General features: G+C 40.1%; 3 protein-coding genes and 1 long non-coding RNA gene across 4 annotated transcripts; 2 read left to right on the top strand and 2 right to left on the bottom strand.

Annotated features, from left to right (window-relative positions):
- The first annotated feature begins 62,081 nt into the window (after positions 1–62,081).
- Positions 62,082–85,785, top strand: cdcp1b (CUB domain containing protein 1b). Its single transcript, XM_062990284.1, is given in 12 exon segments — positions 62,082–62,133; positions 70,681–70,902; positions 74,999–75,355; positions 76,282–76,306; positions 76,589–76,776; positions 78,275–78,619; positions 78,720–79,082; positions 80,895–81,092; positions 81,630–82,013; positions 82,101–82,451; positions 83,646–83,733; positions 84,900–85,785. Coding segments are annotated over 12 exon segments (3,045 nt in total). The 3' UTR covers positions 85,372–85,785.
- Positions 85,786–90,538: 4,753 nt separating this feature from the next.
- Positions 90,539–99,606, bottom strand: exosc7 (exosome component 7). Its single transcript, XM_062990281.1, has 8 exons — positions 99,366–99,606; positions 99,021–99,122; positions 98,214–98,308; positions 97,217–97,382; positions 96,083–96,153; positions 93,696–93,819; positions 92,771–92,926; positions 90,539–90,703 (listed from the first exon to the last, which is right to left on the bottom strand). The coding sequence occupies exons 1-8, from the start codon at positions 99,420–99,422 to the stop codon at positions 90,599–90,601; spliced, it is 876 nt and encodes a 291-aa protein (XP_062846351.1). The 5' UTR covers positions 99,423–99,606; the 3' UTR covers positions 90,539–90,598.
- Positions 99,607–103,997: 4,391 nt separating this feature from the next.
- LOC134330743 (uncharacterized) lies at positions 103,998–107,873 on the bottom strand. Its single transcript, XR_010015032.1, has 3 exons — positions 107,659–107,873; positions 104,305–104,481; positions 103,998–104,191 (listed from the first exon to the last, which is right to left on the bottom strand). It is a non-coding gene; the product is annotated as an uncharacterized LOC134330743 (long non-coding RNA).
- Positions 106,242–140,019, top strand: hgh1 (HGH1 homolog (S. cerevisiae)). Its single transcript, XM_063011975.1, has 6 exons — positions 106,242–106,807; positions 112,640–112,740; positions 112,816–112,914; positions 116,043–116,134; positions 117,115–117,237; positions 138,869–140,019. The coding sequence occupies exons 1-6, from the start codon at positions 106,269–106,271 to the stop codon at positions 139,058–139,060; spliced, it is 1,146 nt and encodes a 381-aa protein (XP_062868045.1). The 5' UTR covers positions 106,242–106,268; the 3' UTR covers positions 139,061–140,019.
- The last annotated feature ends 4,160 nt before the right edge of the window (positions 140,020–144,179 follow it).

The following is a 144,179-nucleotide window of genomic DNA, read 5'->3' as shown; positions in this document are numbered from 1 at the left end:
TGGTCTGATGTGGGAGTCATCAAGATAGATGACTAGGTCCTGGGTTAGAGATTGAAAACATAACATAATAATGTACTGAATTTACACATGCTTTCGTTTTGTGCTGTAACTTTGGACACAAACTAAGTATGCATACACCCAGTATGACATAATCTCCAAAATCAGTGTAAGTCACAGCAGTTCAGGAACAGCTTGTTCTACTTTTTGTGTTCTTTCACATTTTCCAGTGTAGTTTATCTTCAGTGCAAATATAAGTGTTCATATTTTTATGACTGAAGCTACCAATTTCTTTAGTAAGTACATGGTCCTAGTTGATCAGCATAGATTCACGGCACTATAATTTAGTCCTACATTCTGTATAGAGATTTGTCTCAGTGCTACGGCAATTGAACAGTATAAGCCTTGCAAAATGAATGAGGGTTCTATGCTATTTATTAAGAATTTCAAACACAAATGACATCACTTTTCTACATGTTCACCTTCCGATGCATTTTTTCCAGCGTCGTACCAGCTTTTTAATGTCATCAGCAAAAAAATTTTTTTGGTTGAGCGTGTAGCCACTGATGCACCGCTGCTTTCACATCATCATCACATGAAAATCTTCTTCCCTTAAAGCTTCTTTGAGCGGTGTCTCTCAGACACGACCAATTACTACTCCTCTCACCCTCACCGTTCCCAACCAAAATATAAGAGTGTGGAAACTTTTTGAAGATCCCTCGTAATATTCAAACCATACTGTACTTAATGTGTTTACACTTACAAGACATGCCTGGGGACAGTGGTAGCCTAGTGGATAGAGCTTTGGGCTATCAACCGGAAGATTGGCGGTTCAAATCCAGGCTCTGCTATGCAGCCACTGTTGGGTCCTTAAGCAAGGCCTTTAACCCTGTCTGCTCCGGGGGCGCCTTACGATGGCTGACCCTGCGCTCTGACCCCAGCTTCCAAACAAGCTGGGATATGCGAAGAAAGAATTTCATTGTACTGTACACCTGTATATGTACACACATGGACAAAATTGTTGGTACATTTCCATTAAAGAAAGAAAAACCCACAATGGTCACTAAAATAACTTGAAACTGACAAAATTAATAATGAATAAACATTTATTGAAACAACTAATGAAAATCAGACATTGCTTTTGAATTGTGGTTCAACAGAATCATTTTATAAAACAAACTAATGAAACTGGCCTGGACAAAAATAATGGTACCCTTAACCTAATATTTTGTTGCACAACCTTTTGAGGCAATCACTGCAATCAAGCGATTTCTGTAACTCTCAATGAGACTTCTGCACCTGTCCACAGGTATTTTGGCCCACTCCTCATGACCAAACTGCTTCAGCTGTCTCAGGTTTGAAGGGTGCCTTCTCCAGATTCCATGTTTCAGCTCCTTCCACAGATGTTCAATAGGATTTAGATCAGGACTCATAGAATGCCACGTCAGAATAGTCAAATGTTTTGCTCTTAGCCATTCTTGGATGTGTTTAGCTGTGTGTTTTGGGTCATTATCCTGTTGGAGGACCCATGACCTGTGACTGAGACCAAGCTTTCTGACACTGGGCAGCACATTTAGCTCCAGAATGCCTTGATAGTCTTGAGATTTTATTGTACCCTGCACAGATTCAAGACACCCTGTGCCAGATGCAGCAAAACAGCCCATAACATAACCGAGCCTCCTCCATGTTTCACAGTAAGTACAATGTTCTTTTCTTTGTGTGCTTCATTTTTGTGTCTGTGAACTTAGAGCTGTTGTGACTTGCCAAAAAGCTCCAGTTTTGTCTCATCTGTCCAGAGGACATTCTCCCAGAAGCTTTGTGGCTTGTCAATGTGCATTTTGGCAAATTCCAGTCTCGCTTTTTTATGATTTGCTTTCAACAGTGGTTTCCTCCTTGGTCGTCTTCCATTAAGTCAACTTTGGCTTAAACAGCGACGGATGGTGCGATCTGACACTGATGTACCTTGACTTTGGAGTTCACCTCTAATCTCTTTGGAAGTTGTTCTGGGCTCTTTGGTTACCATTCGTATTATCTGTCTATTCAATTTCTCAGCAATTTTCCTCTTGCGGCCATGTCCAGGGAGGTTGGCTATAGTCCCGTAGACCTTAAACATCTGAATAATATGTGCAACTGTAGTAACAGGAACATGAAGTTGCTTGGTGATGGTCTTATAGCCTTTACCTGTAACATGTTTGTCTATAATTTTCTTTCTAATCTCCTGAGACAACTCCCTCCATAGCTTTCTGTGGTCTATGTTCAATGTGGTACACACCATGTTACCAAACAGCACAGTGACTACTTTTCACCCTTTGAATAGGCAGACTGACTGATTACAAGTTTGAAGACACCTGTGATGCTAATTACAGGACACACCTTAGTTTAAAATGTTTATATGGTCAAATTATTTTCAATCTTTTCTAAGGGCACCATCATTTTTGTCCAGGCCAGTTTCATTAGTTTGTTTTTATAAAATTATTCTGTTCAACCACAATTCAAAAGCAATGTCTGATTTTCATTAGTTGATTTTTAGTAAATTTGTATTTATTATTACTTTTGTCAGTTTTAAGTTATTTCAGTGACCATTGTGGGTTTTTCTTTCTTTAACGGAAGAGTACCAACAATTTTGTCCATGTGTGTATATATGACAAATAAAGTATATCTTCTTCTTGAACACTGGAATGATATCTGGTGAATGATCTTAGTTCTAAGTGCTTACATACCTGATAATCACAGGTGGGCATTGTTTACACAGCAAACCTAAGTAATTTCCTGGCTGAATTCCAGACTGCATCTTATGTGCTGCATAGAGTCTGTTTAGTACAGTAGGGTACAGTTTAGAATGCAGTCTAACATGGCTTGCAATCAGTGTTCCAAATCATGCCATATGTGTGCTCTGCGCAAACCACTGGAGTTCATCCACACCAGTCTTGTCAGACCATATCTATATGCTATAACAGGTAAAGGCCTTCTCCAAACGGTTGCTACACATTTAAAGGTATGTCATTTGTTTTGTGGTTATTAAACAAACTGAAATTGTGTGTATAGGCTGTTTACTTTGTGCTATTTAATAGTAAACCACAAATTATAACAATCAGGATAGGCTAATGCATAAAACATAAATGACTTCACCCCAAAATATCCCTCTTAAAAAGCACATATCAATGTAATTATTATTTTCCATATTTGCAGATAAAGTCAGTCAATGGGGTGTTACAACACATTCTGCATCCATATATGGATCTGCAAACATGTATTAGGTTTCTATAAAAATCTACATTTGCTCTCTTCTGTCACCAGCATTAACACTTCTTAAGTGTCAGGGAGTGTTCTGTATACACCAATCAACCATAACATTAAAACCACATCCTTGTTTCTACACACACTGTCTTTTTTATCAGCTCTACTTACCATATAGAAGCACTTTGTAGTTACTGACTGTAGTCCATCTGTTTCTCTCCCTTCAATGGTCAGGACTCTCACAGGACCACTACAGAGTAGGTATTATTTATTCTCAGCACTGCAGTGACACTGACATGGTGGTGGTGTGTTAGTGTGTGTTGTGCTGGTATGAGTGGATCAGACACAGCAGCACTGCTGGAGTTTTTAAATACCATGTCCACTCACTGTCCACTCTATTAGACACTCCTATCTAGTTGGTCCACCTTGTAGAGAGAGACAATCGCTCATCTATTGCTGCTGTTTGAGTTGGTCATCTTCTAGACCTACATCAGTGGTCACAGGACGCTGCCCATGGGGTGCTGTTGGCTGGATATATTTTTGGTTGGTGGACTATTCTCAGTCCAGCAGTGACAGTGAGGTGTTTTAAAACTCCATCAGCACTGCTGTGTCTGATCCACACATACCAGCACAACACACACTAACACACCACCATGTCACTTTTTTGCAGATGTTTAATTTGGTGTCTTTTATCAGGTGGATTTACAGATAGTATGCAAATCTCATTTTTACTACTTTAAAACTTTTATTAGTGTACAGACCAACAGCAGCCACATTTAATTAGCACATATCTAAGTAAATAAAACTAAGTAATAAATGTAATGTTAAACAACATAGGTCAAATGTTTTGTTTAAAAGACTGGTGAAGCATTTAGACTTTGACCTGCTAATGTAAAAATGAATTGCTTTTAATTATAAAAGCTCCGCTGACCTTTGAGGAACTAATACCAACTTTCTTTGCACTTCTGTTTTTCAGTTCACATGGGCTGCTTCCAAAAGATCACTTTATGTATTGTAATATGTTCTGCTTTCTAAAAAAAACTTAACAACAAACAGGAAATTTATTATTAGAATACTAACTGCTCTGTAGCCTTATATAAAGGTGCACTTGTCAGTACAGTGGTACCTTGAAACTCAACGTCAATTGGTTCTGGAAGTGGCGTTGAGTTTAAAAAAGGATGTATAGGAAACCTGTTAATGCATTCCATGGTCCCGTAGAACTGCATATATTTTAGGCTAATGTAAAATAATGGGGTTGTTTTTGACACTGAAAATAACACAAATATAATATAAAAACACTGATATACAACTGAAAACAGTTAAAAAATCAATACAAATACAATAAAACCTGAACTTTACCTTTACTTTTTTATTGTTTCCTTATGCTTCTCAATCGTGGAGATGCTTGATCTTGGAATACAGTATTCTATTTAGATAAGCATTTTAGACTCTCTCGGAAAAGCTGATTCTCAATTCTTACATTTTCTCAGAACCCCGAGCTATAACACAAGTTTAAAAGTGAAACAGGAGAAAAATCCAGCTAGACACAGATACATGTGGATGCTTTCAGAGTGGATTTGACTGTTATTCCACAGAAATGCATATTCGTCTGATATGCTCATATGCAACTATGCAGCTGTTCACATTGAGTTACAAGGTACCAAAATGTCTATGCCATAAAATAGCCAATGTGTTGCTAATATGGCAATAAATTCAAACAAACAAACAAAACAAGGTACCATTGTATTGACTATTACAGGTAACGTGGACATATCTAAAGAACAGAATAAAATGTAGCAGTGTCTGAACAAACACATGACCAGGAGGGATTATTTGGTGTATTTACATCTCTTTTATCAGTTATATATTTGACACACCCCACTTGTCCTGCATTTCTAAAACACAAACAGTGTGTACTTAAATACCCCCTTTTCACTACATGGTGTAACGAGTTGGGCTAAGACGTGACAAGAGGGGCGGACACACATGCAGAGATGTTTACAAAATGTATTTTAAAAACAATAGACAAGAAACAAAACAAGACTGAACAAGACAAGACACTAAAACATGTTAAAGCTAACCTAAATGCTAATTGCTAAGCTAAACACTAAACCCTATGCTAGAGCTAAAGACACATGAACAAAGCTAAACATAAACTAGACTAAGACAAGACATGAACAATAAGACTTCTAAGCAGGAACAAACAAGGGTATGAACTAGACAAGAGCATTAACTAGACAAGATCATACCAAACCAAACCAAAAGAATATGAGCTAGAAACCAGAGCATGAGCCCAAACCAATACATGATCATAACAGAACAAACCAAAATAGTCTCCGCTGAAGGATCCACAGCTGCTCCCTTAAATGCCCTCAGCATTACCTGCAATGAGGAGCAGCTGTGGATCATAAGCTTCATTGACCAATCATAGTAAAGAAACCAAAAACCAGACCGCCTCCAACATGTGCTCCTGGAGAGAAGGTCACAGAGAGGTTGGTTTCGTGACACATGGTAGCCTAAAAATCTGGTATCCCACATTTAGTGGTTGTATCTGTTGCAAAGTGACCAAATTTAAATTGACGATCGCTCATCTATTGTCGTGTTTGAGTTGGTCATCTTCTAGACCTTCATCACTGGTCACAGGACGCTGGATATTTTTGGTTGGTGGACTGTTCTCAGTCCAGCAGTGACAGTGAGGTATTTAAAAACTCCATCAGTGCTGCTGTGTCTTATCCACTCATACCAGCACAACACACACTAACACACCACCACCATGTCAGTGTCACTGCAGTGCTGAGAATCATCCACCACCTAAATAATACCTGCTCTGTAGTGGTCCTGGGAAAGTCCTGACCATTGAAGAACAGCATGAAAGGGGGCTAAAAAAGCATGCAGAGAAACAGATGGACTACAGTCAGTAATTGTAGAACTACAGTATCTCACAAAAGTGAGTAAACCCCTCACATTTCTGCAAACATTTTACTATATCTTTTCATGGGACAACACTATAGAAATGAAACTTGGATATAACTTAGAGTAGTCAGTGTACAGCTTGTATAGCAGTGTAGATTTACTGTCTTCTGAAAATAACTCAACACACAGCCATTAATGTCTAAATGGCTGGCAACACAAGTGAGTACACCCCACAGTGAACATGTCCAAATTGTGCCCAAATGTGTCGTTGTCCCTCCCTGGTGTCATGTGTCAAGGTCTCCCAGGTGTAAATGGGGAGCAGGGCTGTTAAATTTGGTGTTTTAGGTACAATTCTCTCATACTGGCCACTGGATATTCAACATGGCACCTCATGGCAAAGAACTCTCTGAGGATATGAGAAATAGAATTGTTGCTCTCCACAAAGATGGCCTAGGCTGTAAGAAGATTGCTAACACCCTGAAACTGAGCTACAGCATGGTGGCCAAGGTTCCACTCGGAAGAGGCTTCGCCAGGGTCGACCAAAGAAGTTGAGTCCACGTGTTCAGTGTCATATCCAGAGGTTGGCTTTAAAAATAGACACATGAGTGCTGCCAGCATTGCTGCAGAGGTTGAAGATGTGGGAGGTCAGCCTGTCAGTGCTCAGACCATACGCCGCACACTGCATCAACTCTTCTGAAGCTGACCCACAAAAAAGCCCACAAACAGTTTGCTGAAGACAAGCAGTCCAAGAACATGGATTACTGGAATGCCCTGTGGTCTGACGAGACCAAGATAAACTTATTTGGCTCAGATGGTGTCCAGCATGTGTGGCGGCGCCCTGGTGAGGAGTACCAGAACAACTGTATCTTGCCTACAGTCATGCATGATGGTGGTAGCATCATGGTCTGGGGCTGCATGAGTGCTGCCGGCACTGGGGAGCTGCGGTTCACTGAGGGAAACATGAATTCCAACATGTACTGTGACATTCTGAAGCAGAGCATGATCCCCTCCCTTCGAAAACTGGGCTGCATGGCAGTTTTCCAACATGGCAGTTTTCCAACGACCTCAAACACACCTCCAAGATGACAACTGCCTTGCTGAGGAAGCTGAAGGTAAAGGTGATGGACTAAACCTAATTGAGCACCTGTGGGGCATCCTCAAGTGGAAGGTGGAGGAGTTCAAGGTGTGTAACATCCACCAGCTCCGTGATGTCATCATGGAGGAGTGGAAGAGGATTCCAGTAGCAACCTGTGCAGCTCTGGTGAATTCCATGCCCAAGAGGGTTAAGGCAGTGCTAGATAATAATGGTGGTCACACAAAATATTGACACTTTGGGCACAATTTGGACATGTTCACTGTGGGGTGTACTCACTTGTGTTGCCAGCTATTTAAACATTAATGGCTGTGTGTTGAGTTATTTTCAGAAGACAGTAAATCTACACTGCTATACAAGTTGTACACTGACTACTCTAAGTTATATCCAAGTTTTATTTCTATAGTGTTGTCCCATGAAAAGATATAATGAAATATTTGCAGAAATGTGAGGGGTGTACTCACTTTTGTGAGATACTGTATAAAGTACTTCTATGTGGTAAGTGGAGCTGATAAAATGGACAGTGTGTGTAGAAACAAGGAGGTGGTTTTAATGTTATGGCTGATCGATGTATATAAGAAACATATTCCACTCACTAGATTTGTGTAATGTTAGAATCTGTCAGTGTTCCTAGTTGTTGATATGGCTGGAATGTTTTAGAATGGCAGCCATGAATAGGATCCTTCCCAATATTCTATTCATGGCTACGATTTTTATTTGAATATAAATCAGAGTGTACTTTAGGGGACCTTGCAATGGAAAAAGGCTTTGGTCCATGGCCTAGAGTGGTAACCGACTACTAAATGTGTTCATACCATACCACACCATAAGGCACTGTGCAGTGGAAAAGGGACAAAAGCACTAAAGAGGAACTTTTGTGGGGTGAGGAAAATGCAGTTAATTATTAGCCATGTGTTTTGTTATCTCCTGTAACCTATTCATCCAGGTTCTGGTGGGTCCTGTGACACCAAACACAGGGCACAAGGCAGAAATACATACTGTACAGCGCTAGAATAACTTCAACAATTCACTTATAAAATATAAAACTCACGCAGACACAATAAAAGACACATCAAACTCAATCGTTTATGATTTTTAAACCCAGGTCTCCAAGAGTATAAATGAATTATTGCTTATGTTTTCTTACAGTAAGTAAGTGGTCCAGTTCACTGGGCAAAAGGTAGGAAACACCCTGGACAGATTGCCAGCCCATCACAGGGCAAACACACACACACACACACACATACCTAGGGAATTTTTGTATTCCCAGTTAGCCTGACTGCATGTCTTTGGATTGTTGGAGGAAAATGGAGCTCCCAAAGGAAACCCTCATAGACACGGAGAGAACATGCAAACTCCAAACAGAAAGAACCCAGACCTTTCCTTTTTGCTGTGAGGCAACAGTGCTACCCATCAAGCTACCATACCGCCCACATTTTTTAAACATTTGCCTGTAAATTGTGATTTCCTGAAACATTACTGTAGGACAACTGTAAAACAAACACAGGGCGACAGACTTAAGTTATGATTAGGTTAGCTCTTTTAAGTAAGCCAGTGCCTCCTCTTTCTGTTCACCATTTCCAATAACAATGGTTTCAGTTTTATCTTTATTTAGCTACAGGAAATAACAACATATTCAGGAATTAATGTCCTCTAGAGACATTACAAGGATGTGTACAGATTTTAATAGAGTCAATGTGTGTCATCTGCATACTGATGAAAAGAGACATATTTAGAATGATATATACAGTATATATATACAGTATATATACAGGGGTTGGACAAAATAACTGAAACACCTGTCATTTTAGTGTGGGAAGTTTCATGGCTAAATTGGACCAGTCTGGTGGCCAATCTTCATTAATTGCACATTGCACCAGTAAGAGCAGAGTGTGAAGGTTCAATTAGCAGGGTAAGAGCACAGTTTTGCTCAAAATATTGCAATGCACACAACATTATGGGTGACATACCAGAGTTCAAAAGAGGACAAATTCTTGGTGCACGTCTTGCTGGCGCATCTGTGACCAAGACAGCAAGTCTTTGTGATGTATCAAGAGCCACGGTATCCAGGGTAATGTCAGCATACCACCAAGAAGGACAAACCACATCCAACAGGATTAACTGTGGACGCAAGAGGAAGCTGTCTGAAAGGGATGTTCGGGTGCTAACCCGGATTGTATCCAAAAAACATAAAACCACGGCTGCCCAAATCACGGCAGAATTAAATGTGCACCTCGACTCTCCTGTTTCCACCAGAACTGTCCGTCGGGAGCTCCACAGGGTCAATATACACGGCCGGGCTGCTATAGCCAAACCTTTGGTCACTCGTGCCAATGCCAAACGTCGGTTTCAATGGTGCAAGGAGCGCAAATCTTGGGCTGTGGACAATGTGAAACATGTATTGTTCTCTGATGAGTCCACCTTTACTGTTTTCCCCACATCCGGGAGAGTTACGGTGTGGAGAAGCCCCAAAGAAGCGTACCACCCAGACTGTTGCATGCCCAGAGTGAAGCATGGGGGTGGATCAGTGATGGTTTGGGCTGCCATATCATGGCATTCCCTTGGCCCAATACTTGTGCTAGATGGGCGCGTCACTGCCGAGGACTACCGAACCATTCTGGAGGACCATGTGCATCCAATGGCGGTGCCGTGTATCAGGATGACAATGCACCAATACACACAGCAAGACTGGTGAAAGATTGGTTTGATGAACATGAAAGTGAAGTTGAACATCTCCCATGGCCTGCACAGTCACCAGATCTAAATATTATTGAGCCACTTTGGGGTGTTTTGGAGAAGCGTGTCAGGAAACGTTTTCCTCCACCAGCATCACGTAGTGACCTGGCCACTATCCTGCAAGAAGAATGGCTTAAAATCCCTCTGACCACTGTGCAGGACTTGTATATGTCATTTCCAAGACGAATTGACGCTGTATTGGCCGCAAAAGGAGGCCCTACACCATACTAATAAATTATTGTGGTCTAAAACCAGGTGTTTCAGTTATTTTGTCCAACCCATGTGTATATATATATATGGACTCATCAGAGAACAATACATGTTTCACATTGTCCACAGCAAAAGATTTGCGCTCCTTGCACCATTGAAACCGACGTTTGGCATTGGCACGAGTGACCAAAGGTTTGGCTATAGCAGCCCGGCCGTGTATATTGACCCTGTGGAGCTCCCGACGGACAGTTCTGGTGGAAACAGGAGAGTCGAGGTGCACATTTAATTCTGCCGTGATTTGGGCAGCCGTGGTTTTATGTTTTTTGGATACAATCCGGGTTAGCACCCGAACATCCCTTTCAGACAGCTTCCTCTTGCGTCCACAGTTAATCCTGTTGGATGTGGTTTGTCCTTCTTGGTGGTATGCTGACATTACCCTGGATACCGTGGCTCTTGATACATCACAAAGACTTGCTGTCTTGGTCACAGATGCGCCAGCAAGACATGCACCAACAATTTGTTCTCTTTTGAACTCTGGTATGTCACCCATAATGTTGTGTGCATTGCAATATTTTGAGCAAAACTGTGCTAATTGAACCTTCACACTCTGCTCTTACTGGTGCAATGTGCAATTAATGAAGATTGGCCACCAGACTGGTCCAATTTAGCCATGAAACCTCCCACACTAAAATGACAGGTGTTTCAGTTATTTTGTCCAACCCCTGTATATATATATATATATATATATATATATATATATATATATATATATATACACATGTACAGTACAACTGTCTTTGTATGTCCCTGCTTTTTTGGAAGCTGGGGTCAGAGCACAGGCTCTACCAATACATGGGGTTAAGGGCCTTGCTTAAGGGCCCAACAGTGGCTGCATGGCAGAGCTGAGATTGGAACTCTCAACCTGTCAGTTGAGAACCCAAAGCTCTACCCACTACGCTACCACTGTCCCTGACAATATTGAAACTTATTACTGTTGCCAATTGTAGTAAACAGAAATTGAACAATAAATGACTTCGTCTCAGAAATTTATTTTAGAAACTGGTGAAATCATCTGTCCTTAGGTAGCTTAACATAAATGTTTAATCTTACAAATGCAAACCTATAAGCTGATATTAATTTAGCCATACAAAATCATACCTGATACATTACAGACTCTACAGCTAATTGAGCTGTAATGTCTAAACAATACACATGCTTTAACCTCCAATTGTATATAGTGGAATGGGACAATAATTGCAGTATCAGGCTCACCTGCCAGCCAGTAAGATTGGCAGTGGGCTTGGAGCCATAGATGATGCATATTCTTATTCTCATATACTCATATTCATACTCAGGGGGAAAAGAATACATGCCATGATGTGTAATTTTACAGGTGTATGTTTGACCTTAACCAGTATATAATATTATAATAATAATATATACACTATAAATTTAATTAAATGATTTCATGTTTGGTCTGGTCAACTTTATTTTATTTATTATTATACCTCAATTCCTGCATTTCAGGCCTGCAACACATTCCAAAAAAGTTGGAATGGGGGCAATTTAGGGCTAGCAATGAGGTGAAAAAACTAAATAATGATGTGATTCCAAACTGGTGATGTTAACAGGTAACTGTAATGATTTGAAACAAAAGCAGTATATATGAAAGACTGAGGTCTTGACTGAGGTCAAGAGCGCAAGCCTAAGCTAAAATCCCGATCCCTCAGATGGCACTGCATCAAGAACTGTCATATATCAATAGCTGATATAACCACATGACCAAGGGATTACTTTGGTAAACCTTTATCAAGCACTACAATACAAAGCTACATTCACAAATGCCACTTAAAACTTTATTGTGCAAAAAAGAAGCCTTATGTTAACCATGTCCAGAAGCACCTGTGCTGCCTTGAAGAAGTCATCTTTTCCTGGAATGTCTATGATTTTTCAACAAGACAATGCAAAACCACACCATATTTTCACTCAATCATCATATGCACCATTGAATCTTGATGTCCTTACTAAATTGTGCCGTGATCGAGTTGATCTGTTGATTTCCATTTGAGAGTAGTTATTGAACAGACTCGCCACTTGTTTAATCATTTTGCAAGAAAGGCCTGGCGTCGTTTAAGTCAAGCTCGTGAGACCAGGGTCATCAGCTTGCTGGTTTTGTCATAATTTTTTGGTTTTTCTTGTGTACAATTTCAGGTTCATTCCGTTGAGTGCAGTTGTCTTATTTCTGTACTTGCCATCACTTCAACGTGAAAAGAAACAGCTGCAATGTTGTAATTAATGCAAAAAAAATTGGACTTTAAGATGGAGCTGATATCATGATGCTTATCTCTGTATTCAACAACAACAAAAATGACAGTCATAAAATGGCTAAAATAAAACAAGCTTTGTTTACCTGGTATACAATCTATCTTATTCACAACACTACTGTGGTAACATTCTTTTACACCAATTAAGCAGGAGCATAATCAGATTACATTTGTTTACTCAGTTGGTTTTGTATCAATCAGTCGCAGTATCAGCTCCCTACTGCCACAGTGGTCATTCGAGAATGAGATTGACTGCCATTTCTTAATTTTATGTTGTGTTTTTTTCTGATACAAATACAAATATTTTTCTTGTTTTTTCTAAAAAAAAAAAGGTGCCAACTAAATAGAGGTCCTTCATATTGGTATGTGCATATTGCAATCAATGTCATACCCACAGGCTGTTCAAAAAGGCTTGTTGTTCAAGGGTGGGTGCCAGAGGGGTTTTCTCATAACTGATGCAATTCGAACATCTGCTGGCTGATTGATGGCGCCTGCAAAGAAACGAGGGATAATGTGGATCACGGTGTGGCTCTTAGTACACAAAGCTGATCCACATATAAACTGGTGAAAAGATGCAGTCGGCTACTGCAGACGTGTCGGGGGGGGAGTGTGTTAGTCACGGCTCTCCTCAGTCAGAGTGGAGGTCAACATCAGTAGAGAAGAAGCGTAGTGCAATTGGATGTAATGTAATTGGATACGACTAGATTCGGTCTACTCTTGGTGTTTCATAACTGACAGTAAAAATCCAAAGCAAAAAGCATTTGTTAAAAAAAAAATGCAACAACAACAACAAAATAAACAACAATCACGACATACTGACACACTGAAGGCTTATTTTTCTGCTTCTTTGGTGTAAACACAAAACTAGACAACAAATTCTTTGTAGTAACCAAGCCTTATAGCTGAAAGAGTAAAAAATCCAAAGCAAAAAGGCAAATGCTAAAAAATAATCACGCCCTACTGACACACTGAAGGCTTTTCTCCCGCTTCTTTGGTTAAAACACAAAGCTATGACTTCTTTTTAAAAATTATTTCCCCCCCATTTTTCTCCCAATTTAGCATAGTCAATTTGTCTTCCGCTGCTGGGGGATCCCCGATTGCAGTGGAGGTGGCTATATTGCTGCTCACGCCTCCTCCGACCCGCGTGCAGCCCTTAGCGGAATCCTTTTCCATGCATTCTGCACAGGTGCCTCTCTATCTGCCAATCAGGGTCCTTACACAGCGTTTGAAGACCCCACCCACATAGTCCGGTCAATCCGCCCTGCAGGCACTGCCAATTATGCCCGCTAGATGGCGCCCCGTCGACCGGTGGCAACGCCGAGTTTCGAGCCGAGGAGTTCAGAATCTCGGCACTGGTGTGCTAGCGGAATATCCCGCTGGTCAATGACTTCTTTGTAGTAACCAAGCCTTCATTTGTATGTGTCCACAGGTGTAAAACAATACAGGTTTATCATCATTCATGAATAAATTAGCTAAGAGCAACAATCACTGCAGGTTAGTAGACTAAATACAAAGACAAACACTGCAAACCAAAAACAGCTGAAATGATGTCTCCTCTTTATCTCATTTCCCTGCACATTGTTCCATAAACCACAATAGAGGCTGAAAAAACTTGAGACCGATGCTTGGTTTTTCAGAGTTAATCAGTGCAAGAATTTGTTTGCAACAGAGGAAATCCATCAAGTGTTTCAGAAACCAGTTTATTTTTTATAAGTCGAAACCAACTCTGTTGCTTCCTCTTTATTAGCTCCTGAAGAGGGGGGCTTTTTATTAGCCGATGCTTTTGAAGAAATCTGTTTCACTATATAGCACACGATGAGCAATGCAGCCAAGGCCAATCCAGAACCCAGAACAGCCCAGAATACACTGCGGTCACCTGTAAAGAAAACAATCACATTACAAACTAAAGCAGGTCTATTCAGACACAGCAGCGCTGATGAAGTTTTTAAACACCTCACTGTCCCTGCTGGACTGAGAATAGTCCACCAACCAAAAATATCCAGCCAACAGCGCCCCGTGGGCAGCGTCCTGTGACCACTGATGATGATCTCAAAGATGACCAACTCAAACAGCAGCGATAGATAAGTGATCTCTCTGACTTTACATCTACAAGGTGGACCAACTAGGTAGGAGTGTCTAATACAGTGGACAGTGAGTGGACACGGTATTAAAAAACTCCAGCAGCGCTGCTGTGTCTGATCCACTCATACCAGCACAACACACACTAACACACCACCACCATGTCAGTGTCACTGCAGTGCTGAGAATGATCCACCACCTAAATAATACCTACTCTGTGGGGGTCCTGACCATTGAAGAACAGCATGAAAAGGGGCTAACAAAGCATGCAGAAAAACAGATGGACTACAGTCAGTAATTGTAGAACTACAAAGTGCTTCTATGTAGTAAGTGGAGCTGATAAAATGGACAGTGAGTGTAGAAACAAGGAGGTGGTTTTAATGTTATGGCTGATCGGTGTAAACTTTATAAGCTAATCTATAGCTCCTAAAAGCAAAGCTCAAAGTGTTCTAAATAGTTTGACTAATGCATAGTATAGTTACACACTATGAAGCACATAAATTGCAGGTTGCAATGCGGCAGGAAATCCCATGTGCTGAGTAAACTATGGGTCTGTCAGAAAACCTAGTGAGCTCTCTACATAGATGCATTTTACTCCATCCTACATGTGCTCCCGAGAAGAACGCTGTCTAAATTCTTAGATGCCTCAAAATGCTGCCTAAGCAAGGTGCCTTATTTCTAAGTGATAATCTGACTGAATAACGAGGGAGCATCCAATGCTTTCTTAGTGGTGAAGGCAATCCCAGCATTCTTTGCATCACTACTTTTCTCACCAAGGATTTCAAATATGGTGGACAAATGCAAAGAAAGAGAATAAATAAAGTGTCATAGATTTTTTATTTGTACAAAGCACGCAACACGTACTACATCCGCCCTCTTACCAACGTCACGTGATGGAAGTATGCGATTTCAGACGAAGATCGGGTCTAAGCAGTGTGTCTGAATAATCTGCCTTACAAGTTGATGTCTTATTAGAATCTCACTACTTAGGCAGCTGCCTAGGAAGGCAGTAGACAGCAAGGCAGCTTACTAGGTTTTCAAACACACACTATATGTGCATGTCATAACCATGGATATACATTGATCTATAAATGTCTAAAGACTAAAAAAACAGGTAATATGTCAGTTCAGTCTAATGTCTTTTGTAATGCCAAGTTCACACTACACGACTTTCTGATTTGCCGGGTCGCTGTACAGTTCACACTACACGACTTTCTGATTTGCCGGGTCGCTGTACAGTTCACACTACACGACTGAATCTCTTGCACTCGGGAGTCCTTTCAGTCGGTGTATATTTCACACTACATGACTAATCAGCAATAAAGGGTTTCACACTACACGATCTATCACCAACTGGAATCGCAGGCGAGCTTCTCTGCTCTCCCAAATATCGTTTAGTCACGAAAACAAACGCGAGAAGTGACTAATGGTTTAATGATACCACGTCCAAAAATGCACGTCAACACGTAGCGAGCGATCAAAGTTTGTGCGCTGATGTGCAGCGTAAAAAAAGGAGAAAAAATAAATGAATCTGAGTGGATTTTGCTTGGATTGTTCTATAGTGAGTTGGAGGTTAATAAATATTTTTGCAATGCAAAAATTGCATTTTTGGTGTTTGTGTCTTGTAGAGAACGATAAGGTCAGAAATACTGTAAAACCTGTGTGTGTGTGCCGTGTATTATGATATAAACTGTATTAAGCCCTTGTACAACCTTTTACACTCCTCCCCTGCGTTTCTCCTCACTCTGTATCGTGTTCTCATTGGCTGTTCGACATAGCACTCATTGCCAGTTGTGCAACTCAGATTGAGATATCTGACATGCTAGAAATCTCGAGCCGCTCGGATCGAGCTGTTGAGTAGTTCACACTTAGTGATTGAGAGCCGAGTTTCGATTGCCGAGCGCCGACCAGTCGCTGAGCGAAAATCTGGGTAAAAGTCGTGTGGTGTGAACTATGCATAAGATGACTGTTCAGTTGCCAAAACAAAAAAACCCCTCTAGATATTATTTTAATGCCAAAATGGGTACATTGGGATTTACATTACAGCTGAATGTTATACTGTTAGCCCTTAACTACACCAGTGGTTTGAAACATGTTGGAGTTATGTAAACTCCACCCACTGTTTTGCAGATGTTTTGGATTAAACTTTGTCAGCATTAAACAGGGGTGGGTTGTAATAGATTTGTGGGTTTACTTATATTCAGTGCTGTTCATAGACAACTTTAGACTTATATAAGGAATAAGGAATCTGCTTAATAGTTCAGCAAGACACAAACGCAGTTTTATGTAAAATGTATGTAAAAATTTTATGTAAAAATTTGTACGTCTTAAATGCACAATGCCACTTGTGTTCTCTGCACTGCAAACATTTTAGGGCTGGACTAGTGGTTTTCCATTTACAACACATATTTTATTGTAGTTCTCATATTTTAAATAGTTTTGTATGCACAGTTACACCCCTAGTTTTGATGAAGTGTCTTGCACTTATTCTTACTGACTTACTGACTTTAAAACAATAAAACAAATTTTAGTCAGTTCCTTTGCATTTTTCCCCAATTTTCTCCCTTCCCCTCTACCAAAGCCAACCTCCACTCCTGACTGAGGAGAGCCGCAACTGACACATGCCCCCTCCGGCACATGTGCAGTACCGACTGCATCTTTTCACCTGCACAAGGCGAGTTCATGTGTGGATCAGCTTTGTGTACGGAGAGCCACACTCTAATCCACATTATCCCTTGACTCTGTGCAGGTGCCATCAATCAGCCAGCAGAGGTCCTAATTACATTAGTTATGAGGAATCTTCTCCGGCACTCTCCCTGCGAACGAGTCAATTATTGTTTGCTTAGGCGCCCAGCCTGCCGTGTAGCAGAGCTGAGATTCAAACAACGAGTTTGAGATGTCAGCTCTGGGGTGCTAGTGTGTTTCACCTATGCGCCGCCTGAGCTTCGCAGTGTGTATTTTTGAATTGCTCTCTAAAGGTCAAACACAAACTTTTTTTTTTTTTTTTTTTTCTATTTTCCCCACTTTTTCCCCCCAATTTTCTCCCCTAATCTCGTCGTGTCCAATTACCCTGACTGTGTTCTCTATACTGATTCGACCCTTCACCGCTGACTGAGGACGCCTCTCAACTGACATACGCCCCCTCCGGCATGTACAGTCAGTACAGACTGCATTTTCCACCTGCACAAGTCAAGTTTATACACTGACAAGAACTGTGGACAGAGGGCCACACCCCCATCAGCATTATTCCTCAGCCCTGTGCAGGCACCATCAGTCAACTAAAACTAAAACTAAATTATCTACAAATGACCATTTTCTAATTGTCTCTCTGTATATTTTTGTACCATTCAAATAATTTTACATTACATAAAACATAATATTACAGTAACTAAAAACTGCCCCTTAACTGTACCACAACTGTACCACCTCTAGCAAAAATTAATGTTACTAAACACTTTATTTATTTAATATAAGTCTTTTACATCTCTGTAAAGCAATTGTAGTCCACTATTATTTGCAGAAACTGCTTTAAATTAGACACACTGCTTGATTCTGGGGTATGCTTTGCTTGTTTTAAATCTCACCTCAGCATCTTCATTGTGTTCAAGACTAGTCAAAACTTGAATTTGCTTTGGCTCATGGCCATTCTCCCTAAGAATTTTCCACTAACAAGTTCCATTACTATCACTGGGTTGTTTAGGGTCTGACAATGCTGGGTCTGATGTGCAGTTCTTCAGATCCTGCTTAACTTTCTTGTTTGCTTTTGTTTGTTTATTACGATTTTAAGGTCATGTTTTACACTTTGCTTACATTCATGACAGAAATGGTAGTAATTCGTTACACAAGATTCATCAGTTCACAAGTTAGCGGGTGCTTGGGTGGCCGGCTGTCCAACGTGCTGTGTTTGAACTTGCTAGTTTGAATGTAAGCAAAGACGCTGACCTGGCCAGACATCAACACAAACACAATTTTCCGTGTTTGAGGGAGGAAAGTTTGAACGTCGACTCTTACCGCTGCTGCTGTGATATGCATTCTCCAAGACACCCGGCACCTGTTCTCCCTTTTAGCGCGTCCAATTGCCTGATTGCGTCATGCTTACTCTCCACCAATGCTGATCCCTGCTCTGATTAAGGAGAACGAAGCTAACCCACGCCCCCTCCGACACGTGGGCAGCATGCCGTATGCATCTTATCCCCTACACTTTGACGAGTAAAGTGCAGCTCAGCGTTGTGTACGGAGAGACACACCCTGAGAGCACTGTTTTCTCATCTCTGTGCAGGTGCCATCAATCAGCCAGCAGAGGTCGTAATTGCACCAGTCATGGGAGAGAGACTCCATCTGGCTTAGCCCCGCCCATATCTGAACAACAGGCCAATCGTTGTTCATGCGGCCTCTCAGCCTCAGATCTTAGCGTGGCTGTCTGTATGCGGCCTTGCGTGGGAACCCAGCACTGGCAGGTGATAATAAGCAGCTGCACACTGTACACATTTTAGAAAGGGCACGTGGTGATGTGGCTCTCCTTGATCAGATCAGGTGTTCTGAAGATTCACACATTCAATCGAGAGGGGGGGGGGGGGGGGGGTTGTTTTTTCAGGCTGACCGCTCCTGGATGGACTTAACACTGTTCCAAGTTTGGATATAACTGCTTCAGGTTTTAGATCCTTTGGCTTTGTAGCCCTTCCCAGAATAACAGATTTCAACTTCTTAAGCTTTTGTGAAATATACAGTAGATCTAAAATCACTTAAATTTGCAATAGTAGATGTCTTCACAGGCTAATCTTAGAGGTGTAAACCGAAATCAAAATCTGGCTATGAGATAATCCCACAGGAAGATAGTCAATTAAAAACAGGAAGCATGCCTGTACAACATACAACGAATAAATACATGACTAAACTGATGACGTAGTACGCGTATAAATCAATATAAATAAGTGAATGCATAAAAAGTTGGTATCAACCCCTAAGTTCTTAAAGTCTACAATTAGAAAAGTTGAGTTATCAGCATACACGTTTAATAACAATAATCTACACTGACACAAGCAGCCAACTGAATATAAACTGAATTCTTACTTTTAGGTTTGATGATGAATATCTTTGTTGCCTGGCCGTAGTCATTTGAGGCTGTGCAATTGAGGTTTCCTGGACTCAGAAGGTCTAGCGAGACGACTGGGTTGGTGATAGATTTCAGGTTCTGTGAGTTCCAGGTGTATTTAGCGGGAGGGTTTGCTTTTGCAGTGCAATTTACATTATCTGAGTCGCTCTGGTAAATAGTCTCCGTACTGCTGAGGAACACCGGCTTGTCTGAAAAAAGGAATAAATCAAATAACATTTATATTAACTATATAGTATATACTATACTTTAAATCACATAAAATAAGTCACATGATTGAGATATGAACAGCATCAGCGTTATCAGAAGTGAGGAAACTGCTAGAAAAGCTAGCCTACCAAGCATCAACTCTTCATATTTAATACTCAACATGAAGTCCACATTGAATCAGCGTCAGAATATGTTTGCTCTGATTGTGAAAGATGGGCTTGCTTACAGTGTTTCAATTTAATGTCTGGTTGAAGGGTAGCATGATTAATGAGTAACCATGTTAAATACCACATCAACCACCTAGCAACAGCAAACCAAGCACCTTGGATAACATACTAAACACTTAGCGGTCTCCTATTAACTAAAACACAGTCGCATCCTGTAATCACCTGTCTAGCTTAGCCTCTATGCAGGATATCATAGCAACCGCTCAGCAACCACTTAGCAACCTGATGTACCATAGTAATCACCAAACAACACTCTAGCAACCCATGTTGACACTTGCTAACAACAAACTAACAGCCATTTGGGATCAACTGCTCAACAAATGACCTGGAACACTGTAACAACGACCTATTACCACCACAGAAACCACCTTAAATACCATAGGAACCAGCTATCTATACCAGGTTATACTAAAGCTGTACAATAACTTTATCTTTTGGAAGTTGATGGTGTTGCTAAGTACTTACAAGGGATCTTCAAAAAGTTTCTGCACTTTAATTTTTGGTTTTAAATGGTGAGGGTGGGAGGAATAGTAATTGGTCGTGACTGAGAGCTTACAGTCCGGATTTAGCGGCATCTTCTGATTTCCACCTTTTCGGACCGCTCAAAGAAGCTTTAAGGGAAAGAAGATTTTCATGTGATGATGATGTTAAAGCAGCGGTTCATCAGTGGCTACGCGCTCAACCAAAACAATTTTTTACTGATGCCATTAAAAAGTTGGTATGACGCTGGAAAAAGGAAGGTGACTATGTAGAAAAGTATTGAATTATTCCTATTAAATAGTGTTAAAACAGTGCGGAAACTTTTTGAAGAACCCTTGTATCAGCGACAACAATACTCAAAAATGTGCATAGACAAAAGTTTATTTAATTTATATGTCTTATCAAACAACAAAACATCAGATTCAGATAATTTTTGCTGTCATTTCTCTCTTTTTTTTCTTTAATTTTTCATTTTCTCACTTTTTTCCCTAATTTTCTCCTCTAATCTAATCGTGTCCAATTACCCTGACTGCGTCCTCTATAATGATTCAACCCTTCACGCCTCTCAACTGACATACGCCCCCTCGGGCACGTACAGTCAGTACAGACTGCATTTTCCACCTGCACGAGTCGGAGGGCCACACCCCCATCAGCATTATTCCTCAGCTCTGCGCAGGTGCTATCAGTCAGCCAGCAGGGGCCGCAGTTACACCAGTTATGAGGACCTATGATCCGACTTTTTTACCCCTAGCCCTATGAACAACAGCCAATCGTTGTTCGTGCAGCCCAGTTGGAAGGCAGAGCTGAGATTCGATACGATGTATTTGAAACCCTAACTCTGGTGTGCTAGCGTACTTTACACCTGCGCCACCTGAGCGGCTTTGCTGTCATTTCTAATAGTCAAAGAAAAAATAATCGACCAGCTTATTTGAATATTTTTCATGTAAAAGAGGGAAATCTTGTGCACGAGTTCTTTTCTGGGTCCAATTTTCCATATCCAAACTCAAACAAACTTTCCAGACACATCCACCAGAAGCCAACAGTATTTTTTTAAATAGCTTCAAATAAGTAACTACTGTAAGCTAATCTAAGCTAATAAGTCAGCTTCACAACCATGGCCTTAGAAAAATCAACCTGTCTTTGAAAACTCAAGTAGTAATTGTATGCATTTATAAGCAAGAACTTGCAGTTAGACTGTACAAATGACAGACTAGAGCAGAGAGCTGGAGAGTGGTGAGTGCAAACAACACTAAGCAGACTCAGGTAAACTTGTTTGTCAAAGTCATGTGGACGTGATGATGGCAGAATTAAACAAACAGCACAAAAAGCAGACAATCAGCTAAGAAACGCCCTTAACCAAACAGCACCATATAAACCCCTGTAAACCCTAAAGCTTGTCGTCTCAGAAGCACTTTTGGTGACATGGTTAATATGCAGATCTTTGGTGTGTGAGCGCCTGAGTATAAAGGGATAGAATAGCCTTTGGGACTGTGCCTGAGTTGCTGCAAGAATCAACCTCCAGCACTTTCCAGGAATTAAAGCACTCACTAATGTTCCAGCCAATGAAGCATGACACACACAAGCTACAAAAAGACACCAAGGCAATAAAGCACAACATTTACTTTTTTTCCCCCTCAGGCTGATGCTGGTTATAAAAGGGAAATCTGAGCCTGGACACAAAATATGCTAGTCCTGAGTAGGAATTTCAGACTTTTCTTACTTCAGTTTACTTCAATGTTGAAAAAATGTAATTTAAAAGTAATTTATAAAAAAAGTAATTTATGTACTGGTAGTGGTGAGTTCCATCACAATTCTCTCTGACTGACTGCAAGTAATGCCTAGTTCACACTACACGATTTTTGCACGACTGGTCGGCGCTAGATTTGCCAGGTCGGCGTTCGCTCAGCGATCGAAACTCGGCTCTCAATCGCTATGTGTGAACCACTCAACAACTCTATCCGAGAGGAAGAGAGATATCTAGCATGTCAAATATCTGGATCTGAGTTGCCCAAATAGCAATGAGTGCTATGTCGAACAGCCTATGAGAACGTAAGATACAGTGTAAGGGGAAAGGCAGGGGAGGAGATGTAAAAAGGTGGGACAGGGGCATAATATAGTTTATATCAGAAAACATCAGCACACAGAAGTTATACAGTATTTCTGACCTGATCGTTCTCTACAAAACATAACACCAATGTTGCATTGCAAAAAATATTCATTAACCTCCAACTCACTATATAACAACCCATGCTGTTCCTATTTTTCCTACTTGCTGACAAACTTTGATCGCTCACTACTTATTGACGTGCATTTTGGACGTGGTATCATTAAACCTTAAATCGTCACTTCTTACATTTGTTTTCGTGACAATCCGTAGCTTGGGAGACCAGAGAAGCTCGCCTGCGATTCCAGTTGGTGATAGATGGTGTAGTGTGAAACCCCCTATCGCTGATCAGTCGTGTAGTGTGAAATATACACCGACTTGAAAGACTCCCGATTACAAGAGATCCAGTTGTGTAGTGTGAACTGTACAGCAACCTGACGACTTGGAAAGTTGTGTAGTGTGAACTTGGCATAAAGAATACTGAATACCACCAGGGCTTAGGGACAAAACTGCATTTTTGACAAGTAATTAACTCCTTAACATAATTAACACCTCTCTCATGATTTAAACTGTATTGATTTAAACCTGAAATTGAATAAATGTATCTTCATGCTTTCTCCTGTCTGACAGATGTTGTGCACCAGTGTCTTTTACATTAAAAACTTGTGCTTATTGTAATAACTACAAGCCTCATCATGAACTGCACAACATGTCATCTGATCATCCCCACCTGTAGCTCACCCAAGACCTGAGCTGTCCATGCTAAACAGTACGCGAAAGCAGTATGCAAGAGCAGTTAGTATGTCCGAATACGTAATATACATTAAACAGTACGCGAAAAGTACCCGGATGACCTATTGCCTGGGCAGCCTTGTTTAAGTACGCAAACGATGCACACTTGCAGTCAGCTATTGTATCCCATAATTCAACTTGAGCTGCAAAGGCATTTGTAGCAAAGAAGGAAGATGGCGGAAAGCGGAGTAAGACAAACATTAAAATGTTATGATTAAGTACAACCCTGAATAACATTATGAGTAGTTTTGTGGAGAACGTGTTTTATCACTGCTTTATCCTGGAAAGTGCTACGGTGGGTCTGATACTTTGGGTGAAAGGTAGGAAACACCCCAGACTGGTCGCCAGTCCATCACAGGGCAAACACACACACATTAACATTTGGGGCAATTTTAGTAGCTCCAATTGGTCTGACTGCACGTCTTTGGACTTTGGTGTCAGTAAACTGGAGCACCACGTGGACAAAGGGAGACCGGAATCAAACCCAAGTCCTTCTAGTTGTAAGGTGACAGCGCTACCCACTGTGCCATAGTGTTTACTTAACCTGTTTAACCTCAACCTTTATCCAGCCAATAAAAACTTTGCCCATAGAAGTCTGGCCACAGAAATCCCAATAAGTTACTGAATGACAGTCTATAAATAGCTACAAGGAGAACACGCTTTTCATTATTGATCGGTACGGGCCAGCAGCAATGGCCTGTGGATAAATATGGAAGCAGTTTCCTTCACAGGCCAGCCATGCTGCAATGACATTATGGTATGGTCTGCTTTTGCCATTGTATTGAATAAGCATAGATTATTATTAGATTTAATGGGATTCACCTCCCAGTTTTAGTATTGTGTCAATGTTAGCCTCAAGCGCTGTGCAAACCCTATGTAAGATACACTAAATGACCAAAAGCATTTGGACACCTGACCATGAACTTGTTGAACTTCCCATTTCAAAAACAAATGATATTAAAATAGAGTGACAACCATGTGAACTTGAGTGACTCCCATTCTTAATCCTTTAAGGGTTTAACTAACTAAGGGTCCGAGCCCAACTCCTGAAAAACAACCCCACACCATAATCCCCCCCTCTACCAAACTTTACACTTGGCACAATGCAGTCAGACAAGTAGCGTTCTCCTGGCAACCCCCAAACCCAGACTCGTCCATCCGATTGCCAGACGGAGAAGCGTGATTCGTCACTCCAGAGAACACGTCTCCACTGCTCTAGAGTCCAGTGGCAGCGTGCTTTACCCCACTGCATCTGACGCTTTGCATTGTGCTTAGTGATGGAAGGCTTGGATGCAACTGCTCGGCCATGGAAACCCATTCCATGAAGCTCTCTACTCACTGTTCTTGAGCTAATCTGAAGGCCACATGAAGTTTCATGGTACCACGCTGGAATTCACCGAGCTCCTGAGAGCGCCCCATTCTTTCACATGTTTGTAGAAGCAGTCTGCATGCCTAGGTGCTTGGTTTTATACACCTGTGACCATGGAAGTGATTGGAACACCTGAATTCAATAATTCGGATGGGTGAGTGAATACTTTTGGCAATATAGTGTATATGGGATCTTTTTAGCTACAACAACAGCCACTCTCCTGAGAAGACTTCTCACAGGGAAATTGTGACCAATTAGTCAAATGAGCATTTGTACGGCTGGGCACTGATGTTGGTCAAAAAAACCTCAATTGATGTTCCAGCTTATTCCAAAGCTGTTCAGTGGGGCTTTGTGCAGGCCACTGGAGTTTCTATAAACCAAGCTTTATATCATTATAGAGCTTGCTTTGTGCACAGAGGTACAGTAATACTGGAACAGAAAAGGACCTTCCCTAAACTGTTGCTATAAAGTCGAACATATGTAATTGCCTTTATAAAATTGATTTATTGCATTTGTTTGGAATTGTTGTGGCTGAAACATATGCATTCAAAAAAACGCAGCGGGATATTCCACTAGCACACCAGCGCTGAGATTCTGAACTCCCGAGTTCGAACCTCAGCTCTGCTACCGGTTGGCTGGGCACCCTCTAGCGGGCATATTTGGCAGTGCCTGCAGCAGACTAAATTTGCCATTTAAGCCAGGAAGTGGAGGAGCGTGGAGATCAGTGCGTGGCTCTCCATGTGCGAATACTGGCCTCACGCATGAATTCACCAAACGTGTGGGCGAATAAAAAGGGGTCGGTGTACTTTGCACGCATCAGCAGGAGCGTGAGGCAGGCAAATATACCCTTCCTCAAACATGACTGGAGTCTCCAGCAGCGGAGAAATTGGAAGAAAATGGGTAAAAAATAGCATTTTTCCATATAGTAGATCTGATATGTTAGGTGACACACAGCCATTGCACAGCTCCTACCATGGAATAAAATGTTTGAAGAAGAACTTACGATGCACATCAATGCTGAGAGGTTTTGAAGTCATTGTAGGAGGAGGTTGAGGTCCTTCCGGTCCCAGTTCCAGCTTTGCCCTGCACCAATATTTAGTTCCATCATCAGTTGATCTGGGATGGATCAGGAGGCTAACCGATTGATTTGCTGGTCGCTTATTGGTTTCATTAAAAGTGACACTATCCACTAGAGAATTCTGTTTATACCACTCCACTTTAAGGGCTTTAACAGGAGCAACATTCTGAATGTTACACAGAAGAGTATAGTCTTTCCCCTCAATCACTGAGCCGGAGTGATTCCTAAAACCGCAGGACACACTGTCTGGAATCTCTGGAGAAGAGAAATCATTGTTAGAAAAACAAATGAATAAGCAATGCTGTGAGCTAAGAAGAAATGAAGCTTGTGTTTCTACCTGGCAACAATCCATTTATTGTGAGCCACTGCTTCAGTCATTCTTTCACTAAACTGTCCATTTATAATGGTAAGAGTCAGACTGTAACTATAAAAAAGTGCTTTTGTTTTAGTTATTGAACTGGAATAATTAGAAAATGATGAACGCTGTTTTAGTAACAAAATATCATGATTATTTGAGCATCTAAATATCCAACTTTCTGTTAGCATTGATTTACTATGGTGTTCGATTAAGATGTATGGAATTATTAGAGGGGCAAAAACATTATTTGAGTTTACGGCAATTTTTTGTAAGTAAGCTATGCATGTAAAAGTAAGGTTTAGTATAATGGTGCAGCAGGCATTGTGGGTGTCAGTGTTTCCAAATGGCACATATACACCGATGAGGCATAACATTATGACCACCTTCCTAATATTGTCTTGGTCCTCCTTTTGCTGCCAAAACAGCCCTGACCCGTCGAGGCATGGACTTTCCCTGAAGGAGAGCTGTGGTATCTGGCACCAAGATGTTAGCAGCAGATCCTTTAACTCCTGTAAGTTGCGATGTGGGGCCTCCATGGATTGGACTTGTTTGTCCAGCACATCCCACAGATGCTCGATTGAACTGAGATTTGGGGAATTTAGAGGCCAAGTCAACACCTCAAACTTGTTGTTGTGCTCTTCAAACCATTCCTGAAGCATTTTTGCTTTGTGACAGGGTGCATTATCCTGCTGAAAGAGGCCACAGCCATCAGGGAATACCGTTTCCATGAAAGGGTGAACATGGTCTGCAACAATGCTTAGGTATGTGGTACGTGTCAAAGTAACATCCGCATGGATGGCAGGACCCAAGGTTTCCCAGCAGAACATTACCCAAAGCATCACACTGCCTTTGGCGGCTTGCCTTCTTCCTATAGTGCATCCTGGTGCCATGTGTTCCCCAGGTAAGTGACACACACTCACCCGGTCATCCACGTGATGTAAAAGAAAACCTGATTCATCAGCCAAGACCACCTTCTTCCATTGCTCTGTGGTCCAGTTCCGATGCTCACGTGCCCATTGTTGGCGCTTTCGGTGGTGAACAGGTGTCAGCATGGGCACCCTGACTGGTCTGCAGCTATGCGGCCCCATACACAACAAACTGTGATGCACTGTGTATTCTGACACCTTTCTATCAAAACCAGTATTAACTTCTTCAGCAATTTGAGCTACAGTAGCTCGTCTATTAGATCGCTCCCTACGTGCATCAATGAGCCTTGGCCGCCCATGACCCTGTTGCTGGACCACTTTTCATAGATACTGACCACTGCAGACCGAGAACACCCCACAAGAGCTGCAGTTTTGGAGATGCTCTGACCCAGTCGTCTAGCCATCACAATTTGGCCCTTGTCAAACTCGCTCAAATCCTTACGCTTTCCCATTTTACACAATCAAGTTTGAGGATAAAATTTTCACTTTGGTCATAATGTTATGCCTGGTCGGAGTATATATATACGTATACATATATTTAAAAAAACACTTTATGAGTAAAGATGATAATGTAGTTTAATAGTTTAAAATTAAGTAATAGTATATTTATTATGAACTTATATAAACTTAAGGATGCAGCATTTTCATTTACCAACAATCTGTCGTCATTTACAAAAACAATCTGCATATGAGACTGTGATTTTGAAAACGTGCAACATTATCCTTTACAGCCAATAGCTCATAACAAAAATCCACTTAACTGTAAACAGTAATTTGTAGTTCCTCTGTTTTCTGTTGTCCTGTCTGATTTATGTTTATGTAGCATATTGGTTTTATATTCCAATCTGTAATACTCGGCACAGTCCAGTTTAGGAACGTGACATTCTCTTTCATTTCCACAGCTCCCTGTGAGGACTCCCAGCCCATTCCATTGCTGCTCGCATTAGTTGAACAGTTGGCAAAGGCTGGAGCTCCATATTCCACCACCAGTCTTGGAGGCATCATCAAGAGATAACCAGCAGCTAGGAAAATATGAATGAATAGCAAGCTGTTGGTTTAATGATCTAGCATATTGTGTCATTAAGAATCATTAAGAAACAACAGATATTTAATCAGATTGTGTTTCTGGATATAATGGGGCAAATCACAGCTTGTGAGCCCAGTCATTTGCAAGAATGAAAAAGAATCCAAGTGCAAAATGCTTGACCACGGTAGAACAATACTGTGGCTAACAAATCACAAATAAATAGTGACAAGAAATCTGCAGCCTGCAAAGAAAAAAGTGAATAGAACAGGGATAATGCAGAACTGAGAACCGGTTGTAACAATATGAGAGGCTGCTCTGCCGTCTGTGACGACCCAGTTCTCGGAAAAAAGAACGATAGTAAACCCTCAGAACCTGTTATTTCCTATGGAGTATGGCAGTGCCGTTTCACTTGCCGTTGCGCTTCCCTCAGTGCCGCGCACCATGCTATTTTGCCACGTTGGGGTCATGTTTTTTGTGCTTGCTGCGCCGCTCAAAGTTCACCTGATTGAACTTTGGCGCAGTTTGCCGCTGAACTTTTCAAAGCGCCTCCAATGACACGGACTGTTTTATACGACTCAGTAAAAGCAACTCAGGCAGTACAAACAACCCTTAATGTAAACAAAACTTTATGTGACTTATTGTATTAAGTTCAAGTTCAAGTTCAAGAGTTTTATTGTCATGTGCACAGAAGAACCAGCAGTTATACTGTACAATGAAATTCTTACTTTGTTCGTCCTTCAAACGTCAATATAAGTATTATACATAAAAACAAACTAACACAATAAAAAATTTAGTATAAAATTTTTTTTTAAATATAAACTTAAACTATAAAAACTTTTATATACAATGAGTAAAGATAGAAATAAAAGTAAACTAAGGTAGTAAAAAAGGCACATAGCAGCAGTTGTTTAAGGTGCAGAAACATTGTGCAGTGTTTAAGAATATAGCAGCATTTTAAGTTATTTTAAGTAATTTTTAGGTTGTTTAAGGTGCAAATATGCATAGCAGCAGTCACTGGATATGGAGTTGTGCATGTATTATGAGGTTTAATGTTCATGAGGTAGGTTGTGTGTGTGATAGTCCATGTTTGTTCACAAGCCTGACTGCCTGTGGGTAGAGTGTTTTTGGGTTTTGGGGTTTTATCGCCATTATAAGCTCTATATTTAGAGCCATCTCTATGGCGTGCCATTTGTATCTTTTTCAGAATACTTTAACTACATGAAAGATGTTTAAAGAGGTTTAGGTTATAAGAGATGTTTTAGTTTTATGCTTTTAAGAAATTTAAAAATCTTAGAAGGAGCTGTTTTTCTAAAAATTTCTTTTATATCTGATCCAGTTAGGTATAGATTTCTGTCCTGGGTAAAAAACTCGCATTCACATAGAATATGTTTAATTGTTAATGTAATTGAGCAATGAGGGCACTTTGGGGCCTGTTGTCCTTTTAGTAGGTGTCCGTGTGTAAGGTTTGAGTGTCCTATTCTGCATCGTGTAAGGGCTACTTGGTCCTCCCTCTTCTGAGTATAGTTCATTTTGTTTGGTCGTACGTTTTGTTGGATTTCCCTGAGTTTGTTATTTTCTTGTAAATCCCAGTCCTCTTGCCATTTTTCTTGTATATAGCTCCTTATGAGGGGTCTTAAGTCTGTTGGTGGTATGTATATTGGTGTGACTGGTTGTTCTGCTGCTCTTTTGGCTATAGAATCTGCTTCTTCGTTTCCCTTTATACCCTTGTGGCCTGGTATCCAGCAAAACCTCAGTATTTTATTTGATTCTTCCAGTGCTTTCAGTTTATGCAGTATTTCTTCGATGATGGGGTGGTCAATATTTAGTGATTTGATGGCTTGAATGCAGGACTTTGAATCTGTGCATATAGTGGCTTTCTGGTGACTTGATCTCTGGAAATATGTTATAGCCATTAGAATTGCTTGTGCTTCGGCAGTAAAAATGGAGCTGTGTGGGGGGATATTTGTGCATTGTTTTTTGGTCTTTGTGTAGAAAGCTGCACCGGTGTGAGTAGATGTCTTTGACCCATCTGTGTAAATAATCAAGTAGCCTGTTTGTCTTTCTTCAAATTCCTTGAATATACTTTGTGCTATTTCAGTGCTCATAGTTTGCTTGGGGAAATTTGTGAAGGTTTCTGATATGCAAGGGCTTCCAAGGTCCCATGGAGGAAAGGTTTTCCTTTGTGTATCATTTAGCATTGCTCTTTTCTGAAAGTTTTCTAAATCCCATCGTAGTCTTTCTCCCGCAGGTCTGATCTGGTTTGGTTTCAAATCGTAAGCTGCAGAGAGGTTTCTCTTGAAAACTGTATTGAAGGCTGGGTTGCTTGTGTTCTCTCTTAGTTTAAGTATGTACCAGAGTGCTTGGCGCTTCCATCTCCAGTGCAGTGGGAGTTCACCTGCTTCTATATATAGGCTTTGCACTGGGGAGGTCCGGAAAGCTCCCAGTGCCACTCTCAGTCCTTGATGATGACATGTGTTTAGAGTTCGTAAGTAGGACTTTCTGGCTGCTCCATACACTATGCTTCCATAGTCTAATCTAGAGAGGACAAGGGTTTTATGCAGGTTCAGGAGTAGGTCTCTATTTGCTCCCCACTTTGTGTTTGCAAGTAGTTTCAGAATGTTGAGACGTTTCTGGCACCTTTGTTTTAGGTAGCTGATGTGAGATCTAAAAGTCAGTTTCTGGTCCAGTAAGACTCCAAGGAATTTGGTCTCTTTTCCCTGTTTTATGGCTTCTCCATCTAAAAAGGAGAGTTCAGGTTCTGGATGCATGTTTCTGATTTTTCAAAAGTGGGTAAAAGTGGTCTTTTCTTTAGATATTTTAAAGCCATTTTGTATTGCCCATGACTGGATACCATTTATGGCTAATTGCAGTTTTCTTGTTACGGTTGCCATATATCTGCCCTTATAGCATATACAGAGATCGTCCACATATAGACATGCCTTTACATCTGGGTCGATTGCCTTGATGACGCTGTTTATTTTAATATTAAAAAGGGTAACTGATAAAATACTTCCTTGTGGGACACCCATTTCTTGCGTATGTATATCTGAGTATGTCCCATTGATCTTTACTCTAAAAGTTCTGTCCTTTAAAAAGTTTGAAATAAAGGCAGGGAGGAGACCTCTGAAGCCCATATCCCACAAATCCTGTAAAATACCATGCCTCCAGGTTGTATCATAGGCTTTTTCGAGATCGAAGAAAACTGCAACTATGTGTTGTTTATTTAGGAAACCTTCTCTTATGTAGGCCTCCATTTGCACTAGGTGATCCAAGGTGCTTCTTCCCTTTCTGAAGCCGCTTTGATGATCATTTAACAGTTTCCTTTTCTCCAGTGTCCACACTAATCGACGGTTTACAAGTCTCTCCATTGTTTTGCATAGACAACTGGTTAATGCAATCGGTCGGTAGTTGTTTGAGTCAGAGGGGTTTTTTCCTGGTTTCGGGATGGGTATAACTGTGGCAGTTTTCCATTCTTTTGGAATTTTCCCAGTATGCCAGATGTAATTGTAGACTTCTAGTAGGGTTTTTTTTACCGGTCATCGACAGGTGCTTGATGAATTGGTAATGGATGTCATCTGGTCCCACTGCTGTGTCTCTTGAACTTTTAATTGCTATCGTGAGTTCGTTTATATTGAAGTCCTTGTTGTACAGTTCTGGTGCTTGGGCGGAAAAGTTCAGCTTGGTTTCCTCCTTCTGTTTTCTAAGTCTTTGGAAAGTTTCCAAGCAGTTTATATCTGATGAGTTCTTTTTGAAAGTCTTTGCCAGTGCTTCTGCAATTTCCTTTTCTGTTGTTAAAATGGTTTCTCCTAATTTTATGTGACATTTTCTATTTTGACCACCTTTGTTTAACATCCCTTTTATCATATTCCATGTTGTTCTAGTGGATGATGTTACTTTTAAGTTTGTGACGAAGTCTCTCCATGATTTCCTCTTTGCCTCATTTATAATCCGGCGTGCGTGTGCTTTGCATTTTTTTAGGCATTTAGGTTTTCCGTAGTAGGGTGTTTGTTGAAAATTTTTTCTGCTCTCTTTCTTTGTTGGATTGCATTTCGGCAAGTTTCATTGAACCACGGGTTATGTGGTTTCTGTGATTTGGCCCTCGTCTTTGGAACCGACCAGTTTGCGATTTTGATTAAGATCTCTGTAAACCAGGGTACTGGTTCCATCTTCTCCCCTTTAAAGTCTTTAAGGAGTTTGTCAGTTAAAAAGGTAAAAAGATCCCATTTCGCTTTTCCTAGTTGCCATTTTGGTATGGCTTTGTGTGGAGTTGCTTTTTCGTGTAATGATAATGATCGGAAAGTGATCACTTCCGCATTGGTCATCCCATCATTCCCACTTTAAGTCGGCGATCATATGTGGGGAGCAGAGTGAAAAATCGATGGCTGAGTAAACACCGTGGCCTGGGTGTAGGTAAGTGAAATCACCATTATTTAAAATACAAAGTTCATTTTCATTTAAAAAATTTTCCAAAGCTTTTCCTCTTGGGTTTGTGTCTTTACATCCCCAAAGTGGATTATGTGAGTTAAAATCTCCAAGGAGTAGTATAGGGCTCGGTATTTGGCTCATTGCTTTTTGCATCTCTTGTTTAGGAAAGGCTTCCGCAGGACGTAGGTATAATGATACTATTGTGATGGGTTTGTATAGTGTTGCTCTGACCACTGTTATTTGAAGATTTGTCTCTACTAGAATTTGGCTGTGTATGATGTCTTGTTTTATATATATTGCTGTGCCTCCTGATTGTTTTCGGTTGCATGGACCTGGAGTGTGAAAATCTATATATCCCCTTAGTTTTGCTGTTGTCGGGACCGTCATCATGGTTTCCTGCAGGCATATGGCCGCTGGGTTCAGTTTAGCTGTAAGTAGTCTCAGCTCTGGGAGGTTTACCCTGAGCCCTCTACAATTCCATTGGATAATTTTCCCTAATTTATTCATGTGGGTAAAATCAAGTTTTTACTTCTAGATCTCCCTTTTGGCGATGGGCTTCTACTCTGTGAGCTTCTTGCTTCTATCATTTCTACGTCTTTTACGCTGTTCTCTAAAGTTGTGTGAGCAATATCTTTGTTTACTTTTGTAGTTTCATTTACTTTTCTCTTTTCTTTTTTTTCAGTTTCTGGCTCTTGTGTTTTTAGTTCTTTAGTCAGGACTTTCCCCTGGGTTGAGGTTTCCTTTGCTGCTGTAAAGACCTGGGGTTTGAGACTGTTTACCCATGTAACCAAGGTTTGACATCCTTTACTTGTCGTTTGTCTACATTTAACTACATCAGCGAAGGTTTTTGCTAAATTCGTGTCTTGTGTATTCGCTACCAGCTTCTTTGCCTCTAAGTAGCTCACCTTTTGAGTGGTTCTAATTTTCTGTATTTCTTTTTCTTTTATCCATACTGGGCATGTTTTGGAGGTGGAGCTGTGGGCCCCTGAGCAGTTTACACACTTCGGCAATTGTTGACAGCCTGGGCCGTGATCTATCTCTCCACAGTTATAGCTTATAGCGTCTCTTGTGCACCCAGCGACGCCATGACCAAATTTTTGACATCTAAAGCATCTTAGTGGGTTTGGGATGTACAGTTCTACTGGTGTTCTTAAATACCCTATATTCATTATCTCTGGAGGCGATGGTTTATTAAAGGTGAGCAAGAAAGTGCTTGTTCTGATGGTTCGGTCTCCTCTTTTGATTATGAATCTTCTTGTATGTGTTACACCTTGGCTCTTCAGTTCTTTGGTTATGTCCTCATCATCCATGTCGTCTAGTTCCCTGACCCGTATAACACCCTTACTGGAGTTGAGGTATGGGTGTGGTATGACTTTCACAGGGCATCCTGCTAGTTCTGTTGTGCATAGTAGGTTTTCTGATTGTATTCTCTTTTCACATTCAACTAAAATTTGCCCTGATTTCAATTTTTTTATATTTTTAACTGTGCCTGCCATACCCAGTATACCTTTGTGGATGGCAAAGGGGGACAATTTAGTCAGTGGGTAGTCAGGTTCTGTTGATTCTAAGATTATGAAGCGTTGCCAGTGTTCTTCTATATGAGAGTTCCTGTCGGTACTCTTATTCAAGTCTAAGGCGATCAGTTTTCTTTTTGCTGTGGTCTTCTCCATATTGTAATTTAATAATAATAATAATACTTTCAATTTATATAGCGCCTTTCAAGATACCCAAGGTCGCTTTTCATCAAACAATAAACAGTTCAGTGAGGTACAAAAAGAAAGCATAGTTAATTGAAGAGATGGGTTTTTAACAGAGATTTAAATTGTGGAAGTGAAGAGACAGAGCGAAGAGAAGAAGGGAGAGCGTTCCACAGAGTGGGGGCAGCCCCACTAAATGATCTGCCACCCAAGGTTGACAGCCTAAATCTAGGTGTGGCCAGCAGGCCAGCATCGGAGGACCTGAGTGAGCGACTGGGTATGTAAGGTGTCAGCAGATGGGAGAGGTAGACCGGGGCAAGTCCATGAAGGGCTTTAAAAGTAAGGAGTAGTATTTTAAATTGGAGGCGTTTATGCACAGGGAGCCAATGCAATTGCTCCAAAACCGGGGTGATATGGTCGTGTTTTCGAGTGGATGTGAGGATCCTGGCCGCAGCATTTTGAATAAGTTGTAGAGGGCGTATCGACTTGTTAGGAAGACCATAGAGCAGTGAGTTGCAATAGTCCAGCCGAGAAGTAACAAAAGCATGGACCAAAAGCTCTGCTGTCTGAGGTGAAATCATGGGGCGAAGACGAGAAATGTTACGTAGGTGGAAGTAAGCAGACTTTGTGATGGAGCGGATGTAGGGCTGAAAAGTTAGGAGAGGGTCGACTGTCACACCAAGGTTCCGTGCAGTAGCAGCAGGAAAAACAGAGGTGTTCCCAATGAGAAGAACAGGGCAAGAGAAAGAGGAAAGTGCAGCTTTCGAGCCAATATACAGAAGCTCAGTTTTATCGGTATTTAATTGAAGATAATTCGCCCGCAGCCATAGGATGAGATCTTGAAGACACCTGGAGAGAGCAGTAGGAGGAAAGGGATCAGAGGGCCTGAGGCTAAGGTAAATCTGTGTGTCGTCCGCGTAGCAGTGGAATTTTAACCCGTGATTTCGGAAAATTTCACCCAAGGGAGAGATGTATAGAATAAATAGCAGTGGTCCAAGGACCGAGCCCTGAGGCACACCCTGATGTATGTATGCATTATTTGAGACATGGCACCCTAGCTGCACAAAATGTTGCCTGTCAGAGAGGTATGATTTAAACCATGCAAGTGGCAGGCCAGAAAGACCAATATTGGACAGTCTGGACAGAAGAATAGTGTGGTTTATAGTATCAAATATCAAAGATATAATATCAAAGATATCAAAGAGCTCAATGCCAAAGAGCTCAATTTTGGTCTCATCTGACCATATCACATTCTCCCAGGCTTTCTCTGAATCATTCAGGTGTTCATTGGCAAACTTCAGACGGGCCTGTACATGCGCCTTCTTGAGCAAAGGGACTTTGCGGGCACTGCAGGATCTCAATCCATTACGGCGAAGTGTGTTACTAATGGTTTTCTTGGTGACTGTGCTCCCAGCTCCCTTGAGATCATTGACAAGCTCCTCCCGTGTAATTCTGGACTGACCTCACCTTTCTCAGAATCATTCTTACCCCACCAGGTGAGATCTTGCATGGAGCTCCAGAGTGAGGGTGATTGACTGTGATATTGTATTTCTTCCATTTTTGAATTATCGCACCAACAGTGGTCTCTTTCTCACCAAGCTTCTTGCTGATGGTCTTGTAGCCCATTCCAGCCTTGTGCAGGTCTACAATCTTGTCCCTGACGTCCTTTGATAGCTCTTTGGTCTTGCCCATGGTGGTCGAGAGATTTGAATGGAAGAAACTGATTCTGTGACAGGAGTCTTTTATACAGGGACAGGACTAATTTGTGTGCCTTTTGTGCACATAAGCGGTCTGTGGGGGTCAGAATTCTTGCTGGTTGGTAGGGGATCAAATACTTATTTCCCTTAATTAAATACAAATTAATTTATAACTTTTATTTAATGTTTTTTTTCTGGATTTTTTGTTGATATTCTGTCTCTCTCTGTTAAAATAAACCTTCCATAAAATTATAGACTGTTCAAGTCTTTGTAAGGGCAAATACTTATTTTCCCCACTGTATATATTAGTATATTAACATATATTAGTCTGTACAAGTGCTAGTTTACAGCTACTGGGCCACTAACATGAATCGGCAAATTCTGTTGTCTTATTTTTCTGTCTGCATGTTTCTTGCACCAGATTACCAGATTTCGCAGGTGCCCTATTCTCTTCACAGATGAGAACAGGTTCACACTGATCATGTGACGGAAGTGAAAGACTGTGGAGAAACCGCAATGATTGTTTTGCTGCCCGCGCCATCATCCAGCACAATCATATTGGCAGTGGATCAGTGATGATCTGGGATGGCATATCCTTGGAGGGTTGTACAAACCTCCACATGATAGCCAACGGTACCCTGACAATGCTATTAGGTACTGGGATGAAATCCTCAGAGCCATTGTCAGACTTTACACTTCTGCAGTGGGCCCTGGGTTCCTCCTGGATGATGAAGGCAGCGATGCCTAGAGGTTGTTGGGGGTGCATACAGGCATGTAGCGGCCATGCACACTTTTGAGTCACAATATTGCCATGATGAAATTAACGCAAACCGGGTAATTTGTAATCAATTCTGACATAAATTCAACACGTATTATTTTCTGTTAGGAGATCGAGCAAAGTTAAATTAATGCAACAGATTGTTTCTAACTTTTTATTTTGGAACATCTTAGCACCATTTGGCACATATTCTGCATATTACTGTGGAGAAAAAGCAATGAGGGGTGTGCTTCATTTTACATTGTTCCACTGTTGCATTTTAATTTGGCACTAATTCCTCTCCATGAACCACACCTTACTCCTCCTATTGTTTTGATTTGGCTGAACCGACTTCACTCCAGTCCGTGAATCTAAGTAATAAGTTAAATATTCTAATAAACAAGTGGTTAAACACTATGTGGCTGATTTTATGCACATGCTATTATTATTATTATTATTATTATTATTATTATCAGTAGTAGTGATATAGATTAGTAATGCAGCATATTTCCTTGTAAGCAAAACAACAACAAAATATAGTTATTATTAAAATGCAAATGCTTACAGGCTACTTTAGGACTGTACCACTTAAGGAGTATCATAGTTCTTCCCCCATGGTAATTTATTGACTGTTTTGGTGCCACTGTGGCTGCCTGACTGGGTCAAGTTACCATGGCAATTTGTGGTTGAACATCCCCCTTGAACCCTTGACCCATTAATATACCATCTGATTGATAGGTGAGTCCACCCCCCTCTCCCCACTCCTTGTCCCTAACCCCCTTGATCCATTTGTTGTTATTTGTGTTTAAGTTGTGTTTGTTTGTTTTTTGGTGAATGGAATTTAAATTTAATTTTAAAATAAACATCTGTAACCTAATAAAGTGTCTGTGGATCCTTACAGTTGTAATTTATTTTATTTATAAGATGTGTGTGGGGGAACTCAAGTGACTCAAGTGAACCGGATCACATTACTGAGTGACTTAGATGAACCCGATTCCATAAAATGAATCGAATTTACCACCACTAATGTATGTAGAACAATCTAAAAATGGTGGAAATGCAAACCTTCTAAATAAATATATGTTTTCAGTTAAATCCACTACTGTTTAAAAATAATTTTCCTGCCTGCCTAACATATAATTTTTACTTTTATAACATAAAGAAATGTAATAGCAAAATAATGCAAATGGACAATTTAAAAATTCCATAAAATAACCGACTTAAATTGTTATTAAATGACTACACCATATTCTTAAAGAACACTTTCTCATGTACTCATGATACGGCTTTTAGGTCTTTTTTACAGAAGGTGTTTAAATTAATGCGATGGCAAACTTATGTTCTTCAAGATTATCGTGGTGTGTTCTGATAACAATTTGATTGCTTTATTTTATTGGACTCTAAAAAGTAATATATAAACTCATTATGAGTACAAGAGTAAATGTTTATCAAGCAGTTAGTGGTATGATTTGATTGTTTGATTTGCTTTTTTTTGGACTTCACATTGTGGTGCTATAAAGATCTGAACAGACACTTTATGTAAGTTTGGCATCTTATAACTCCAAAATCCTACAGTAAAAATGTCTGAAACTCATATCATTTGTATCATTTGTGTAAATGTCATTCAAGAATATACTAGCGTGTTTTTATAATTTGATTTGCTTGTTTTAGAGGACTTTAAATTGTGGTCTATACAGAACCAAACAGACATTTTACAAGACTTCCCATTACCCCAAAGTCCTACAGTAAAAACACTTGAAAGCCATGAGTGTAAGAGTAAGTGTTCTTTAAAAATATAGCAGTTAGATTTCATAACAGTTTGACATACATCGATCAGTCATAACATTAAAACCACCTCTTTGTTCCTACACACATTGTCCATTTTATCGGCTTCACTTACCATATAGGAGCACTTTGTAGTTCTACAATTACTGACTGTAGTTCATCTGTTTCTCTACATGCTTTGTTACCCCCTTTCACGCTGTTCTTCAAAGGACAGGACTCTCCCACTGCTACTACAGAGTAGGTATTATTTGGATGGTGGATCATTCTCAGCACTGCAGTGACACTGACAAAGGGCAGTGGTAGCCTAGTGGTGAAAGTACTGGACTAGTGATCAGAAGGTTGCTGGTTCAAGCCCCACCTCTGCCAGGTTGCCACTGTTGGGCCCTTGAGCAAGGCCCTTAACCCTCAATTGATTTCATTGCATACTGTCACAACTGTATCCAAGTCACTTTGGATAAAAGCGTCTGCTAAATGCTGAAAATTATATTGATACCGGAAAATGTAAATGACATGGTGGTGGTGTGTTAGTGTGTGTTGTGCTGGTATGAGTGGATCAGACACAGCAGCTGCTGGAGTTTTTAAATACCTCACTGTCACTGCTGGACTGAGAATAGTCCACCAACCAAAAATATCCAGCCAACAGTGCCCCGTGGGCAGGGTCCTGTGACCACTGATGAAGGTCTAGAAGATGACCAACTCAAACAGCAGCAATTGATGAGTGATCGTCTCTGACTTTACATCTACAAGGTGGACCAACTAGGTAGGAGTGTCTAATAGAGTGGACAGTGTGTGGAGCGCTGATCCACTCATACCAGCACAACACACACTAACACACCACCACTATGTCAGTGTCAGTGCAGTGCTGAGAATCGGCCACCACCTAAATAATACCTGCACTGCGGTGGTCCAGACCATTGAAGAACAGGGTGAAAGCAGGCTAAAAAAGTATGTAGAGAAACAAATGAACTACAGTCAGTAATTGTAGAACTATAAAGTGCTTCTTATGGCTGATGGTGATGTATATTGAACCAAAAACACATTTTACTCAAGTTTGCCTTTCATGACGCCAAATTCCTACAGTAAAAATGTCTGAAACTCATACAAGGAATAAATAAGTAAGTGTTCTTCAAGAATATAGTGGTGTGTTTTGATCATTTGATTTGCTTATTTTATTGAACAGAATACATATTTTACATAAGTTTGCCATCGTATTATTACAGTAAGTATTCTTCAGAAATGTAGTGGTGTGATTTAAATTTGATTTGCTTATTTTATGGATTTTTTATCTTAAAAGTAACCAACCAATTGCATAAATTTGCCATTTAATTTCTTTATATTGTCAAAACAAAACACAAGGGTGTGGTGTTATGAGTAGGTAGGAAAGTGATTTAACTAAAACATATGTTTTTATACATTTTAATAACTCATTAATAACATTTTGGACTGTTCTAAATATAGATTGTAAACACTTTTATTCTGGTACATTTTTGTGCATCTTAGTTCGGTAAACTGTTTATTAAGCTCTAAAATGTGTTTATGTTCCATTTTGCATTCTCTGTACTAAACGCGCAAGGGGGTTTCTTCTATTGAAAACACGGCGTACCGTAAAACAGCGTTTAGACGCGCACTAAAACTTTCGGTGTAGACGACATTGATGAGACCGAGCTTTTTCCAGGTGCAGATGGCGTGAGCGCGGCTTCATAATATTTTGCAATTCGAAAGCAAAATATTAACACTTTATTAACTTATTTACTCTTGATTAATATAATACATTATATCTATTATATTGATACCGGAGGCGAAAATAGACATTTTACAAGACTTTGCCATCCCATTACTCCAAATACCTACAGTTAAACACTTGAGAGTTGTATCATGAGAACAGGACTAAGTGTTTTTCAGGAATAAAAATGTCTGAAACTCGTATAATGAATAAATAAGTGTCCTTCAATTTAATTTGCTTATATTATAAGGATAAAGGACGCGAAAATGTACACAAGTCCACTAAAATAAACACGAAACAATGACATGATAAATAATTATATAGTGAATCTTACCAGGTATCAAACAGGCTGGAAGACATGCTAGCAAAAATAGACCCACGCACATCATGTCAAAAGATCCCGAGGGAACAAAAACTAGTGTGTTTTAACACGATAACCCCACTCAGACTGTAGTGAAGTGTAGTGAAATCCTGTGTGTTGTACATGAGCGTTATCCTGAAGAGTATAGCATAGTTACTGTAATAATATATCCCACCACGCCCAGCCAGCATCGAATGTTCGGTCCTTTTCAGCTGCCCACGCTAATATGATCCCTGTAGGTTCAGGGTGGCACAAGGACGAGTAGGAAGTATACACACACACACACACACACACACACACACTCTTTTACTACCTTCAACTTTCAAATACTTATCTAATTACGCTAATACTCATTAAAGTTTGCTTATAAGCTTAGTACAGTACTGAATTAAAGGTAAAAAAGCACGTGGTAAAAAAGGTAAAAATGCTCTGCATTTCTCAGGTTGTTTTTGTCATTAGTAAGACAATAGCCAACTCACTCAAAATGTTTTTGACAAGTGACGAACGCAAGGCGTAAAGGAGTTTTAGCGGGATCAAATTCACTACCCATAAAACACAGCAAACTGATCCAAAACTTTTCTTTACATTAGGATGACCATATTTTGGTTTTTTACTTGTACTAGGTTTAGGTTCGGGTTGGGGGGTAGGGGTTTAGGTATATGATGCATCGCTCAGGTGACGCAGCGGTAAAGTACGCTAGCGCACCAGAGTTGGGGTTTTGAATACATCGTATCGAATCTCAGCTCTGCCTTTCCGACTGGGCTGGGCGGCAGCATTAACAACGATTGGCTGTTGTTCAGGGTTATGCCAAGTTCACACTACACGACTTTCTGATTTGTCGGGTCGCTGTACAGTTCACACCACACGACTGAATCTCTTGCACTCTGGAGTCTTTTCAGTCGGTGTATATTTCACACTACACGACTGATCGGCGATAGGGGGTTTCACACTCCACGATCTATCACCAACTGTCGCGGGCGAGCCCAAATATCGTTTTGTCACGAAAACAAACGCGAGAAGTGACGAGGGGTTTAATGATACCACGTCCAAAAATGCTTGTCAACAAGTAGCGAGCGAGTTTGTGCACGTAAAAACAAAGAGAAAAAATTAATGAATGTTAGTGGATTTTGCTTGAATTGTTCTATAGTGAGTTGGAAGTTAATGAATATTTTTGCAATGCAACGTAGAGAACGATAAGGTCAGAAATACTGTAAAACTTGTGCGTGTGTGCCGGTGTATTATGATATAAACTGTATTAAGCCCCTGTACAACCTTTTACACTCCTCTTCTGCGTTGTATCTTGTGTTCTCATTGGCTGTTCGACATAACACTTATTGCCAGTTGTGCAACTCAAATTGAGATATGTGAAATGTTAGAAATCTCGATCCGGTCGCCGAGCTCGGATCGAGTTGTTGAGTAGTTCACACTTAGCGATTGAGAGCCGAGTTTCAATCGCCGAGCGAACGCCGAGTTGCTCCCAAGCCGGCAAATCTAGCGCCGACCCTTTGCCGAGTGAAAATCTGGGCAAAAGTCGTGTAGTTTGAACTAGGCATTAGAGGGTAAGAAAGTCGGATCATAGGTCCTTATAACTGGTGCGACTGCGGCCCCTGCTGCCTGACTGATGGCGCCTGCACAGGGCTGAGGAATAATGCTGATTGGGGTGTGGCCCTCCATACACAGTGCCCCTCGACTCGTGCAGGTGAAAAATGCAGTCTGTACTGACTGTACGTGCTGGAGGGGGCGTATGTCAGTTGAGAGGCGTCCTCAGTCAGCGGTGAAGGGTCGAATCAGTATAGAGGACGCAGTCAGGGTAATTGGACACGACTAGATTGGGGGGAAAACTGGGGGAAAAAAGTATTTGATGCATCAATAATGCAACTATGTTATTAAACTTTAATAAATAAACAGCTACTCTTTAACAAGACAACTAACAAATGCCTTTATGGCCAGATGGCCCTAAACAATACAAACAACAAATGAAACAGTTCATCAGTAGAGCTATTTCGACAGAATGCAGCATGCTGGAGTCCATTGATCTGTAGCTGTTATGATGCATTATGGTGTGAAATGCAAAAAAAAACCCTTTGCAGCAGTAACAACGTCTTCTCTGTTATCTGGTCTTTACTTGACAAACTCTTTCCTTTAGCTGCAGTTTTGTTTTTTTGCTGACCTTTATTTGACATACATGTCAGCTTTGCTTCCCACGGATCCCCAATGAGACAAAAAATTTTTTAAGAGAAGGCGGGACCTAAAGAGAAAGGTCAAATCAGTGCAAAAACACACAAAGAATAGCACACGCAGACTACAAAAACCGAATCACGGACATTTTTGGTGATTTAAAAATCTCGTCCGGACATGTTTTTTAGATCCAAAGAAAGAGGATGTATGGTCACCCTACTTTATATGTTATTAAAAAAAAGTTATTTTAAATAGACTACTAATTATATCATAAAATTAATAGTTGTGTGTTAAATTTTTTAAATATACACTGATCAACCATTCACTCCACACTCACTGTTCATTTTATCAGCTCTACTTACCAAATAGAAGCACTTTGTAGTTCTGTAGTCCATCTGTTTTTCTGCATGCTTTGTTAACCCCCTTTCATGCTGTTCTTCAATGGTCAGGACTCTCCCAGGACCACTACAGAGTAGGTATTATTTAGGTGGTGGATCATTCTCAGCACTGCAGTGACACTGACATGGTGGTGGTGTGTTAGTGTGTGTTGTGCTGGTATGAGTGGATCAGACACAGCAGCGCTGCTGGAGTTTTTAAATACCGTGTCCACTCACTGTCTTACTCTATTACCCACTCCTACCTAGTTGGTCCACCTTGTAGATGTAAAGTCAGAGACGATCGCTCATCTACTGCTGCTGTTTGAGTTGGTCTTCTTCTAGACCTTCATCAGTGGTCACAGGACGCCGCCCACGGGGTGCTGTTGGCTGAATATAATTTTGGTTGGTGGACTATTCTCAGTCCAGCAGTGACAGTGAGGTATTTAAAAATCAGAAAAAGTTCGGACAGTATGGAAAATGCAAATAATAAACACTGCAGTGTTTTTTAAATTTTGACTCTTATTTTATTGCAGATGTTTTTGCACCAAGGGTGCCAAGCAAAATGAAGTGAATGTGTTATTTTGTCAGGACTGCAGACAATCCAGTACATGACCTGTACCCTATTGTACCTCAGCCATGGCTTTGTAATGTGTGCAGCATGTGGTTTTACTTTGTCTTGTTGGAAAATGAATGGAAGATGATGTTTTGAAGGCAGCACATGTTGCTGTAAAATGTACTTTTATGCATTGATGTTGTCATAACATAAATGTAAATGACCTTTGCTCAAAGCACAGACCTAACTCCATATCACGACAGACCCTGGCTTTTGGAATTGTTGCTGATAACAGTCTGGTCCTTTTCACCTTTGGTCCGCACGGCATTCATTAAAAAAAAATACTGTTTGGTTTGACCTCAGTACACGTTTTCACTGTGCGATGGTCCATCCCAGATGCCTCAGAGCACAGAGAACTTGATGTCACTTCTAGACATTGTTAACATGATGCTTTTTTACACAGTAAAGTCTTTTGTGATTGTAACTTTGTATTGAAGTGCTTGACAAAGGTTTGCCAAGGTAATCCCTTGCCCATTTGGATGTATAAGCTATTGATCTTTTTTTTTAGGCACAGTCATGCTGGAACAGAAAAGGACCTTTTTCAAACTGTTCCCACATAGTTGGAAGCATACAATTGTCTGAATGTTTTGGTATGCTAAAGCTTTACTAGAACTAGAACTAAGGGGCCTATACCAACCCCTCCAACAAATTTACAGTTGGCATGATGCAGTCAGGCAGATAATGTTCTCCTGGCATTCACCAAATGCAGACTTGTCCATCAAACTTCCAGACTGTTGTTAATTGTTGTAATTTGTATTTGTTATATATTGCCAAAAGTATTCGCTCGTCTGCCTTCACACGCAACTTGAGTGACATCCCATTCTTAATCCATAAGGTTTAATATGTTGTCAGCCCACCCTTTGTAGCTATAACAGCTTCAACTCTTCTGGGAAGGCTTTCCACAAGGTTTAGGAGTGTGTTTATGGGAATTTTTGACCATTCTTCCAGAAGCGCATCAGACACTGATGTTGGACGAGAAGGCCTGGCTTGCAGTCTCTGCTCTAATTCATCCCAAAGGTGTTCTGTCAGATTGAAGTCAGGCCAGTCAAGTTCTTCCATACCAAACTCTCTCATCCATGTCTTTATGGACCTTGCTTTGTGCACTGGTGCGCAGTCATGTTGGGACAGGAAGGGGCCATCCCCAAACTGTTCCCACAAAGTTGGGAGCATGAAATTGTCCAAAATCTCTTGGTATGCTGAAGCATTAAGAGTTCCTTTCACTGGAACTAAGGGGCCGAGCCCAACTCCTGAGAAACAACCCCACACCATAATCCCCCCTCCACCAAACTTTACACTTGGTACAATGCAGTCAGACAAGTAGCGTTCTCCTGGCAACCCCCAAACCCAGACATGACCATCAGATTGCCAGACGGAGAAGCGTGATTCATCATTCCAGAGAACACGTCTCCACTGCTCTACAGTCCAGTGGCGGCGTGCTTTACACCACTTCATCCGACACTTTGCATTGCATCTGGTGATGTAAGGCTTGGATGCAGCTGCTCGGCCATGGAAACCCATTCCATGAAGCTCTCTACACACTGTTCTTCAGCTAATCTGAAGGTCACATGAAGTTTGGAGGTCTGTCGGCGACCTCTGAACACTATGCGCCTCAGCATCTGCTGACCCCGCTCTGTCATTTTACGTGGCCTAACACTTCGTGGCTGAGTTGCTGTCATTCCCAATCGCTTCTACTTTGTTATAATGGCACTGACAGTTGACTGTGGAATATTTAGTAGCGAGGAAATTTCACGACTGGACTGTTGCACAGGTGGAATCCTATCATGGTACCACGCTGGAATTCACTGAGCTCCTGAGAGCGACCCATTCTTTCACAAATGTTTGTAGAAGCAGTCTGCATGCCAAGGTGCTTGGTTTTATACACCTGTGGCCATGGAAGTGATTGGAACACCTGAATTCAATTATTCGGATGTGTGAATGAATACTTTTGGCAATATAGTGTATTTAACGAAGATGTACTGATTGTTCGTGAGGTCATGCCAAAATGTTTGTTGTCTTCTTAGACAATCCACTTTTTAAGGATGAATTGTTGTTTGTCATTTTACATTATAATGCAAAGACACCAAGTTTTATTAAATGGTCACTTTGAAATGCATTTTGTTGTTTCATTTAATCAAAATCACTGAAGTTAGTTTTGGGAACATTCAGAGAATGCACCCAGCTACGCATGGTCTACTCTGTGCAAAGGTAAACCACATCAAAATATTTTACTAACCACTTCATTGTGGTCAGAGTTGTCCAGCATCACCCAGAAACAGGTCACACCTGTGGGCGGTTATGTTCAGCCAGTTTGTTGTTTGAATGCTTTTAAGAGGTGGAGGAAACTGAAGAAACCAGATGAAAGCAACATGTAGGACATTATTATCAGTAATGATGAAGTAAAAACATAGTTTTTCAAAATACAAAAATTTATGATTTTTACAAAAGTAATCAGTTGTCATTTCTACAATACTTTATAATGCAGTTTCTATAGTACCTTGTATTGTAGATTGTACTCCAGTATTTACAAAGGCAGTGTTCTTAGATTTGTCATGACAAACTTTGTAAACCTAAAAGGAAGATCCTTTCAAGCTCCAGACTGGATTGTAAGCATCTCTGAACAATGTATACATACTGTATAATGTGTATATAATAAAAAAAATTTAAATATAAATTTTATTGATTTTGCAAATAACAAAGGACATGAATTACACACAGTAATCAAGGAATAACTGTAAAATACAGAATAAATAATATATAAATAAAATAAAAAAAGATGTAAAAAAAAATTAAAATACATACCACTATATACTGTAACATGCACAACATCAAAAATCATAAACTGACTGTTGTATTTAACCCCAGCCCACCCCAAATCAATTATCAAATCATTACGATCCCCATGTCTGCTTCTCCCCTCACCAAAAACCCTGAGACCCCACAAACTTTATTACAAAAAGGAAAAAAACATTAAGAATGAATTATACATACATAGATATTCACATTTCCCGATACCTGACAAAAACAAAAAAAGGGTCAGTGTAAGGACAATTCAATTTCACTGTGTCTGCAAGGGATGACACCACTCAAAAACATATCCACTCTTAAAGATAATCTCCCTTAATCTCCCGCTATGAGGTAAGTAAGTCAGTAATGGGGACCAGGTCTTATCAAAGTGACTATCATTTCCTCTCAACCTTGCAGTTAATCTTTCTAGGGGTAAAACTCTGAAGATATCCCTGTACCACTGTGTTACTGTTGGAGGTTTATCTCTTACCCACTCTTTCAGAATACACTTTCTAGAAAGCAGCAATAGTTTTTTTACATAGCTTATACTATCTTTTATTCATACTAATGTCTTTGGTGGGCAGATTTGATATAAAAAATCCTGGGTCATTACTTATCCTAGTTTTAAGGATCGTTCTTAACTCTAGTGCAATAGTGTACCAGAATTGTGAGATTATGGGGCACTGCCATATGCAGTGTATATAGGTACCTCTCTCCCTTTGGCATTCGTTACATAACGGTGATATCTATTTGTTCATTTACAAAATCCGCCTCAGATAGCTTGATCAGACATGAATACTGCCTATATTTAAGGTTTTTATTCATATGAACAAAAATAACAAGTGTCAGAGACACAATTTCTGAATTCGCTTTCTTACCTGTCAGGACAAGCTCTGAGAACACAGACTTAATTCATCATTCTCTTGTGTCTTGACAAATAATTTAAAGGTAATGATTACTATGTATTAAATAATTAAACAATAATTTACAGTATGGATTAAAACATTACGCTTTATGGCCAAAATTATCTGGACACCCCTTTGAATTATTAAGTACAGGTGTTTCACAGCAACACATATTGCTAACAGGTGCCTAAAAGCAATGGTTAAAAAAAATAAATTATATGCTTCTAGTTTTGTGTTAACAGTCTGGGGAAGACTGTGCCCTTGTGCACAAAGCAGGGTTCATAACGATAAGTTTAGTGTGCAGTTTAGTAAATTCCAATGGCCTGCACGAAGCTTGACTTCAACTGCATGTAATCCTTTTGGCATGAATTTGGAATTTCAATTGTGAGCCAGGCATTCATATTAATAGCAATAGCAAGTTAGCCTGTTAATGTGAATTACAAATATATATTGCATACTAAATAGTTAGTCAGAATACAAATAGCTCAACTTATTAGACATGTATATTGTATGGAACACATGGACAATAAATGACTGTGTATACTAATGCCACTCCAGTATACATAAGCCATGTATTTAAACATGTTAGTTTAATACTAAATACATTGCAAGACTCTTTATACTAAAATCTGATTTGTGCCTATCTGAGACAAATATGAGCCAACTTACCCATCATCATATGGCAGAAGGACTTTGAGGCATTTCTAATCTGCATATCAGAGTAAAGACAATGAATGAACATTTACTATTGTTGCCTTGCAAACTTTTAATAGCCCTGCATTTATTACTTGTATCAGTAACAGAAAAACCCGGATTAGGATGTCATTGTAAGTGCATTTGTAGAAGAAAACAAGGCAGAGCATAAGAGAAACTGAAAGGAAAATGTTTTAAAAGGAGTGTAAGGTGTGGTAAATACTGAAGGTCAGATTCTACTGAGTGGTACAACATCAAAACATGGTTCTCTTTAGGATTCTGACCTCATCTGAAAACAAAGGGGTTAACAAACGTTGACACCAGATGCAAATGAGCGGGTGACAATACCAGTACAAGCCTCTGTGGAGCATTTTGCAAATCAAATAAAGTAAAAACTCCAAACATAATGGTTTGCTTCAGCTTCTACAGACTGATCCAGAAAAAAGGGCTTATTGTCTGGTCATTTGCAGAGAAGAGAGACAAAATAAAAAACAGAATGAGCTAATTTCCTTAAACAGTACTAAAACTTTTATTCATTTGTTTCTGACATCATGCTAAATTTCTTCATTTACTGTACAGTATATATGAATATTTACTTACATTGTTAGACATGAACTCAATCCATTAATTCATTAAATGAATACAACCCCAAAATCAGAAAAGGTTGGGACAGCATGGAAAATGCAAATAAAATAAAAATGCAGTGTTTCTTTATTAACTTTGACTTTTATTTAATTGCAGACAGGATGAACCGAAGATATTTAATGTTTTATCTGCTCAACTTCATTTCATTTATTAATAAACCTTCATTCCTGCATTTCAGGCCTGTAACACATTCCAAAAAACGTTGGGACAGTAAAGCATTTACCACTTTGTAATGTCGCTGTTCCTTTTCACCACACTTAAAAGAGGTTTTGGCACCGAGGAGACCAAGTGATTTAGTGTTTCAGCTTCTATTTTGTCTCATTCTTCCTGCAAACACGTCTTAAGATGTGCAACAGTACGGGGTCGTCGTTGTCGCATTTTTTATTTCAAAATTCTCCACACATTCGCTAATGGGGACAGGTCAGGACTGCAGGCAAGCCAGTCCAGTACCCGTACCCTCTTCTTCCTCAGCCATGCCTTTGTAACGTGTGCAGCATGTGGTTTTTTTGTCCTGGAATGCTGATTTATCTGACCACAACACACTTTCCCTTGTGTAATGGTCCATCCTAGATGCCTCCAAGCCCAGAGAAGTCGATGCCACTTCTGGACATGGTTTACATAAGGCTTCTTTTTTGCACAGTAAAGTTTGAAGTGACATTTGTGCATGTAACTCTGTATTGTAGTGCTTGACAAAGGTTTGCCAAAGTAATCCCTCACCCATGTGGTTATATCAGCTATTGTTGAGTGGCGGTTCTTGATGCAGTGCCATCTGAAGGATATTCAGCTTAAGCTTGCGCCCTTGGCCTTTACGCACTGAAATTCCTCCCCGATTTCTTGAATCATTTAATGATATTATGCACTGTAGAGGGAGAAATATGCAAATCCCTTCCAATATTTCTTTGAGGTTGAGGTTTAAACATTTCAATCATTTTTCACACATTTGTTGACAAACTGGAGATCATCTGATCATCTTTGCTAATCAAAGACTCACATGGATGGAATCACATTATTATTTATTATTTCACCTCATTACTAGCCCTAAATTGGCCCCATCCCAACTTTTTTTGGGAATGTGTTGCAGGTCTAAAATGCAGGAATGGATGTTTATTAATCCATTAAATTAAATTAAATGAAGTTGACCAGACAAAACATGAAATATCTCAGGTTCATCCTGTCTGTAATCAAATAAAAGTCAAAGTTAATGTAAGAAACTCTGTGTGTTTTTTTATTATTTGTATTTTCCATGCTGTCCCGACTTTTTTCTGATTTGGGGTTGTATTTTAAATATGATTTAAGGCCTAATTAATGTTACTAACTTCATTTTTTTCCTAACACTCAGTGTTATTTTAAGAATGTTAAGATGCAAACTTTAGGGCTTCCATTTACAGTGACTACGTGTATGTGTACTATGCAGCTAACACTGCAGTTACACCATATTTTTGCCATAGCTTACAAACCTCCTATGCTATGTACCTTTGAAGTTTGGTGACAGTTGGTGCAATGGCTTGCTCCACCCATGTTTTTGATTGGCATATGGCCAGTGTATGGACTGTAAAGAAATTCCAGCATTTATTGATACTAGTTTTGTGTATGTGGGATAAAAAACAGAGACTAGGTCATGCTTAAAAATGATCATATTATGCAAATTAACTCTAAGCAGGTGGAGCTATGTAGTTCGTGAAGCTTTTTTGTAGTGCATGAGACAAGTAATTAAGGGAAAAAGAATTTTGTCTCTCTGTCATACACCGGTCAGCCATAACATTAAAACCACCTCCTTGTTTCCACACACATTGACCATTTTATCAGCTCCACTTACCATATAGGAGCACTTTGAAGTTCTACAATTACTGACTGTAGTCAATCTGTTTCTCTGCATGCTTTGTTAGCCCCCTTTCATGCTGTTCTTCAATGGTCAGGACTCTCCCAGGACCACTACAGAGCAGGTATTATTTAGGTGGTGGATCATTCTCAGCACTTCAGTGACACTGACATGGTGGTGGTGTGTTAGTGTGTTTTGTGCTGGTATGAGTGGACCAGACACAGCAGCGCTGCTGGAGTTTTTAAACACCTCACTGACCCTGCTGGACTGAGAATAGTCCACCAACCAAAAATATATCCAGCCAACAGCGCCCTATAGGCAGCGTCCTGTGACCACTGATGAAGATCTAGAAGATGACCAACTCAAACAGCAGCAATAGAAAACACATTAGGCACTCCTGAACACTTTTACTTTATGGAACAATCAAGCTTATGGTGCTGTGCTTCCCTCATGTGGTCAAGTCAAGTCAAGTCAAGTCAACTTTATTTATATAGCGCTTTTTACAATAGACATTGTCTCAAAGCAACTTTACAAAATCCAGGACCAACAGATACAAAAACCCCTGTTGAGCAAGCCGAGGGCAACTGTGGCAAGGAAAAACTCCCTGAAAATTACAGGAAGAAACCTTGAGAGGAACCAGACTCAGCAGGGCCCATCCTTCATGGGTGGCCTGGAGGATACTTTAAATAAATACACGATTTACACAAATCATACAAACACAGAATTAAATGATCTAAAAGTCATAACTGGTAATAAATAGATAAATAAACAATTAAATAATAATAGAGTTGTTATCCGCTCTAGTCTTCAATAAAGTCTGTAGTGATTTCTTGTCGTTGCAATTACTCCAGACCAGTCACATCTGACAGGAGCAGCATCGTTGTCCCGGCAGTCTCGACTTCAATCCTTAACCTCGGCGGGTAAACAGGTTTCCATCAGAATGCCCTCGGGGTAAAACAACAGAGAATGTAGTTAATAATGTACAATGCTAGTTGACAAACAGTTTTACAGAGAGTTTTAGACTCCGGCAGCCCTAATTATTACAGCATAACTAAAAGGGAGAGCAAGCAGGTAACAAGGTCATGAAGGCTTTCACAGGACATCAGCGCCCATCTCCCCACCGTCACCAAACCTGAGTGATCGGACAAGAGAGGCAGAACGACAGCAACCCAACATCCCTGATCACCACAAGTTTCTATGACCAAGAACCCCCAAGCTCTGCGCCTTTGTCTATACTAATCAAAAGCCTGAGAAAATAAATATGTTTTCAGTCTAGACTTAAACATTGAGACTGTGTCCGAATCCCGAATAGAGGCAGGAAGATTATTCCAGAGTTGTGGAGCTTTGTAGGAAAACGCTCTTCCACCAGCCGTGATCTTTTTAATTTTAGGAACTATAAGTAACCCTGCATCTTGTGAACGAAGTGGACGTGCTGGGCTGTAGTGATTAATAAGTTCACTCAGATACTGTGGAGCCAGACCATGTAGCGCTTTATAAGTTAGTAAAAGTATTTTGTAATCAATGCGAAATTTAACTGGCAGCCAGTGTAGAGATGATAGAACAGGAGTAATATGGTCAAATTTTTTAGTTCTAGTTAGCACTCGAGCTGCTGCATTTTGAACTAACTGGAGTTTGTTTAAGGATCTACCAGAGCATCCAGTTAGAAGAGCATTACAATAATCTAACCGAGAAGTTATAAACGCATGGATCAGTTTTTCGGCGTCATTAACAGATAGTATATTTCTTATTTTAGAAATGTTACGCAAATGATAGAAAGCAACTCTAGTAATATTATTAACGTGTGTATCAAATGAGAGATCTGAATCTATTGTGACACCTAAGTTTTTTACATCTGGGCTGGGAGTAACAGAGAACGTGTTTAAGTTTAGCACCAGGTTAGACAATTTGTCTCTTGCAGCTTTAGAGCCAACAAGTAAAACCTCTGTTTTATCTGAATTAAGTAAAAGAAAATTACACGACATCCAGTTTTTTATGTCGTTTACACAATCTTCTATCTTACTGATTGTGTCAGTATCATTTGGTTTGGCTGATATATACAGCTGTGTGTCATCTGCATAGCAGTGAAAGTTTATGCCATGTTTATGAATAATTTCACCTAGTGGAAGCATATAGAGTGTAAATAATAGCGGTCCCAGTACCGACCCCTGTGGAACACCATACTTTACTTTTGTAGTTTCCGAGCATTTATTATTTACATAAACGAATTGAGAGCGGTCAGTCAGATATGATTTAAACCAAGAGAGTGCGAGTCCTTTAACACCTACTGTATTTTCTAGCCTCTCCAGTAAAATGTTATGATCGACCGTATCAAACGCTGCACTAAGATCTAATAGAACAAGAAAAGAGACACATCCATTATCAGAAGACATTAACAACTCGTTAACTACTCTAATTAATGCGGTTTCGGTACTATGATTGGGTCTAAATCCTGATTGAAATTTTTCATGAATACAATTTTCATTCAAATAAGAACATAACTGTTTGGAAACTACTTTTTCTAATATCTTTGAGACAAAAGGAAGGTTTGAAATTGGCCTATAATTAGCTAGTACATGTGGATCAAGATTAGGTTTTTTAATCAGGGGTTTAATAACAGCACTTTTAAACAATTTAGGTACATATCCAAGGCTAAGGGATGCATTGATTAATGTAAGCAGGGGCTCTACAATAGCTGGGAGTAAATCTTTAAGTAAACGAGTTGGAACAGGATCGAGTATACACGATGATGACTTCGATGATTTAATCAACACAGTTAGTTCATTTTGGGAGATTGGATTAAAGGAATTTAGTTGGATTAACTCGTTACTATTATCACCACTGTTATCACCAATGCTGCTCGGAGTGAGTCCATACTTAACATTGGCAAGTGACACACTCTGACTCTGAAGTCGTATTTTTTCTATCTTGTCATTAAAGAATTTTAAAAAATCATCGCTGGTACAGTCAGGCGGTATATTAGATTCAGTTTCATTAACGTTTTTAGTTAATTTGGACACTGTCTCAAAAAGGAATCTGGGATTGTTTTTATTTTTCTCTATTAGGGATGAATAATATAAAGATTTAGCTTTTATAAGTGCATGTTTATACTCAGTTAGAGCATCTTTCCAAGCAATCTTATACACTTCTAGTGTAGTGTGACGCCACTTGCGTTCTAATTTCCGTGCTGCTTGTTTAAGTGCGCATGTGTGGTCATTGTACCAAGGAGCAAGTTTTTTCTCCCTAATCAGTTTAGTTTTGAGTGGGGCTACGTTATCTAAGGTTGTGCGCAGTACGGTCTCTAGGTTTTGAGTTGCCTGATCTAGTTCTTTAGGTTCTGATGCTGATATATTTGGTAATTCTGGTAGGCAGTTTATGAACGCTGCTGCAGTTGCAGATGTAATAGTGCGCTTACATTTAAAACGATTTGGTTGCTGTATATTATTGGACAGGGACACTTCATAAATTAGTAGAGAGTGATCAGAGATTAAGTCATTCTGTGGTATAATTTCCAGGTTGTCTATGTTTATACCATAAGTAAGTATTAAATCTAAGGTATGTTTACAGCGGTGAGTGGGTCCTGTTACATTTTGGGTGATGCCTAAGGATTCTAAAATAGAGTCAAACGCAATTTTGAGTGGATTACATTTATCCTCATAATGGATATTAAAGTCACCAACAATTAAAGCTTTCTTAGTTGATAAAACTAATTTAGAAAGAAAATCGGCAAATTCGTTAAGAAATTCTGAGTAAGGACCAGGGGGTCGATAAACAGTAACCAGCTTAAACATACTATTTTTATCAGATGAACATTTATTGGTTATGTCAGAGATAAGAACTTCAAACGAGTTTGTTATGGGAGATGATTTTACAGTAAGACCTATGTCTTTATCATAAATTGCGGCTATTCCTCCACCACGACCGCTAAGACGTGGCTTATGTTCATAACTGTAACCCGGAGGAGATGCTTCATTTAAACCTAGATACTCATCAGGTCTAGCCCAGGTCTCGGTTAAACACAGGGCACTAAGACAATTATCTGTAATTATTTCATTTACAATTACTGTTTTGCATGCAAGTGACCTGATGTTTAGAAGTCCTAACTTTAGTTTAACTTTACTAGGGTTTTCATGATGCTCATTTAGATTAATTTTAATTAAGTTATTATGACATACTTTTTGATTTTGTTTTGGCTTACACCTGCCACGGTAAACAGACAAGACTGTAATCAGTGTTCTTAAGTTAACTTGCATCTTCCTTTAATAGGCCCTATAGATAGAATTTGGATCTATCTTATAATATATAGGGGATTATGGTGTGGGGTTATTTTTCAGGAGTTGGGCTCGGCCCCTTAGTTCCAGTGAAAGGAACTCTTAATGCTTCAGCATACCAAGAAATTTTGGACAATTTTATGCTCAACTTTGTGGGGACAGTTTGGGGATGACCCCTTCCTGTTCCAACATGACCGCACACCAGTGAAGAAAGCAAGGTCCATAAAGACATGGATGAGTAAGTCTGGTGTGGATGAACTTGACTGGCCTGACCTCAACCCGATAGAACACCTTTGGGATGAATTAGAGCGGAGACTGTGAGCCAGGCCTTTTCGTCCAACATCAGTGTCTGACCTCACAAATGCGCTTCTGGAAGAATGGTCAAAAATTCCCATATAATCACACTCCTAAACCGTGTGGAAAGCCTTCCCAGAAGAGTTGAAGCTGCAAAGGGTGGCTGACATCATATTAAACCCTATGGATTAAGAATGGGAGTCACTTAAGTTCATGTGTGTGAAGGCAGACGAGCGAATACTTTTGGCAATATATATATATATAATCACACAGTTATGGCAAAAACTGAATTAGAAAGTAGTGGGAGATTGTCGTATTTAGAGAGATAATACTATTTAAACTTGACAAATCAAAAAAGTGCAATTCAAAACAATTGTATCTGATATTCAAATCTGATTATTAGATTGTGACTTAATTCTATAAAATCTGCAACTATTTTACTACAGAGTAGGTATTATTTGGGTGGTGGGTCATTATTAGTCACAATCTAATAATATAAGACACAGAAGCACTGATGGAGTGTTTAAACACCTCACTGTCACAGCTGGACTGAGAATAGTCCACCAACCAAAAATATCCAGCCAACAGCGCCCCATGGGCAGCATCTTGTGACCACTGATGAAGGTCTAGAAGATGACCAACTGAAACAGCAGCAATAGATGAGCGATCGTCTCTGACTTTACATCTACAAGGTGGACCAACTAGTTGGGATTGTCTAATAGAGTGGACAGTGAGTGGACATTTAAAAACTCCAGCAGCTCTGCCGTGTCTGATTCACTCATACCAGCACAACACACACTAACACACCACCACCATGTCAGTGTCACTGCAGTGCTGAGAATGATCCACCACCCAAATAATAGCTGCTCTGTGGTGGACCTGTGGGGGTCCTGACCACTGAAGATTAAGGTGACAACAGGCTAAAAAGGTATGTGGAGAAACAGATAGACTACAGTCAGTAATTGTAGAACTACAAAGTGCTTCTATATGGTAAGTGGAGCTGATAAAATGGACAGTGAGTGTAGAAACAAGGAGGTGGTTTTAATGTTATGGCTGTTCAGTGTGTATTGTAAAAATCTGAAAATATAAGCTACTTTTAAAATAACACTGAGTATTCCTTACTTATTTTATCTATTTATTTAAAATCACCCATTCAATTGCACAGATACAATTAGGTTTAACTTCCCATGGGTGCTTTTTTTCAGGTTTTTTATTGTATAAACTGTATAAATACAGTTTAAATGTTTTAATCAGTTTTAATTGTTTTATACAATACATTAAAACTGGGCACAGACAGTTTTGCTGGTTGTTTAAATAAAAACATAAGGGAGGGGGCGAGAATGAAAATGAGAGAGCATAATCTGCAGTACCTGTTGGGTAACTTCCTTTACAGTTATTTGGTTGTGGTTGTATCTGACAAAGACTTTTGAAAGTACAGACCCGCTGGGTTTTTTTAAACACTGCATTCCCAGGAATGTGCTATTCACTGTACGTGTGGAGGCAGAACACAATAGTAACAGTCTGTTAGCACTTTAGTCCTGGAAAATTGTTGCAAACCCTGTTGGAGGAATTTTAAAATTGTAAAAGTGCAAATTAATTATTTTGCTTATCACATTATGAAAAACTGATAGTCTGAAACAGTACTTTTATACAACAGTGATGGATTATTTACATGAACAAACCAATTCTAAAAACTTGTATTAATCTATAGATATTGCTAACTTATCACCTAAAGCAAATAAATAATAATTTGAATATATTTAAGATTTAATGACATATTTGATTATGAGTATTTGCTGTTATTGAAAGTGATGGATGGATATGACCAGATAAGACAGTTGTATGACTTCTCTCATACTTTTAGGTAAAACTATTCCCAGAATATCGGTCTGGGACCTTTCTGTGTGGAGTTTGCATGTTCTCCATGTGTCTGCATGGGTTTCCTCCCACAGTCCAAACACATTTACTCAGGTTAACTGGAGATACTAAAGTTCTCTAGGTATGATTGTGTGTGTTTGCCCTGTGATGGAGTGGTGACCTGTCCAAGGTGTTTCCTGCATTTCGCCCAATAAATCTGACCCACCGTAACCCTAAATAGGATAAAGCACTGGTAAAACAGACAGTGAATGAATGAATGATTGAATGCATGAATTATGAATAATATATCTTAATTTACACTTTTAATTTTATCAGGGTTGCCATGTTGAATGTCTTCCCAGACATCCATATGAGGCCAAATGTTTATTAAGAAATAAATCACTGAAAAAGGTTTTTAAATGATCTATTTGTGCTAAACATGGCCTTATACAATGTAAAATAATTCATAGATTACACTCATATACATAAGAATATACAACCCCAAATCAGAAAACATTTGGACAGTATGGAAAATGCAAATAAAATAGAAATGCAGTGTTTCTTACATTTACCATGACTTTAAATTGATTGCAGACAGTTTAAACCAAGAAATATTTTATGTTTTATCTGCTCAGCTTCATTTAATTTGTTAATAAATATCCATTCTTGCTTTTAAGCCCTGCAACACATTCCAAAAAAAGTTGGGACAGGGGCAATTTAGAACTAAATAAAAAAACTAAATAATGGTAATAAACAGCAGGTGATTGTAGTCATGATTTGAGAAAATGATTGAAATGTTTAAAAACAATGAACCTCAAAGAAAGATTGGAAGAGATTTGCATATTTCTCCCTCTACAGTGCATAATATCATTAAACAATTCAAGGAATCAGGAGGAATTTCAGTGCATAAAGGTGAAGGGTGCAAGCTTAAGCTGAGCGCCCGTGATCTTCGATCCCTCAGACGACACTGCATCAAGAACCGCCACTCAACAATAGCTGATATAACCACATGGGTGAGGGATTACTTTTAGCAAACCTTTGTCAAGCACTACAATACAGAGTTACATGCACAAATGCCACTTAAAACTTTACTGTGCAAAAAAAAAGCCTTATGTAAACCATGTCCAGAAGCTGTGTTGACTTCTCAGGGCTCTGAGGCATCTAGGATGGACCACCACACAGTGGAAACGTGTATTGTGGTCAGATGAATCAGCATTCCAGTTCTTTTTTGGAAAAAATGGACGCCATGTGCTCTGGACCAAAGACGAAAAGGACCATCCAGACTGTTATCAGCAACAAGTCCAAAAGCCAGGGTCTGCCATGGTATGGGGCTGTGTCGCTGCCCTTGGCAAAGATCATTAACACTTCTGTGATGGCGGCATTAATGCAGAGAGTACATTGAGATCTTAGAGCAACATGTGCTGCCTTCAAGACGTCATCTTTTCCAGGGGCTTCAATGCATTTTTCAACAAGACAATGCAAAACCACATGCTGCACACATTACAAAGGCATGGCTGGGGAAGAAGAAGGCACACATTTTTTAATGAAAAATGTGACAACGACGACCCCGTACTGTTGCACATCTTAAGACGTGTTTGCAGGAAGAATGAGACAAAATAAAAGCTGAAACACTAAATCACTTGGTATCCTCAGTGACAAAACGTCTTTTAAGTGTGGTGAAAAGGAATGGCAACATTACAAAGTGGTAAATGCTTTACTGTCCCAACTTTTTTTTTGGAATGTGTTGCAGGTCTGAAATGCAGGAATGGATGTTTATTAATAAATGAAATGAAGTTGAGCAGAAAAACCATGAAATATCTCAGTTTCATCCTGTCTGCAATCGAATAAAAGTCAAAATAAAGTGTCTGGTATTTACATGTCTTTCTCCTGGTAGGATTCTAGCATTACTATAGCTGCTTTTATCAACATATACAGTTTGAAAGACATTTTCAAGATTGATTAGGGATACTGTACGCAAGCACTGTACATTGTAAAATATTACTTACAAATATTATAATTACAAAAGCACATTATCATGTCTAAAGCACATATTCACAAGTCTTATAAGTTTGTGCTTATGTTCCTCAGCCTACTAAAGGCACTGTTTCTTCTGCTCTAGCACTGTTCTGGATACTGCTTGTAGTGATGCCATTCCTGCTGCCAGAGTGAACCAATGAACCATTAACCAGGTAAACATATTTCAAGTAAAATTATTATTTTTTTAATTCAACATTTCTTTCCCCATCATAACTGGTGCAGCAGTTATTTTAACTGGAACTGAAAATTTTGAATAAGACGAATAAGATCCACATTGATCTGTGAAAAATAGCATTAAATTCTGTTTTTGTTTTCATTCCAGAATTACAGACCAGTGTGAGGCAGGAGAGCGGCAGTCAATTATGGGGGCGGCACGGTGGCTAAGTGATTAGCACTGTCGTCTCACAGCAAGAAGGTCCTGGGTTCGATCCCCAGGTGGGACGGTCCGGGTCCTTTCTGTGTGGAGTTTGCATGTTCTCCCCGTGTCTGCGTGGGTTTACTCCGGGTGCTCCGGTTTCCTCCCACAGTCCAAAGACATGCAAGTGAGGTGATATGCTAAATTGTCCATGACTGTGTTTGATATAACCTTGTGAACTGATTAATCTTGTGTATGGAGTAACTACAGTTCCTGTCATGAATGTAACGAAAAGTGTAAAACATGACGTTAAAATCCTAATAAACAAACAGTCAATTATGGCAAGACAAAACATATAATTTTTTTAATTTTTTTTTTTGGCAAACTTATAATAAATAAAAATACTTGAAAAAAATATTTTAAAAATGTGTTTTGGTGTACATTTGTTTTTTTTTCTGTTACTGTTTTAACTGTTCTCTATATATTTTTACTTATACTTAATTATAATAAAGTATATATATTTTACTGAGTATTTTCATAGGCAATATCTCAACGTTCATACAAGAGATGTAAAAACACAGTGCCTAATGTGTGTACATTCGTCTTCTTATTAATGGGTGATTCTACAATTGCGTGCTTTTTTTACCATCTTAACTTTTGAAAAATAAAATTAGTAATAATTTAGCTTTAATTATGTCAAGATAATGCTTACATGCTTTAGAGCAAAGACTTAATGATGGCTACAATTGAGCTTATATAGAATTTTATTGGTATTGACGTGTTGCTGTAATGACAATTTTTACTTTTTTTAAGAAAAAAACTAGCTAGGCCATGGATTTGCTAAAGCTAGTCAACAGCTAGTAGAAGATGCACTTTAAATACATATAAATAATGTGTAAATTTCTTTTTTTTTTTTTGGTAAAGTACTGCCATATTGATGTAAATGGTAATAATGCTGAATAAATATACTCTATGATCGGGAGGAATACATGATTAAATTACTCACATTTCCAGACATTAAAATGTCAATCTTCTCTCATGGCTGGCATGTGCTTCCTTGCGAGTCTTTGTTTCCATGGTTACAACATAAACAAGTGTTACCTTCAAATGATTCCCTACAGAAACCATACACTGTTGCGGTAATGACGATAATGCTGGGGACAGTAATATATTGCTCAAAAATATGCATAGGTTGTACAGTACAAATATGAAAAAAAAAATTACATTTTGTTTCTTTTTAAGTTATTATAAAATACAGATTGTGATTTTTAAAATGGCAAACTTTCAAAAAGAGCAAGACCCTTAACCCTCAATTGCTCAGATTGTATAGTGTAACTGTATTGTAAGTCGCTTTGGATAAAGGTGTCTGCTAAATGCTGAAAATGTAATGTAATGTAAAAATGAATTGATCACTTTTTAGCATTTTATTAGAGCAGAGAAGTTTTAAAGTCTGGGTTGGGGACAAGGCCAAAGAAGCGAAATATTGATGTTTAAATCATCATCAAAATGGAAATCATAATTATTTTGGTATGTAATTTTTGATGCAATGAATGATCTTTTTAATACCTAAAATATTTGTTTTGCAATAAAGTATTTTTAACACAAATTTATAACCTAGGGACCAGGGCCGGCGCTAGGGGGGGGCTGAGGGGGGCATTGCCCCCCCAAATTGTGTCTTTGCCCCCCCAAGCAAAGCAGTCCAGAACCGGGGCTAGGGGGGGGCTGAGGGGGGCATTGCCCCCCCAAATTGTGTCTTTGCCCCCCCAAGCAAAGCAGTCCAGAACCGGGGCTGCTAGGGACGTAAAAGTTCCCCCAATCGAAGAATCACCCAAATACATTATTAGTAGTAGTACTTTACATTAACATTTTCAGCATTTAGCAGACACTTTTATCCAAAGTGACTTACACAATGAGCGGAACACGATGAGCAATTTAGGGTTAAGGGCCTTGATCAAGGACCCAACAGTGGCAACTTGGTGGTGCCGGGGCTTGAACCGGCAACCTTCTGTTTACAAGTCCAGTACCTTAACCACTGATTAATAACCATTAGTACTTATTAATAAGGAGCAATTGTAGTAGTGTAGCAAGAACAATTCTAGTAGTCCCGGTGACCATTAAAGGTTAAATATGGCTGGGGAAAGAACTGGGGCCAGAACTGGGCCATATTCGGCCCAATAATGGTTGTTCTTGCTACCAGGTGGTTAAGTGCTGGCTTATTGCTGGCAGTCATGACTGGGATCCGGGCAGCCGTTTATTTGCTAGCTGGGTAGTTGTAGGTGTTGTGTACAGTGCATTCCGGAGCAGGTACACTCGTTACATCAGCCTCAGCTCGCCCAGCCATGTCAGGTTTCAACAGGTACATGTGACACGCCCAGTGCTACACACTTAATCAGGAAGTGCGCAGAAACTCAGCCGTTTACTCACTTTCACTACCAACATTTATTATAAAAATCTGCTTCTTATCAGCATGCGAACTGGAGAGACTTGAATAAACCGGGCAGTATTATTATCAGTGCGCCTGAGGAGGCTGAATTAACCAGAATGGATTCACTGCTCTTAGCTGCACTGCTGCTACTGCTTACCAAACCTTCAGGTGAGTCCAACAAACCTACCAGCCATGACTGTTTTACATCTGTACACATGCTCTCAGCTTTAACTCCTGGAACCTTCTTAAACTTTACACGTGTTCTTCCCACAAATATAGGTTTTTCATATTTAGTTTTCCTATCCACTTAGTGCGATAGGAGCATTTCAATAATTATGAGTTTTAAAGTCATTATATGAACGCAAACATTTTGTTCAAACAAGCAAACAAACACAAACGATTTTGCTTAATCTCGCCCTATGGTAAACTCCAGTCCATGATGTGCACAGCCATATACAAATGTTTAGAGTAAATATTGGGTGTAACATTGTGTTCTTTTCTAATTTGTACATTACATTTTACATTAAAGAGTTGAGTATTAAGTTTTCAGTGTTATTAAAGTTTCAGTGTCATCCCTGTTTCTACACTCACTGTCCATATCAGCTCCACTTACCATATAGGAGCTGGACTGTAGTCCATCTGTTTCTCTGCATGCTTTTTAGCCCCCTTTCACCCTGTTCTTCAATGGTCAGGACCACCACAGTAGGTATTATTTAGGTGGTGGATCATTCTCAGCACTGTATGTTAGTGTGTGTTGCGCTGATGGAGTTTTTAAATATTGTGTCCACTCACTGTCCACTCTATTAGACACTCCTACCTAGTTGGTCCACCTTGTAGATGTAAAGTCAGAGGCGATCGCTCATCTATTGCTGCTGTTTGAGTTGGTCATCTTTGAGATCTTCATCAGTGGTCACAGGACGCTGCCCATGGGGCGCTGTTGACTGGATATTTTTGGTTGGTGGACTATTCTCAGTCCAACAGTGACAGTGAGGTGTTTAAAAACTCCATCAGCATTGCTGTGTCTTATCCACTCATACGGGCGGGGCACGGTGGCTAAGTGGGTAGCACTGTCACATCACAGCAAGAAGGTCCTGGGTTCGATCCCCAGGTTGGGCGGTCCGGGTCCTTTCTGTGTGGAGTTTGCATGTTCTCCCCGTGTCTGTGTGGGTTTACTTCGGGTGCTCCGGTTTCCTCCCACAGTCCAAAGACATGCAAGTGAGGTGAATTGGAGACACTAAATTGTCCAAGACTGTGTTTGATATAACCTTGTGAACTAATTAATCTTGTGTAATGAGTAACTACCATTCCTGTCGTTAAAATCCTAATAAACAGCCGCTCAGGTGGCGCAGCGGTAAAAGACATGCGCTGCAGCCAGGGCTGGATCTCGAAAGTGCGTCTTTTCGAGTCCAGCTCTGCCTTCACCGGTCGAGGCTGGGCGGCTATATGAACAACGATTGGCCTGTTGTTCAGGTGGGGGGGGGCGGGATTTGAGACCGGAGGGGATGCTCTCTCAGGACTGGGGCGGTTGCGCCCTCTGCTGGCTGGTTGGTGGCACCTGCATCGAGATGGGAGGGGGTGCAGCGGAGTGTGTGATCCTCCGTGCACAGTGCTCTGCCACGCTGCACGCTGCAAGTGTGGGTGATAAGACGGTCGATTGGCTGTGCACGTGTCGGAGGAGGCGCGGAACGGCCTCGTCAGCCCCGATCAGGAGCAGGGACCGGCATTAGTGAGAGGTTGATTGACGGGATAAAATTGGACGCGCTAAATTATAAAAAAAATAAAAAATCCTAAAAGACAAACAAACAAAATCATACCAGCACAACACACACTAACACATCACCACCATGTCAGTGTTACTGCAGTGCTGAGAATGATCCACTATCCAAGTAATACCTACTCTGTGGTGGTTCTGTAGGGGTCCTGACCATGGAAGAACAGGGTGAAAGCAGGTTAAAAAAGTATGTAGAGAAACAGATGGACTACAGTCAGTAATTGTAGAACTACAAAGTGTTTCTATATGGTAAGTGGAGCTGATAAAATAGACAGTGAGTGTAGAAACAAGGAGGTGGTTATAATGTTATGCCTGATCGATGTATATTAACACTTATAATCTTATCAGGATCTCGGTGTTAAATGTCTTTCAAAACAGCAACCTGAAGCCAAATGTTATTAATTATTATTAATAAATAAATCTCATTTCCAGTATAAATTTCCAGTTAGACCTGGCTGTCATGTCTTGATGATTAATATTTAATGATGTTAAAACATTTGAGAATCTATCTTCAGACCATGTACAAATGTAAGTCACTCTAAAATGAATACAAATTATTAATTAATTAATTTATTTATTCATAATTTTCTATTTCTAATTGTTTTATATAATACATTAAGACAGTTTTTAACCCGATACTGTTGGTGTTTGCACATTTTTGCCTTCTCAGTTAATAAATATTTATTTTATCCATTCTATTTCTGTGTATCCTGCCAAACATCTGCATGTGTTTTTCCCATCTGTTTCTGAAGTACATTTGAAAAATAACAAACCCTATTTTGTGTGTTAACTCTTTATTTACCTGATTAATGTTGCTGTTGTATTTTACTTATCATTTTGCTTTTTGTCACATTCATGGCACCTTAGTAGTACTTGGTTTTTCACAGTCAAAATAAAAAGGGATTGAACATGAAAGCCTATTAAGGCTTTGTTAATGCATTGGCATTCTGATACCCCTAACCACAAGAAAGGTTTAGGTAAAGTTCTTTTATCCAGCAGCTTGGTGGGGCAAAGTGGGGGCCACTCGGCTCTGAAATTCTGGAAAATCATGTTCCTGTGTCTGCGTGGGCTGTAATGCTATGCCAAACCACAGTGAGAAACATTTCAAATGAAACTGGAACAGTGGTAAATACACAGGAGTATGTTATATGATATGTTATATGATATAAAGCTTTAGCTCAGGTTAGTGTTCATGATGCTACAGTATAAAAGAGACAGGACAAAAATGGGATTGATAAAAGGATGGCAGGGAGAAAACCACTGCTAATTAAGAGAACTATTAGTGCTTGTCTTATATTCAATAGACAAATATATCAAAATGTGACTTTTTTTTAACAAGAAGGCTCTTATGAAAAGCAGTTTATATTGAAAACCAGCAATTTCAGCAATTGAATATGATGCTGCTATTTTACTGTGTGCTGATGCTGTGGCAAAAACCCATTACACAGCAGGACAGACTAAAAAATATTAAAGCAGGTCCACATCTAATTAACTTTATATAAAAATAAAAAAGTGTTTGGTGGCAGTCATTGCTGCTGAAAGTGGTACAACCAGTTATAAAGTTAAGTGAGTAATTTGGCACGGCTAATATGGGTGTTGTTCCTTAAATAAATATAATTGTTTTATAGGAGTTCTCTTTGTGAATTACAGTGTATCACAAAAGTGAGTACACCCCTCACATTTCTGCAGATATTTAAGTATATCTTTTCATGGGACAACACTGACAAAATGACACTTTGACACAATGAAAAGTAGTCTGTGTGCAGCTTATATAACAGTGTAAATTTATTCTTCCCTCAAAATAACTCAATATACAGCCATTAATGTCTAAACCACCGGCAACAAAAGTGAGTACACCCCTTAGTGAAAGTTCCTGAAGTGTCAATATTTTGTGTGGCCACCATTATTTCCCAGAACTGCCTTAACTCTCCTGGGCATGGAGTTTACCAGAGCTTCACAGGTTGCCACTGGAATGCTTTTCCACTCCTCCATGACGACATCACGGAGCTGGCGGATATTCGAGACTTTGCGCTCCTCCACCTTCCGCTTGAGGATGCCCCAAAGATGTTCTATTGGGTTTAGGTCTGGAGACATGCTTGGCCAGTCCATCACCTTTACCCTCAGCCTCTTCAATAAAGCAGTGGTCGTCTTAGAGGTGTGTTTGGGGTCATTATCATGCTGGAACACTGCCCTGCGACCCAGTTTCCGGAGGGAGGGGATCATGCTCTGCTTCAGTATTTCACAGTACATATTGGAGTTCATGTGTCCCTCAATGAAATGTAACTCCCCAACACCTGCTGCACTCATGCAGCCCCAGACCATGGCATTCCCACCACCATGCTTGACTGTATGACACACTTATCTTTGTACTCCTCACCTGATTGCCGCCACACATGCTTGAGACCATCTGAACCAAACAAATTAATCTTGGTCTCATCAGACCATAGGACATGGTTCCAGTAATCCATGTCCTTTGTTGACATGTCTTCAGCAAACTGTTTGCGGGCTTTCTTGTGTAGAGACTTCAGAAGAGGCTTCCTTCTGGGGTGACAGCCATGCAGACCAATTTGATGTAGTGTGTGGCGTATGGTCTGAGCACTGACAGGCTGACCCCCCACCTTTTCAATCTCTGCAGCAATGCTGACAGCACTCCTGCGCCTATCTTTCAAAGACAGCAGTTGGATGTGACGCTGAGCACGTGCACACAGCTTCTTTGGACGACCAACGCGAGGTCTGTTCTGAGTGGAGCCTGCTCTTTTAAAACGCTGGATGATCTTGGCCACTGTGCTGCAGCTCAGTTTCAGGGTGTTGGCAATCTTCTTGTAGCCTTGGCCATCTTCATGTAGCGCAACAATTCGTCTTTTAAGATCCTCAGAGAGTTCTTTGCCATGAGGTGCCATGTTTGAACTTTCAGTGACCAGTATGAGAGAGTGTGAGAGCTGTACTACTAAATTGAACACACCTGCTCCCTATGCACACCTGAGACCTAGTAACACTAACAAATCACATGACATTTTGGAGGGAAAATGACAAGCAGTGCTCAATTTGGACATTTAGGGGTGTAGTCTCTTAGGGGTGTACTCACTTTTGTTGCCGGTGGTTTAGACATTAATGGCTGTATATTGAGTTATTTTGAGGGAAGAATAAATTTACACTGTTATATAAGCTGCACACAGACTACTTTTCATTGTGTCAAAGTGTCATTTTGTCAGTGTTGTCCCATGAAAAGATATACTTAAATATCTGCAGAAATGTGAGGGGTGTACTCACTTTTGTGATACACTGTATATATTTGAACACCTTTAAACAGGGTCATGGGGCAAGCTTGAAGTCATGCAAAACTAGAAATAGCAATGAGAAGCAATAGGGAGCCAGGCTGGTGTTTGCAAAAGACAATGTTGGGATTTGAGGTAATCTCAAATCCCAACACCTGGTCATCTAATGGTCATCTTGTTTCTACACTCACTGTCCATTTTATCAGCTCCACTTACCATATAGGAGCACTTTGTAGTTCTACAATTACTGACTGTAGTCCATCTGTTTCCTTGCATACTTTTTTAGCCTGCTTTCACCCTGTTCTTCAATGGTCAGGACCCCCACAGGACCACCACAGAGCAGGTATTATTTAGGTGGTGGATGATTCTCAGCACTGCAGTGACACTGACATGGTGGTGGTGTGTTAATGTGTGTCGTGCTGGTATGAGTGGATCAGACACAGCAGCGCTGCTGGAGTTTTTAAATACCGTGTCCACTCACTGTCCACTCTATTAGACACTCCTACCTAAAGTTGGTCCACCTTGTAGATGTAAAGTCAGAGACGATCACTCATCTATTGCTGCTGTTTGAGTTGGTCATCTTCTAGACCTTCATTCGTGGTCACAGGACGCTGCCCACGGGGTGCTGTAGGCTGGATATTTTTGGTTGATTGGTTCTCAGTCCAGCAGTGACTGTGAGGTGAGCGATCATCTCTGACTTTACATCTACAAGGTGGACCAACTAGGTAGGAGTGTCTAATAGAATGGACAGTGAGTGGACACGGTATTTAAAAACTCCACTCATACCAGCACAACACACACTAACACACCAGCACCATGTCTCTATCACTGCAGTGCTGAGAATGATCCACCACCTAAATAATACCTACTCTGTAGTGATCCTGGGATAGTTCTGACCACTGAAGAACAGCATGACAGAAGGCCAACAAAGCATGCAGAGAAACAGATTAACTACAGTCAGTAATTGTAGAACTACAAAGTGCTCCTATATGGTAAGTGGAGCTGATAAAATGGACAGTGAGTGTAGAAACAATGAGGTGGTCATAATGTTATGGCTGATCAGTGTATTTCACTGTGGACAGGAGTAAGCATGGGTACTCTGACTGGCCTGTGACTACACAGCTCTTTGCCCATAAGGGTTCAATGCACTGTGTGTTGTGACATTCACCTAATCACTCATTGGACCACTGTCTGTGAGTACTCGCAACGGCTGTGTTGAGCAACCCTTTCTGCATCTGGCGGCTAACCATTCGGCCCTCATCACAGTCACTCAGTTCTTTATGTCTGATCTTATCTGCTGCATTCAACTCATATACAACAAAGAACTACCATCAGCACAACAGTTGATATATCCCTGACAGTGACATGCACGTTCTGGGGCGTGGTCCTATTATCTGTGTATATACAACAAACCGAATACAAGTCAAATATATAATGTTTGTAATTCATTGCTGATATTTTTCCTACTTTCCTCAAGGACTTGAAAATGGGATTGTACAATTCATCCTCAGGTGCTGTCGTTGTTTTGTCATTCTGACATTTAGGTGTACAGATTGTATTATTGTGAAAGCACAGAGAAATGAACATGCATGAATAATCTGCCAACAATGTTTTACTGAATTTAGGAACATGCATGGTCTGAAGCATTAATCAGTCTTCATGGACTTTCTGTTCCACCTTTCAAAACAGACATTCAGTATTAAACATTTACTGAATAGGAGTGCATTACTATGTGCTACCCAGTCTCATGGTTTTAGCTGTTAACTTTTACTTAAACATATCCCTGGATTCATTAATGTTTATCTTACTTGTAGTATGGCTTAGTGTTCAAATACAGGGCATTAAGTGGTATGATCTTGTTTTACTCAAGTCTTTGCTTGTGTAGATGAAGTAAAAAGGCTGTTCTGTGCTGACATCTCATCCCTCAACTTAAATTAGAGATAAGACAGTTTTTGGAGGTATAAATCATCTACCGTGAAACCACATTTAGCATTGTTGGCATGTGATTAATTTATGCAAGTGTTGTACAGTACACACAAATGTATGGGTTCATTCTTCTTAAAAAGTACTTTAGGTACACTCTTTATCAATGTCATAATTATGATCACATTCTTCCTAGGCATATAATGCATACATATACACCGTTCAGCCATAACATTAAAACCATCTCCTGGTTTCTACACACAGTGCCATTTTATCAGCTCCACCTACCATATAGGAGCGCTTTGTAGTTCTACAATTACTGAGTGTAGTCCATCTATTTCTCTACTGCTTTCACCCTGTTCTTCAATGGTCAGGACCACCACAGAGCAGGTATTATTTAGGTGGTGGATCATTCTCAGCACTGCAGTGACACTGACATGGTGGTGGTGTGTTAGTGTGTGTTGTGCTGGTATGAGTGGATCAGACACAGCAGCGCTGCTGGAGTTTTTAAATACCGTGTCCACTCACTGTCCACTCTATTAGACACTCATACCTAGTTGGTCCACCTTGTAGATGTAAAGTCAGAGACGATCGCTCATCTATTGCTGCTGTTTGAGTTAGTCATCTTTAAGACCTTAATCAGTGGTCACAGGACGCTGCCCACGGGGCGCTGTTGGCTGAATATATTTTTGGTTGGTGGACTATTCTCAGTGTTTAAAAACTCCCATCAGCATTGCTTTGTCTGATCCACTCATACCAGCACAACACACACTAACACACCACCGCAGTGTCACTGCAGTGCTGAGAATCATCCACCACCCAAATAATACCTACTCTGTAGTGGTCCTGGGAGAGTCCTGACCATTGAAGAACAGGGTGAAAGGGGGCTAACAAAGCATGCAGAGAAACGGATGGACTACAGTCAGTAATTGTAGAACTACAAAGTGCTTCTATATGGTAAGTGGAGCTGATAAAATGGACAGTGAGTGTATAAACAAGAAGGTGGTTTTAATGTTATGGCTGATCAGTGTATATATTTGACCTGCCTTTATAAAACACTGTTTATTAATCATTCACATATCAGGTCAGGGAATAGCCAACAGTTTAAGAACCAGTCTTAATGCTCATTTAATTTAGAAAATATTCAGACCACTTGACTTTTTCACATTTTATAGTGTTGTGAATAAGCTACACTAACTATAAACAATAGCAGTAGGAACCAACAGGGCGATTTTAGTTTTGCTTCAATGTGCACAGTACACTGTTTCCCTATTTACGGTCAGAAAGGGTAATCAAAATTAGCAAGGGTATTTAGGTGCAGTACAGGTCACTTGACGATGAAAACAACCATTAAATGTGTGATCACATATTCAAAAATGTACCATAACTTAGGGTGCCATGCAGTGGAAAAAATGATCTGAATAGAGACCTCTTAGAGTAACTCTTGTAGTGAGGCTGCAAGGTAATGAAACGGATCCCCTTAATGCTATGACTTGTAAGATCTATCTTGTAGAGAACAAGAAAACCAGACAAGCATGGAGATGAAAATCTGATTAATGATGGTGTCAAAGCCTGTAGGCAGATCCAGAGTAAAACTGTAGGCTTTAGCTTTTTAAGATTTTTGCATCTATTTTAAGGTCTACATGTGTACCATCACTTATTCGATACAATTAGAATTTCTCATTCTTGGAATGGCTACACTATGACACCATTGTTAATAATTTTTTTATGTTTTTGTTTTTTCAGAATGTCGTCAGATTCCCATCCAGACAGATAAGTTTTCCACAGTGACCCTGTCCACTTCTGCTCCTCTGGATCAGTGCAGTGTATGTGAACTCGAAGAAAAGTCTGTTGCAGATACAGCTTGCGTTTCCTCCGTGGAAGTTAAGCCCAACAAAAATGTCAATGTCAACTTTACATGCTTGGAACCTGAAAAGAGCTTCTCTGTCCTGATTCAAAGCACGATTGGTAAGAAAGAAATGGAAGGCACATCACATCATAAATATAAATATTTAATGATTAAGATTTATTGTTACATATTTCTAAATCTTAGCACCACATAGCTCACATTGTTATCAACTGTAAACTAAGGGTTTTTAATGTAAAACATTTATTTATGAAACATTGTACAGTATTATTTTAAAACAGTTAAAATAATAAATTGATTCAGTCATCCAGCTTCTTAGGAAATCATTTAAAAATCATTTCTAATTTATATGTTTAAGTTATTAATTCAGTTTTCAGTTATCGGTTTTCAGTTGTTATTAAAAATATAGTAGTAAAAATGATCACAAACCAAATAGAAAAAACAGGTGTTGTTAATTTTTTTAAATTTGTTTTAGTTTATGCATAATCAATTTTTATTCATCTTTATTAAAAATGTATTTTAAAGAATTTTTAGTGTTAAATAAACCGGTTCCTGTTTATAGTGAAAAGTAAAACAGATTTACAGATCAGTATAATTAAATGGGTGAATGTTTGCTGAGATGTGATTTGTTTAGGTACAAGTATAATAAAATACAAAGTCTTTAAAATATTCAGATGTTTCTTTTTTGTTTTCCTGTAAATCATGCAAAACACCGTAACCTAAATTAAGGGACCCTTCATTTGTAAACAATGTCTCTTAAATTCTATTTAAATTGGTTGATAGTTCCTAAATTCGTATAGGTATAAAATTGTGAGTCCAGCGGTTAAAGTGTCATCAGCAGCTGATGTGTATTTATTTATTCATTTCCTGATAGCCCAGTGTCATGCAATTGTAACTATTTATTAAGTTTCATTGTGAGCATTATCTGTTGTAGCCTATTGGTGTTTTTCAGATGCTGTGTTTTAGTCTCATGATAAATTTCATCTTAGCCTGAAGAACCATTAAATATTAATCAGTTCACCTTTAATTACTGATTATTTAATTATGCATGAAATGTATTTTTGAATCACAGCTAGATGCTGGGTTCAAATCCCAAACCTGCCCTGCTTTTAACCTTTGCATTTTTAATGAGGATGTTAAAAGTGATTTCTTCCCACACTCTGCAAGTCAGAATATAAAACATGCAAAGTATCTATGTGCTTTACTCTTGTTACAGAGCCATATTCAAAGATGTAAACTGGAATTTTAAAAATACAATTTTAGCGACACCAAAGCTGTTTTATTTTACACTGATGCACTTCATTTTACTTTTTACCATAATACTTAGATTACAGTTGCTTGTAAACACCTAAATTAATGCAGTAAAGCTTTACCGTGATCACTAATATTAGGGTCAAATCTGAAAAATCATATGCAAGTCACTTACTTGCTTATTTTGACTGCAGTTTTGGAAAATGTGTCTTCATTTACCATGATAAAACGTTGTCAGGATGACCACATCAACACATGTTTGGTGTGATAAAAATATTGTATTGGCTTACCTGGATAAATAATCTTGAACAAATTAATCAGATGCATTTACTAATATAATCAATCAGCTTGTTTCTGTACAGTAATAAATAAACAGGGTATGATGAAATTTTATTTTTAGCTGTATAATATGTTTATCTAAGAAAAGATTATTAGTTCTGATTAATGTTTTTGTCCAAATAAATTGTACATTGGCTGCTCAGGTGGCGCAGAGGTAAAATACGCTATCACACCAGAGCTGGGATTTCGAATACATCGTATCGAGTCTCAGCTCTGCCATCCGGCTGGACTGGGCAGCTATATGAACAACGTTTGGCTGTTGTTCATTCAGGGAGGGAGCCGGATAGGGACCTCATAACTGATGCAATTACGACCTCTTCTGGCTGATTGATGGTGTCTGCACAGAGTCGAGGAATAATGCTGATCAGGGTGTGGCTCTCCGTGCACAAGGCTGATCGGCATATGAGCTCGCCTCGTGCAGGTGAAAAGATGCAGTCTGCTACTGCTCACATGTCGGAGGGGGCGTGTGTCAGTTTGCTCTCCTCGGGGGGTGGTTTTAGGTTACTATGTTCAAATTAATAGTCCATTTAACTTAATATTGAAGCTTGGAACTCTGCATTTCCAAAAAACTCCCCTAGTAGAAAAGACTGGGAGGTGTTCGCTAAACCTTTGTCCACATAATCAACAACAAACTTTAGCCTTGTTTTAAGGTGCCGATTTTGGAGCAGAGACGTCGTTTTTTTCAAAGCAGTCTCTATTCTTATGGCAATTTAAAACTCACATTACAGTGTATCACAAAAGTGAGTACACCCCTCACATTTCTGCAAATATTTCATTATATCTTTTCATGGGACAACACTATAGACATGAAACTTGGATATAACTTAGAGTAGTCAGTGTACAACTTGTATAGCAGTGTAGATTTACTGTCTTCTGAAAATAACTCAACACACAGCCATTAATGTCTAAATGGCTGGCAACATAAGTGAGTACACCCCACAGTGAACATGTCCAAATTGTGCCCAAAGTGTCAATATTTTGTGTGACCACCATTATTATCCAGCACTGCCTTAACCCTCCTGGGCATGGAATTCACCAGAGCTGCACAGGTTGCTACTGGAATCCTCTTCCACTCCTCCATGATGACATCACGGAGCTGGTGGATGTTAGACACCTTGAACTCCTCCACCTTCCACTTAAGGATACGCCACAGGTGCTCAATTGGGTTTAGTCCATCACCTTTACCTTCAGCTTCCTCAGCAAGGCAGTTGTCATCTTGGAGGTTGTGTTTGGAATCGTTATCCTGTTGGAAAACTGCCATGAGGCCCAGTTTTCGAAGGGAGGGGATCATGCTCTGTTTCAGAATGTCACAGTACATGTTGGAATTCATGTTTCCCTCAATGAACTGCAGCTCCCCAGTGCCAGCAACACTCATGCAGCCCAAGACCATGATGCTACCACCACCATGCTTGACTGTAGGCAAGATACAGTTGTCTTGGTACTTCTCACCAGGGCGCCGCCACACATGCTGGACACCATCTGAGCCAAACAAGTTTATCTTGGTCTCGTCAGACCACAGGGCATTCCAGTAATCCATGTTCTTGGACTGCTTGTCTTCAGCAAACTGTTTGCGGGCTTTCTTGTGCGTCAGCTTTCTTCTGGGATGACGACCATGCAGACCGAGTTGATGCAGTGTGCGGCGTATGGTCTGAGCACTGACAGGCTGACCTCCCACGTCTTCAACCTCTGCAGCAATGCTGGCAGCACTCATGTGTCTATTTTTTAAAGCCAACCTCTGGATATGACGCCGAACACGTGGATTTAACTTCTTTGGTCGACCCTGGCGAAGCCTGTTCCGAGTGGAACCTGTCCTGGAAAACCGCTGTATGACCTTGGCCACCATGCTGTAGCTCAGTTTCAGGGTGTTAGCAATCTTCTTATAGCCCAGGCCATCTTTGTGGAGAGCAACAATTCTATTTCTCACATCCTCAGAGAGTTCTTTGCCATGAGGTGCCATGTTGAATATCCAGTGGCCAGTATGAGAGAATTGTACCCAAAACACCAAATTTAACAGCCCTGCTCCCCATTTACACCTGGGACCTTGACACATGACACCAGGGAGGGACAACGACACATTTGGGCACAATTTGGACATATTCACTGTGGGGTGTACTCACTTATGTTGCCAGCTATTTAGACATTAATGGCTGTGTGTTGAGTTATTTTCAGAAGACAGTAAATCTACACTGCTATACAAGCTGTACACTGACTACTCTAAGTTATATCCAAGTTTCATGTCTATTGTGTTGTCCAATGAAAAGTTATAATGAAATATTTGCAGAAATGTGAGGGGTGTACTCACTTTTGTGATACACTGTATATGTTTTTCCCCTAATTCGTAGTATGTACGTTTAGAGGTCGATCCAACCAAATTTCAGCTTAACTGTTTTGACCTAAAGCAAATGTTTGAGCTAAAGCAAACCCAGAATTCTAACTAGTGGCCAGTTGTTTAATAGATTGAATTATACATATTGGTGATGCAAGTGTCATTTTAAGGGTGGCTATCATGCTTGTCCAAAACTAATATAGTCACAGCCCTACTAAGCTCTGTAATGTTTCCTTAAATACACTTTTTAATGCATTTGTATCTTTATCTGTCTTTCCTAGCGTGCACAAAAACTGATTGCACCCCAGCACAGGGAAATGTACCTGCTTCACTCCTGCCAGGATTCAATAGAAAGTTTGAATGGCAGTTGAAGGCGACTGCAGAAGCCGTTTTCATTGTGAAATTTCCAAATGATGGTTTGCAGGAGCTGGCTAAAGTAGAGGACTGCACCAATGGTTACATTTACTCTGTGAACACGCCGTCATCTGATGGCGGTACACAGACTCAGTCGTACTGCACAAATGGCTCAGTGACGCATTTAGAACTTCCTAACCAGGCCACAGTGTCTGTACAAGTCAACCAGCAACAAGACCAGGACCTCAACCTCTTCACCGTGACGCCAGAATCATTGCAGAAGAGTAAGTGTCACTTATGTGTGTTATTTGACACGGTACATTACATGTGCATCATTTAAAAAGTGTCTGTCTTGAATTACGTCACTAACAAGTTCCAAACTGTCTTGTAAAATAATGACAGTATAAAATATTTTACAAGGCTGATAAGCTGCATACAAGTAAAAATCACCATTCACAGTTCCAAAAATGGTCTGGAGTGGGGTAACCCACATCACCACTGGACTCTGGAGCAGTGGAAACAAGTTTGTTGGAAGAATGAATCTTCCTTCATCAATGATTAGCAAAGGCTTGGCAAATCTAAAGGTAGAAAACACCAGGAAAACATTACCTGCCAAACCGCATAGTGCCATCTGTAAAGTATGGTGAAGGAGAAATACTAGAATGATACTATGATTCTTTTATGATTCAGACTAGACCCCTCAATTTCACTGAAAGGAAATTTTTATAAATAGAATAGAATGCCTTTATTGTCTAATATACTTAGACAATAAAGCATAAACCGATTAGGCATAACATTATGACCACCTTCCTAATATTGTGTTGGTCCCCCTTTTGCTGCCCCATATGCAACAAACTGTGATGCACTGTGTATTCTGACACCTTTCCATCAGAACCAGCATTAACTTCTTCAGCAATTTGAGCTACAGTAGCTCGTCTGTTGGATCGGACCACACGGGCCAGCCTTCGCTCCCCACGTGCATCAATGAGCCTTGGCCGCCCATGACCCTGACGCCGGTTTACCACTGTTTCTTCCTTGGACCAATTTTGATAGATACTGACCACTGCAGACCGGGAACACCCCACAAGAGCTGCAGTTTTGGAGATGCTCTGACCCAGTCGTCTAGCCATCACAATTTGGCTTCTTCTAACACATCAACTTTGAGGATCAAATGTTCACTTGCTGCCTAATATATCCCACCCACTAACAGGGGCCGTGATGAAGATATAATCAGTGTTATTCACTTTACTTCACTTCAGTGGTCATAATGTTATGCCTTGTCGGTGTATCTCAGCTTGTTTGGAAGCTGGGATTAGAGTGCAGGTCAGTTATATGGATCCTTTGAAGCCTTGCTCAAGGGCCCAGCAGTGGCTGCATGATGAAGCCGTAGGCCTATTTTCTGTTTCTGAACTTACTCTTGGGTTAAAACCTAGTGGCAATCAACTAGCACTATCTTATGTAAACATTAAGCATAAATAACAACCACCTTTTTTTCTTCCCCCAGAGGGTCATACAAGGATGGTGATTCCTGACCGTGATACCACAGTGATCATAAGCAGAAAAGATGGGGGTCCTGACTGTAGTGTCTGCATGGATGGGACCTGTAGTTCTAAACTGACACTGCCTCAAAATCAGAACCGCAATGTGACTTTCAGCTGTGTCAAGCCTCAGGACATCTTCACTGTTGAGATCATTAGGAGCCTTGGTAGGTGACAAAGAAGGGCTATAGTATTTGCTAGAGTGGTCATTTGCATTAACCTTCTGTTTTTTAATTATTACAGTGCTTTATGTGAGAACAAGTGGATTTTAAGTCATTTAACAGCTTTGTGTTTTTATTTAGGTTTATTTAATTATTTTTTGTATGTACGGTATTATGATACAGAAATCATATACACCGATCAGCCATAACATTAAAATCATCTCCTTGTTTCTACACTCACTGTACATTTTATCAGCTCCACTTACCATATAGAAGCATTTTGTAGTTCTACAATTACTGACTGTAGTCTATCTGTTTCTCTACATCATTTTTTAGCCTGCTTTCACCCTGTTCTTCAATGGTTAGGACCCCCACAGAGTAGGTATTATTTGGGTGTTGGATTATTCAGCACTGCAGTGACACTGACATGGTGTTGGACTGTTAGTGTGTGTTGTGCTGGTATGAGTGGATCAAACACAGCAGTGCTGCTGGAGTTTTTAAATACCGTGTCCACTCACTGTCCACTCTATTAGACACTCCTACCTAGTGGGTCCACCTTGTAGATGTAAAGTCAGAGACGATCGCTCATCTATTGCTGCTGTTTGAGTTGGTCGTCTTCTAGACCTTCAACAGTGGTCACAGGATGCTGCTCACGGGGGGCTGTTGGCTGGATATATTTTTGGTTTGTGGACTATTCTCAGTCCAGCAGTGACAGTGAGGTGTTTAAAAACTCCAGCAGCGCTGCTGTGTCTTATCCACTCATACCAGCACAATACACACTAACACACCACCACCATGTCAGTGTCTCTGCAGTGCTGAGAATGATCCACCACCCAAATAATACCTACTCTGTAGTGGTCCTGGGAGAGTCCTGACCATTGAAGAACAGCATGAAAGGGGGCTAACAAAGCATGCAGAGAAACAGTCAGTAATTGTAGAACTACAAAGTGCTTCTATATGGTAAGTGGAGCTGATAAAATGGACAGTGAGTGTAGAAACAAGGAGGTGGTTTTAATGTTATGGCTATATTTACCCATAGACCCTTACCCACCCATTTTTATTTTTAAAAAATGCATAAAAATGATTCACAACAATAGCCCTAACTAAGGGCGGCACGGTGGCTAAGTGGGTAGCACTGTCGCCTCACAGCAAGAAGGTCCTGGGTTCGATCCCCAGGCGGGGTGGTCCGGGTCCTTTCTGTGCGGAGTTTGCATGTTCTCCCCGTGTCCGCGTGGGTTTCCTCCGGGAGCTCCGGTTTCCTCCCACAGTCCAAAAACATGCAGTCAGGTTAATTGGAGATACTAAATTGCCCTATTGGTGAATGGGTGTGTATGTATGTGTGTCTGCCCTGCGATGGACTGGCGCCCCGTCCAGAGTGTTACTATGTACCTTGCACCCACTGAAAAGCTGGGATAGGCTCCAGCACCCCCCCGCGACCCTGATTGGATAAGCGGTTAAGACAGTGAGTGAGCGAGCCCTAACTAATTATGCTTGTTTCTTTTAGACTGTTCGAAGGCATGCAGCTATGATATGATAAATCCACAGGAGTCCTACTTTCCCGATTTCAACAGACTCTTTTCATGGGACATGAAAGTCTCAGCTGATAAGGCATTCCAGCTCGAATTTCCAGCACCAGGAATAAGACAGATCCAGTCTTCAGAAAGCTGTCCTGACAAAAACACCTACACGATCTTAATGTACCCACGAACGGGAACTGTCAACCTTGGCATGTTCTGTCAGGACGGCCCCATCACTCGCGTCCAGGTCCTCTGGAGAGGTCGCATGACTCTGGAGGTTCCCAAAGACGCATCTTTAAGTGAATCTTCTTTTAAATTCTCAGCGGCTAGTGGTGAGAACTGGGAATCGGTTATATAATCTAATTTATATAATATATAATATTTATATGTACTGATTTTTTGTACTATATTAACTATAACTATTTTCCATAGGTTCTGAACTAGCTGTAGTGGATGCTGTGCTGCCCCGTGGCCAGTCAGACACAGACTTCTTCAGTGCCCAGTCCATCCCCAGCAATGACATAATGAAATGGAACTTTTTCATACCACCCAAGCATAACTTTACAGTTAAATTCTTGGATAACACCAAACCAAAATGCCAAAGTAAAGTGGTGAAGGTGATATATGATCAGGCCAACAAGGATCCAGTTGAGAAGACACTGACTGATACCCAGCCGATTAATTACGATGGAAATTTCAGCCTGACTCTGGCTAACTGTGATGCTGTTAGGCAGGCTGGTGTTCCTGGCCTCTCACTCAATTTTAGGGTCTCTGTGTTCAGAGGAGGCTATCCAGGTAAGACAATTCTTTGTTCTTGGAGTATGTGGCTTATGTCTTTAAATTTAATGATGTTTTATTTGTTTATCCCTCCATTCCCCCCGCCAATTCTTTTGCCACTTGCAACACTCCTGCGCCGACTGAGGAAAGCTGACAGTCATTGACTGAATCTTTTTACCTCTCAAAGGAAGAGCCACGCTAAATCATTTGCTACTGACCAGACAGCAGATATTCCAATTCTTGATGCAGTGGTAGACTGTGTTAAAGAACAATGGTTTTCCAAAGTACTTTGGTGAATCCATTATTTTTACCCAGTCAGTACTCTCACCTGTTACTAATTCACCTGCTCTTAATGGAACATTTTAAAACAGTGTAACATGAGTATTCTATAAACATTTTACTCTCCTTTTGCCCTTGTCCCAAGTTTTTTTTAAGTGTGTTGCAGGCATTAAATTCAAACTTTTCAAAATTTTTGGCATCTTGGAAACATTGTGTGGTATCTTCAAAACATTGAAGAGCTAATTGTCAGAGCCCTTTAAAAGCTGCAACATGCTGCTAGTTAATAATCAAACCAAAATCACTCACCTTTGATGCCATGTTTGTGATTTAAAGCCATTTAAAGTCTTGCAGTGTTTGTGTTTTGTCAGTCCCAGCATTTTGAATGAAAGGGGCAGCCTGTCATTAAAGGGGCACCTGTTGATTTTACTGTAGCAAATAAAAAGATTTTTATTATTAATTTTTAAGAAGGCAAATACAGAGCTCAGGAATCTCAGCCAGTATTGGTTGAGTGGGGGGTGGTTTCAGATTTAGCAAAGTATGTCTCTTCGTATGAAATATGGCTCTTTGTGGGGATCCACCACTGCCAGGTGACAAAAAGCAACTGGGGGCATGTACAATCCGATCAGCCATATCATTAAAACCATCTCATTGTTTCTACACACACTGTCCATTTTATCAGCTTCGCTTACCATATAGACCATACTTTGTTACCATAGACCACTTACCATTCTCTGCATGCTTTGTTAGCCCCCTTTCATGCTGTTCTTCAGTGGTCAGGACTCTCCCAGGACTACTACATAGCAGGTATTATTTGGGTGGTGGATGATTCTCAGCACTGCAGTGACACTGACATGGTGCTGGTGTCCTATGACCAGTGATGAAGGTCTCGAAGATGACCAAACAAACAGCAGCAATAGATGAGCGATTGCCTCTGACTTTACATCTACAAGGTGGACCAACAAGGTAGGAGTGTCTTAATAGAGTGGACAGTGAGTGGACACAGTATTTAAAAACTCCAGCAGCGCTGCTGTGTCTGATCCACTCATACCAGCACAACACACACTAACACACCACCACCATGTCAGTGTCACTGCAGTGCTGAGAATGATCCACCACCTAAATAATACCTGCTCTGTGGTGGTCCTGACCATTGAAGAACAGGGTGAAAGCAGGTTAAAAGTAAGTAGAGAAACAGATGGACTACAGTCAGTAACTATAGAACTACAAGGTGCTTCTATGTGGTAAGTGGAGCTGATAAAATGGACAGTGACTGTAAAAACAAGAAGGTGGTTTTAATGTATTGTCTGATCAGTGTATATTGTACACTGAAACTGAGTTGAGCATTTGTATTGTATTAGTTAAAAAATATTGTTGTAGTGGAAACATAAAGGCACCCCTGGCCATTGTTTTTGCTACTCTCATACCAGTGATATGTTTAGGATGGATGTTCTAGTTTAAAATATTTGCAAAATATTACGTATAACACATCACACATAATTTTACCTACAAGTATTAAAACCCTGCATGCTCTTATTGTTTTGTCTTGAACAGAGGTTTGCCAACTGGACCTCCAGAGTAATCAAGGCTTAAGTCTACAAATAGACAAAAAGCATCCTGACTCTTTATGTGAGTTGAGCTTGGACTCTGTAGTACAGGACAATATTACAGTGCCATCAGGCTCCAAAGCCAAACTCTCCTTCCTCGACTGCTCTGAGAGTGAGCTTCTTCTTACAGCCACAAAGACCATTGGTAAGCATTGGATATTTATCTTGTTTTTAATGGGATATTGAAAGTCTACGGTGAAGGTGGCTGGTGATCTGACTATACTTCAAGATGGTAGTGGTATATGTTTGGACCAATTGGGTTTAGTTTTAAGGATGAAGAGCAGACTTATGATCAAAAGACACAACTATATGGTTTCTGAACCCTTTGGAATTTTGAATGCAGATTTTGGCAATAAATCTCAAGATTGTGGCATTCTAAATGAAAAACCCATAGAATTGTTCTGTATATACTTCTGGAAAAGGAACATGGACCCTGATGTTGATAGATAGATAGATCCTCTATCATGATCATGTAGATCCTTATAGAACATTGCATATTATTTCCAGAAATATTGCATTACCAGAAGAAGCTGTTGGTACATTGGTGCTTTGTATCAATGACACTCCCTATCCTTGTATGAGTAATTAATGCTTATCTTCTGAAATTTTCACAAAATGCATATCTGTGTGTCATATTTGACCTTTCCACCATCCTTACTTACATTTCTTTGTGTCATTTCAGAGTGCCAAAGTCTGTCTTCATGTCCAGTGGATAGGATTCCTCTTACCATCCCTTCTTTCGACTCCTGCACCCTTCTACGTTCTCCTCCTCACCAAGTCAGCTGGGTCATGAGGGTTCCTGAGCAGGGCACTGTGGAGCTGAGGTCACCACAGGGCAACTTGCATCAGTCTGTGCCAGGCAAGGACAGTGACTGCCCCATGTCTTTTATGGTCTCTGAGGCAGATGGCTCCCATATTGGCAGGTTTTGCTCGTATAGCAGTCAAGGCACCATAGACAGAGTTCAGATCTCTTCCAACGTTACAATCACTGCCCTGACGAGTGGGACTCAAAAACGTAACCTTGTGAAAGACTACTTGAATGTCGTCTTCGGTTCAGAGATCAAAGGTAAACCGCAGTCGTGGTTGGTGATGAGGATGATGATAATGATAAAGCTTTATATCAAGTTATGTTTCTCTTTTTTTTTTCTTCTAGAGAAATTAATTTACTCAGTCTCTCCAACTGTTTCAACACCTGTATACCTCATAACACCCAACTGGCCTGGAGCAATGAAGTCGACCTCTACCATGTCATGGATCGTAAATGTTCCAGAGCAGTACAGTGCTGACTTGGCCTTTGTAAATGTCAGCTGGCCTGAGTGTTCTGGGAGTGACTCAAAGATTGAAATTCAGGAGCTGGGCTCAGAACAGGGCCAGAGCTACAGGAAGGACAATCCACTGAAAACCATCAATGTTCAAAACAGTTTCTATCTTAACATGTCCAGCTGTGAACCTCAACGGGACCATTTTGCTGTTCTCAGTAAGATCTCCTTGCAGAAGAACTCCAGTAAGCACTCACAGTTTTAATGTTTTATACTAAGATCAAGAAATATAAGTTAAAAAGACAGCTATAGATGCATTATTTACTTTTAGGCTTGCAATGTGTTCCACTTTGACTGTACCTGTATGTACAAAGCAGGTCTATAAAGGGCAGAGGTTCAATTAAGTAGTAGAGGTTTGATCAACCCCATTTGTTACAAAACGTAACCCATCAAGTGCCATCAAGTCGATTTCGACTTGTGTTGACCCCATGGATAGTGTTTTTCAAGAACACCCTCTGTTCTGTATGAGTTTTCAGGCATCATATAATGTTTTATCAGTACAGCGGTATACTGATGAGCCAAAACATAATGATCACCTGCTTAATACGCTTTTGCACCCTTGTGTGCTGTCAGAACATCTCTGAATCTGCCAGAGACCCCACAAGAACTCTGGTTTTAGGACATACCAAAGAATCCTTTGACTGCTGTATATACAGACGCCCCCATGAAAAGATAATGGGATTCATTGGATTCACTGGTTCACTATCTTCCATTGCTTAGATGTCCAGTTCCAGTTCTTGCATAAAGCCCCACAGTCCGTACAGGGTTTGATGCACTGTGTTATGATGCATATGCCCTATTAACACTCTGCAATTTAAAAGCCACAGCAACACAGCTATACTAGATAAGATGGGCTTTATTGCCCTTTGGTGTCAGTAAGTTCTGTCTGCCTAACAACCTGTCAGTGGTTTGTGGTTTGTCCTTTTCAGTACATACTGACTGTGGTCCAAACCACAGCTGCCTGTGAGCTCTTTTGCTGTTCCAGTATACTTCAACTCAGTTTTCTGGCCATAAGTCCTTAGCCCATACCAAAGCTATTTAGGTCTTGACCACCCTTATCTGCTGCATTTAACATGTGTACCATGAGTAACTACCATCTGTCCAAAATTAAATATATTCCTGACCATACAATGTCCAATTGTTCCAAAATAGCCATTGTCATTTGCATCTTTTAAGAATATTTTTTATGAATTAATTCCTTTGGAACACAAATACTCGAGCCACATCAATAAAAAAAACACCTGATTTTCAAAAATCTTGTGTAATCTGGATACAAACGTGATCATTTTCTGAATATGATCCTTACTGAATCTATAGTTGCTGGATGTAGATATACTTGTATATTGTTTTTGATTTTCTTTGCTCATTTTGTCTTGTAGAGAAACTGCTTGGCATCATTCTGGGGGTGGTTGGAGCACTGCTGGCGATCATGATCATCATTCTGACTGTGGTGTGTTTGGTAGTAAGGTAATTTATCAGTGTCTCATACTTTTTTCTTTCTTTCTGACAGAACTTAAGACTAAGTTAACAATAGTTTTAATCAAATTCATTGTTTTGCTATACCAGTAATGTAAAACATTGGTGTATGAAATGATCATTGTTGAGCTATTTTTGAGTACATTTTAATTCCTGGACCTTGTTTATACTTGGTACAAAAATTCAGTGCATATTCAATCTACAGCATTGTCATAATGATTGTAGGATCCTCAGTCTAAACAGCCAGATTGGAATTCATACCTCTATTTAACAGGGGTGTCATACTCATTTTCACCGAGGGCCACATCTGCATTATGGTGGCCCTCAAAGGGCCGATTGTAACGTATCCTGCTGTGATTGCAGTCTGCCTTTTAAGTCTTGGACAGTCTGTTGTTTTTCTTGGAGGTATATTTATAATATATCTACATTTATATTGTACTCCTTTACCACAGACACGGCCTCATAACACAAGAGACGTACCATTTTTTTCTTCTTGAAGCACAAACTTGTATCCACTTTCCCATCTTTCATTAAATTACTGTTCTGTCCTTCTGCTTTAATTCTTCTTCTTGTACATTTTGGGATTATTTGTAAATATTTCTCAACATCACTTGTTGGAAAACCGCCTCAGTTAAACACTGATGTGGAAACACTGCCATCTAGTGGCAGGATGTGGTCACTATGCGGGTCACAAAATCGGCATGCATTGTGGGAGATGCAGTTTATGTACAAATATGCCTTTTAAGCTCTCACGGGCCACATAAAATGAAGTGGCGGGCCGGATTTGGCTCACGGGCCTTGAGTTTGACACGTGCACTACTATATTGGTTAAACTCAAGGTTTTTTCACAATCTTATGCAAGAGAGAATAAAATTGGTCTGATTATGATAAAACTAGCTTTTGGATTGTGGGGACTCAATGGATATGAATGCATTTGAATGGCATTTTAGGCAGCACTTGTACTTTTTACTGCCAAAATAGGATTTAAACAGAACATTATGCCAAATTATGTTTTTATGAGCAAAAAGCAGAAGCATTTTTGCATTTTGTTAACACATCACTGTTCAGTAGATCAGTGCATTCACAGTATCTGACTTAATATCTCATTAGCATTTGTATAGATTCTTACTTGCATCCACTTTTCTTTGTTCCAACAGAAAGCGAAAGGCAAAAGATTCATCCATGTACATTCCCAAAGGTGCTGCTTCTCTTCCTGGTGATTTCACCTTCCCAAAAACACGAGCGGAAAATGAGTCCCGAGTGTATGAAACTATAGATGATACCATGGCGTACGGCCATCTTTTGGAACAGGATGGGTACACCGAGCGAGGTCCTAGCCGTTACAATGGCCAACAGGTGGACACGTACCAGTCATTTACCAGCCCCATGGATAAAAACGACGAGCCGGATGTAGGGAGAGGTGCTTTACTGCCCCCCTCTGAAACCTTTATTCCATCCAGACCTCGTACTCCACTGGGTCCCATGGTAAGCAGTGGCTTTGAGGACCGAAGGTTAAAGGATAACGAACTGGGTACGTTCAAAAGCACTGGCGAGATTAACACAATCCGCCTCTCTGGTGTAGAGCCTTGGCCCCAGCCGCCTGAATCAGTCTACGATCAAGCCGTTTAGTGCTGGAGAAAAAAGGATCGTGTGACTAATGGGCTAAAAATACTGATCCACTATCAGCTGTAACATTTACACACTGATGGGAAGCTGAAACAGGATCACCTTGCTGCTCATGAGGACTGGAACGTAAAGCAGCATTTTTAATTCCTGCATAAACTTAAACCAGGATATTGGTCAAATAATGAATACAAACACACATGCAGTGTTTGTTCTGCCTAAAAACTAAGCAGATCTTTCTACTCCAGGAAAATCTCGTGTTTTTATTAGTCTCTGTGTAGTTTTATTAAATGGATGTGTTGATTTTTTATGTGTACAGTCACGTGGGTTTAGTTTGCAAAAGCAACATATTTGCGGTGCCGTGCTGGTGGGGAAACTTGTTTTTTTTGCTGATTGGATTTTATTTGACATGATTGTAAATGTGGGTTTATTTATCTTTTAAATTTGTATTATTTCATCCATTTTTAAGTAATAAAATTGTGTCTTAAAGCTGCTGTCACACTAACATTTCGTAGCATAATTTTCAGGTTTCCTCTAACAGACAATTTTTATTTGATTAAATTCATGACATTTGCCAGGTCGCTTTCACTATGTGTTTTTAGAAACCAGTACTCAGTTATTTTGGCTGCATTTTAGGGCTTGTTGTTTTGTTAATTTCTCTTTAGTTTCTTGGCTGATAAAATTTAATTCTCCTTTAATTTGACCCAGTACATACAGTCAAGCCGGAAAGTCTGCACACCCCTTTCACCTTCTCCATGTTTTATTACATTACAGACTCATTCTATAATAGATTGAGTTCATGTTTTGTCATAAAATTCTACACAAGCTAACCCACAATGACGAAGTAAAAGCAGGTTTTTAGACATCTGTGCTTATTTATTAAAAATCAAAATGTAAAATGTGCACACCCTTTGATATGACACCCAAAATTGAGCTGAGGTGCATTTTGTTTTCACTGATACTGCTTGAGATGTTTCTTCAATTTAATTGGAGTTCACCTGTGGTAAATTCAGCTGATTGGACATGATTGGGGATTGCCAACACCTGCCTATATAAGGTCCCACAGTTAACAGTGCATATCAGAGCAAACTCCCAAGCCACGGGGTCAAAGGAATTATCTGCAGACCTCAGAAACAGGACTGTGTCAAGGCATAGATCCGGAGAAGGGTACAGAAAAATTGCTGCAGCTTTACAGGTCCCAAAGAGCACAGTGGCCACCATCATTCATAAACGGAAGAAGTTTGGAACCACCAAAAATCTTCCTAGAGCTGGCCGCCCGGCCAAACTGAGTGATCGGGGAAGACGGGCCTTGGCCAGGGAGATGAGCAGGAACCCGAGGGTCACTCTGACAGAGCTCCACGTATCCTTGTGGAGATGGGAGAACCTATCAGAAGATCAACCATCCAGGCAACACTCCACAAATCCCACCTTTATGGTAGAGTGGACAGACGGAAGCCACTCCTTAGTAAAGGCACATGACATCTGACAAAAGGCACCTAGAGGACTCTCAAACCATGAGAAACAAGATTCTCTGGTCTGATGAGACCAAAATTAAACGTTTTGGCCTGAATACCAAGGTGAATACTAAGGTGAAAGGGGTGTGCAAACTTTCCGGCTTGACTGTAACTACATTCATGTTTTCTCTAATGACATGCACCAACCCAGTATGTTTTATAAAGAAGCAGCCCCATTTATACTGTTGAGTTTCTGGAATATTCAACCCTTCTTTCTTTAAACATGATTTTGCTTAGTTATTGCCAGACAAAACTTTTGTTTTGCCTGACTTACTTACTTTAACTATTTCAATGTGTTGTAACTGCAACACATTTGCATTTATCCACCTGTGCAATGTTTCCTGTGCCTTAGGCTGTCTTGCAAGCCCAGAGATGAATACATCAACATATATTCATCATTGGTGATTGTGGATAGAGTTACATTAGTTTACAGCACTTGTTGTAAAAATGCATATTTTACATTATTTGTGTTTAATGAGTTAGGCCAGTGGTGCCTTAATTTTTGCACTTAAATGGAACTTATTTTGCTGCCCATGATGATGTTGTGGCTTAGCTACTCCCACTCAGTTGGTGGGTATGAGAAGCACTTATCCTTTACCAGAACTACAATTAAACTGAATTATAGATGACCAAAAGGAAATAACTGCTAAACAGAGTATTTAAAGGGCTTTAATTTGCAACGATATGGTGTAAATATTTCACTCTTTAGTTTTTTATTTATTTGCTTCATGTTTGGTATGAAAAAACTGCATAAATAAAACCACGCAATCAGGCACTCCTAAGAGCTGCACATCTGCATTACCAGATGTTTGTGGTTTTGAATGACAGAACAGTGTTTTGAAAATATGCAAAATTTGCATTTTTCTTGTTTCTGCTGTATAATGTCTTCAGACCTCAAAGATGCTGAATTCATGAAAGGAAGCTTTATGGAATTTGTCACCTAATAGTTGTTTACTTAGACAAATGGCAGAATCTGTGAAAATTAGCTTACACATCTTACTCATAGTCAGCAAAGGTGGAGCTTTTGAAACTTCACACCAAAGAGCTACTGGAGAGTGCCGTGACAGTTTAGATTGTTATACTCCTAATAAATGCACTTCCAGCACAATACCATGATATTATCTAGTATCAAGGCTAATCCAAACATGATGGGAGTATTTTCTGGTATAATAATAATATTAAAATACATGGTAAAAGATGTTTTAAAAACAGCTTTATATTTATAAAAAAAGCTTGGCTGGTTCTAGAGAGTGTCACCAGCAGTTCCAGTGGCTTTTAATTCATGAAAGAACAGTTTAATGGGGTTTTTTAAGTTACAAGGTGACAGTTTTGAGTTTTTTTCACATTGGCAAGAGACCACTGTTCCATTAATATAAGCACTCGTCACCAGCTGTAGTTAATCTTAACCACTGATGAGTTCGATTATAGAATTTGACCATTAAATTAATGATTGTAGTCACTAAATGCATATTTTTTACCCAGCATATTGTCATAAAACAACAATACATTTTTGCAAGACCTCAAAATGATTCACTTGTAGATTCAAGAAGTATGTTTCAGTCATGCAGATACAGAAACAGTTAATCATGAAAATCCTAAGCCCTCATGAAATAAATCTCCTTTTTAAGTGAATGCAAACATTTGACTTAAATATCTGTGAAAGAGCTAGTAGCCTTAATAAGTCTTTTCATGTCTCCTTCTGTCTTTAAAGCATTCACTGTTGTCTTAGTTACATATTGTTCATTTACAGACAAAATACTATTTGTAGTGCATAAATGTACCAGTGTATTAAAATACAATTTTCGTTGTTAAATTGGTTGGCACAGTGGCTCACCACTGGCTGTAAAGCACCAGGGTCAAGGGGACCTGGGTTTAATTCGTATCTTAAATAACTGTTGTGTTACACCTGTCCCCATCCCTGTAGGCTTTCTTGGAATTTTCCAGTTTCCAACATTTTCCAAATACATAAAATGAACTGGCAGCTCTAAATTACCATCTGGGTGAACATGCTAGATTGAAGGTGGAAATTGTGTGTTTGTTTGTTTGTGTGTAGGGCAAGCCGTAGCCTAGTGGTTAAGACACAGGACTAGTAATACAAAGGTTTCCTGGTTCAAACCTCACCACTGCTAGGTTGCTGATGTTGGGCCCTTGAGCAAGGCCCTTAACCCTCAGTTGCTCAGACTGTATACTGTAATGTAAGTCGCTTTGGATAAAGGCGTCTGCTAAATGCCAAAAATGTAAGTGTGTGTGTGTGTGTGTGTGTAAGTGTGTGTGTGCGTCATTTTGTAGGCCACGCCTTGTTGTTATGCCCATATTTGGTAACCCGGGTCTAAGAGAAATTTTGAAGGGGAAATATGAATGGAGATTTCGAAAATTGCTTCTCTCGCATCCTGTAGTCATAAAAAATGTTCCAAAGCTGTTACGTTTTGTTTTATGGAGTTTCTTCTATTATCACTGGATCCTCTGAATTATGAAGTCGTTAAAGAGTCAAAATATGAATATTGCTACATGTAAGCTAATGCTACTGCGCACTGAATTGACATCACTAAACTGGAAGCCTCTTAATGTATTCTTTTTTTTTTCTTTATAAGCCTCTTAAATAACCGCACGAAGCAGCGCGATTCACCGGTGTAACAGTGGTGTGATATTCACAAGTTTTGGTCGATATTTTTAGTAGGTAGCTACATTAAAGTAGCAAGCAAGGATGGTTGGGTGTTACGCCTTCGGTTGTACTCAACAAAAGTGAGCCGCTCGTTCCGTTGATTCGATTGGTGTAGTTCAGTGACGTCTAATTAATGTGCAGTAGCATTAGCTTTCGTGTAGCATTATTAGTATTACGACCCTTTAACAACCTCGTAATTCAGAGGATCCAGTGATGTACAGGAGAAAAATGTACACAGGATAAAACGTATAGGGTTCTGAACATGTTTATTTAGCACAGGATGCGTTAGAGCCGATTTTTTGAAAACCCCGTTCATTTTTCCTATAGGAAATCTGAGTTAGACCCGGGTCTCCAAATATGGGCATAACGAAGACTACAGAATGACGCACGACTTCAGTGGTCTATTGTGGTTCGGGACTGGGAAAAAAAGAACATGATTTAAATTATCAGTATAAAGGGAATAGGTTGTGTAAATGATACAAACACATTAGTGGTTGAGTTTTCTGTTTATTTTCTCATAGTGGTTCTGAGGGGGGTCTGATGACATCAAAGAATGTTTAGCTTTTAAATATTTATAATTTATTTATTAGGATTTTAACGTCATGTTTTATACTTTGGTTACACTCATGACAGGACAGGTAGTTACTCATTACACAAGATTCATCAGTTCACAAGTTTAATGTCAAACAGTCATGGACAATTTTGTATCTCTAATTCACCTCACTTGCACGTCTTTGGACTGTGGGAGGAAACCGGAGCTCCCGGAGGAAACTCACTCAGACGGGGGGAGAACATGCAAACTTCACACAGAAAGGAACTGTAACGCTTCACCTGGGAATCAAACCCAGGACCTTCTTGCTGTGAGGCGACAGTGCTACCCACCGAGCCACTGTGCCGCCTGTTTCTGCTATTAAAAATATTAAACAATCATATTATTTTTCTGTCTGTGAAAAAGAAATAATGTTGCTAAGATATGTACACAATAAAACAGACCAACTTTAGAAAAAAAATATTTATTAGGTGTTTAAAATACAAATATTTTGCACGAGAGAATGTGCTATACTAGAAAGCCCACTTTCTTTCTGTCTTTTCCAAGACTCTCTTCTTTCCGCAGCAGCTCCATGAGAGGTGCATGAAGAGCTTTTCCCACTCGCTTTCCTGTCTAATGACACAAAAACAACTAATGAAAGTAACCGATTACAATGCTGTCAATGTGTCCAGCTAAATTGTTTCAGATTCTCATACAAAATGGAATGTAAGACGAGACCATAAAGAAAAAGTTACGCAACACCTACAGTATATGACCCATGTGAAAATCTAATACTAGGTTTAATTTATATAGTGCATTTTCCAAGCTCAGGAGATTTTTGCAATATTTAGAACATGGATTTAACCAACAATTCCAAAAGAATAGAATGGAAAGAATGACCTCTCTAAGCACAATGCTTGTGTAGCAGTGACAACCTTTCAATAACTCAAGCTTGTGTTTTATACACTGAGGAATTAGGCCCACCCTGTCCAGCACAATTTAGTCAAACTGGAGGGCTTTTGAGCATGAGCTACCCGTTTGTTTGTTTATTAGGATTTTAACATCATGTTTTACACTTTGGTTACATTCATGACAGGAACGGTAGTCACTCATTACACAAGATTCATCAGTTCAAGTTTAATGTCAAACAGAGTCATGGACAATTTAGTATCTCCAATTGACCTCACTTGCATGGACTGTGGAAGGAAGCTGGAGCTCCCAGAGGAAACCCACACAGACACAGAGAACATGCAAACTCCACACAGAAAGGACCCGGACCGCCCCACCTGGGGATCAAACCCAGGACCTTCCTGCTGTGAGGTGACAGTGCTACCCACTGAGCCACTGTGCCCCCTAAGGTCTTGTAACAGTGTTCCAGCTGGCCAGGACAATCCACTTTGTCTCTTTTTAACCATTTGGACACTTATGTATTTGGATTGTTTGTATTGGATTAATTGTATAACCCATTTGCATTTGAGCTTGGAGATTGTGGCATGGTGTGCAGCTTGTTGGGACCTTTTAGCCTGCTTCACATTGCTGTTTAGGTTTAACAGGTCTGATAGTCAAGCTTGACTGAACCCAGATATTATTTAAAATTGGTTATTTAAATTAAATTAAAAATTAATGTAGCAAATATAGGGAAACAGAAAAGGGGAAATACTTTTTTATTGCCCTAAACTTTACAGTAAAAGCATACAAAAAACACTTTCTATTGACAAAAGTTCTTTATCATGCCTGGCACCATATGCACTACATCAGGGGTTTTCAACCGTGGGCCAACCGTGAACTTGCGCCACGCCCCCCTCCCCTTCACCAACCACCGCACAGAAATAATTGAGAAAGCTTCTGACAAGCTAAAAGAGCCTAATTAATGTTGTGCACATTATATAATTTTGCTGATTGAAAATATTATTTAAAAAAGATAATATAGTCCGACCCCATCTGAGCCGATTCTATCAGCACATTATATAAATTCGTGGTTCACTTTGGTAAATCAAAAGCGGTTCTTGCTTTTTGATGTAGATGAGAGCAGAGAACGTTACTTCACAGAGCATAGACAAAAGTTCATCAATTACTAAGTTGGTTAGTTCGGGATCATCTGCTCTGACTGAAAACGTTTAGCTCCACAGGCAGAACGACTCTGACTGTGGTAATACTCAGTATAATTAAGCCTGAGCTTTTTAAGGTAAGCGAGTCACACAAATTGTGCTGTGGTAGTTGGTGTTTATTTACAACCGCAACATTCATTATAACAGTTAAGTATAGAGAAAAGAAACTTACGCTGCGCTTAAAATGAATTGACTCCTGAGTCACTTATATCGATACTGTGAACAGAGCGTCTCTCTTAAAGACACAAACACGTCCTATAACAGCGGTTATCTTCGCTGAATAACATTAAACGTGCGTGTGAGCGTGGTCAGTTAGAGTAATGAAATACAATCTGTCTCCCGTGGGTGAAAAATGAATTGCTTTAGTTTTAGAAGTAAAAAAATCTCGTAATGCCACGCCCCCCGGTCAGGCACTCGCGCCCCCCCCAGACAAGTACTCGCGCCCCCCCGGGGTTGAAAACCCCTGCACTACATGACCAAAAGAGAAACTTCTTCTCACTCTCTTACTGCCATAAGTTAATTTTCCTGATGGGATCAATAAACTCTTATCCTATGTGTATTTAAAAATGCTCATGATCTGTGTAATGCTTACCTCTGTCATTTCAAAGATGCTTTCTGGGTCCAGGCTGCCGCCTCCAAGCTTCCGTGCACACGTCACCATTCCTTTGTGTGTGACGGAGATCAAAAGACTGGCAACCGAGCAGGTCTTCTCCTGCAGCGTGGCATCCACTACATGCCTGTGGCCGATCTGTTGGATATAATAATGCAAGACGTTTTGTAAAACTACCTCATTTAACACCCATATCATTTTGTGAAGAAAGTAATTGCCCCCTTAACCGGTTGTACCCTCTTTAATAATCTAGGACAGATGGAACCCCTTTATTTGTCATATATACAAGTACACGTGTACAGTACAATAATACTTCTTTTTTTTCTGCACCCCTGGGTAAAAAGCCTTGCTCAAGGGCCTAACAGTGGCAGCATGGCAGAGCCAAGATTCAATGCCACAACAAACCAAATGATATCTTAAAGCTCTACCCACTACTCCACCACTGTCCCCTTTTGATATTAGACTTCCACTGTAGGAATTGTAGCTTGGTATTTTTGTAGAATTGCTTTAAATCAGACACACTACTGCACTCAGGCATGAACTACTCATTTTAGATCTCACCACAACAATAGTATTCCCATAGAAATTTAGGTGAGTGCTTGACTATCAGTAAGTCTCAAAATGAGTGAGCTTATTATTCTACAGGTTTGTTATAAATCAAGAACCATTTAAATAAGCCAAACTAGTAACCAAGATTTCCTTATTCTGTAGGTCCCTATAACAACCGAGATTAACTGATTGTTTTGATATTTTGATATTCTGATTGTTGTTATATTTTATGATTTGACATTATATTCAGTGTAATAATTATGCAGTAACAGATGCACAGTATTTTTCACACCACTGCATTGTTGCATTAGTGCTGGTCAGTATGCAGAGGTGCTAAACAGAAGGTGATGCTGTGTACCTTGCACAAAGTTACGATGCAGGGAACATTCTCTACATTGAGACGCATGCAGTCGTATGGGTCGTCAGACAACTCAATCTCCTTCCCCCCTTCCTCATTCTCAGATATGTGCACTTTGGGAATCCTGTTTGGAGAACAACAAAAGTACTTAAAATATATGAGTATACATAAAGGCATATGCTGGTCACGATGACATACGTGTCTGCTTATCAGTATTACATGCTTACATACATTAAATGACCAAAAGTATGTGGCCCTTCTTCTGTTCTTTTAGCCAAACTCATTGCCATAGGCGTGTATAAAATGTAATATATTAAATAAATGATGTGTCTCCTCGTTCCTGTTCAAGCATGACTGTGCCCCTGTGCACCTTCAACCCAATAAACACTTCTGGGATGAACTGGAATCAGTCGCAACATCATCCAACATCAGTGCCTGACCTTAAGCATTTCCTAATGTCTTAATGGACCCGCTCTGAAATCCTGAATAAAGCCTCCCCAGAAGACTGGAGGCTGTTATAGCCGCAAAGAAGCGACCACTAACTCAATAATAATGTATATTGTTTTGAAATGGGCTGTCCAACAACTTTTGGTCATATGGTGTATATGGGCAGCTGTCAAGAGCTAGTATTCATGAAGCCAGTGCAAAGATAATAGATGCATATGTATATTTTATGAATTAATTAAAAACAAGTATCACAATCCATTTTGTTTTGCTGTTTTTGTATAATCTCCTTTTACACATGCCACCCTCCTATTTTTATCTGGGCTGGGAACTGGCACTGAGAGCGCACTGACAAGAGCACCTTCCAATGGCTAGACTATTTGGGGCATTACCTCAATTGGACATTAGCCATCATGTCGGGGCAGACACCTGATGGGCCAATAGCACCGCTGATATTCGAACCCAGGATCCCCAATTCTCAGTGATAATGGGTTAACATACTTACCGCTGCACCACCTAAGAACCCTAATGTGTAACAATTATACCCCCTGTATATTTGCAACTTACAAATGAGAGACAAACATAAACATGTTGGTAAAAGTGAGTACCAGTGGCGGCTTGCAGATACTTGGAGCGAAGCAAAATCCATTTTACATGTTGCTTCTAAAAAGCATCACCTTAAGATTCAGACATCAGCACCAGCATGAGCTGAATCATGTGAATTGTATTAAGAGGGGCTCTAGAGAACAAGAACAGGATAAAGCTGTTTGCTCTTCTGCAACACCAGAGCAGACCGGTTTAGTGAGTATGAGCAGAGGTTGTTTTCCCACACAAAATGCTGCAGTAAGCATGTTTACCCACATGGCAGCAACTGAGAAAAATCTAGTTTAGTAGCTTTTTATAACTGTGGGAAAATAGCTACAAGACCATCACCACAAGACCATTCCTTTTGACTAATTGTTATTAACATTAAACTGCAATTCTCAACAGTCAAACATTTACATAAAACCAATCGATGTCAGATGAAGCGCTGACACTATGATTAGGACTTTTTTGGGCATGTATCTTTTACTTATGTTTATTAATATAACTTGATTTGCTTTTGGACTCAACTTGCTAAATAATTCTGTATTTATATGCATTTCTTATGTTGACAAACAGCACGATCAGACCTAAAGTACCTGTCTGCTTTTTTTTTTATTTGCATTCTCATTGACCACTTTATCCTGGTCAGGGTTGTGGTGGGTCTGGTTTAAGTCTGTACAAGACGCCAATCCTTCACAGGGCTTCGGCAAGCCCTCCCACTCAGACATGGCCGATCAGGTCTGCGTAGACGCCTGGCAGGCCGATAACACATGAGATTTGAACAGCTAATAGATGGCTTGGTCATCCAAGCAGCTGTGCATATACTCTTATAAAACATTATTTCATTATTAACAGTTTTGTCATCAATATATTTCAGTGCCTGTGTGGTACAGCAGTCTATCAACTTATTCAACTGCTTGGCCATGAACTTTGTCTGGCACTTAACTGACACAAGTATTAAAAAATTAAGATACAGCCCTATTTAGAAGCCCAACAGTGGCACCATAGCCTGCATTGTTTTTGGTCACAATTGTCAGTCGCTCTGATTAAAAAAAGACCTTATAATGCCATAAGTAAATGATAATATAATTATTCGTTCTAAGATTGGTGAGAAATGACTTTTGATTTCTTCTAAAACAGTCACATTGTTTATGTGATGCACCCAGTGTGATTTGGGTTAAGAGTGAATGCTGAGCATGTACAGTGAGGCTGTGTGCGAAGGCTGGGTCATGCAGTTTACATCCTTATTTTTGAACAGGAATGGTATGTTTAGATTTGGGTGTATATGAGTAATAGATGTTATCATGACCAAAAATGAGAGGTTAACTTATTTTAAATAAGAGAAACAAATGACTTACCGTGTGTTAAAAAGAGCTGCTTTTATGGCGATGGACATCGCATCAAACAGGTTTCCATCACACTGTAAGAGCTAGAATAGAAATACAGACATATTAGCATGTGGGTTTAAAACGCCAATACAAACCCAATTTCCATCGAAGTTGGGACACAGAATAAAATAAAATGCAATAAAAGAAGAATCTGTGATTTGTTTGTTCTCCTGTTCCTTAATTTAACAGACAAAAGAAAGAGATGCCTTTTAATGTTTTGGCTGAGCAATTTGATTATATTTTGTCTATTTAAACTAATTTCAAATGTAATACTTGTAACACCCTCAAAAAATGTGTTACTGGGCTAAGGATAAAAGCAGCCACATGGAGCTGTGGAGTACTTTGGAAAGGCTCTGAGTCAAGCAGGATAATGGAAACATGTGCTGTAATCAATCCAAATTTCAGCTTGTTTTCAAGAAAGAACGAATGTCGAGTTTTCCATGCCAAAAACTAAAAAAGTCCATCCAGACTGTTATCAGTGAAAGGTGCCAAAGCCAACATCTTCCATGGTATGGCGGTGTATCAGTGCCCATGTGTGAAGGTACCATTGACACAGAGGCGTATATTGGGATTTTAGCAAGACAAAAGCTGCCACTGAGGCAATATCCTTGCTTATTTTAGCAAGACAGTGTCATATCTTATTTTGCACATGCTACAAAAGTGTGTGTGCTTGACTGGCCTGCCTGCAGTCCAGATCTGTCTGCTACTGAAAAGCTGTGGTGCATCATGAACAAGAGAATCAGATAAAAGCAACCACAGACTGTTGAGCATCGGAAGTCTTGAATTAAACAAGAATGTGCAAAGACTCCACTTACAAAACTGCAACAATTGGTAGCTTCAGTTCCCAAATCATTAACAAGTGTAATTAATAGGAAAGGTGATGAAACACAAAAGGTAAACATGCTTCTGTCCCAGCTTTGTCTGAGTGTGTAACAGGCATCAAATTTTAAATATTTACAGAATACAATGAAGGTAAATCAAGGTTCAACATGTATAGATGAAGTATATATCAGGAGCCCCATTGGACAGCAACACTGCTTAATATTGTATACATTAAAAATTTTAGTAGCATTCAAATAGTTGTACTACATGGTTACTGCTCACCAGCACGTCCACATACAGGACCCAGCAGTGCTCTCCCGAGCAGATACAGAGGCTTTTTAGATCCAGGCTGTGTCTGTTATTGAACACTTTATAAAGAGTGTTACTTAGCTCCACACCCAGCTCCTCACCTCCTCTCCCTTCAAACTCTGGGGTTGCATTTGCTGAGCTACATAAAAATGAGAGGAAAAACCAGATAAACAAGATCAAGATCAAAATCAGGGAATTATAGTGCTGTGAAATATTATTTGCCCTCTTCCATCTTATAAAACTAGTCAAATATAAACCAAGTAAACACAACATGCTTTTTTAAATTGTGATTTCGTTTATTGAAGGAAAAATACTGATCAGCCCTACCCAGCCCATAAATCTATCAGTTTAACTGCCAGAACTGTTAAATCTAAACATCTAAAACAGCTCAAAGAGCAGCACATGACACCACGTTCTGAACAAATTTTAATACAGACGTAAAACAAAGTCATTGAAATCTACCATTCTGGAAAGGGTTACAAGGCCATTGCTAAGGCAGTGAGAGCCATAGTGCACAAATTAGGAAAACTTGGATCCATGGTGAACCTTCCCAGGAGTGGCCAGCTTACCAAAATTTCACCAAGAACACATCAAAGAGTCATCCAGGCAGACAAAAGAACCAAGATGAGCATATAAAGAAATGCTAACCTCACTTGCCTTGGTCAATGTACATGATTTCAGATAGACACTGGGCACAAATGACATTAATGGGGAGGAAATAAACATCTCTGATTATAAAAAAATGGAAGTATAAAATGTAATATAATTGATTTATACAAAATGTGCCATATAGTGTAATTCCTTACATCGGAAATACAGTGCAAATAAACCTATCCTATTAGGTTTATTTATTTACCTTTTTTAGCTGGGGGGCCTAATTTTAAGCCCCAAATTTATTTTAAAACTGAGTATTCACAATATTCATACATCTGAACAAGGGTGTGGTTTAAAATATTAGGAAAATTCTTACCAGTCCACAAAGAACTCCAAATAACCCTCATCTGGCACCATGGGTCGTGGCCTTCCAATCTCAGCCTTTATTCCCACAAGGACGTCCGTCTGCCCCTATAAAACCACAAAAACGTTTAAGTTACTAGTACTAACATATTCTATGCTTGTTTATTAGCAGGATATGTCTGTAACACGATTTTAAACCAGAGAGCAGGGGCACAAGCACATGTAATGAGAAAGACGAGATTATCAGGTATTTAGGTACAACTATGCACTACAGTTTACAGTGGGGCTGTTTAAAAACAAGTACAAAACATTAAGACGTTCAACAGATTAATGCACTTAGTCAAACTATTGTATGTATGTGTATTGGCAAAAACATTATGGTGTTATGTCATGTACTGTTTAAAATAGGCATAACTTGTCAGTTCTCTTTGGCTGCAATAGTATTAAATTGATTATTGGCAAGTAGGTATTTTTAACGACACAGTGGCTCGGTGGGTAGCACTGTCGCCTCACAGCAAGAAGGTCCTGGGTTTGATCCCCAGGCAGGGCGGTCCGGGTCCTTTCTGTGCGGAGTTTGCATGTTCTCCCCGTGTCTGCGTGGGTTTCCTCCCACAGTGCAAAAACATGCAGTCAGGTTAATAGGAGACACTGAATTGCCCAATAGGTTAATGGATGTGTGTATGTGTGTGTCTGCCCTGCGATGGACTGTCCAGGGTGTTACTGTGTGCCTTGCGCCCATTGAAAAGGGCTCCAGTAAAATATTATTGAACTCTGAACCACCTGGCGCATCTTATGGTTTAAATATTCAAGACTAATTTACCAGGCTGACTTTGGCAGAACCATCTGTGTTCGATACCACATCTGTCTCAATTTCCATGTGTCTGTAGTCCTCACATCCTCGTCCGTCCACTCTTAAATCATCCTGATTAAAAAAAAAAAAAAAGGAAATGAGCATTAATTCATATTACTGATCATACACTACTATAACACCAGAGTACTAACTAACACTGATGCTGAGAACAGTTAGCATTAGCTAGCTAGTGATACACACTGCTGGTTAAGTTAGTGTAAGACTAACTCTTCATGTTAGAAAAAGCTAAATCTTGTTCAGTTTAAAGTCAGAAATAAACAGAAATAACTGTTATTAAGTGTGTGGTTTACTTACACGCACTCCATGCATTATATACACTTTCTCCGCCTCGCTAACTTGTATAGTTGCCATGTTTCAAATCCAGCAGCGCACGGTCTCATGGGCGCAATCTCAAACAGCTCCCTACAAGATACATAGTGCACTACATAGGGGGCGAAATGTATTACTGTACGACTGTGTAGTGTGCTTCTATAGCTAATATGAAAATATTTGAGATCAAACCAATAAAAGAAACACAAACTACAACGTCAAGATAAAGCGCCGTGAAAACATGGACAGAGACGAATGTGCAGTTCGGCATGTCAATTTTAAAGCCACACAGCTTATTTTAGTATTACATGAGATTAATACTCATAAAAGTTTACGCTGAATATCTTTTCAGTACTCGCTGAGTAGAAAGCACACATTTTTAAAAGAAAACTGTCTAAAAATAGTATTTATAAAACGGATAGTTCCGGTCCTAAAATCTGATTGGCTGAGCCGCGTTCGAAGCCGTTGTAAAGTCCCCGATAAACGCACACCTATGACCACCTCACATCATTCCATATTAATACGCCACTGAAAAGTGAATGTTATGTTCGCCCTCATGTTGCCTAGCAACACTGTTAACGGACTACGTGATTTCGCGGAAGAATGCTTTTTGTAAGTGTTTTTGTAAATAAAAACATTTATTTATTGAACATTGTTGTATTTTATTATATTTTATGTTGACCGCCGTTTTATAAAAGCAATAAGCCACTCGAGATCGTGCGTTACTTCTATGATTTTATCACGGGGAAAGACGTTTTAGGCACCAAAACGACCTTCCCGTGATAAAATCGCAGTAACGCACAGTGTCTCCACGTGGCTTATTGCTTTTATAATTAAAACTGAAAAGGAAGGTGCAATGCAAGGCATTTAATCAGAAACAGAACAGACTGAACAGAAGCACTCACTCTCTTAACCGCTTATGCAATTAGGGTCGGGTGCTGGAGCCTATCCCAGCTTTTCAATGGGCGCAAGGCACACAGTAACAACCTGGACATGTTTTTGGACTGTGGGAGGAAACCGGAGCTCCCGGAGGAAACCAACGCAGACACGGGGAGAACACGCAAACTCCGCACAGAAAGGACCTGGACCGTCCGGGGATCGAACCCAGGACCTTCTTGCCGTGAGGCTACAGTGCTACACACTGAGCCACCGTGCCGTCCTGAACAGAAACAGTGAAAAGTGTATGCTTGAGCAGACGGGGGGAAACTACGCAAACGTTTAAAACAGCTTCCAGGAATTCTAACTAAAATTCCTAGGAAAATTAAAAGACAAAATTATTAAGAGACAAAAAGGAGGGGAGAAGAGAATACAGGAAAGGAAAGAACAGAAATGCCATAGTACAAGTACAAATCATATTTAGTCATTTTACTCTTAATTGTGTTACTATTAAATGTTTTTAGCTTCGGATCTTCGGAGTAGTGCACAGGACGTTTTATTGTCTTTTACAGCCTGTTTTCCTAACATGTCTGTGACACAAATATTGGGCTGGTTTTAGCTTTTGAAGGGTGGGTTTAAGACAGAATTTGGGTTGGATTTTTTTGCTAAACTTTGCAATCCCTGTTCAAATAAGTTTAGTAGTATGAGTAATACAAGAGGTGCAGGTTTGGCGAAGCATAAAAATGACAAATTATTTTAAGAAATCAGTAAAAATGGAAAATAAGAAAGAAAGAATAAGGGATAAAAACTGCAAATGTTTAAAACAGCTTTTTATGTGACCAGGAATTCTAACTAGAAATTTTAGGAAAATGAAAAGACAAAATTATTAAGAGACAAAAAGGAGGGGAGAAGAGAATACAGGAGAGGAAAGAACAGAAATGTCACAATACAAGTACAAATTATATTTAGTCATTTTACTCTTAATTGTGTTACTGTTAAATGTTTTTAGCTTCGGATCTTAAATAATAATAATATTAAAATATTATTAACTATATAATAATAAAATAAAAACTCTAATAATAATAATAATAATACACAATGCTTTATATGCTCTATAAAGATACACATTCGAATATACAATTGAAAACAAAGTAAGATTAACAGAATATTTAAGAGTAGTGCACAGGACGTTTTATTATCTTTTACAGCCTGTTTTCCTAACATGTCTGTGACACATATTGGGCTGGTTTAAGCTTCTGAAGGATGGGTTTAAGACAGACTTTGGGTTGGATGTTTTTGCTGGACTTTTCAAGTCTGGTTCAAACTGGTATATTAGTATGATTAATACAAGAGGTGCCAGTTTGGCAAAGCATTAAAATGACATTTTTTAGGAAATCAGTAAAATGCAAAATAAGAAAGAAAGAATAAGAAAAACAAACTGTGCAAACGTTTAAAAAGCTTTTTATGTGACCAGGAATTCTTACTAGAAATCCTAGGGAAATGAAAAGACAAAATTATTAGGAGACAAAAAAGAGGAGAGAAGAGAATACAAGAGAGGAAAGAACAGAAAAAAAGAAGTACAAGTCAAATTCAGTCTGTTTGTTGTATTTTTGGATTTTAACGTAATGTTTTACACTTTGGTTACATTCACGACAGGAGCAGTAGTTACTCATTACACAAGATTCATTAGTTCACAAGGTTATATCTAACACAGTCTTGGACAATTTAGTGTCTCCAATTTACCTCACTTGCATGTCTTTGGACTGTAGGAGGAAACCGCAGGAAACCCAAACGGGCACGGTGAGAACATACAAACTCCACACAGAAAGGACCAGGACCGTCCCTCAGACTACAGTCCAAAGACATGCAAGTGATGTGAATTGGAAATTACATTTACATTTTCAGTATTTAGCAGACGCCTTTATCCAAAGCGACTTACATTACAGTTACAGTGTACAGTCTAAGCAATTGAGGGTTAAGGGTCTTGCTCAAGGGTCCGCAGTGGTGGGGCTTGACCCAGTGATCTTCTGATTACTAGTGCAGTACCTTAACCGCTAGGCTACTGCCCCTACTATACTAAATTGTCCATGACTGTGTTGAACTGATGAATCTTGTGTAACCAGTAATTATCTGTCCTGTCATGAATGTAGTGTGTAAAAGTGTGTAAAACATGAAATCCTAATAAATAAATAGCCTCTGAAGGATGGGTTTAAGACAGACTTTGGGCTGGATTTTTTGCTGGACATTGCAGATCCGGTTCAAACTTGTTCATTAGTATGAATATTTAAGAGGTGCAGGTTTGGCAAAGAATTAAAATGACAAATATTTTTAAAGAAATCAGTAAAATGGAGAATAAGAGTCAAGATTTAAGAGTTTTATTGTCATGTGCACAGAAGAACGAGTAGTTACATTGTACAATGAAATTCTTACTTTGTTCGTCCTCCAAACGTCCTCCAAACTTTTAAAATATAAAAACTATAAAACTTTTGATATACAAAAGAATAAAAATAGAATTAAAGAAATAATGTAACTAGCGTAGCTAAAACAACACACATTTCTCTTTTACTAAAGGGTTTATTTATGTATGTATTTATTTATTTGTTTATCTATTTATTTATTCATTTGCTTAGCCACTGTACATAACAAGTAAACAGTATCAGGGTCAGTCTTTCCACAGGCGGCATGGTGGCTCAGTGGGTAGCGCTGTCGCCTCACAGCAACAAGGTCCTGGGTCCATGTCCGGGTCCTTTCTGTGTGGAGTTTGCATGTTCTCCCCGTGTCTGCTTGGGTTTCCTTTGGGAGCTCTGGTTTCTTCCCACAGTCCAAAGACATGCAAGTGAGGTGAACTGGAAATACTAAATGGTCCATGACTGTGTTTGACATTAAAAACCTAAACTGATGAATCTTGTGTAACCAGTAACTACGTGTCCTGTCATAGTGTGTCCTGTAGTGTGTAAAAGTGTGTAAGACATGAAATCCTAATAAATAAATACATAGCCTCTGAAGGATGGGTTTAAGACAGACTTTGGGCTGGATTTTTTTTGCTGGACCTTTGCCATTCCGGTTCAATCTCGATCATTGGTATGATTACTTAAGAGGTGCAGGTTTGACTTAAGCAATAGAACACGAGAGGGAGTGTGTTATTGCGAATAACATCACGGCTGTGATTTGGTCGCAGGCACGAGCCGAAGGCGAGCTATTAAGGCTATTAAGCTATTACTGGGCTATTAAGCTAACTGTTCGCATTACAAACACATTAATGTTCCCTACATAGTGCACTAGATTATGTATCAGATTACGGATTTATGTTCCCTACATAGTACACTACATAGTAAATTAGACAATTGGTTATTCTATGTTCCCCACACAGTGCGCTAGATTGTATATCAGATAACGCATTCATGTTCACTACATAGTGCACTAGATAGTGAATTAGACAATTGATTTATGTTCCCTACACAGTGCGCTAGATTGTATATCAGATAACGGATTTAAAACGCGATCGGGAAAAAAGTGTGTGTCGCCTGCGTGCGCGTTTGTGTGCATGAAGCTTGTCGTTACTGGCAACACGTCAGCGGATTAATACAGTTGTGGTGTGAAAAGGCCGTGCTGTTATCACGAATATCAGCATGGTTAGAACGCTTCTCAACCAATCAGATTGTAAGGTTGGAACTAACTGTTGTATAAAAAGCAATAAAGAGTAAGAAATCTTGTAACAAGCATAGCTGAAACGACATACAATTCTCTTTTACTGAAGGGTTTATTTATGTATTTATTTGTTTATGAATAAACAAATAATTGTGGCTCAGTGGGTAGCATCGTCGCCTAACAGCAACAAGGTCCTGGGTCCAGGTGGAGCGGTCCAGGTCCTTTCTGTGTGGCGTTTGCATGTTCTCTTCGTGTCTGTGTGGGTTTCCTTCAGGAGCACCGGTTTTCTCCCACAGTCCAAAGACATGCAAATGAAGTAAATTGAAGATACGAAATTGGCCATGACTGTGTTTGACATTAAAAGACTTAAACTGATGAATCTTGTGTAAAGAGTAATTACCTGTCCTGTCATAAATGTAACCAAAGTGTGTAAAACATGACGTTACATTCCTAATAGTCTTTCCACAGAGATGCTGCACGGTTCACTACAGTTGGTGGCAGTAATGAGCACTGTAGTTTTCCACACCCGCTGTTGAAGAAGAAGCTCTACCGCTACATGTGTTTCTGCATGGTGAACCTGGTGAGTACATTTCAGCTATTTAACAATGATTTACTTCAAATGATCGTTTAGTATTATTATGATAGTTTGTTGATGCGCTATGACGTTGTTTTTAACTCTATAGCATATAATGCTGATGCCATGTAAAGCTCAGCACATTTGAACCTAATAAGAACCTTAAAAATTAACATTTTCACATTTAAATGTTTGAACAACCTGTAAGGAAGAAGCTTTAATGTGTTGGCTTTGGAGCAGGTTTCTTTCTTACATGACAGCCTGTAATCCCATGGTGATTCAAAGCTTGTTCGACTGTACACAGTGAGTGTGTTTGCATTCACTTAGTCATCAGATTCCCAAAAACACAGCAAAACATACAGATTATGGCGAGTTCTTAAAACCAGGTAATATTGTAATTACATATTTTACTGAGTGCTGCTATACAAATAAGGTTTTATTTCATTTTAAATATTCAAATAGCTAAATAATTGACCTACATTCAAGCAGGTAGTAGTTTTTTTTTAGTTTAGATCTGCTTATATATAAAAAAAATAATAAAAAAAAAATATTTAAGGAAGAGTGGTTTACTTAAAATATGCCTCTGTCATTCATCTCCATAGTCAATACACAAGATTAATCAGTTCACAAGTTTAATGGCAAACACAGTCATGGACAATTTTGTGTCTCCAATTCACCTCACTTGCATGTCTTTGGACTGTGGGAGGAACATGCAAACTCCACACAGAAAGGACCCGGACCGCTCCACCTGGGAATCGAACCCAGGACCCTCTTGCTGTGAGGCGACAGTGCTACCCACTGAGCCACCGTGCTGTCTTCATCTCAATTTTTATGTTTAATCATTTAATACATACACATGAACTATATTGTTGGAAAACCTGTCATCTTTAGAAAATTTACTTAAAGTCTAAGGCTACTTTTTAAATTAACTAGTTCTAAATAGTTCAAATGAGCACCACATTGTTTCATTTTAGTAATCAGAATTATACACTAATCAGCCATAACATTAAAACAACCTCCTTGTTTTTATCAGCTCCACTTACCATATAGAAGCACTTTGTAGTTCTACAATTACTGACTGTAGTCCATCTGTTAATCTGCATGCTTTGTTAGCCCCCTTTCATGCTGTTCTTCAATGGTCAGGACTCTCCCAGGAACACTACAGAGCAGGTATTATTTGGGTGGTGGATCATTCTCAGCACTGCAGTGACACTGACATGGTGGTGGTGTGTTAGTGTGTGTTGTGCTGGTATGAGTGGATCAGACATAGCAATGCTGATGGAGTTTTTAAACACCTCACTGTCACTGCTGGACTGAGAATAGTCCACCAACCAAAAATATCCAGCCAACAGCGCCCCGTGGGCAGCAGCCTCTGACCCACCACTGATGAAGGTCTAGAAGATGATCAACTCAAACAGCAGCAATAGATGAGCGATCGTCTCTGACTTTACATCTAAAAGGTGGACCAACTAGGTTGGAGTGTCTAATAGAGTGGACAGTGAGTGGACCATTGAAGAACAGCATGAAAGGGGGCTAAAAAGCATGCAGAGAAACAGATGGACTACAGTCAGTAATTGTAAAACTAAGTTGAGCTGATAAAATGGACAGTGAGTGTAGACACAAGGAGGTGGTTTAATGTTATTGTTTCTTACAATAATGTTCTATTTATTATTTAAGTGCTTGTGTTTGTTAAAAGCTTTTATTGTAAAGACATGGAAGATTTAATATGCATTCTGTGTCTATGTTTGCCTTTTGCAGATAATAAGTACCTTTTAAAGACCTATAATACAATGCTGAGTGACAGTGAGGCTGACGACCTTCTAAAATTCCTCCAGCTGGACATCCGGGCAGATGTTAAGGGCCAGGCCACAGAGTACGTCCTTGGCCTGACGGGGACACGAGATGGCTGTTGTTACCTGCGGACGAAGCCGCTCTTCCTTAAGGCTTTGGTCACACTCACAGCAGATCTCTCTATCGCTATTGTAAAGGACTGTTATCATGCCCTGGTCAACCTTTCAGCCGATGAAAAACTTCACAAGCCCTTGATAAAGGAGGCGGACATTCTTACTGTGCTGGTGAGACACCTTGTGGACTCGCAGTATGAGTTCTCTGACCGTGTCTGCACCATCCTCACCAACCTGTCCAGGCATAAAAAGACCTGTGTGGAGGTGTTCCATGCACTGCAGGAGCAGATTGGTCTGGCTAAATTGGTTGAGATCTTCTGCACTGAATGTTTTAACAAAAAAGCATCACTGCACTATCTGGGACCCCTGCTGTCCAACTTCACGCAGCTGCCAGAGGCCAGGCAGTTCATCCTGGATAAAGAAAGGTCAGTCTTGTCTTCAGAAGCTAGTAGTATTTAGAAAAAGGTGGATAGATTTCGGGCAGGTTCTGATTTTTGGTCACTGTCTGAGGCAAGTTCTCTGCAGGGGTTCCTCTGGATACTCTGTTTTACTTACACTATGCCAGTTGGTAAATTAGCTACTGAAAATTGTCCCTTATTCTCTTTTAGTGATGAATTGATTGAATGTGTGGTGCACATGCAATTGATTACCCTGTCCAGGTTGTACGCTTGCGTTTAGTGTTTTATGGACCTGATCAGAATAAAGTGATTGTAAAGAATGATCTTGCATTAGCATACATAACAGGTGTGGCCAGAATTGCACCTTGCTGCTCAACAATCTAACCATACTGCAGCATCACTGCATTCAGAGATGCTAATGCTTGAGTGGTTAACGACTGAACCTTTTCATCCCAAACCATTGGCATTACAGCTACAACAGCCCCCACTCTTCAGGAATGGCTTTTCACTAAATTTGGAGTGTGGCTGTAAATTCATTCAAAATAGCGTTCGTAGGTTAGAAAACCAATGTTGGGCCACAAGGCCTGACTTGCAACCAGCATTCCAATTCTTCCCAAATGTGTTTAATAGGGTTAAAATCAGGTATAGGTTACTGAAAGTTACTCTACACAATAATCGTCAAATTATGAACAATTCCAACAACACAGGAAAAATAACAATTTTGAAATATAATAATCATGTATTTTCTTTCTATGTTAAAGAATAAATACATTCTATGTATGTATAAATACATACAGGAGATGTACTCTGATTAGCCATATCATTAAAACCACCTCCTTGTTTCTACACTCACTGTCCATTTTATCAGCTCCACTTACACTTTACACTCTACCTAGTTGGTCCACCTTATAGATGTAAAGTCAGAGATGATCGCTCATCTATTGCTGCTGTTAGAGTTGGTCATCTTCTAGAGCAGGGGTGTCAAACTCACGGCCTGCGGGCCAGATCCGGCCCGCCGCGTCATTTGATCCGGCCCGCGAGAGCTTAAACGACTTTGTGATGGTTCGAGCAGAGCGGTAGAGAGAACAGAGTGGCGACACTCCCATAGGGAACCGTTGGAAAGGGGGCGGGACATTTTTTCTGCCCAGCTTCCGGGTTGTGGAGCTCTGTATAGTTCCAAACAACCCATAGAGCCCCATTCATTTCCACTACTTATCAAACATTTTTAGCTGTATGTTGCTTTGTTTTAAAAAAATTATGAATTTAATGTCATTAATATACTTAATACTGTTATTGTTTAGCATTTGCTCAGCACTAAATGTTACATGTTTATCTTAATTAATAGGTATAACCCAATTTAGCTTAGTCAGTTAAGCTTAATTAATGACACACGAGTCTTTTCACCTAAAATGAGTTGATTAATCAAGAGTCTTGTTACAGAAATGATCATAAAACATTAGAACCACAATAAATCATTATACTTTTACTTTCATACTTAAGTACATTTGAAGGTAAATTTAGTTTAGTACTTTAGTGGAGGTAAAGAGTATTTTTACTTTTACTACTACTTTTACTGGAGTAATATGTTACCTTGGATATCTCTACTTTAACTCAACTACATGGTTTGTCTACCTTGTCCACCACTTACATTAGACAAAATGAACTAGTGCATATTCATAATGAATTCATTAATGTATTACATGTAGGAATCAATTATTAATCACTCATGAAATAAGAGATGAATGAATGCTTTTTCATGTACCTGCACTATAATGTTTTTGGTACGGTAATGTGTTTATCAATCTGTTCATTCAGTGCAGGTAAACCTTATGAATCCAGCACATGACTTAGTGTTTAGCAAAAATGATTATTATTATGAATCCTCAGGAAAGTGAAGGGAGATTAGTTTATGCAAAAAACAAAACATAAAAAACTTTAATGTCTATACTGTATATTGTCTCTACTACTTAAGGATATCGCATTATGTAATGTATGCTAATATAATGTACTGTGTGTTAACAAGAACGACCTATTAACAAGTCATTATAAACATCAATCTTCCACTTTATATACCAAATTGACATTAAAGCAGATGCAGTAAATGTAAACGCAGTTGAAAATACCCAGAAATTGTACAAATGTTTATTATTTGCCGTTTAATATTTCATTTACTGCTGCCTGTCCCATTTGAGAACATGACAGCGCCGGGTTTGTTTGGAACTATTGAGGGTTACATGAACCACGTGACCGCGTAGCGGCGAGATCAAGGAGTGTCGCAACTCTCTCTATCTACGGCTCTGGGTTCGAGTCGTTACAGAGACCCGCTTATAATTTAATGCGCTCCTGCGCCTTTAAGAGACAACGCGACATCGTAGTCATGGCAACTAACTTTAACCTTCGCTAAGAAGCCATGTGACTTTTACAGCAAAAGAACGCGGGGTAGCGTAGTCAGTAATGTAAACAATAATAAATAAATACAAATAATTATATTGCAATATAATACCAAAGCATTGTCTGTAAGTAGTGGCGTTTATATTCTCAGTTGTTAGTAAATGTTTAGTGAGTATATCACAGCGTTTTAGTTACAAATTTACTGTAATTAAATACTGTTGTTACGTTACTATAGCAATTAGTATCTTTACACACAATTTTAACTCGTTATTTTACGCTTGGTTAAATCTCATTGTACCAGATGTAACACTTGACTACAGCTGTGTGCTTTTACTGTATTAGGTTCTTTATTGTTTTTATTGTTTGTATTTTTACTTCATTTTGATGCACACAGCTGGGGAGCAAATAAACCGACTGTATTCTGAAGGGAGCTGTCTGTCTGTCTGTCTGTCTAGCTGAGAAAAGGGGGATAAACTATTAGTGAGGGCAGAATGATTGTCTTAAAAATACACTGTAAAATCCTAAATAAACTGCATCTTTCAAAATGCAGGCTGATTTTGTGACCTGCAAAGTGACACATCCCACCAGTAGATGATGTTACACATATTTACACATGATCCTAAAATGTACAAAAAGATAATTAAGAAAATTAAGCATAAGGAGGAAATTTAATGAAAGTGAAAACAAGTTTGTGCTTCAGGAAGAGAAACCGGTGCGTCTCTTGTGTTATGAGGCCGTGTCTGTGGTAAAGTAGGACAATATAAATGCAGAATTCACCCTCCAAGAAAAACAGTAATGTGACTGCAATCACAGCAGGATACGTTACAATCGGCCCTTTGAGGGCCACCATAATGCTGATGTGGCCCTCGGTGAAAATGAGTTTGACACCCCTGTTCTAGACCTTCATCGGTGGTCACAGGACGCTGCCCACGGGACGCTGTTGGCTGAATATTTTTGTTTGGTGGACTATTCTCAGTCCAGCAGTGACAGTGAGGTGTTTAAAAACTCCATCAGTGCTGCTGTGTCTTATCCACTCATACCAGCACAACACACACTAACACACCACCACCATGTCAGTGTCACTGCAGTGCTGAGAATGACCCACCACTCAAATAATACCTGCTCTGTAGTGGTCCTGTGGGGTCCTGACCATTGAAGGACAGGGTAAAAGCAGGTTAAAAAAGCATTTAGAGAAACAGATTGACTACAGTCAGTAATCGTAGAACTACAAAGTGCTTCTATATGGTAAGTGGAGCTGATAAAATGGACAATGTGTTTAGAAACAAGGAGGTGGTTTTAATGTTATGGCTGATCGGTGTAAATCCTATTTTATATGTTGATAAAAACAACATAAATGAATCAATAATGCCCATATATTTATGTTTAGTCTTTACTTATATGGTAGAAATAGCCACTATGACCTGCTTATGTCTTCCACATGCTGACAAAAGGCTACAATGGTTCAATTAGATTCAAATCTGTACATTAGTTTCATATTTACAGGCATAATAAAGGCAAATCATACACTTTCCCAGGTTTCCAGTTGTTTATACACATTTCTTGGCCATCGAAGTTTCCCACTCAGACAGATAACTTTTTTCCTGGCTTCAAATACAAATTTTTAAGTTTGACTCCATGTTTCCATTTTTGGAATAAGGAAAATTTTAATCCGAAGTGTGAAGAAGGCTTTATGTTGTTCTTTTAATGGAGGAACGTCAGAAAATGTTTAAATAACTGAATGATGATGATGTAAATGGAACCGATGCATCAGATTTGTCTCACCATGTCTGTTTAATGTCCTTGGAGAACGAGTGATGAGAAATCCACTAAAATGATTTGCTGGAGGATTCAGGATTGTTGGAATGACTGTAGCAATCTCAGGCATGTTGATGAAATGGTATTATTGGTCGCAATACCAGGTGACCTGCAAGAACTGGTGTGTCATATCGGTAAGGCTGTGAAAGAAAATAACATGCTAATAAATGCAGCAAAACAGAATATCTTTATTGTTATTTTACCAGGTATAACGAAATTAAGGTGCAATACTCTCTAGTGTTATAAACAATAAATTAAAAAAACTAGAATTTACAAAATACCAAACATTTGCATTCACAAAATTTACAGAATTTACAATAACACAATGACATTAACACACAAAATAGACTTTCTGTTAGTAACAAGCTGGTGGAAATTGCACATTACCCTTTGTAAACATTGTAAACATTGCCTGAAAATTGCACAGTCCCATGTATTTAATGAAAATTGCACAGTCCCATGTGTTAGTGAAATTGCACAGTCCCATGTGTTTAATGAAATCACTTTATATAGAAGTTTTTAGAGTTCATACTGCGGTGGGGTAAAAGCTATTTTTGAGCCGGTTTGTCCTTGTTTTGATAGTTCTGTACTGTCTGCCTGATGGTAACAACTCAGATGGTGGCCGGGGTAAGACTTGTCCATTACAATTTTGTTATATTTTGAATTTTTTAATTTTGGGGTGAGACTTGTCCATTACAATTTTGTTATTTTTTTAATTTTTTAATTTTGGGGTGAGACTAAAAACAAAAGTAATGATGAACATTGCAGTACCAGAGATTATAGTGGAAGGTAGAGAATTTGAACAAGTGTACTCCTTCTTATACAACCCCAAATCTTAAAAAAAATTGGACAGTATGGAAAAAGCAGATATGCAGTGTTTAACATTTACTGTTGCAATCAATATATACCCAAGATATTTCATGTTTGCCTAGTCAACTTAATTAAATTTGTTAATATACATTCATTCCTGCATTTCAGGCCTGCAACACACTTCAAAAATGTGTTGAAATGAAGTTTACCAGACAAAACATGATATATCTAGGGTTCATACTGTCTGCAAAGACATAAAAGTCAAAGCAAATGTAAAAAAACAGTGCATATTTATCATACTGTCCCAACCTTTTCTGATTTGGGGTTGTATTTGGGATGCAGAGTATCAAATACTGCAGAATGTGCTGGTGAAGTGAAGTCAAGAATGGCAATGGGCATAGCAGTGATAGTCAAATTGACAAGGATATGAAAACAAAAAACAAGTTAGCACCATCACCAAGCTACGATTAATGAAAGCCTTGCTCTGGCCAGTAGCCACATATGGATGTGAAGCCTGGTCTCTGAAGTAAGAGAAAGAAAGATGCCTTCAGACTTTTGAGAACAAGTGCATCAGTACACTGGTGAAAATCTCATGGAGGACAATAATGATCACTAAGCAATTTAACAAAATGGTCAGAAAAGAAAAGGAGCTACTGAACCACGTTAAGTTCTGTAAGTTGCATTACTTTGGGCAAGATAACTTGGCACTGATGATTTAGACATTAACGGGCTAGTCTGCAACAACCAACACCGAACAGAGGGCATTGACCCATCTGTGTAGCCAACCATCGAAAAGCAATGATGGCATAGTGATGTGACATGTATTTTTGTTCTTTCCTCTAGGTGTGTTATACAGAGGCTCGTGTCCTACACACAGTATAAGGCATCAGTTACCAGGCGGGGTGGAGTGGTGGGCACTCTCAGAAACTGCTGTTTTGACTACAGTAAGCATTAACTATTGCAATACAATGACATTTGTACAATGACATGGAGCTTAGAATGTTTTATTTTGCTTATAGAATACCATGAGTGGTTGTTGAGTGATGCTGTGGATATTTTACCCTTCCTGCTGTTACCACTAGCTGGTCCAGAGGAGCTGTCTGAAGAGGAAAATGAAGGTAATAGCTTTAATTTTCATGTCTAGTGTCACTTTCAAAGTGGCTTCCAGTGGTAATAAGTAATCATATATAATAATACCCCTCAAAAGTAACAATTTGAATGTCAGCAAAGTTTGTGAGGGGTCATTTTTTTGCAGGAATTACAGGGTTCAAAATGGGCTAGTGGTATTCCTGCTCAAATCAGAATTATAAAAATTTAAAGAAAATTTAACATGTACTGATCGATGGAGCATCTTATTTCTCCTGATACTAGCCTAAAATGCTGGATCAGTGTTGGGTGAATTTTGTTTTTTATCTGATTTACTGAAGCATTCTGTCCCATCAACATAGGGAATGTTAACTGACATGACACATTCAGTGTATGTCTGAATGTATTCAATGCAGGCATATGACACAAATTGTCCTAATTACCAATCGGATGTCCGTATCTACTTAATATAAAATAAAACATTTTGCTTCTATTTAGAGCCTTGATATCTGTATTTAACTGAAAATGCAAAAGATTGAAATAGCATTGCAGTTCTGGCTTTTGTGCAGATTGGTTCAAAACCTGAGCCACAGTCTATTATGCCAGCTCATTACTACTGCTGATACCCTGATTCGATCACAGTGGTTCCATTTGCCTGGTTCGATGCTCTGCAAACACAAAGGAGCAAGTCTAGGGAAAAGCTATATTTTTATTTTGTGGCTTGTGTTTTTATGTGGCATATATGTGCTGATGTTATGATGAGGACCACTCTTTAAGCAAACATTCTCTTAGCTACCATAAATTCTGCAATCAGTTTAAAAAAACATACATCAGTTTGTGTATATGGGCCAGATAGGACAATGTTTTAAACTATCGCTTATAGATTATTAAGCAAAACACAATTCTACACAATGAAAACACAGGACATTTTGTTGAATGTAACACATACAGTATTACCAGTATTTCTTCAAAATGTATTGCCAACAGCTAGACTTGGTATTATCTAGCCCTGTACAACATAAATGTCTTATGTTGAACCCTTTGAAAAGTGGTTAAAACATATCAGTCTGGAAAGATTACAAAGCCATTACATTAGCACTTAATGTAACATACGTGAAGTTATGATACACAAATTGTTTTTCTTTTTAAAAGAAATTGGGAGCGGCGCTCAGGTGGCGCAGCGGTAGAATACACTAGCAAATACATAGAATACATTGTATCGAATCTCAGCTGTGCCATCCGGCTGGGCTGGGCGACTATATGAACAACGTTTGGCTGTTGCGATTACGACCTCTGCTGGCTGATTGGTGGCGTCTGCACAGATTGGAGGAATAATGCTGATCAGCGTGTGGCTCTCCGTGATAAGGCTGATTCGCATAAGAACTGAACTCGTGCAGGTGAAAAGATGCAGTCGGGTACTGCTCACGTGTCGGAGGGGGCGTGTGTCACTTCGCTCTCCACAAACGGGACGGGGGTCAGCTCCAGTAGAGAGGCATAATGAAAAAAAAAATGTTTATTCCACAGCAGTGTATGTAGTGGTTGTAAAACTAGCTGCATATTCTTTCAAAAGCAACATTTTTTTGTGTGCTCATACCTTGTGTTATAACAGTTTTTGAGTGTACTAGTTCAGAGAATCATGAAAAGCAATTAGTGCAATGAAGCCACACACTGAGCTTAAGGCTAACTGTGTGAAAGAAGTGCAAAAGCCATGCTAAGTGTTTCCATATTGTGCACAGCAGCATCAAGAACAAATAATGAACATGGACTGTTAACTGGATAGGCGTAAACAAAACGTTTAAAACTGGCTTAAATTAAGCAGTGTATGTCTGAATGTATTCAAGCAAGTCTAAATAACATTAATTTGCTCATGCATGTTTATGACTAGGACCAAAACAATGACACTCAGAATGTGTAGCAGTTATCAGTGTCTTTCTCTGACATGCTTGATAAATACCAACCCTTTGAAACGCTATTTATCTTTTTTGACTTGTAAAATGATCTCTGCTCTTTCTAAATATAAATTAAGGCGCAAAAAAGAATTTCTCTTCACAGTTATGACCATAAGTTAATACATTTTTGCAGATGCATGTTTTCGTCAGTAGAGGGCAGTGTTAATTCAATGAATAGCAAGCTATGTTACGAGCGGGTTAGTTCGAAATAATTAGTGGTGGTAAATTCGGTTCATTTATGGACTCGGGTTAATCTGAGTCACTCAGTAATGTGATCCGGTTCACTTGAGTCCCCCCCCCCCCACTCGTCCAATAAATCAAATTTTAATTTAAATTCCAAACACCGAAAATAAACAAACACAACCTAAACACAAATAACAACAGCACTGTCACCTCACAGCAAGAAGGTCCTGGGTTTGATCCCCGGGTGTGGCGGTCCAGGTCCTTTCTGTGTGGAGTTTGCATGTTCTCCCCGTGTCCGCATGGGTTTCCTCCGGGTGTTCCGGTTTTCTCCCACAGTCCAAAGACATGCAAATGAGGTGAATTAGAGACACAAAATCATTCATGACTGTGTTCAATATAACCTTGTGAACTAATGAATCTTGTGTAATAAAAAAACTACCGTTCCTGTCATGAATGTAACCAAAGTGTAAAACATGACGTTCAAATCCTAATAAACAAACAAACATTGCGTTCATTCAAACCATGGGTCCAAAAGTGTGGCTTCTACCAGTACGTGGACCGTTTCAATCTGTCCAAACCGTTTTTTTTTTCCCCGGTGAGTCTGATCACTCGCCTTATGTACTTAGCAGCAGCCAGTCAGAGGACTCATAGGATCCGGGTTAATTGAGACCTCAGATTTGTGATTCCTGATTCAGTACAAAGATTCGAATCATTAACCCGGGTGATTCACGAAACGCCCAGCTCTAGAAATAATAGTTAGAGTTTTGCCTCAGTTTTGAGTTTACGTTTAAAATGACTGATTTTATAGTGCCATTTGTGCGAGATTTTATTAGTTTTGTTTAATATGATCCCCTTTAACATCTGTTTGTAGTTAGTCAGCACAATGGCTTTTTGAACAATAAACAGCCCAATAAACAACAACATCTCTTGTGAGGTCTTCAGACTCATTCGAACTCAGACGTTAACTCAGAATGACTTTATAGCAGTGGGTACATTTTCCCATTGTTGTTTTGTATGTTTTTGTAAAGGTCTGCCTGTGGATCTGCAGTACCTTCCTGAGGACAAAGCACGAGAAGAAGACCCAGACATCCGTAAGATGCTTATTGAGACATTACTGCTGGTAAGAACAAGTCCTTCAAGGTGTCCATATAATTAATAGTGTGAATTAATTTTCACGTTAAAAGCTACACTGATCAGCCATAACATTAAAACCACCTCCTTGTTTCTACACTCACTGTCCATTTTATCAGCTCCACTTACAATATAGAAGCACTTTGTAGTTCTACAATTACTGACTGTAGTCAATCTGTTTCTCTGCATACTTTTTTAGCCTGCTTTCACCCTGTTCTTCAATGGTCAGGACCCCCACATGACCACCACAGAGCAGCTTTTATTTAGGTGGTGGATCATTCTCAGCACTGCAGTGACACTGACATGGTGGTGGTGTGTTAGTGTGTGTTGTGCTGGTATGAGTGGATAAGACACATCAGAGCTGCTGGAGTTTTCAAATACCGTGTCCACTCACTGTCCACTCTATTAGACACTACTACCTAGTTGGTCCACCTTGTAGATGTAAAGTCAGAGACGATCGCTCATCTATTGCTGCTGTTTGAGTTGGTCATCTTCTAGACCTTCATCAGTGGTCACAGGACGCAGCCTACAGGGCGCTGTTGGCTGGATATATTTTTGGTTGGTGGACTATTCTCAGTCCAGCAGTGACTGAGGTGTTTACAAACTCCAGCACTGCTGTGTCTTATCCACTCGTACCAGCACAACACACACTAACACACCACCACCATGTCAGTGTCACTGCAGTGCTGAGAATGATCCACCACCCAAGAAATACATGCTCTGTAGTGGTCCTGTGGGGATCCTGATCATTGAAGAACAGGGTAAAAGCAGGTTAAAAAGGTATGTAGAGAAACAGATGGACTACAGACTACAGTATGGTAAGTGGAGCTGATAAAATGGACAATGAGTGTAGAAACAAGGAGGTGGTTTTAATGTTATGCCTGATCGGTGTATAGATAAAACACATAGCAATACAAAGTAATGAAATATTGATTCTTTAATAGTGTGCATGTTGTATTAATTCTATAGCTTACAGCCACCAGAGTGGGACGACAGATAATGAATAAGAAAAACGTCTATCCCATCATGAGAGAGTTCCATAAATGGGAAAAGGATCCAGTAGTGGTCTCCGCTTGTGAGAAACTTGTCCAGGTACAGTATATGCCTACCTGTGGTTCAGGACAAAGTCCAAAATTTGAATACATTTGTAAGGGACATGTACAGTATGTGCAAAAGTCTTAGACCACCTCTAGATTTGTTGTTTTAGAATTGTATAATAGCCATATGTTATTTTTTCTCAGTCTTTTTATTGGAATGCAATCAGGAATTACACGAAATTTGTATTCAGAATAAAAAAAAAATCACAGGCTAAGTGGTAATAATTTAGTGTAACCTCCCCCACACTAGCAATAGCAGGACTCAAATTAATGTCAATGCTAACACCTGTATTTTTCCTACAATTTCATGTCAACATGACTGCTGTGAAAAAGGTCTGTCACACCAGGTTCATGCAAGACGTGCTTGAGCATTACATACTCATGTTGTATGAGTTTAATTCATTGGAAGCTTGCTAATTTGCCAACTTTGAATCATATTCCATAAAAAATGCCAAAAATCAGTTTGACAGACCTAAAATCATAATTTTGCATGTTTCAAAGAAATATACAGAATAAAGAGTGGTCAAGGACAATAAAAGACTGGAGAGTAAGAAAACTCAAAATCTGGCCGCGCAGGTGGCGCAGCGGTAAAAACACATGCTGAAACCAGAGCTGGGATCTCGAATACATCATATCGAATATCAGCTCTGCCTGCCGGCTAGGCTGAGCGGTCACATGACCAACGATTGGCCTGTTGTTCAGATATGGGTGGGATTAAGCTGGATGGGGTCTCTCTCTCTCATAACTAATGCAATTACGACCTATGCTGGCTGATTGATGGCGCCTGCACAGAGATGAGAAAAGAGTGCTCTCAGGGTGTGTCTCTCCGTACACAACGCTGAGCTGCACTGCACTCGTCAAAGTGTAGGTGATAAGATGCATACGCATACGTATCGGAGGGGGCCTGGGTTAGCTTCGTTCTCCTCAATCAAAGCAGGAATCAGCATTGGTGGAGAGGAAGCATGACGCAATTGGGGAAAAAAGGGAGAAAATGCATAAATAAATATATATATATACAGTGTATCACGAAAGTGAGTACACCCCTCACATTTCTGCAAATATTTCATTATATCTTTTCATGGGACAACACTATAGACATGAAACTTGGATATAACTAAGAGTAGTCAGTGTACAACTTGTATAGCAGTGTAGATTTACTGTCTTCTGAAAATAACTCAACACACAGCCATTAATGTCTAAATAGCTGGCAACATAAGTGAGTACACCCCACAGTGAACATGTCCAAATTGTGCCTAAAGTGTCAATATTTTGTGTGACCACCATTATTATCACTGCCTTAACCCTCCTGGGCATGGAATTCACCAGAGCTGCACAGGTTGCTACTGGAATCCTCTTCCACTCCTCCGTGATGACATCACGGAGCTGGTGGATGTTAGACACCTTAAACTCCTCCACCTTCCACTTGAGGATGCGCCACAGGTGCTCAATTGGGTTTAGTCCATCACCTTTACCTTCAGCTTCCTCAGCAAGGCAGTTGTCATCTTGGAGGTTGTGTTTGGGGTCGTTATCCTGTTGGAAAACTGCCATGAGGCCCAGTTTTCGAAGGGAGGGGATCATGCTCTGTTTCAGAATGTCACAGTACATGTTGGAATTCATGTTTCCCTCAATGAACTGCAGCTCCCCAGTGCCAGCAACACTCATGCAGCCCAAGACCATGATGCTACCACCACCATGCTTGACTGTAGGCAAGATACAGTTGTCTTGGTACTTCTCACCAGGGCGCCGCCACACATGCTGGACACCATCTGAGCCAAACAAGTTTATCTTGGTCTCGTCAGACCACAGGGCATTCCAGTAATCCATGTTCTTGGACTGCTTGTCTTCAGCAAACTGTTTGCTGGCTTTCTTGTGCGTCAGCTTCCTTCTGGGATGACGACCATGCAGACCGAGTTGATGCAGTGTGCGGCGTATGGTCTGAGCACTGACAGGCTGACCTCCCACGTCTTCAACCTCTGCAGCAATGCTGGCAGCACTCATGTGTCTATTTTTTAAAGCCAACCTCTGGATATGACGCCGAACACGTGGACTCAACTTCTTTGGTCGACCCTGGCGAAGCCTGTTCCGAGTGGAACCTGTCCTGGAAAACCGCTGTATGACCTTGGCCACCATGCTGTAGCTCAGTTTCAGGGTGTTAGCAATCTTCTTATAGCCCAGGCCATCTTTGTGGAGAGCAACAATTATATTTCTCACATCCTCAGAGAGTTCTTTGCCATGAGGTGCCATGTTGAATATCCAGTGGCCAGTATGAGAGAATTGTACCCAAAACACCAAATTTAACAGCCCTGCTCCCCATTTACACCTGGGACCTTGACACATGACACCAGGGAGGGACAACGACACATTTGGGCACAATTTGGACATGTTCACTGTGGGGTGTACTCACTTATGTTGCCAGCTATTTAGACATTAATGGCTGTGTGTTGAGTTATTTTCAGAAGACAGTAAATCTACACTGCTATACAAGCTGTACACTGACTACTCTAAGTTATATCCAAGTTTCATGTCTATAGTGTTGTCCCATGAAAAGATATAATGAAATATTTGCAGAAATGTGAGGGGTGTACTCACTTTCGTGATACACTGTATATATAATGTGTGTGTGTGTGTGTGTGTGTGTGTGTGTGTGTATGTATATATATACACAGTGTGTATATATTAGGGATGCATCGATACCATTTTTTCCCAACCGAGTACGAGTACGAGTACAAGTACATGTATTTTAGTACTCGCCGATACCGATACCTATTTAGAATGATGCAATCTGGAGCATTATGGAATAGTGTAGTTTTTAGTGTAAAAATAGTGCAGTGGAACAGTTGCTTGGGTTGCCATCACTAATTGTAAAAAAAAAAAAAAAACAACAACACCGCACAGCCATCATTGAGAAAGCTTCTGACAAGCTAACGTAAACGTTCATTAATAAACGCACGTAATTAACGTTGTGCACATCATACATGCGATGCGATTCTGCTGATTGAAATATTTACTTTAAAAGGATAATACAGTCCGATCCCATCTGAGCCGATTCTATCAGCACGTACATTCGTGGTTCACCTCGGTAAATCGTAAACGACTCTGAGTCGGCTCCCGCTCTGTGGTTATAACCAGTATAATTAAGCCTGAGCTTTATAAGGTAAGCGAGTCACACAAAATGTTCTGTAGTAGTTGGTGTTTATTTACAACCGCATCATTCATTATAACAGTAAACACGGAGAGATGACTGAGAAAAGAAACTTACGCTGCGCTGAAAATGAGTCGACTCCTGAATCACTTGTATCGACACTGTGAACAGAGTATTGAACACAAACACGTCCTATAACAGCGGTCGCTGCTTTTGTAACCAGTTATCTTCGCTGTTAGCTCTATTTTGAAGTTTTGTTTTTTTTTCAAACGGAACTAAATAACATTAAACGTGCGTGTGAGCGTGGTCAGTGAGAATAATTCAATCTGTCTCCCGTGGGTGAAAAATGAATTGCTTTAGTTTTAGAAGTAAAAAAATCTCGTAATGTCACTCGCGCCCCACAGGTTGAAAATCCCTGCGTTAACGCAGCAACGTGCACTAGGCACAAGGTATCGGATGTTTAGTATCGGAGCCTCGTTTGCGAGTACGAGTTAATGAGCGAGGTATCGGGCTAATACCCGATACTAGTATCGGTACTCATGCATCTTCAGTATATATATATATATATATATATATATATATATATATATATATATAGAAAACTTTCAAAATTTGATGAGACGTTTCACTTTGAGAGATTGGAAGAAGTCCATCAAGGACCTGGCTCAGCATTTGGCAGCTTCATCAGGACGCCAAGTTGACACTTCTGAAGTAACAGTCCGAAGGAGCTTGATCAGAAATGGTCAGCCAAGAAACCACTTTTACGGAGAAGGAACAGGGTCACTAGGCTAAGATATGCTAAAGCTCACAAAGACTGTAATGAGTATCAGTAAAAAAAGAATTGTTATGGAGTGGAGTCCAAGTTTGATTTTTTTTAGTCCAGTCCTAATGTGAGAAGTAGAGTTGAAGAGAGATGGAAGAATGAGTGCTTGCAGCCTTCAGTGAAACATGGTGGAGGGTGTGTCCTGGTCTGGGGCTGCATATTTGCCAGCGACAGGTTTTAATTCAGCATTCCATTACCTCTGGGCGGGCTTGATTGAGAATGTTTATTTTTTGATTTATTATTATTTTTATATCATGATAACAATTCCAAGCACACTTCTAATATAGTGAAAGCATATTTGGAGAGGAAAACAGCTGATAACACACTGACAATCATGGACTGGCCTCCACATAGTCCTGACCTGGATATTATAGAGCCAATATGAGATCACCCATTAGTATGGACAGAGAAAGAAATAAAAGACTTCCACTGTTAGGTCCTTGACCAAAGCCCTAAACCTTCAGGGAAGTTTGTCCAGATGTAATTAAGGCATCAAGCGTATTCAAGAATAGTCAAGATGTGATCAGCAACAAAGTTTGTAGATCTTAAAGGTGCTGATTTTCAAACATATTATGTAATTTTTCTTCCAAAAGCATTTTATTGTGAAATACTGCGCCACAGCTTTAAACAAATTACATTTTAATTTAATTACATTTACTTAGATAATGGTAAGATTCCTAAAAAATGACATTATTTTGTAGACTTACTAGCTTTGTTACCTACATAAACTCATCAGCCCCTTTATTAAAAACACAGTTTTATACTGTATTTACTTTTATTATTCGGTCTGGGATAATGAACTCCTAATTCATTTACGGTCAGACACTGTCCCTACCATCTTCAGGTAGCTGCAGAAATATGCTAGCACACCAGAGCTAGGATTTTGAACACATCGTTTTGAATCTAAGCTCTGTCATCCAGCTGGGCTGGGCGGCTACATAAAGAACGATTGGCTGTTGTTCACACAGGGTGGGACAAGCCAGACCAGGGCTTCTCATAACTGATGCAGCTACGTCCTCTGCTTGCTGGCTGAGGAATAATGTGGACAGGGTGTGGCGCTTTGTACACAAAGCTGATCCGCACATGAACTCGCCTCGTGCAGGTGAATAGATGCAGTTGGTACTGCACATGTGTCGGAGGAGGCGAAGTCAGCAGTGGGGTGTTGTATCGGTAGAGGTGAAGCGTAATGCAATCATGGTAATTGCATACGACTAGATTAGGGAGAAAATTATTTTTTTTAAACATCAGGCCAAGCATCATAGCTTTAAGTGTTCTGTTTCAGTTTGAACCTGTAGCCCACTGTGGCCTCAGATTTAGGTTCTTGGCTGACTAGTGGAACCCAGTGCTATTGTAACCCCATCCGCCTTATTGTTGAATATGCTGTTTCTGTTTACCACAGCTGTAAAGCATGAATATCTGAATCTCATCTGACCTCTTTGGATGTTTTTCTCAACCAAATGCATAAACTTAAAACTGTTGAGCGTAAAACTCCCAGATCAGCAACGTTTGACATTTTAAACCCAGCTTCTCTGGCACTAGCAGCCATGCCTCTGCATGCAATTCCCCCCATCTTTCTGAAGGGGTTAGTGAGTGTATTAGACGTTCTATAAAAAAAAACTGAATTTTAAAGATGCACCAGCGTTTTAGTGCTTAGATGGTGCAATTACAGTTAAATTGTTTGTTTGTTTATTAGGATTTTAACGTCATGTTTTACACTTTTGGTTACATTCATGACAGGAAGGGTAGTCACTCATTACACAAGGTTCATCAGTTCATGAGGTTATATCGAACACAGTCATGTGTCCAATTCACCTCACTTGCATGTCTTTGGACTGTGGGAGGAAACCGCAGTTCCCGGAGGAAACCCACGTGGACACGGGGAGAACATGCAAACTCCACACAGAAAGGGCCCGGACCGCCCCACCTGGGGATCCAACCCAGGACCTTCTTGCTGTGAGGCAACAGTGCTACCCACTTAGCCACCGTGCCCCCTTTTCAGTTAAAGGATTAGTAATAAATTGAATGATTTAAATGTTTCTAATGCACCTGATAATAAATTTCCATGAAGCTCCTTTAAATGCTCTTTACTACTCTGACCAGTGAATTTTTACTTGAATTTACTATTGACTAAGACGGGGTATGTAGTTTATTAGCAGAAGCAGCACTTGTATGGAACATGTCATAGCATGTGAATGATTGGAACACAAAACAACAAATAGTTTTATGCCATTTAATAAGTTCATGGTGGGTTTCTTAAAAACCGGGCTAAATCTGCTGGGTCAGTACTATACATTCAGCTCTTTAATAATTCATTAGCTGTAGAAGTTGTAGAATGTCATTTGACTTTGAGATAGGGCCTTTTATTTGCCACGGTTGGAAAGAAAATACATAATTTAATGTTATGCTTAGTGGAAATGTGTCTAGATGGTCAAATGTAACTTTAGTCAGGCTTCCAGATGCATATTTTGCCAGGGTTGCTTGATTGTGAGCACTGACACCAGTGTTATAGTGGCTATTAAAGGGTACGTGAACCACCTTAATTTCGATGCGAAAATTATGTACAATTTATAATTTGATGTCAAATTATAAAAGATTTATATTTTGTACTAAATTATGACTTCACTCTGGCTTGCCATCATGTAGCCGTGTCAATGACTGTCGTAAAGTTGGTTATTTAGACAGCAGATGCAGTAAGTACTTGTTGGTTCAGTCACATTATGGCAGAAGACAAAATTGAACCTCGTTTAGAGGAGATTCAAAGAAACCCAATGGCTTATGCATTCAGGCCAGCGAGAATAAGAGTGACTGTATAAACTCAAGTTTGTGCAGAGGAGCAGCCATTGGCTCCCCAAGGTGTCCAGAGGGTAGGCAATATCAGCTATTGCAAGTTTGGTAACTGCACTGAAATGCTGACCGTATGCAAGTCGATTTGCGATCAGGAGGCTAATATGGACCACTTGCTTGGGGATCTTTGATGTATAACCCTTACCTGCACTTAGAAGATGCTTTGCTGTGAGAGGGACGTCTTGGAAGTGTCCGTGCTCTCCCTATGTGAAGTCCATGCAGAGACCCTGAAGCAGCCCATCAACAGCAGATATTGTTAATGCTATTAAGCGTGCAAGAGGGCACAGTGTAATGTCTGAAACATTAGTGTGAATTAAACCTTCATCTGCTTTCGCTAAGTCACTAAGTTAACATTAATATCCACAGATGCTGTCCTGCTGATTAAAGGACAGGACATTCCTCTCACAGCAAAGCATCCTCTAAGTGTGGGCAGTTGTAGCCTAGTGGTTAAGGTACTGGACTAGTAATCAGAAGATCGATGGTTCAAGCCCCACCACTGCCAGGTTGCTGTTGGGCCCTTAATTGCTCAGACTGTATACTGTCACACTAATGTAAGTCGCTTTGGATAAAGGCGTCTGCTAAATGCCAAATATGTAAATGTATGTAAAAGCAGTTTATACGTTTGCAAGCTACTAGGCTGGCTAATTAGTTAGCTTGTGAAATTGCTTGTTTGCTGACTGTAGTGGGCAGATGGGGTCATGTACCAGGCCTAAAAACAATGTAACTATAGCAAAATGTCTAGTTTGAACCACATATGTTTGAATTATAAGATTGGAAAGCTTCAAGGTGGCATAATATTGAAGACGAATGCAAGTTAACTACCTTGTTTATGGATTTTTCCTTCTTTCCACCCAATTTGCATACTTCTGCTCTCCCTGTGCACTCTGGCGACCTCTTTCTGCCAGACTATTCCTTTGCTGGCTGATCAGAGGCACCTGACACTTCTTTAGTCCATGCCAGCACCTTGACCAGACAATAGGGGTCGTGGTTGCAGCTATTTATAAGGTCTGAGGCTATTTTTTTGTTTAATAAAAATATAGTCTGTTAATGGTTTCGTTTGACAAGGTTATGTGTGCTTTAAATCTAACGTTCCTTTCCAGTGTCGTTACTACACCTGATCGAATGAACTCCTAGTTCTCGTCGGGTTGTTGTGCTTGGTATGACCCCAGACAGCAGGCAGATGGATTTCAGTACACCAAACAGATTTATAGGCAAGGCTGGATGAGAAAAAGGCAGGCTACACTGTATCTGGTGGAAAAAGCCTGCTTCTGTCAGCGTGGTGGGGTGGCAGTCAGAACACAAGAGAACAGTTCCATGGAAAAGATGTCACAAGGTCTCCTAATAAAGTGTGATCTACTTTATAACATGTGGAAGATCCCTTTTGAACTGCAGTCCACAGACAAAGCTTAAGTCATTTTGGGTTTTTACCCAACAATTTTAATCACCATTGTAAAACGCCCAACATGCAAAGCTCAGTATGAGCCCATTATTTACTCAGGATTATTGGCTTTTTATTGCCTGTGTGTGACTGGATAATGGAATTTGTTTTCCCATCTTGTTAGATCATCTAATTAATGGTGATATTGTAAAAGTTGAGTGGTGTCTGGAGGCTCATTAGTCAGCTTGTAATGCAGTATTACTGGTTATGTTAAGTAAAATACCCAATTACTAACTTGTGAGGTTCTCTGATTATTCGAGTACTCATGCAAACTGCTTATTACTGTATGAAAACTGTATAAAAAGTTAGGCTGTAACCAGTGTTGAGAAACATATTTGTCACCTTATGTGCTCGGGTGGCACGCCACTAAATTGCACTAGCCGACTACCACTGAGATCGAGGATTTGAATCTGTTGGTTGGATGTCTACGTACATACAGTGTATCACAAAAGTGAGTACACCCCTCACATTTCTGCAGATATTTAAGTATATCTTTTCATGGGACAACACTGACAAAATGACACTTTGACACAATGAAAAGTAGTCTGTGTGCAGCTTATATAACAGTGTAAATTTATTCTTCCCTCAAAATAACTCAATATACAGCCATTAATGTCTAAACCACCGGCAACAAAAGTGAGTACACCCCTAAGAGACTACACCCCTAAATGTCCAAATTGAGCACTGCTTGTCATTTTCCCTCCAAAATGTCATGTGATTTGTTAGTCTTACTAGGTCTCAGGTGTGCATAGGGAGCAGGTGTGTTCAATTTAGTAGTACAGCTCTCACACTCTCTCATACTGGTCACTGAAAGTTCCAACATGGCACCTCATGGCAAAGAACTCTCTGAGGATCTTAAAAGACAAATTGTTGTGCTACATGAAGATGGCCAAGGCTACAAGAAGATTGCCAACACCCTGAAACTGAGCTGCAGCACAGTGGCCAAAATCATCCAGCGTTTTAAAAGAGCAGGGTCCACTCAGAACAGACCTCGCGTTGGTCGTCCAAAGAAGCTGAGTGCACGTGCTCAGCGTCACATCCAACTGCTGTCTTTGAAAGATAGGCGCAGGAGTGCTGTCAGCATTGCTGCAGAGATTGAAAAGGTGGGGGGTCAGCCTGTCAGTGCTCAGACCATACGCCGCACACTACATCAAATTGGTCTGCATGGCTGTCACCCCAGAAGGAAGCCTCTTCTGAAGTCTCTACACAAGAAAGCCCGCAAACAGTTTGCTGAAGACATGTCAACAAAGGACATGGATTACTGGAACCATGTCCTATGGTCTGATGAGACCAAGATTCATTTGTTTGGTTCAGACGGTCTCAAGCATGTGTGGCGGCAATCAGGTGAGGAGTACAAAGATAAGTGTGTCATGCCTACAGTCAAGCATGGTGGTGGGAATGCCATGGTCTGGGGCTGCATGAGTGCAGCAGGTGTTGGGGAGTTACATTTCATTGAGGGACACATGAACTCCAATATGTACTGTGAAATACTGAAGCAGAGCATGATCCCCTCCCTCCGGAAACTGGGTCGCAGGGCAGTGTTCCAGCATGATAATGACCCCAAACACACCTCTAAGACGACCACTGCTTTATTGAAGAGGCTGAGGGTAAAGGTGATGGACTGGCCAAGCATGTCTCCAGACCTAAACCCAATAGAACATCTTTGGGGCATCCTCAAGCGGAAGGTGGAGAAGCGCAAAGTCTCGAATATCCGCCAGCTCCGTGATGTCGTCATGGAGGAGTGGAAAAGCATTCCAGTGGCAACCTGTGAAGCTCTGGTAAACTCCATGCCCAGGAGAGTTAAGGCAGTTCTGGGAAATAATGGTGGCCACACAAAATATTGACACTTCAGGAACTTTCACTAAGGGGTGTACTCACTTTTGTTGCCGGTGGTTTAGACATTAATGGCTGTATATTGAGTTATTTTGAGGAAAGAATAAATTTACACTGTTATATAAGCTGCACACAGACTACTTTTCATTGTGTCAAAGTATCATTTTGTCAGTGTTGTCCCATGAAAAGATATACTTAAATATCTGCAGAAATGTGAGGGGTGTATTCACTTTTGTGATACACTGTACATGATTGTCTGTATTTTTGGGGTGGTTAATGGCCGAGGCCCACCAATGGGCTGGTGTCCTCTCCAGGGTGTGTTACTGCATTGTGCCCAGTGATTTTCTGGGGAAAACTGGACCCCATTGAAATGAATGACAGCCGCTCAGGTGGCGCAGCGGTAAAAACACACGCTGGAACCAGAGCTGGGATCTCTAATACATCGTATCGAATCTCAGCTTTGACTGCCGGCTGGGCTGAGCAGCCACATGAACAACGATTGGCCTGTTGTTCAGATAGGGGTGGGATTAAGCCGGATAGGGACTCCCTCATAACTAATGCAATTACGACCTCTGCTGGCTGATTGATGGTGCCTGCACAGAGATGAGAAAAGAGTGCTGTCAGGGTGTGTCTCTCCGTACACAGTGCTGAGCTGCACTGCACTCGTCAAAGTGTAGGTGATAAGATGCATACGGCATGCTGCCCACGTGTCGGAAGGGGCATGGGTTAGCTTCGTTCACCTCAATCAGAGCGGGGATCGGCATTGGTGGAGAGGAAGCATGACACAATCGGGCAATTGGATGCGGTAAAAGGGAGAAAATGCATAAACAATATGCATATATATATATATATATATACAGTGGATATACAGTGGATATACAGTGGATGCGGTAAAAGGGAGAAAATGCATAAACAATATGCATATATATATATATACAGTGTATCACAAAAGTGAGTACACCCCTCACATTTCTGCAGATATTTAAGTATATCTTTTCATGGGACAACACTGACAAAATGACACTTTGACACAATGAAAAGTAGTCTGTGTGCAGCTTATATAACCGTGTAAATTTATTCTTCCCTCAAAATAACTCAATATACAGCCATTAATGTCTAAACCACCGGCAACAAAAGTGAGTACACCCCTTAGTGAAAGTTCCTGAAGTGTCAATATTTTGTGTGGCCACCATTATTTCCCAGAACTGCCTTAACTCTCCTGGGCATGGAGTTTACCAGAGCTTCACAGGTTGTCACTGGAATGCTTTTCCACTCCTCCATGACGACATCACGGGGCTGGCGGATATTCGAGACTTTGCGCTCCTCCACCTTCCGCTTGAGGATGCCCCAAAGATGTTCTATTGGGTTTAGGTCTGGAGACATGCTTGGCCAGTCCATCACCTTTACCCTCAGCCTCTTCAATAAAGCAGTGGTCGTCTTAGAGGTGTGTTTGGGGTCATTATCATGCTGGAACACTGCCCTGCGACCCAGTTTCCGGAGGGAGGGGATCATGCTCTGCTTCAGTATTTCACAGTACATATTGGAGTTCATGTGTCCCTCAATGAAATGTAACTCCCCAACACCTGCTGCACTCATGCAGCCCCAGACCATGGCATTCCCACCTCCATGCTTGACTGTAGGCATGACACACTTATCTTTGTACTCCTCACCTGATTGCCGCCACACATGCTTGAGACCATCTGAACCAAACAAATTAATCTTGGTCTCATCAGACCATAGGACATGGTTCCAGTAATCCATGTCCTTTGTTGACATGTCTTCAGCAAACTGTTTGCGGGCTTTCTTGTGTAGAGACTTCAGAAGAGGCTTCCTTCTGGGGTGACAGCCATGCAGACCAATTTGATGTAGTGTGCGGCGTATGGTCTGAGCACTGACAGGCTGACCCCCCACCTTTTCAATCTCTGCAGCAATGCTGACAGCACTCCTGCGCCTATCTTTCAAAGACAGCAGTTGGATGTGACGCTGAGCACGTGCACTCAGCTTCTTTGGACGACCAACGTGAGGTCTTTTCTGAGTGGACCCTGCTCTTTTAAAACGCTGGATGATCTTGGCCACTGTGCTGCAGCTCAGTTTCAGGGTGTTGGCAATCTTCTTGTAGCCTTGGCCATCTTCATGTAGCGCAACAATTCGTCTTTTAAGATCCTCAGAGAGTTCTTTGCCATGAGGTGCCATGTTGGAACTTTCAGTGACCAGTATGAGAGAGTGTGAGAGCTGTACTACTAAATTGAACACACCTGCTCCCTATGCACACCTGAGACCTAGTAACACTAACAAATCACATGACATTTTGGAGGGAAAATGACAAGCAGTGCTCAATTTGGACATTTAGGGGTGTAGTCTCTTAGGGGTGTACTCACTTTTGTTGCCGGTGGTTTAGACATTAATGGCTGTATATTGAGTTATTTTGAGGGAAGAATAAATTTACACTGTTATATAAGCTGCACACAGACTACTTTTCATTGTGTCAAAGTGTCATTTTGTCAGTGTTGTCCCATGAAAAGATATACTTAAATATCTGCAGAAATGTGAGGGGTGTACTCACTTTTGTGATACACTGTATATATATATATATATATATATACTGTATATTAGGGCTGTCAAACGATTAAAATTTTTAATCGCGATTAATCTCAGAATTTCATATAGTTAATCGCGATTAATCGCATAAAAAAAAATCTGTGTAAATGTTATAGAAAACAAGGTTTTTTAAGTGAAATGTTACAATTAAAATGGTGAACACATTTTATGCTAAATGTACTTATGTTAAAAACTGCTGGGACAAGAGAAAACTGTAAGGGAGTTTTATTCACTCACATACTAGGCAGTAATACTATCCAGCAGAGACCCTTGACTTCGTATATATGTCAGATGCGCAGTTATTGTAACAGACTTTTCTTTGGTTGTATCGTGACAATGGTTTGATGGACGTTTCTACACGAAGTGAGTGTGTTTTGACTAGGGATGCATCGATACCATTTTTTCCCAACCGAGTACAAGTACATGTATTTTTGTACTCGCCGATACCGATGCCGATACCTATTTAGAATGATGCAATCTGGAGCATTATGGAATAGTGTAGTTTTTAGTGTAAAATAGTGCAGTGGAACAGTTGCTTGGGTTGCCATCACTAATTGTAAAAAAAAACAACCACCGCACAGACATCATTGAGAAAGCTTCTGACAAGCTAACGTAAACGTTCATTAATAAACGCACGTAATTAACGTTGTGCACATCATACATGCGATGCGATTCTGCTGATTGAAATATTTACTTTAAAAGGATAATACAGTCCGATCCCATCTGAGCCGATTCTATCAGCACATACAGGGGTTGGACAAAATAACTGAAACACCTGGTTTTAGACCACAATAATTTATTAGTATGGTGTAGGGCCTCCTTTTGCAGCCAATACAGCGTCAATTCGTCTTGGAAATGACATATACAAGTCCTGCACAGTGGTCAGAGGGATTTTAAGCCATTCTTCTTGCAGGATAGTGGCCAGGTCACTACGTGATGCTGGTGGAGGAAAACGTTTCCTGACTCGCTTCTCCAAAACACCCCAAAGTGGCTCAATAATATTTAGATCTGGTGACTGTGCAGGCCATGGGAGATGTTCAACTTCACTTTCATGTTCATCAAACCAATCTTTTACCAGTCTTGCTGTGTGTATTGGTGCATTGTCATCCTGATACACGGCACCGCCATTGGATGCACATGGTCCTCCAGAATGGTTCGGTAGTCCTTGGCAGTGACGCGCCCATCTAGCACAAGTATTGGGCCAAGGGAATGCCATGATATGGCAGCCCAAACCATCACTGATCCACCCCCATGCTTCACTCTGGGCATGCAACAGTCTGGGTGGTACGCTTCTTTGGGGCTTCTCCACACCGTAACTCTCCCGGATGTGGGGAAAACAGTAAAGGTGGACTCATCAGAGAACAATACATGTTTCACATTGTCCACAGCCCAAGATTTGCGCTCCTTGCACCATTGAAACCGACGTTTGGCATTGGCACGAGTGACCAAAGGTTTGGCTATAGCAGCCCGGCCGTGTATATTGACCCTGTGGAGCTCCCGACGGACAGTTCTGGTGGAAACAGGAGAGTTGAGGTGCACATTTAATTCTGCCGTGATTTGGGCAGCCGTGGTTTTATGTTTTTTGGATACAATCCGGGTTAGCACCCGAACATCCCTTTCAGACAGCTTCCTCTTGCGTCCACAGTTAATCCTGTTGGATGTGGTTTGTCCTTCTTGGTGGTATGCTGACATTACCCTGGATACCGTAGCTCTTGATACATCACAAAGACTTGCTGTCTTGGTCACAGATGCGCCAGCAAGACGTGCACCAACAATTTGTCCTCTTTTGAACTCTGGTATGTCACCCATAATGTTGTGTGCATTGCAATATTTTGAGCAAAACTGTGCTCTTACCCTGCTAATTGAACCTTCACACTCTGCTCTTACTGGTGCAATGTGCAATTAATGAAGATTGGCCACCAGACTGGTCCAATTTAGCCATGAAACCTCCCACACTAAAATGACAGGTGTTTCAGTTATTTTGTCCAACCCCTGTACATTCGTGGTTCACCTCGGTAAATCGTAAACGACTCTGAGTCGGCTCCCGCTCTGTGGTAATAACCAGTATAATTAAGCCTGAGCTTTATCAGGTAAGCGAGTCACACAAAATGTTCTGTAGTATTTGGTGTTTATTTACAACCGCATCATTCATTATAACAGTAAACACGGAGAGATGACTGAAAAAAGAAACTTATGCTGCGCTTACAATGAATCGATTCCTGAATCACTTGTATCGACACTGAACAGAGTATTAAAGACACACACACGTCCTATAACAGCGGTCGCTGCTTTTGTAACCGGTTTATCTTCGCTGTTAGCTCTATTTTGAAGGGTTTTTTTTGTCAAACGGAACTAAATAACATTAAACGTGCGTGTGTGCGTGGTCAGTGAGAATAATTCAATCTGTCTCCCGTGGGTGAAAAATGAATTGCTTTAGTTTTAGAAGTGAAAAAATCTCGTAATGTCGTAATGTAATTTGCGTTAACGGCACTATTTTTTTTAATCGCGTTAAATTGAGATCGCGTTAATGCGTTATTATCGCGTTAACTTCGACAGCCCTAATATATATATATATATATACAGTGCCTTGCAAAAGTATTCAGCCCCCTTGAACTTTTCAACCTTTTGCCACATTTCAGGCTTTAAACATAAAGATATGAAATTGTAATTTTTTGTGAAGAATCAATAACAAGTGCGACACAATTGTGAAGTGGAACAAAATTTATTGGATATTTTAAACTTTTTTTAGAAATAAAAACCTGAAAAGTGGGGCGTGCAATATTATTCAGCCCCTTTACTTTCAGTGCAGCAAACTCACTCCAGAAGTTCAGTGAGGATCTCTGAATGATCCAATGTTGACCTAAATGACTGATGGTGATAAATAGAATCCACCTGTGTGTAATCAAGTCTCCGTATAAATGCACCTGCTCTGTGATAGTCTCAGAGTTCTGTTTAAAGCGCAGAGAGCATCATGAAGACCAAGAAACACACCAGGCAGGTCCGAGATACTGTTGTGGAGAAGTTTAAAGCCGAATTTGGATACAAAAAGATTTCCCAAGCTTTAAACATCTCAAGGAGCACTGTGCAAGCGATCATATTGAAATGAAGGGAGTATCAGACCACTGCAAATCTACCAAGACCCGGCCGTCCCTCTAAACTTTCAGCTCAAACAAGGAGAAGACTGATCAGAGATGCAGCCAAGAGGCCCATGATCACTCTGAATGAACTGCAGAGATCTACAGCTGAGGTGGGAGAATCTGTCCATAGGACAACAATCAGTCGTACACTGCACAAATCTGGCCTTTATGGAAGAGTGGCAAGAAGAAAGCCATTTCTCAAAGATATCTATAAAAAGTCACCTGGGAGACACACCAAGCATGTGGAAGAAGGTGCTCTGGTCAGATGAAACCAAAATTGAACTTTTTGGCCACAACGCAAAACGTTATGTTTGGCATAAAAGCAACACAGCTCATCACCCTGAACACACCATCCCCACTGTCAAACATGGTGGTGGCAGCATCATGGTTTGGGCCTGCTTTTCTTCAGCAGGGACAGGGAAGATGGTTAAAATTGATGGGAAGATGGATGGAGCCAAATACAGGACCATTCTGGAAGAAAACCTGTTGCAGTCTGCAAAAGACCTGAGACTGGGACGGTGATTTATCTTCCAACAAGACAATGATCCAAAACATAAAGCAAAATCTACAATGGAATGGTTCACAAATAAACTTATCCAGGTGAAAATGGCCAAGTCAAAGTCCAGACCTGAATCCTATCGAGAATCTGTGGAAAGAGCTGAAAACTGCTGTTCACAAACGCTCTCCATCCAACCTCACTGAGCTCGAGCTGTTTTGCAAGGAAGAATGGGCAAAAATTTCAGTATCTCGATGTGCAAAACTGATAGAGACATACCCCAAGCGACTTGCAGCTGTAATCGCAGCAAAAGGTGGCGCTACAAAGTATTAACGCAAGGGGGCTGAATAATATTGCACGCCCCACTTTTCAGTTTTTTATTTCTAAAAAAAGTTTAAAATATCCAATAAATTTCGTTCCACTTCACGATTGTGTCCCGCTTGTTATTGATTCTTCACAAAAAATTACAATTTCATATCGTTATGTTTAAAGCCTGAAATGTGGCAAAAGGTTGAAAAGTTCAAGGGGGCTGAATACTTTTGCAAGGCACTGTATATATATATATATATATATATATATATATATATATATATATACAGCGTATCACAAAAGTGAGTACACCCCTCACATTTCTGCAGATATTTAAGTATATCTTTTCATGGGACAACACTGACAAAATGACACTTTGACACAATGAAAAGTAGTCTGTGTGCAGCTTATATAACAGTGTAAATTTATTCTTGCCTCAAAATAACTCAATATACAGCCATTAATGTCTAAACCACCGGCAACAAAAGTGAGTACACCCCTAAGAGACTACACCCATAAATGTCCAAATTGAGCACTGCTTGTCATTTTCCCTCCAAAATGTCATGTGATTTGTTAGTGTTACTAGGTCTCAGGTGTGCATAGGGAGCAGGTGTGTAGTACAGCTCTCACACTCTCTCATACTGGTCACTGAAAGTTCCAACATGGCACCTCATGGCAAAGAACTCTCTGAGGATCTTAAAAGACGAATTGTTGCGCTACATGAAGATGGCCAAGGCTACAAGAAGATTGCCAACACCCTGAAACTGAGCTGCAGCACAGTGGCCAAGATCATCCAGCGTTTTAAAAGAGCAGGGTCCACTCAGAACAGACCTCGCGTTGGTCGTCCAAAGAAGCTGAGTGCACGTGCTCAGCGTCACATCCAACTGCTGTCTTTGAAAGATAGGCGCAGGAGTGCTGTCAGCATTGCTGCAGAGATTGAAAAGGTGGGCGGTCAGCCTGTCAGTGCTCAGACCATACGCCGCACACTACATCAAATTGGTCTGCATGGCTGTCACCCCAGAAGGAAGCCTCTTCTGAAGTCTCTACACAAGAAAGCCCGCAAACAGTTTGCTGAAGACATGTCAACAAAGGACTTGGATTACTGGAACGATGTCCTATGGTCTGATGAGACCAAGATTAATTTGTTTGGTTCAGATGGTCTCAAGCATGTGTGGCGGCAATCAGGTGAGGAGTACAAAGATAAGTGTGTCATGCCTACAGTCAAGCATGGTGGTGGGAATGCCATGGTCTGGGGCTGCATGAGTGCAGCAGGTGTTGGGGAGTTACATTTCATTGAGGGACACATGAACTCCAATATGTACTGTGAAATACTGAAGCAGAGCATGATCCCCTCCCTCCGGAAACTGCGTCGCAGGGCAGTGTTCCAGCATGATAATGACCCCAAACACACCTCTAAGACGACCACTGCTTTATTGAAGAGGCTGAGGGTAAAGGTGATGGACTAACCAAGCATGTCTCCAGACCTAAACCCAATAGAACATCTTTGGGGCATCCTCAAGCGGGAGGTGGAGGAGCGCAAAGTCTCGAATATCCGCCAGCTCCGTGATGTCGTCATGGAGGAGTGGAAAAGCATTCCAGTGGCAACCTGTGAAGCTCTGGTAAACTCCATGCCCAGGAGAGTTAAGGCAGTTCTGGGAGATAATGGTGGCCACACAAAATATTGACACTAGGAACTTTCACTAAGGGGTGTACTCACTTTTGTTGCCGGTGGTTTAGACATTAATGGCTGTATATTGAGTTATTTTGAGGGAAGAATAAATTTACACTGTTATATAAGCTGCACACAGACTACTTTTCATTGTGTCAAAGTGTCATTTTGTCAGTGTTGTCCCATGAAAAGATATACTTAAATATCTGCAGAAATGTGAGGGGTGTACTCACTTTTGTGATACACTGTATATATATATATATACAGTGTATCACAAAAGTGAGTACACCCCTCACATTTCTGCAAATATTTTATTATATCTTTTCATGGGACAACACTATAGACATGAAACTTGGATATAACTTAGGAGTAGTCAGTGTACAGCTTGTATAGCAGTGTAGATTTACTGTCTTCTGAAAATAACTCAACACACAGCCATTAATGTCTAAATGGCTGGCAACATAAGTGAGTACACCCCACAGTGAACATGTCCAAATTGTGCCCAAAGTGTCAATATTTTGTGTGACCACCATTATTATCCAGCACTGCCTTAACCCTCCTGGGCATGGAATTCACCAGAGCTGCACAGGTTGCTACTGGAATCCTCTTCCACTCCTCCATGATGACATCACGGAGCTGGTGGATGTTAGACACCTTGAACTCCTCCACCTTCCACTTGAGGATGCGCCACAGGTGCTCAATTGGGTTTAGTCCATCACCTTTACCTTCAGCTTCCTCAGCAAGGCAGTTGTCATCTTGGAGGTTGTGTTTGGGGTCGTTATCCTGTTGGAAAACTGCCATGAGGCCCAGTTTTTGAAGGGAGGGGATCATGCTCTGTTTCAGAATGTCACAGTACATGTTGGAATTCATGTTTCCCTCAATGAACTGCAGCTCCCCAGTGCCAGCAACACTCATGCAGCCCAAGACCATGATGCTACCACCACCATGCTTGACTGTAGGCAAGATACAGTTGTCTTGGTACTTCTCACCAGGGCGCCGCCACACATGCTGGACACCATCTGAGCCAAACAAGTTTATCTTGGTCTCGTCAGACCACAGGGCATTCCAGTAATCCATGTTCTTGGACTGCTTGTCTTCAGCAAACTGTTTGCTGGCTTTCTTGTGCGTCAGCTTCCTTCTGGGATGACGACCATGCAGACCGAGTTGATGCAGTGTGCGGCGTATGGTCTGAGCACTGACAGGCTGACCTCCCACGTCTTCAACCTCTGCAGCAATGCTGGCAGCACTCATGTGTCTATTTTTTAAAGCCAACCTCTGGATATGACGCCGAACACGTGGACTCAACTTCTTTGTTCGACCCTGGCGAAGCCTGTTCCGAGTGGAACCTATCCTGGAAAACCGCTGTATGACCTTGGCCACCATGCTGTCAGGGTTTTAGCAATCTTCTTATAGCCCAGGCCATCTTTGTGGAGAGCAACAATTCTATTTCTCACATCCTCAGAGAGTTATTTGCCATGAGGTGCCATGTTGAATATCCAGTGGCGAGTATGAGAGAATTGTACCCAAAACACCAAATTTAACAGCCCTGCTCCCCATTTACACCTGGGACCTTGACACATGACACCAGGGAGGGACAACGACACATTTGGGCACAATTTGGACATGTTCACTGTGGGGTGTACTCACTTATGTTGCCAGCTATTTAGACATTAATGGCTGTGTGTTGAGTTATTTTCAGAAGACAGTAAATCTACACTGCTATACAAGCTGTACACTGACTACTCTAAGTTATATCCAAGTTTCATGTCTATAGTGTTGTCCCATGAAAAGATATAATGAAATATTTGCAGAAATGTGAGGGGTGTACTCACTTTTGTGATACACTGTATATATATATATATATATATATATATATTATAATTATGGAGATAAACTTTCCATAAATACTTGGAACAGAAAAGTGAGCAATAAGAAGCCAATAACTTAAATGGTTGTGCTTTCAACCATACAACAACAAATGCATAGCATGATGGGTTACATAATATTTTATGTGCAATGAAAAAAGAACAGGAGGGGTTCATCAGCTTGACTCTCTTTAACAATCTTTAGTAACTTTATCCTCATCAGAGTGCGGGGATTCCTAAGCCAATCCCCAAAACAATGGGCAAACACACATCCACTTACAACTAGTGGATTGGCATCAAATAGCTATTTATTTTATTGTGACCAGTTCACCTACTGGCATATTTTCATGAAAAGAGCATAAAAATCAAGTATACCATGTAAAATATCTCCTGAACTAAAGTGTTTAGTGTAATTGCTAGATTTATTTTGATACAGAAAAGCACAAGACACACAAATAACCAAAAATGTATTTAGCAAAGAAAAAGATGTTTAAAAAATTAATCGTTAAAAAAATTAATCGTTTAAAAAACGATTAATGGCTCCCTTTGTTCACAAAGGACAAAATCAGACTAACCTGTGATTAGAAATTTGATTTACCTGTATCCACCTTGTCAGTGATTCAATTAGCATATAAATGATGGCTTTGATGCTTAAAAGGCCTGTTTTATTTCCTGTTCTTTGTTCACATTGTCAAGAGAGGAGACCAAAGACCTTTGCAAACTTAACCTTTCAGGATAAGATGAGAGAACCCTAGGATAAGTAGTTTAAAATGTGGCACATACATCCAAAAAACACCTAACAAAACAGGGTTTGATAGGTGAAGCCCAAAAATGGCTTATATGTTATAAAAAATATATATGTTATGAAAAATGTTATAACTCCAGCAGTGCTGCTGTGTCTGATTCACTTATACCAGCACAACACACACTAACACACCACCACCATGTCAGTGTCACTACAGTGCTGAGAATGATCCACCACCCAAATAATACCTGCTCTGTGGGGGTCCTGACCATTAAAGAACAGGGTGAAAGCAGGCTATATGATCAGTTTATAGACAGATAAAACCGAACTAGAGCTCTCTGGCAATACATACCAGCGGTATGTTTATAAATGATGAAATAAAGTCTACCTACAGTGAAACATGGTGGAGGATCCATAATGTTTTGGGGCTGCTTTGCTGCATCTGGGACTGGAGACCTTGAATGTGTTACAGAAACATTGTAACAAATTGTAAGAGCATTTTAGAATGAAATGTGCTCCCCAGTGTATGAAAGCTAGGTTTGAGTCTAACAAATTGGTCCCCAAAGCACACATCAAAAATGACCAGTTTTGTACCATTTCACCAGATTTTGTTTGTGCATGTAACCCTGGTGACATTTCTAAATCAGCTTGCATTTAAGGTTATGCTTGCATGATATTGTGTAAATGTTAACATACTCATGAATTGGTTTGCATCTCTTGTGTTCAGGTTCTGATCGGGGATGAGCCAGAGGCAGGGTTAGAAAACCTGATGGAGGTTGAGATCCCAGAGGATGTAGAGCAGAAACTGAAGGACCAGGATGTGAAAGAGCAGGAGCAAATTGAGAAGGAGAAACAAGAGCAGCTCGCTGCGGAAGCCGAGAAGTGTCCAAACTCCTGTCCAGAAGGCCTGGAAAGATAAATGGCCAAAAGAAAAATGGACGCATTTTAATCACAGACTCATTTTATTGACCCCATATACCAAAAATGAATTCTTATATCTGGGTTATGGTTGCAGGGCTTCTTTAAAAAGATTTCAATGCAGAAGATGAATCTTTCAATTTTAAATCAGAAAGTATGGTCCACTTTATTTAAATTAATATACATTCAATTCAGCATTTCAGACCTGCAACACATTCCAATTCCAAAAATGTTGGGACAGTAAAGCATTTACCACTTTGGAAGGTTGCCAACTCCAAATATGTTTTGGCACCAAGGATACCAAGTGTTTCAGGTGTTGTTTTGTCCCATTCTTCCACAGAAGTGCCATTTGTGAATATAACTTCATACTGTAGTGCTTGACAAACATTTATGAAACATGTAATCTCTTGCCCATGTGGTTATATCAGCTATTGTTGAGTGGTGGTTCTTGATTCAGTGCTGTCTAAGAGATCGGAGATCGCGGTGCAGCTTTGGCTTGCGCCCTTGGCCTAACAGTGATGTTGGATTAGAATGCATGGCTTGCAATTTAGGGTTAAGTCATCCTGAAAGTATTCAGGGGGTTAAATTGAGGGCTTTTTGCAGGGCACAAAAGTTTCTCTCTACCAAACTTTGTGTGCAGGGGGACAGTCATTCTGGAACAAGAAAGGGCCTTTCCCAAACTGTAGCCTTAAAATTCAATGCCTGTAATTTTATCTAATTTGATTTGTACATCTGTAAGCAATGGGAAAGGCTAAAGCATGTAATCTTAATAATAATCTTAATAATTTGGAGGATGCCTACATACTTTTGGCTATTTGGTACATCATATAAGCAGTATTTAAAACTAGTGGTGATTTGTTAAACCAACTGAATGCAATTTTGTCACGTGATTAGTTTCATTTGTGGGATAATAGTCAATCCAACTTAAGTGATAGTTGCTTATTGTAATACAATTTAAATGGAAACGTCAATTGTCGTATTTTTTCTTTCTTTATTTACAAAAACATTGAGAGACAGTATTTTACCACTTCCTTGACCACTTCCTTGGGGTCCCAATGGCCTCAAAGAGGTGGGAAGAAAAGGATGGAAAACACCCTCCCTCCTTAAGTGCTTAAAATACCAGAGCCATTATTAATGTTTGTATTTGGGAACATAATTGGTCATAATTACACAAGCAAAGGTTAAAACACTGAGCTCGGTTGTCTTCACCACACTAAAACTAAAAGCGTGCGTGAGGTAGAGCTTCCTCAGGTAGTGGAGGACAGATGGTGAAGAAAGTAGACGCGTGACATCAGCCGCATTAACAGAAGGTGGAAGCGTAGGAGTCAGACTTGTTGCAGGTACACAATATCACATCATTCTTTTCACCGCTTGTTTTCTTTGGCTTTGGTATGCTAAGTGAAAATGACAGTTTGTTTAAAAGTATGGCAGTTAGTAGCTGACTGATTCTGGAGCCCTTCAGTGCATAACTGACAGGTACACTTAATCTTTAGTCTACTTTCGGCGGCGGCTGTGTTCCCTCAGCGACAGACTTTCCAGTGGTTGAAAAAAAAATTACCTAGAAAGATCTTTAAACTTTTTGGGGCTGTGACTGGCTAATATATTCTTCTGACAGCAGTCGAAATGAAGGTGGTTTGGACTTGTCGAAATACCAATTATCGTCGGGCAGCAGGAGTGTGGTTTGGAACGGTAGCCCATAGGAGTGGTTAAGATTCAAGGACAGAATGATGAGCTCAAGCAAATCATTGAAGGGCAGACAGTGCGTTTCCAGCATGACATCCGGTTCTAGCCGCAGCCTGAATCAATATTCGGTGAACATCTGTAGTTATAGCACTTCTCTTTTCTGTCTGCTGTAGCCATTTCATTAAATGGCTGGTTATTCAGATATGATAATATGTGAATCTGTTTTCCTTGGCTACATGTTGAATCCCAAATGTCTACCTCTATAGTAGAGTAAGTTCACAGTGTTCTGTTTATTTTGTGTTCAATCCACATACACACACATCTTTAAAAACCTGCACAGCAGCAGATGAGGCATAACAAAAACAGATAATCTGTAGACGATTCTATCTATCTATCTATCTATCTATCTATCTATCTATCTATCTATCTATCTATCTATCTATCTATCTATCTGTCTATCTGTCTATTAATCTATCTCTATTAATCAATCATATACAGTGTATCACAAAAGTGAGTACACCCCTCAAATTTCTGCAGATATTTAAGTATATCTTTTCATGGGACAACACTGACAAAATGACACTTTGACACAATGAAAAGTAGTCTGTGTGCAGCTTATATAACAGTGTAAATTTATTCTTCCCTCAAAATAACTCAATATACATCCATTAATGTCTAAACCACCGGCAACAAAAGTGAGTACACCCCTAATAGACTACACCCCTAAATGTCCAAATTGAGCACTGCTTGTCATTTTCCCTCCAAAATGTCATGTGATTTGTTAGTGTTGCTAGGTCTCAGGTGTGCATAGGGAGCAGGTGTGTTCAATTTAGTAGTACAGCTCTCACACTCTCTCATACTGGTCACTGAAAGTTCCAACATGGCACCTCATGGCAAAGAACTCTCTGAGGATCTTAAAAGACGAATTGTTGCGCTACATGAAGATGGCCAAGGCTACAAGAAGATCGCCAACACCCTGAAACTGAGCTGCAGCACAGTGGCCAAGATCATCCAGCGTTTTAAAAGAGCAGGGTCCACTCAGAACAGACCTCGCGTTGGTCGTCCAAAGAAGCTGAGTGCACGTGCTCAGCGTCACATCCAACTGCTGTCTTTGAAAGATAGGCGCAGGAGTGCTGTCAGCATTGCTGCAGAGATTGAAAAGGTGGGGGGTCAGCCTGTCAGTGCTCAGACCATACGCCGCACACTACATCAAATTGGTCTGCATGGCTGTCACCCCAGAAGGAAGCCTCTTCTGAAGTCTCTACACAAGAAAGCCCGCAAACAGTTTGCTGAAGACATGTCAACAAAGGACATGGATTACTGGAACCATGTCCTATGGTCTGATGAGACCAAGATTAATTTGTTTGGTTCAGATGGTCTCAAGCATGTGTGGCGGCAATCAGGTGAGGAGTACAAAGATAAGTGTGTCATGCCTACAGTCAAGCATGGTGGTGGGAATGCCATGGTCTGGGGCTGCATGAGTGCAGCAGGTGTTGGGGAGTTACATTTTATTGAGGGACACATGAACTCCAATATGTACTGTGAAATACTGAAGCAGAGCATGATCCCCTCCCTCCGGAAACTGGGTCGCAGGGCAGTGTTCCAGCATGATAATGATCCCAAACACACCTCTAAGACCTCTGTCTGCTTTATTGAAGAGGCTGAGGGTAAAGGTGATGGACTGGCCAAGCATGTCTCCAGACCTAAACCCAATAGAACATCTTTGGGGCATCCTCAAGCGGAAGGTGGAGGAGCGCAAAGTCTCGAATATCCGCCAGCTCCGTGATGTCGTCATGGAGGAGTGGAAAAGCATTCCAGTGGCAACCTGTGAAGCTCTGGTAAACTCCATGCCCAGGAGAGTTAAGGCAGTTCTGGGAAATAATGGTGGCCACACAAAATATTGACACTTCAGGAACTTTCACTAAGGGGTGTACTCACTTTTGTTGCCGGTGGTTTAGACATTAATGGCCGAGTTATTTTGAGGGAAGAATAAATTTACACTGTTATATAAGCTGCACACAGACTACTTTTCATTGTGTCAAAGTGTCATTTTGTCAGTGTTGTCCCATGAAAAGATATACTTAAATATCTGCAGAAATGTGAGGGGTGTACTCACTTTTGTGATACACTGTACACTGATCAGCCATAACATTAAAACCACCTCCTTGTTTCTACACTCACTGTCCATTTTATCAGCTCCACTTACAACATAGAAGCACTTTGTAGTTCTACATTTACGGACTGTAGTCCATCTGCTTCTATACATACTTTTTTTAGCCTGCTTTCAAGGGTGTGTACCCTTGAAGGACCACCCCAGTGTCAAAGTAGGTATTTTTTACTATTTTTATTTTGGAGAGTGTAGAGTATGAAAAATGTGCTCATGTAGTGAGAAACAGGTAACATCAACCAGTCAGTTCTCCAGTAATTTGTTGAGTTGTTTACAGGTGTTGGTCATAAAATTAGAATATCATGAAAAAGTTGATTTATTTCAGTAATTCCATTCAAAAAGTGAAACTTGTATATTATATTCATTCATTACACACAGACTGATATATTTCAAATGTTTATTTCTTTTAATGTTGAGGATTATAACTGACAACTAATGAAAACCTCAAATTCAGTATCTCAGAAAATTAGAATATTACTTAAGACCAATACAAAAAAAGGATTTTTAGAAATGTTGGCCAACTGAAAAGTATGAACATGAAAAGTATGAGCATGTACAGCACTCAATACTTAGTTGGGGCTCCTTTTGCCTGGATTACTGCAGCAATGCGGCGTGGCATGGAGTCCATCAGTCTGTGGCACTGCTCAGGTGTTATGAGAGCCCAGGTTGCTCTGATAGTGGCCTTCAGCTCTTCTGAATTGTTGCGTCTGGCGTATCGCATCTTCCTCTTCACAATACCCCATAGATTTTCTATGGGGTTAAGGTCAGACGAGTTTGCTGGCCAATTAAGAACAGGGATACCGTGGTCCTTAAACCAGGTACTGGTAGCTTTGGCACTGTGTGCAGGTGCCAAGTCCTGTTGGAAAATGAAATCTGCATCTCCATAAAGTTGGTCAGCAGCAGGAAGCATGAAGTGCTCTAAAACTTCCTGGTAGACAGCTGCGTTGACCTTGGACCTCAGAAAACACAGTGGACCAACACCAGCAGATGACATGGCACTCCAAGCCATCACTGACTGTGGAAACTTTACACTGGACCTCAAACAACGTGGATTCTGTGCCTCTCCTCTCTTCCTCCAGACTCTGGGACCTTGATTTCCAAAGGTAATGCAAAATTTACTTTCATCAGAGAACATAACTTTGGACCACTCAGCAGTCCTTTTTGTCTTTAGCCCAGGCGAGACGCTTCTGACGCTGTCTCTTGTTCAAGAGTGGCCTGACACAAGGAATGCGACAGCTGAAACCCATGTCTTGCATACGTCTGTGCGTGG

The sequence above is a fragment of the Trichomycterus rosablanca genome, chromosome 2 (genome assembly GCF_030014385.1).
Source record: "Trichomycterus rosablanca isolate fTriRos1 chromosome 2, fTriRos1.hap1, whole genome shotgun sequence".
NCBI classification, from domain to species: domain Eukaryota; kingdom Metazoa; phylum Chordata; class Actinopteri; order Siluriformes; family Trichomycteridae; genus Trichomycterus; species Trichomycterus rosablanca.
Note: the sequence above shows the minus strand (reverse complement) of the source record. Positions and strands in the feature narration are given on the sequence as shown.

What these genes read in the sequence shown, in the direction of transcription:
- hgh1 (XM_063011975.1), top strand. Translation starts at nt 106,269, where the DNA reads ATGCTGAGTGACAGTGAGGCTGACGACCTTCTAAAATTCCTCCAGCTG. An exon ending in AAACTGCTGTTTTGACTACA is followed by an intron (nt 112,741 to 112,815) that starts GTAAGCATTAAC and finishes TTTTGCTTATAG; the next exon opens with AATACCATGAGTGGTTGTTG. An exon ending in TTATTGAGACATTACTGCTG is followed by an intron (nt 116,135 to 117,114) that starts GTAAGAACAAGT and finishes TTAATTCTATAG; the next exon opens with CTTACAGCCACCAGAGTGGG.
- exosc7 (XM_062990281.1), bottom strand. Translation starts at nt 99,422, where the DNA reads ATGGCAACTATACAAGTTAGCGAGGCGGAGAAAGTGTATATAATGCAT. An exon ending in ATATAATGCATGGAGTGCGT is followed by an intron (nt 99,123 to 99,365) that starts GTAAGTAAACCA and finishes TTTTTTAATCAG; the next exon opens with GATGATTTAAGAGTGGACGG. An exon ending in GTTCTGCCAAAGTCAGCCTG is followed by an intron (nt 98,309 to 99,020) that starts GTAAATTAGTCT and finishes GTGGTTTTATAG; the next exon opens with GGGCAGACGGACGTCCTTGT.